Source organism: Mobula hypostoma, chromosome 6, assembly GCF_963921235.1.
Source record: "Mobula hypostoma chromosome 6, sMobHyp1.1, whole genome shotgun sequence".
NCBI lineage: Eukaryota > Metazoa > Chordata > Chondrichthyes > Myliobatiformes > Myliobatidae > Mobula > Mobula hypostoma.
The window spans coordinates 101,978,857-102,107,707 of NC_086102.1; the positions used below are offsets into that span (position 1 = coordinate 101,978,857).

At 46.3% G+C, this 128,851-nt stretch overlaps 1 protein-coding gene across 2 annotated transcripts; it reads left to right on the top strand.

The window, feature by feature from the left end:
• Positions 1–4,073: 4,073 nt before the first annotated feature.
• On the top strand, positions 4,074–99,258 carry eaf2 (ELL associated factor 2). Of its 2 annotated transcripts, none has more exons than XM_063049956.1 (6): positions 4,074–4,230; positions 27,375–27,469; positions 30,692–30,828; positions 62,898–63,055; positions 81,876–82,124; positions 98,003–99,258. In XM_063049956.1, the coding sequence occupies exons 1-6, from the start codon at positions 4,128–4,130 to the stop codon at positions 98,044–98,046; spliced, it is 786 nt and encodes a 261-aa protein (XP_062906026.1). In that variant the 5' UTR covers positions 4,074–4,127; the 3' UTR covers positions 98,047–99,258. The 2 variants fall into 2 exon arrangements, with proteins under 2 accessions (XP_062906026.1, XP_062906027.1); XM_063049957.1 differs by having other exon boundaries at positions 81,876–82,009.
• The last annotated feature ends 29,593 nt before the right edge of the window (positions 99,259–128,851 follow it).

Sequence of the window (128,851 nt, forward strand, 5' to 3'; positions counted from 1 at the left end):
TTAAATTTTGTAACGCATTTGTATCTTTCCAGTTCATTTTGTCCTCTCGACTTGCAAAATTTATATAATTTACAGAGACGGGTGTGTAAAAAGGGCCCGAAGGATCATTGGGTACCCGAGTCACCCCAACCACAAACTGTTCCAGCGGTTACCATCCGGAAACGATAAGCAGCATAAAAGCCAGGACCAACAGGCTCCGAGACAGCTTCTTCCACCAGGGCATCAGACTGATTAACTCATGTTGACACAATTGTATTTCTATGTTATAGTAACTGTCCTGTTGTATTTATGAATTACTATACATTGAACATTTAGACGGAGACGTAACGTACACATTTTTACTCATGTATATGAAGGGTTTAAGTAATAAAGTCAATTCAATTCAATAATTATTCATTTATAATTTAATTAATACTTTAAGCTCTTGTAAATCCGTTGATTTATATAACACTTTAAACTGTGAGATTGTGTGTTGGTGTATTTAAAAGTAAATAATCTTTAATGTGAGATGTGGAAGTAGGAGACACCCATATTTAGGATCAGAACAGACATGTCATTTGCCCTGAGAGCATCAGAGAAACAAGCAACATTCATTCCAGCCAATGCCTGGCATTGGTCGTTTTTAGCATCTGCAAGAGGAACTAAGCAGGATGAGCAACATTTGTGGATGTTTTGGGTTGAAATTCTGCAGCAGGACCATTGTCCACCCTCAACAATTCTCCCCTATTTCCAATGATAGTGACCCAATCCACCCTTGATATGAACATGAGAGAGTCTGCAGATGCTGGTACTCCAAAATAACACACACAAAATGCTGGAGGAACCCAGCGGGTCAGACAGCAGCTAAGGAAATGAATAAACAGTTGACATCTCAGGCCAGGACCCTTCTTCAGGACAGAAAAAGAAGGGGGAGACACCTGCCCTTAACATTAGTCCCAATGCAGACTCACCTTCACTACTGAGCAGGTGAGAAGGGCTCTGGGGAAACTCACACGACGATGCATTGGGACCGGGTGGTGTGAACTGCAAGGTCCTGAAGGAGTGTGCTGAGCAGCAGTGTGGAGTTCTCCATCATATTTTCAATGTGAGTCTCTGACCTCTGGTCAGATCAGCCCTTGATCCCCTGCAGTTTGCCTACCAGGAGCACATTGGAGTTGACGATGCTGTCATCTACCTGCTGAACAGAGCCTACTCCCACTTGGATAAGCAAGGCAGCACTAAGAGGGCTTTTTTTTTGATTTCTCAAGTGCCTTCAATACCATACAGCCCTCATTGCTGGAGGAAAAGCTCCATTCAATGGAGGTTGGCATTTCCGTTGTATCCTGGATAATGGGCTACCTGACTGGCAGACCACAGTTTGTGTGGCTTCAGAGCTGTGTGTCAGACATGGCTATAAGCAACACTGGGCCCCACAGGGGACTGTATTGGCTCCTGTCCTGTTTACCCTGTATACCTCGGACTTTAGATACAACACTGAGTCATGTCTGAAGACATGACTCAGCAATAACTGGGTATATGAAGGGAGAGTGAATACACAACCCCGGTGGAGGACTTTGTCAAATGGTGCAAGCTGAATCATCTGCAGCTCAACATCAGTAAGACAAAGGAGATGGTGATGGACTTTAGGAAGACTAAGCCTGCATTGCTCCCTGTTACTATAGATGGTGAGGATGTGGATGTGGTGAGGACCTACAAGTACCTGGAGATGCACCTGGATGACAGACTTGAGTAGAGCACCAACACAGAAGCTGAGGAGACTGAGGTCCTTTGCAAAATGCAGCCCTCTCCTTCACATGTTCTATCAGTCTGTGTCACCAGTACAATCTTCTTTGTGGTGGTGTGCTGGGCAATGGCATCAACATGGGTGATACCAACAGGTTTAGTATACTGATTAGAAAAGTTCGCTCTGTTATAGGGGTCAAACTGGACACACTGGAGGCTGTGGTAGAACAAAGCACCCTGCAGAAAACCCTGGCAATTCTGGACAATGTTTCTCACCCTCTCCATGCCACCTTGGCACTTTTAGTAATATACTAAGACAACTGCGCTGCTCCAAAGAGCACTATATGAGGTCATTCTTACCCTCCGCCTTCAGGCTCTATAATGAGGGAACCTATAGCCAGGGAAGTGAAGATCCCCTCCTGTTGGACTGTTCGTGGTAACTTATTTTTTATCTTTTCTACTTCTCTTCTAATATTTATACTTGGCACTTGTAATGCTACTGTGACACTGTAATTTCCTTTGGGACCAGTAAAGTAAATATCTATCTAACTGGAGTCTTGTCATCTTCAGAAGTTTTCGGATGACTCTGCCATAGTTGGATGCATCAGCAAGGGAGATGAGGCTGAGTACAGGGCTACAGTAGGAAACTTTTCACATGGTGTGAGCAGAGTTATCTGCAGCTTAATGTGAAAAAGACTAAGTAGCTGGTGGTAGACCTGAGGAGAGCTAAGGTACCGGTGACCCCTGTTTCCATCAGGGGGGTCAGTGTGGACATGGTGGAGGATTAGAAATACCTGGGGATATGAATTGACAATAAACTGGACAGGTCAAAGAACACTGAGGCTGTCTACAAGAAGGGTCAGTGTCATCTCTATTTCCTGAGGAGACTGAAGTCCTTTAACATCTGCCGGACAATGCTGAGGATGTTCTACGAGTCTGTGGTGGCCAGTGCTATCATATTTGCTGTTGTGTGCTGGGGCAGCAGGCTGAGGGTAGCAGACACCAACAGGATCAACAAACTCATTCGTAAGGCCAGTGATGTTGTGGGGATGAAACTGGACCCTCTCACGGTGGTGTCTGAAAAGAGGATGCTGTCCAAGTTGCATGCAATCTTGGTCAATGTCTCCCATCCACTACATAATGTACTGGGTGGGCACAGGAGTACATTCAGCCAGAGACTCATTCCACCGAGATGCAGCACAGAGCGTCATAGGAAGTCATTCTTGCCTGTGGCCATCAAACTTTACAACTCCTCCCTTGGAGGGTCAGACACCCTGAGCCAATAGGCTAGTCCTGGTCTTATTTCATAATTTACTGGCATAATTTACATGTTACTATTTAACTATTTATGGTTTTATTACTATTTATTATTTATGGTGCAACTGTAACAAAAACCAATTTCCCCCGGGATCAATAAAGTATGACTATGACTATAGGCACCTTGGTTGGCATGAATGGGTTGGTCCAAAAGGGATGTTTGTTTTCTCTGAGCATTACATTACCATAATTGAACCCCCCCCCACCACCAGCAATATTCTGTGCTATTAACCATAAATCCATCTGCTTCAGCCAGATAAATATTGTGACAACAGTACAGGTCTAAGATTGAGTGACTCACGCCTTAATATCCTGAAGGCAGACATTAAAATCTCTGAAGTACGTCAGGGACCTACTCATCACTTGCCTCGACCAGCAGTGTTTTAAAAACATCTGTGATGCTATCCAGCCTTGCTAGTAATCTCCACAATCAGTTGATGAAGTCAGTAAAAGAGCAAGGTGAATAGATAATTGAGAAATAGAGGAAAGCTTATGACAGTGGAGTAGGGATGGAGGAGCAGTCTTGATCTTATTGAGATGTGATCCATACTTAAAGTCTATTTTGGTCCCTATTTCTTTTATTCCAACTGTTACTATTACCATAAAAGTGCTGCTGAACGTCTTAGGCTCTTAAATGTTTCTTCAAAACAACAACATTTTCTCTTTCATATCAATGAAAGAATTAAAGTGAATTCCTATTGAAAAACTGTGAAATAACTTTTTATTCATATTAAGATCTTCATTGAATATTGCCACAATAATTTGGGGGAGAGTCCTAACCCGCCCATGCCCGACCCCCCCTCCCATGACGTCACCGCAGAGCTGCGTTAATGAGGCATAACCAAAATTAAAAATCGCCGACAATCGTACTTTGATGGACAGCCGAGAAAACCAATTAAACAGAAGTCAGATGGACCGCTTAACTTTATTCGCCAGCAGTAGCAAATTAAAAGTCAAAGAAAAGTGGGCGGGGTTCATTGTTATTGTCTCCACCCTCGTGAGCCGTAAAGTTTGGTTGAGCGGCGCCCCTGAAGTTGAGCGTTGGAGATAGGGTTGATGCTGACGCTGGGCGACGGGCTGCTTTGAGGATGAATGGAGGCGCTCTCCCTCAGTTCGACAACAAGGAGCACGTTTTAAAGTTGGGCGGCAGCTTTGACAAACAACCCAAGTGCGGCTTCCACACCATCCGGTGTAAGTGGTGGCGCTCGCACCCAAGGTTTAGGAAGTGTGAGGTGCCGGTGAATGGGGGGAGAAGGAGGCAAAGAGTGAGGATGGAATGGAATTACGAGGGAGAATGTAGGGGGACTGAGGAGCATGGAGCGGGGATTAAGAGGGAGAATGAGGTTAGTTGAGGGATTGACGAGGAGGATGGAAGTGGGTTTGGGATAAGGTTGGAGACCAATAGAGGATGAGGATGATAGGCGGTTTAGGATGGAGAGGGCAAAGAGGAGGGGGATGGAGGAGGCTGGAGGCGGGATGGAGGAGGACGCTAGAGTGGGGATGGAAAAGGACAACGGACGGCAGATTGAGGAGGAGGGGTGTACTGTGGAGAGGATTGGAGGATGGAGGGGGATTGACAGGAGGTTGAGGATGGAGAGGGCAAAGGACGAGGGGAATGTTGGAGATGTTGAGGAGGACGGATGGGGGACTGAGGAGGAGGACAGATGGGGGTCTGAGGAGGAGGACGGATGGGGGTCTGAGGAGGAGGATGGATGGATGGGGGACTGAGGAGGAGGACGACGGATGGGGGACTGAGGAGGATGGATGGGGGACAGAGAAGGAAGATGGATCGGGGTCTGAGGAGGAGGAGGGATCGGGGTCTGAGGAGGAGGAGGGATCGGGGTCTGAGGAGGAGGATGGATGGGGGCCAGAGGAGGAGGATGGATGGGGGACTGAGGAGGAGGGTGGATGGGGGTCTAAGGAGGATGGATGGATGTGGGACAGAGGTGGAGGACGGCTGGGATCTGAGGAGGAGGATGGATGGGGGACAGAGGTGGAGGACGGATGGGGTCGGAGGATGAGGGTATGAGGAGGCGGACGGATGGGGGTCTGAGGAGGAGGAGGGATGGATGGGGTCTGAGGAGGACAGATGTGGGACAGAGGTAGAGGACGGATGGGATCTGAGGAGGAGGACGGATGGGGGACAGAGGTGGAGGACGGATGGGGTCGGAGGATGAGGGTATGAGGAGGAGGGATGGATGGGGTCTGAGGAGGAGGAGGGATGGATGGGTGTCTGCGGATGATGGATGGGGGTCTGAGGAGGAGGTTGGATGGGGGTCTGAGGAGGAGGTTGGATGGGGTCTGAGGAGGAGGACGGATTGGGGTCTGAGGAGGAGGAGGGATGGGGTCTGAGGAGGAGGAGGGATGGGTGTCTGAGGAGGAGGAGGGATGGGGTCTGAGGAGGAGGAGGGATGGGTGTCTGAGGAGGAGGAGGGATGGGGTCTGAGGAGGAGGAGGGATGGGTGTCTGAGGAGGAGGAGGGATGGGGGTCTGAGGAGGAGGGATGGGTGTCTGAGGAGGAGGAGGGATGGGGTCTGAGGAGGAGGGATGGGTGTCTGAGGAGGAAGAGGGATGGGGTTTGAGGAGGTGGATGGATGGGTGTCTGAGGAGGAGGAGGGATGGGTGTCTGAGGAGGAGGACGGATGGATGGGTGTCTGCGGATGATGGATGGGGGTCTGAGGAGGAGGTTGGATGGGGGTCTGAGGAGGATGGAGGAGAATGGATGGGGGTCTGAGGATGAGGACAGATGGATGGATGGGGTCTGAGGAGGATGGATGGGGGTCTGAGGATGAGGACAGATGGATGGATGGGGTCTGAGGAGGATGGATGGGGGTCTGAGGAGGAGGAGGGATGGGGGTCTGAGGAGGAGGAGGGATGGGGGTCTGAGGAGGAGGAGGGATGGGGGTCTGAGGAGGAGGGATGGGGTTTGAGGAGGTGGATGGATGGGTGTCTGAGGAGGAGGAGGGATGGGTGTCTGAGGAGGAGGACGGATTGGGGTCTGAGGAGGAGGAGGGATGGGTGTCTGAGGAGGAGGAGGGATGGGTGTCTGAGGAGGAGGACGGATGGATGGGTGTCTGCGGATGATGGATGGGGGTCTGAGGAGGAGGTTGGATGGGGGTCTGAGGAGGATGGAGGAGAATGGATGGGGGTCTGAGGATGAGGACAGATGGACGGATGGGGGTCTGAGGAAGAGGATGGATGGGGTCTGAGGAGGAGGAGGGATGGGGGTCTGAGGAGGAGGATGGATGGGGGTCTGAGGAGGAGGACGGATTGGGGTCTGAGGAGGAGGACGGATGGGGGTCTGAGGATGAGGACAGATGGACGGATGGGGGTCTGAGGAAGAGGAGGGATGGGGGTCTGAGGAGGAGGACGGATGGGGGTCTGAGGAGGAGGATGGATGGGGGTCTGAGGAGGAGGAGGGATGGGGGTCTGAGGAGGAGGATGGATGGGGGTCTGAGGAGGAGGAGGGATGGGGGTCTGAGGAGGAGGGATGGGGTTTGAGGAGGTGGATGGATGGGTGTCTGAGGAGGAGGAGGGATGGGTGTCTGAGGAGGAGGATGGATGGGGGTCTGAGGAGGAACGGATGGATGGGGGTCTGAGGAGGATGGAGGAGAATGGATGGGGGTCTGAGGAGGAGGATGGATGGGGGTCTGAGGAGGATGGATGGGGGTCTGAGGAGGAGGAGGGATGGGGGTCTGAGGAGGAGGAGGGATGGGGGTCTGAGGAGGAGGAGGGATGGGGTTTGAGGAGGTGGATGGATGGGTGTCTGAGGAGGAGGAGGGATGGGTGTCTGAGGAGGAGGACGGATTGGGGTCTGAGGAGGAGGAGGGATGGGTGTCTGAGGAGGAGGAGGGATGGGTGTCTGAGGGGGAGGACGGATGGATGGGTGTCTGAGGAGGAGGACGGATGGGGGTCTGAGGAGGAGGTTGGATGGGGGTCTGAGGAGGATGGAGGAGAATGGATGGGGGTCTGAGGATGAGGACAGATGGACGGATGGGGGTCTGAGGAAGAGGATGGATGGGGTCTGAGGAGGAGGAGGGATGGGGGTCTGAGGAGGAGGATGGATGGGGGTCTGAGGAGGAGGACGGATTGGGGTCTGAGGAGGAGGACGGATGGGGGTCTGAGGAGGAGGTTGGATGGGGGTCTGAGGAGGATGATGGATGGGGGTCTGAGGATGAGGACAGATGGACGGATGGGGGTCTGAGGAAGAGGATGGATGGGGGTCTGAGGAGGAGGAGGGATGGGGGTCTGAGGAGGAGGATGGATGGGGGTCTGAGGAGGAGGACGGATGGGGGTCTGAGGAGGAGGATGGATGGGGGTCTGAGGAGGAGGAGGGATGGGGGTCTGAGGAGGAGCGATGGGGTTTGAGGAGGTGGAGGGATGGGTGTCTGAGGAGGAGGAGGGATGGGTGTCTGAGGAGGAGGACGGATGGATGGGTGTCTGCGGATGATGGATGGGGGTCTGAGGAGGAGGTTGGATGGGGGTCTGAGGAGGATGGAGGAGAATGGATGGGGGTCTGAGGATGAGGACAGATGGATGGATGGGGTCTGAGGAGGAGGATGGATGGGGGTCTGAGGAGGAGGAGGGATGGGGGTCTGAGGAGGAGGTGGGATGGGGGTCTGAGGAGGAGGAGGGATGGGGTCTGAGGAGGAGGAGGGATGGGTGTCTGAGGAGGAGGAGGGATGGGGTTTGAGGAGGTGGATGGATGGGTGTCTGAGGAGGAGGAGGGATGGGTGTCTGAGGAGGAGGAGGGATGGGTGTCTGAGGGGGAGGACGGATGGATGGGTGTCTGCGGATGATGGATGGGGGTCTGAGGAGGAGGTTGGATGGGGGTCTGAGGAGGATGGAGGAGAATGGATGGGGGTCTGAGGATGAGGACAGATGGACGGATGGGGGTCTGAGGAAGAGGATGGATGGGGTCTGAGGAGGAGGAGGGATGGGGTTCTGACGAGGATGGATGGGGGTCTGAGGAGGATGGATGGGGGTCTGAGGAGGAGGATGGATGGGGGTCCGAGGAGGACGGATTGGGGTCTGAGGAGGAGGACGGATTGGGGTCTGAGGAGGAGGACGGATGGGGGTCTGAGGAGGAGGATGGATGGGGGTCTGAGGAGGAGGATGAATGGATGGGGGTCTGAGGATGAGGACAGATGGACGGATGGGGGTCTGAGGAAGAGGATGGATGGGGTCTGAGGAGGAGGAGGGATGGGGGTCTGAGGAGGAGGATGGATGGGGGTCTGAGGAGGAGGACGGATGGGGGTCTGAGGAGGAGGATGGATGGGGGTCTGAGGAGGAGGATGGATGGGGGTCTGAGGAGGAGGACGGATTGGGGTCTGAGGAGGAGGACGGATTGGGGTCTGAGGAGGAGGATGGATGGGGGTCTGAGGAGGATGGAGGAGAATGGATGGGGGTCTGAGGATGAGGACAGATGGACGGATGGGGGTCTGAGGAGGAGGACGGATGGGGGTCTGAGGAGGAGGATGGATGGGGGTCTGAGGAGGAGGACGGATTGGGGTCTGAGGAGGAGGACGGATTGGGGTCTGAGGAGGAGGACGGATTGGGGTCTGAGGAGGAGGATGGATGGGGGCCAGAGGAGGAGGTGGATGGGGGACTGAGGAGGAGGAGGGTGGATGGGGGTCTGAGAGGAGGATGGATGGATGGGGGTCTGAGGAGGAGGATGGATGGGGTCTGAGGAGGAGGAGGGTGGATGGGGGACTGAGGAGGAGGGTGGATGGGGGACTGAGGAGGAGGACGGATGGGGGTCTGAGGAGGAGGATGGATTGGGGTCTGAGGAGGAGGTTGGATGGGGTCTGAGGAGGAGGACGGATTGGGGTCTGAGGAGGAGGACGGATGGGGGTCTGAGGAGGAGGATGGATGGGGGTCTGAGGAGGAGGAGGGTGGATGGGGGTCTGAGGAGGAGGGTGGATGGGGGTCTGAGGAGGAGGGTGGATGGGGGTCTGAGGAGGATCGATGGATGGGGGTCTGAGGAGGAGGACGGATGGGGGTCTGAGGAGGAGGACGGATGGGGGTCTGAGGGGAGGACGGATGGGGTCTGAGGAGGAGGACGGATGGGGGTCTGAGGACGGATGGGGTCGGAGGATGGGGGACTGAGGAGGAGGGGATGGATGGGGGTCTGAGGAGGAGGAGGAGGGGATGGATGGGGGTCTGAGGAGGAGGAGGTTGGATGGGGGTCTGAGGAGGAGGAGGTTGGATGGGGTCTGAGGAGGGATGGGGGTCTGAGGAGGATAGATGGGGGATGGAGGACGGGGGTCTGAGGAGGAAGAGGGATGGGTTTGAGGAGGAGAGGGATGGGGGTCTGGGGAGGACGGATGGATGGGTGTCTGGATGGATGGGGGTCTGAGGAGGAGGTTGGATGGGGTCTGAGGAGGAGAATGGATGGGGTTCTGAGGAGGATGGATGGGGGTCTGAGGAGGACAGATGGGGGACAGAAGTGGAGGACGGATGGGGTTCTGAGGTGGAGTACAGATGGGGTTCTGAGGTGGAGGAGGGATGGGGTTCTGAGGTGGAGGAGGGATGGGGTTCTGAGGTGGAGGAGGGATGGGGGTCTGAGGAGGAGGAGGGATGGGGGTCTGAGGAGGAGGACGGATGGGGGTCTGAGGAGGAGGATGGATGGGGGTCTGAGGAGGAGGAGGGATGGGGGTCTGAGGAGGAGGATGGATGGGGGTCTGAGGAGGAGGAGGGATGGGGGTCTGAGGAGGAGGGATGGGGTTTGAGGAGGTGGATGGATGGGGGTCTGAGGAGGAGGAGGGATGGGTGTCTGAGGAGGAGGAGGGATGGGTGTCTGAGGAGGAGGACGGATGGATGGGTGTCTGCGGATGATGGATGGGGGTCTGAGGAGGAGGTTGGATGGGGGTCTGAGGAGGATGGAGGAGAATGGATGGGGGTCTGAGGATGAGGACAGATGGACGGATGGGGGTCTGAGGATGAGGATGGATGGGTCTGAGGAGGAGGACAGATGGACGGATGGGGGTCTGAGGATGAGGATGGATGGGGTCTGAGGATGAGGACAGATGGACGGATGGGGGTCTGAGGAAGAGGATGGATGGGGTCTGAGGAGGAGGAGGGATGGGGTTCTGACGAGGATGGATGGGGGTCTGAGGAGGATGGATGGGGGTCTGAGGAGGAGGATGGATGGGGGTCTGAGGAGGAGGAGGGATGGGGGTCTGAGGAGGAGGGATGGGGTTTGAGGAGGTGGATGGATGGGGGTCTGAGGAGGAGGGATGGGTGTCTGAGGAGGAGGAGGGATGGGTGTCTGAGGAGGAGGACGGATGGATGGGTGTCTGCGGATGATGGATGGGGGTCTGAGGAGGAGGTTGGATGGGGTCTGAGGAGGAGGAGGGATGGGTGTCTGAGGAGGAGGAGGGATGGGTGTCTGAGGAGGAGGACGGATGGATGGGTGTCTGCGGATGATGGATGGGGGTCTGAGGAGGAGGTTGGATGGGGTCTGAGGAGGAGGAGGGATGGGTGTCTGAAGAGGAGGAGGGATGGGGTTTGAGGAGGTGGATGGATGGGTGTCTGAGGAGGAGGAGGGATGGGTGTCTGAGGAGGAAGAGGGATGGGGGTCTGAGGGGGAGGACGGATGGATGGGTGTCTGCGGATGATGGATGGGGGTCTGAGGAGGAGGTTGGATGGGGGTCTGAGGAGGATGGAGGAGAATGGATGGGGGTCTGAGGATGAGGACAGATGGACGGATGGGGGTCTGAGGAAGAGGATGGATGGGGTCTGAGGAGGAGGAGGGATGGGGTTCTGACGAGGATGGATGGGGGTCTGAGGAGGATGGATGGGGGTCTGAGGAGGAGGATGGATGGGGGTCTGAGGAGGACGGATTGGGGTCTGAGGAGGAGGACGGATTGGGGTCTGAGGAGGAGGACGGATTGGGGTCTGAGGAGGAGGATGGATGGGGGCCAGAGGAGGAGGATGGATGGGGGACTGAGGAGGAGGAGGGTGGATGGGGGACTGAGGAGGAGGGTGGATGGGGGTCTAAGGAGGATGGATGGATGTGGGACAGAGGTGGAGGACGGATGGGATCTGAGGAGGAGGACGGATGGGGTCGGAGGATGAGGGTATGAGGAGGCGGACGGATGGGGGTCTGAGGAGGAGGAGGGATGGATGGGGTTCTGAGGTGGAGGAGGGATGGGGTTCTGAGGTGGAGGAGGGATGGGGTTCTGAGGTGGAGGAGGGATGGGGTTCTGAGGAGGAGGAGGGATGGGGGTCTGAGGAGGAGGACGGATGGGGGTCTGAGGAGCAGGACGGATGGGGTTCTGAGGAGGAGGACAGATGGGGGTCTGAGGAGGAGGAGGGATGGGGTTTGAGGAGGAGGACGGATGGATGGATGGGGTCTGAGGAGGATGGATGGGGTTCTGAGGAGGAGGAGGGATGGGGGTCTGAGGAGGAGGAGGGATGGGGTTTGAGGAGGTGGATGGATGGGTGTCTGAGGAGGAGGAGGGATGGGTGTCTGAGGAGGAGGAGGGATGGGGGTCTGAGGAGGAGGAGGGATGGATGGGGGTCTGAGGAGGAGGTTGGATGGGGACTGAGGAGGAGGACGGATTGGGGTCTGAGGAGGAGGACGGATTGGGGTCTGAGGAGGAGGACGGATTGGGGTCTGAGGAGGAGGACGGATTGGGGTCTGAGGAGGAGGACGGATTGGGGTCTGAGGAGGAGGACGGATTGGGGTCTGAGGAGGAGGATGGATGGGGGCCAGAGGAGGAGGATGGATGGGGGACTGAGGAGGAGGGTGGATGGGGGACTGAGGAGGAGGGTGGATGGGGGTCTAAGGAGGATGGATGGATGTGGGACAGAGGTGGAGGACGGATGGGGTCGGAGGATGAGGGTATGAGGAGGAGGGATGGATGGGGTCTGAGGAGGAGGAGGGATGGATGGGTGTCTGCGGATGATGGATGGGGGTCTGAGGAGGAGGTTGGATGGGGTTCTGAGGAGGAGGTTGGATGGGGTCTGAGGAGGATGGATGGGGGTCTGAGGAGGAGGATGGATGGGTGTCTGAGGAGGAGGAGGGATGGGTGTCTGAGGAGGAGGAGGGATGGATGGGTGTCTGCGGATGATGGATGGGGGTCTGAGGAGGAGGTTGGATGGGGTTCTGAGGAGGAGGTTGGATGGGGTCTGAGGAGGATGGGGGTCTGAGGAGGATAGATGGGGGACAGGTGGAGGACGGATGGGCTCGGAGGATGAGGATGGATTGGGGTCTGAGGAGGGGGAGGGATGGGGTCTGAGGAGGAGGAGGGATGGATGGGGTCTGAGGAGGACAGATGGGGGACAGAAGTGGAGGACGGATGGGGTTCTGAGGTGGAGTACAGATGGGGTTCTGAGGTGGAGGAGGGATGGGGTTCTGAGGTGGAGGAGGGATGGGGTTCTGAGGTGGAGGAGGGATGGGGGTCTGAGGAGGAGGAGGGATGGGGGTCTGAGGAGGAGGACGGATGGGGTTCTGAGGTGGAGGAGGGATGGGGGTCTGAGGAGGAGGAGGGATGGGGGTCTGAGGAGGAGGATGGATGGGGGTCTGAGGAGGAGGAGGGATGGGTGTCTGAGGAGGAGGAGGGATGGGGGTCTGAGGAGGAGGATGGATGGGGTTTGAGGAGGTGGATGGATGGGTGTCTGAGGTGGAGGAGGGATGGGTGTCTGAGGAGGAGGAGGGATGGGTGTCTGAGGAGGAGGAGGGATGGGTGTCTGAGGAGGAGGAGGGATGGGTGGGTGTCTGCGGATGATGGATGGGGGTCTGAGGAGGAGGTTGGATGGGGGTCTGAGGAGGATGGAGGAGAATGGATGGGGGTCTGAGGATGAGGACAGATGGACGGATGGGGGTCTGAGGAAGAGGATGGATGGGGTCTGAGGAGGAGGAGGGATGGGGTTCTGACGAGGATGGATGGGGGTCTGAGGAGGATGGATGGGGGTCTGAGGAGGAGGATGGATGGGGGTCTGAGGAGGACGGATTGGGGTCTGAGGAGGAGGACGGATTGGGGTCTGAGGAGGAGGACGGATGGGGGTCTGAGGAGGATGGATGGGGGTCTGAGGAGGAGGATGGATGGGGGTCTGAGGAGGACGGATTGGGGTCTGAGGAGGAGGACGGATTGGGGTCTGAGGAGGAGGACGGATTGGGGTCTGAGGAGGAGGATGGATGGGGGCCAGAGGAGGAGGACGGATGGGGGACTGAGGAGGAGGAGGGTGGATGGGGGACTGAGGAGGAGGGTGGATGGGGGACTGAGGAGGATGGATGGGGGTCTGAGGAGGAGGATGGATTGGGGTCTGAGGAGGAGGACGGATTGGGGTCTGAGGAGGAGGACGGATTGGGGTCTGAGGAGGAGGACGGATGGGGGCCAGAGGAGGAGGATGGATGGGGGACTGAGGAGGAGGAGGGTGGATGGGGGACTGAGGAGGAGGGTGGATGGGGGACTGAGGAGGAGGGTGGATGGGGGTCTAAGGAGGATGGATGGATGTGGGACAGAGGTGGAGGACGGATGGGATCTGAGGAGGAGGACGGATGGGGGACAGAGGTGGAGGACGGATGGGGTCGGAGGATGAGGGTATGAGGAGGCGGACGGATGGGGGTCTGAGGAGGAGGAGGGATGGATGGGGTCTGAGGAGGACAGATGGGGGACAGAAGTGGAGGACGGATGGGGTTCTGAGGTGGAGTACAGATGGGGTTCTGAGGTGGAGGAGGGATGGGGTTCTGAGGTGGAGGAGGGATGGGGGTCTGAGGAGGAGGAGGGATGGGTGTCTGAGGAGGAGGAGGGATGGGGGTCTGAGGAGGAGGAGGGATGGGGGTCTGAGGAGGAGGAGGGATGGGGGTCTGAGGAGGAGGACGGATGGATGGGGGTCTGAGGAGGAGGAGGGATGGGGGTCTGAGGAGGAGGGATGGGGTTTGAGGAGGTGGATGGATGGGTGTCTGAGGAGGAGGAGGGATGGGTGTCTGAGGAGGAGGAGGGATGGGTGTCTGAGGAGGAGGACGGATGGATGGGTGTCTGCGGATGATGGATGGGGGTCTGAGGAGGAGGTTGGATGGGGGTCGGAGGAGGAGGACAGATGGATGGATGGGGTCTGAGGAGGATGGATGGGGGTCTGAGGAGGAGGAGGGATGGGGGTCTGAGGAGGAGGAGGGATGGGGGTCTGAGGAGGAGGATGGATGGGGGTCTGAGGAGGAGGAGGGATGGGGGTCTGAGGAGGAGGGATGGGGTTTGAGGAGGTGGATGGATGGGTGTCTGAGGAGGAGGAGGGATGGGTGTCTGAGGAGGAGGAGGGATGGGTGTCTGAGGGGGAGGACGGATGGATGGGTGTCTGAGGAGGAGGAGGGATGGGTGTCTGCGGATGATGGATGGGGGTCTGAGGAGGAGGTTGGATGGGGGTCTGAGGAGGATGGAGGAGAATGGATGGGGGTCTGAGGATGAGGACAGATGGACGGATGGGGGTCTGAGGAAGAGGATGGATGGGGTCTGAGGAGGAGGAGGGATGGGGGTCTGAGGAGGAGGATGGATGGGTGTCTGAGGAGGAGGACGGATGGGGGTCTGAGGAGGAGGACGGATGGATGGGGGTCTGAGGAGGATGATGGATGGGGGTCTGAGGAGGAGGACGGATGGGGGTCTGAGGAGGAGGACGGATGGATGGGGGTCTGAGGAGGAGGACGGATGGGGGTCTGAGGAGGAGGACGGATGGATGGGGGTCTGAGGAGGAGGACGGATGGGGGTCTGAGGAGGATGATGGATGGGGGTCTGAGGAGGAGGTTGGATGGGGGTCTGAGGAGGATGGAGGAGAATGGATGGGGGTCTGAGGATGAGGACAGATGGACGGATGGGGGTCTGAGGAAGAGGATGGATGGGGTCTGAGGAGGAGGAGGGATGGGGTTCTGACGAGGATGGATGGGGGTCTGAGGAGGATGGATGGGGGTCTGAGGAGGAGGATGGATTGGGGTCTGAGGAGGAGGACGGATTGGGGTCTGAGGAGGAGGACGGATTGGGGTCTGAGGAGGAGGACGGATTGGGGTCTGAGGAGGAGGATGGATGGGGGACTGAGGAGGAGGAGGGTGGATGGGGGACTGAGGAGGAGGAGGGTGGATGGGGGACTGAGGAGGAGGGTGGATGGGGGTCTAAGGAGGATGGATGGATGTGGGACAGAGGTGGAGGACGGATGGGGTCGGAGGATGAGGGTATGAGGAGGCGGACGGATGGGGGTCTGAGGAGGAGGAGGGATGGATGGGATCTGAGGAGGAGGGATGGGGTTCTGAGGTGGAGGAGGGATGGGGTTCTGAGGAGGAGGAGGGATGGGGGTCTGAGGAGGAGGACGGATGGGGGTCTGAGGAGCAGGACGGATGGGGTTCTGTGGAGCAGGACGGATGGGGTTCTGAGGAGGAGGACAGATGGGGGTCTGAGGAGGAGGAGGGATGGGGTTTGAGGAGGAGGACGGATGGATGGATGGGGTCTGAGGAGGAGGAGGGATGGGGTTCTGAGGAGGAGGAGGGATGGGGGTCTGAGGAGCAGGACGGATGGGGGTCTGAGGAGCAGGACGGATGGGGTTCTGAGGAGGAGGAGGGATGGGGTTTGAGGAGGAGGACGGATGGATGGATGGGGTCTGAGGAGGAGGAGGGATGGGGGTCTGAGGAGGAGGAGGGATGGGGGTCTGAGGAGGAGGGATGGGTGACTGAGGAGGAGGCCTGATGGATGGATGGGGGTCTGAGGAGGAGGAGGACGGATGGGGGTCTGAGGAGGAGGAGGAGGGATGGGGGTCTGAGGAGAAGGAAGGATGGGGGTCTGAGGAGGAGGCCTGATGGACGGATGGGGGTCAGAGGATGAGGACGGATGGGGGTCGGAGGATGAGGACGGATGGGGTCTGAGGGGGAGGATGGATGGGGGTCTGAGGAGGAGGAGGATTGGGGGTCTGAGGAGGAGGAGGGATGGGGTTCTGAGGAGGAGGACAGATGGATGAATGGGGTCTGAGGAGGAGGGATGGGTGTCTGAGGAGGAAGAGGGATGGGGTTTGAGGAGGTGGATGGATGGGTGTCTGAGGAGGAGGAGGGATGGGTGTCTGAGGAGGAGGAGGGATGGGTGTCTGAGGAGGAGGAGGGATGGGTGTCTGAGGAGGAGGAGGGATGGGTGTCTGAGGAGGAGGACGGATGGATGGGTGTCTGCGGATGATGGATGGGGGTCTGAGGAGGAGGTTGGATGGGGGTCTGAGGAGGATGGAGGAGAATGGATGGGGGTCTGAGGATGAGGACAGATGGACGGATGGGGGTCTGAGGATGAGGATGGATGGGGTCTGAGGAGGAGGACAGATGGACGGATGGGGGTCTGAGGAGGAGGAGGGATGGGGTTTGAGGAGGAAGAGGGATGGGGGTCTGAGGGGGAGGACGGATGGATGGGTGTCTGCGGATGATGGATGGGTGTCTGCGGATGATGGATGGGGGTCTGAGGAGGAGGTTGGATGGGGGTCTGAGGAGGATGGAGGAGAATGGATGGGGGTCTGAGGATGAGGACAGATGGACGGATGGGGGTCTGAGGAAGAGGATGGATGGGGTCTGAGGAGGAGGAGGGATGGGGTTCTGACGAGGATGGATGGGGGTCTGAGGAGGATGGATGGGGGTCTGAGGAGGAGGATGGATGGGGGTCTGAGGAGGATGGATGGGGGTCTGAGGAGGAGGACGGATTGGGGTCTGAGGAGGAGGACGGATGGGGGTCTGAGGAGGAGGACGGATGGGGGTCTGAGGAGGATGGATGGGGGTCTGAGGAGGACGGATTGGGGTCTGAGGAGGAGGACGGATTGGGGTCTGAGGAGGGGGAGGGATGGGTGTCTGAGCAGGAGGATGGATGGGGGTCTGAGGTGGAGGAGGGATGGGGGTCTGAGGTGGAGGAGGGATGGGGGTCTGAGGAGGAGGAGGGATGGGTGTCTGAGGAGGGGGAGGGATGGGTGTCTGAGGAGGAGGATGGATGGGGGTCGGAGGAGGAGGAGGGATGGGGGTCTGAGGAGGAGGATGGATGGGGGTCTGAGGAGGAGGATGGATGGGGGTCTGAGGAGGAGGAGGGATGGGGGTCTGAGGAGGAGGAGGGATGGGGGTCTGAGGAGGAGGATGGATGGGGGTCTGAGGAGGAGGAGGGATGGGGGTCTGAGGAGGAGGGATGGGGTTTGAGGAGGTGGATGGATGGGGGTCTGAGGAGGAGGGATGGGTGTCTGAGGAGGAGGAGGGATGGGTGTCTGAGGAGGAGGACGGATGGATGGGTGTCTGCGGATGATGGATGGGGGTCTGAGGAGGAGGTTGGATGGGGGTCTGAGGAGGAGGATGGATGGGGTTTGAGGAGGTGGATGGATGGGTGTCTGAGGTGGAGGAGGGATGGGTGTCTGAGGAGGAGGAGGGATGGGTGTCTGAGGAGGAAGAGGGATGGGGGTCTGAGGGGGAGGACGGATGGATGGGTGTCTGCGGATGATGGATGGGGGTCTGAGGAGGAGGTTGGATGGGGGTCTGAGGAGGATGGAGGAGAATGGATGGGGGTCTGAGGATGAGGACAGATGGACGGATGGGGGTCTGAGGAAGAGGATGGATGGGGTCTGAGGAGGAGGAGGGATGGGGTTCTGACGAGGATGGATGGGGGTCTGAGGAGGATGGATGGGGGTCTGAGGAGGAGGATGGATGGGGGTCTGAGGAGGATGGATGGGGGTCTGAGGAGGAGGATGGATGGGGGTCTGAGGAGGACGGATGGGGGTCTGAGGAGGACGGATTGGGGTCTGAGGAGGATGGATGGGGGTCTGAGGAGGAGGATGGATGGGGGTCTGAGGAGGACGGATTGGGGTCTGAGGAGGACGGATTGGGGTCTGAGGAGGAGGATGGATGGGGGACTGAGGAGGAGGAGGGTGGATGGGGGACTGAGGAGGAGGAGGGTGGATGGGGGACTGAGGAGGAGGGTGGATGGGGGTCTAAGGAGGATGGATGGATGTGGGACAGAGGTGGAGGACGGATGGGATCTGAGGAGGAGGACGGATGGGGTCGGAGGATGAGGGTATGAGGAGGCGGACGGATGGGGGTCTGAGGAGGAGGAGGGATGGATGGGGTTCTGAGGTGGAGGAGGGATGGGGTTCTGAGGTGGAGGAGGGATGGGGTTCTGAGGTGGAGGAGGGATGGGGTTCTGAGGAGGAGGAGGGATGGGGGTCTGAGGAGGAGGACGGATGGGGTTCTGAGGAGGAGGACAGATGGGGTTTGAGGAGGAGGACGGATGGATGGATGGGGTCTGAGGAGGAGGAGGGATGGGTGTCTGAGGAGGAGGAGGGATGGGGGTCTGAGGAGGAGGGATGGGTGACTGAGGAGGAGGCCTGATGGATGGATGGGGTCTGAGGAGGATGGATGGGGGTCGGAGGAGGAGGAGGAGGGATGGGGTCTGAGGGGGAGGATGGATGGGGGTCTGAGGAGGAGGACGGATGGGGTCTGAGGAGGAGGAGGATTGGGGGTCTGAGGAGGAGGAGGGATGGGTGTCTGAGGAGGAGGAGGGATGGGTGTCTGAGGGGGAGGATGGATGGGGGTCTGAGGAGGAGGACGGATGGGGTCTGAGGAGGAGGAGGATTGGGGGTCTGAGGAGGTGGATGGATGGGTGTCTGAGGAGGAGGAGGGATGGGTGTCTGAGGAGGAGGAGGGATGGGTGTCTGAGGGGGAGGACGGATGGATGGGTGTCTGCGGATGATGGATGGGGGTCTGAGGAGGAGGTTGGATGGGGGTCTGAGGAGGAGGTTGGATGGGGTCTGAGGAGGATGGATGGGGGTCTGAGGAGGATGGATGGGTGTCTGCGGATGATGGATGGGGGTCTGAGGAGGAGGTTGGATGGGGGTCTGAGGAGGAGGTTGGATGGGGTCTGAGGAGGAGAATGGATGGGGTTCTGAGGAGGATGGAGGAGAATGGATGGGGGTCTGAGGAGGATGGATGGGGGTCTGAGGAGGATAGATGGGGGACAGGTGGAGGACGGATGGGCTCGGAGGATGAGGATGGATTGGGGTCTGAGGAGGGGGAGGGATGGGGGTCTGAGGAGGAGGAGGAGGGATGGGGGTCTGAGGAGGAGGATGGATGGGGGCCAGAGGAGGAGGGTGGATGGATGTGGGACAGAGGTGGAGGACAGATGGGATCTGAGGAGGAGGATGTATGGATGGTGTCTGAGGTGGAGGACGGATGGGGGACAGAGGTGGAGGATGGATGGGGGTCTGAGGAGGAGGAGGGATGGGGTCTGAGAAGGAGGAGGGATGGATGGATGGAGTCTGAGGAGGATGGATGGGGGTCTGAGGAGGAGGATGGATGGGGGTCTGAGGAGGAGGATGGATGGAGGTCTGAGGATGAGGACAGATAGACGGATGGGGGTCTGAGGAGGAGGATGGATGGGGGTTTGAGGAGGATGGAGGAGGATGGATGGGGGTCTGTGGAGGAGGATGGAGGAGGACGTATGGGGCTCTGAGGAGGAGGACGTATGGGGCTCTGAGGAGGAGGACGTATGGAGGTCTGAGGAGGAGAACGGATGGACGGATGGGGGTCCGAGGAGGAGGAGGGATGGGGCTCTGTGGAGGATGGATGGATGGGGGTCTGTGGAGGATGGAGGGATGGGGGTCTGAGGATGAGGATGGATGGGGATTGAAGATGAGGATGGATGGGGGTCTGAGGAGGAGATGGAGTCTAGGAGGAGGATAGAGCAGGGGTTGTGGAGGAGGATGGGGGATTGATGAGGAAGGGATGGAGAGGGAATGGAGGATGGAGGGGGCAATTCAGGAAGAAGGGGTAGAGAATGGGAGATGGAGGAAGGGGAGATGGGAGAAGGGGAGATGGAGGAAGAGGATGGAGGGGAGATGGGTATTGAGGAGGAGGCCAGAGGGGAGGCGGAGGTAGAGGTGGCCAGAAAGGAGACAGAGGAGGGGGAGGAGGTCGGAGGGGAGATGGAGGAGGATGGAGGGGAGACGGAAGAGGAGGATGGAGGGGAGAAGGAGGATGGGGGAGGGATCGGAGGGGAGACCGAGGAGGAGGATGGAGGGGAGACAGAGGAGGAGGGGAATGGAGGGGAGACGGAGGAGGAGGATGGAGGGGAGATGGAGAAGGAGGAGGAGAACGGAGGAGGAGGAGGTCAGAGGGGGAGACGGAGGAGGGGGATGGGTGGAGACATGGAGGAAGGGGATGGGGAGACGTAGACAGAGGAGGACGGAGGGGAGACAGATGGAGGAGCAGAATGGAGAGACTGAGGTGGAGGTAAAGCAGGACAGTTGAGGATGTGGACAAAGGGGAGACAGTGGGATGGGGAACGGAGTGGAGACGGTTAAGGAGGGGAGACGGTGGAGGAGGGGGACAGAGGGGAGAAGGTGGAGGAGGACAGGGGAGATGGAAATGAAGGAGGAGGACGACAGAGGGGAGACGGAGACTGAGGAGGGGAATGGAGAGACTGAAGTGGAGGTAAAGCAAGACGGATGAGAGGGAGGACGGAGGGGAGACGGTGGAGGAGGGGGACGGAGGGGAGTTGGAAATGGAGGAGGAGAGGGATGGAGGGGAGATGGGGAGGAGGATGGAGGGGAGACGGTGGAGGAGGGGGATGGAGGGGAGATGGAAATGGAGGAGGAGGGGGATGGAGGGTAGATGGAAATGGAGGAGGTGAGGGATGGAGGGGAGATGGAAATGGAGGAAGTGAGGGATGGAGGGGAGATGGTGGAGGAGGAGGACGGAGGGGAGACAGTGGAGGAGGGGGACAGAGGAGAGATGGAAATGCAGGAGGAGAGGGATGGAGGGGAGATGGTGGAGGAGGAGGATGGAGGGGAGATGGTGGAGGAGGAGGATGGAGGGGAGACGGTGGAGGAGGGGGACGGAGAGGAGTCGGAGGAGGGAGACGGAGGAGGGGGACGGAGGGGAGATGGAGGAAGAGGACGGAGGGGAGACGGTGGAGGAGGGGGACGGAGGGGAGACGGTGGAGGAGGGGGACGGAGGCGAGACAGTGGAGGAGGATGGAGGGGAGATGGAGGGGAGACGGAAATGGAGGAGGACAGGGGGTCGGAGACGGTGGAGGATGGAGGGGCGATGCAGACGGTGGAGGAGGACGGAGGAGAGATGGAGACGGTGGAGGAGGACGGAGGGGCGATGGAGACGGTGGAGGAGGACGGAGGTGGTGGGAGGCAGTGGAGGAGGACGGAGGGCGTTGGAGACAGAGGAGGAAGACAGAAGGAGATGGAGACGGTGGAGGAGGACGGAGGGGCAATGCAGACAGTGGAGGAGGACGGAGGGTGGATGGAGATGGAGGAGGAGGACGGAGGGTGGATGGAGATGGAGGAGGAGGACGGAGGGTGGATAGAGACGGAGGAAGAGGACGGAGGGTGGATAAAGACGGAGGAGGAGGACGGAGGGGGTCGGAGACGGTGGAGGAGGACGGAGGGGAGATGGAGACGGTGGAGGAGGACGGAGGGTGGATGGAGATGGAGGAGGAGGACGGAGGGTGGATAGAGACGGAGGAAGAGGACGGAGGGTGGATAAAGACGGTGGAGGAGGACGGAGGAGAGATGGAGACGGAGGAGGAGGACAGAAGGAGATGGAGACGGTGGAGGAGGACGGAGGGTGGATGGAGATGGAGGAGGAGGACGGAGGGTGGATAGAGACGGAGGAAGAGGACAGAGGGTGGATAAAGACGGTGGAGGAGGACGGAAGGGGATGGAGACGGAGGAGGACGGAGGGGGTCGGAGACGGTGGAGGAGCACGGAGGGAGGTTGGAGACGGTGGAGGAGGACGGAGGGCGTTGGAGACGGAGGAGGAGGACAGAAGGAGATGGAGACGGTGGAGGAGGATGGAGATGGAGACGGAGGAGGGGGACGGAAGGGGGATGGAGACGGAGGAGGGGGACGGTGGGGTGATGGAGACGATGGAGGGGGGATGGAGACGGAGGAGGAGGACGGAGGGGAGATGGAAACGGTGGAGGAGGACGGAGGGGGTTGTAGACAGTGGAGGAGGACGGAAGGGGTCGGAGACGGTGGAGGAGGATGGACGGGGTCGGAGATGGTGGAGGAGGACGGAGGGGGATGGAGACGGTGGAGGAGGACGGAGCGGGATGGAAATGGTGGAGGAGGACGGAGGGGGTCGGAGACAGGAGGAGGACGGAGGGGGGATGAAGATGGTGGAGGAGGACGGAGGTGGTGGGAGGTAGTGGAGGAGGACAGTGGGGAAATGGAGACGGTGGAGGAGGATGGAGGGAGATGGAGACGGTGGAAGAGGACGGAGGGGGATGGAGACGGTGGAGGAGGACGGAGGGGAGATGGAGACGGTGGAGGATGACGGAGGGGGTTGGAGACGGTGGAGGAGGACGGAGGTGGTTGGAGACTGTGTAGGAGGACGGTGGGGAGATGGAGACGTTGGAGGCGGACGGAGGGGTTCGGAGACAGTGGAGGAGGACGGTGGGGAGATGGAGACGTTGGAGGCGGTCGGAGACAGTGGAGGAGGACAGAGGGGAGGTGGAGGAGGACGGAGGGGAGATGGAGACGGTGGAGGAGGACGGAGGGGAGATGGAGACGGTGGAGGAGGACGGAGGGGGTCGGAGACGGTGGAGGAGGACGGAGGGGAGATGGAGATGGTGGAGCAGGAGGGAGGGGAGATGGAGTCGGTGGAGGAGGGCGGAGGGTGATGGAGACGGAGGAGGAGGACAGTGGTGGTTGGAGACGGAGGGGGAGACGGTGGAGGAGGACGGGGGGGATGGAGACGGTGGAGTAGGACGGAGGGGGATGGAGACGGTGGAGGAGGATGGAGGGGGTCGGAGACGGAGGGGGGATGGAGACGGAGGAAGACGGAGGCGGTTGGAGACGGTGGAGGAGGACGGAGGGGAGATGGAGAAGGTGGAGGCAGACGCAGATGGTTGGAGACGAAGTAGGAGGACGGAGGGTGGGATGGAGACAGAGGAGGTGGACAAAGGGGGTTGGAGACGGTGGAGGAAGACAGAGGGGGTCGGAGACAGTGGAGGAGGACCTAGGGGAGATGGAGACGGTGGAGGAGGACGGAGGGGGATGGAGACGGTGGAGGAGGACGTAGGGGGTCGGAGACGGTGGAGGAGAGTTGATGGATGGAGTTGGAGGAAGTGGAAGGTGTGGATGGAGATGGAGTAGGGACAGAGATGGAGGACAAGGAGGGAAGGGAGATCAAGGAGAAAGAGCATGGTGTGGAGATGAGGGTGTAGGAGGAATGGAAGGTAGAGATGCAGATACAGAACGGGAGATGGATGCGGAAATAACAGGTGAGTTGGAGATGGGGTAGGAAGGAGGGCAATGAAGTTTGAGGAGGAGGAAGGGGATTTTAAGATGGAGGAGGAAGGAGGGGAGTTGGAGATCGAGGAAGGCGATGGTGGGGAGATGGAAGTGGAGGAGGAGGGAGATGGTGAGATGGAGATGTTTGAGGTGGAGGAAGGAGTAGAGATGGAGGAGGAGGTAGGAAGGGAGATGGAACTGGAGGAGGATGGTGTGGTGGAGGGGCAGAATGGGAAAATCTTTCAAGCTACAGTGAAATACTTTGTTTTGTAGGCCTGCTTTTTTATCAAATCTGTGTATTGAGATCATACAGGGGAGGTGGTAAGAGCATGGGTGTGAGTGGATGAGAGTGATGGGGTGAAGTGATAGGGAGGGTAGGTGTGAATGTGGTTTTGGGGAGGTATGGATAGGAGTTGACAGTTAGTTGGTAGAGAACATGGGTAAGGGGAAATTTGGAAGGGCAGGAGAAGAATGTGTGTTGGATTTTGCCTGCGTTTGGGTGATTTGGTAAGTAAAGAAATATATATTTGCTTGTTGCTTTTTATAGTCTCAGGCCCTTTCAGTTTTCCCAATGGTAATTGGTAACTTGGAATGTGTTCAGTTGAAATGCCAGTTTGCTCACTCCAAGTCCCTAAAGCTGGTTGTAGCTTTCGTTTTAGTATTGTAAATTGAAGAATGAATGTTGGCTACGGTAGTGGTTATAATTTTCATTCTGTATAAGCTTCATAAGATCCTTTGCATCCTCCTGAAAAGTAGATGTTTGGTAAGAAGTGGCTGCGAAGAGTGAGGGTCTTGATGTGGGTTTCATCCTGGAATGTTGACTGTTTATTCCCTTTCATGGCTTCATGGATGCTACCTGACTTGCTGAGTTCCACCAGCATTTTATGTGTGTTGCTCAAGAATGGTGGAGGATGGAGTGGTGAAGAGGTTGGAGGGGTAATGAGAAGTGGATAGAAGGGTGTTGAGGAGTGGTTGGGGGATGGAAGGGTGCTGAGGGTGTGAAGGATGGAGGGGTTTTGAGGAGGAGGGGGTGGAGGATGGAAGGGGGATTGAGCAGGAGTAATGGGAGGATGAAGGGGAGATTGAGGAGATTACTGGTGTCTATCGAATCTCTGGCATTGGATAACTTTTGTTACTGTCCAATCTTCGGTATTGATCACTACATTAGCCAATGTTGGGACCCTGAACTCCAGATGTGTCGACTGACTGGCTGTCATGTCTCCTGTTGGCATGTACTCCTGATTTCTGGCCTTTTAAGTGTGAGCGAATGTGGGGAAAGGAATTGATGGCAACGTGGGTAGAATTTGCAAAAAAGATAGGATTAGTGTAGCTTGGATTCAGTGGACTAAAGGGTCAACTTTTCTGTTTGTGACTAATTAACTGGAAATGCTTATCTCATTTAATGATTGTGCAGGAGGGGTCAGGGAAGATGGTGGAGAATGTGTTACAGTAGGCAAGCTGCTGATCGTGTGGTTGGTATCATTGTATAGGGTCAACTACACGGCTTTGATATTTAGTAATAAATAGAATCAGTTGGGTGAGGACCTTGGTTTCATTCTCAAAAGTGAGCTGGGTTTGTCCATCTGGAAGTTTCACACTATTCATCTTGGGGATTATTTGCATTTCACCAATTTTAGCTGAATGCCAGCAACTTTGCTTTCTATAATTTCAAATTAGCCTTCTCTTGATGATTTCGAAGGTGGGGAAATTAATATTGAGATGCCTGTTTTGGGTGTAAGCTTTACATTTGCTGGCTCCGGGCACTCTTGGCAATTCATTTCCTTTATTTGCTTATTTTGTTGCTAACAAGTCCAGCATTTCCTAGCAATTACTAATTTGCCAAGCTATAGCCTTGAACCGTTATGGAAGTTCGTCCCATTGTGCTGTTGGGTCAGACTTAACCTAGTAATAATGAAGGAGTAGTGATTATATTTCCAAGCCTGGATATGAGTCTTCAGTTGATAGGAGGTGCATATTGGTGGTTGATGAAATTGCTGTACGGTGCCAATGATCACCGATTGGGTTTCAATTCTGTCAGCTATCTGTAAGGGTTTTGTACGCTCTCCCCACAACTTCATGGGTTTACTCTGGGTGCTCTGGTTTCCTCCCATATTCCAGGTAAGGTTAGTGAGTTGTGGGCAGGCTATTTTGGCGCTGGAAACATGCTGACAGTTATGGGATGCCCCCAGCACAACTTTGGGCTGTGTTGTTTGTTGACGCAAGTGACTCATTTCACTTCATGTTTTGATGTACATCTGACAAATAAAGCTAATCTTTAAGAAGAAAAGTGCTGCATTTTTGAGATGACATAAACAATGGATTGTTTGCTTCAAAAGAGTATTCAGAAACAGAGGGACTTGAAATACAAGGCCAGGATTATATTAAGATGTGATGCTTTCTGTGGTGCATCGATAACAATCATCATGGTAGTGTAGCGGTTAGCGTGGTGCTATTACAGATCGGGGCATTGGAGTTTGGAGGTCAGCTCTGGCGTCCTCTCGAACCAAGCTTGTTATAAAGGTGGCACAGTAACATCAGAATTGGTTTATTATCACTGACATATATTGTGAAATTTATTTTATATAATATCTCAAATTTAATAAGTAGTGAAAAATAGAGAGGTTCGTTGGGTTCATTGTCCATTCAGAAATCTTTTGGTGTAAGGGTAGGAGCTGTTCCTGAAATGTTGAGTGTTTGATTTCAAACTCCTGTACCTCCTTTCTGATGGTAGTAACGTGAAGAGGGTAGGTCCTGGGAGGTGGGGGTCCTGAATGACGGATGCTGCCTTTCTGAGGCATCGCCCTTTGAAGATGTTCTTGATCGTAGGGAGACTTGTGTCAGTGATGGAGTTGGCGTAGTTTACAACTCTGTTGCTTTTTCCAATCCTATGCAGTGGCCCCTCCCATAACAGATGGCAATTCAACCAGTTAGAATGATCTCCGTGGTATATCTGTAGAAATTTGCTGGAGTCTTTGGTGACAGAATAGATCTCTACAAACTCCTAATAGCTGCTGATGTGGTTCTTACTAATTGCATCAATATATTGGGCCCAGGATAGATCTTCACAGATGTTGACACCCAGGAACTTGAAGTTGCTCATTCTTTACAATGTAGCATAGCACAACCCAGTGACTCAGGTTCAAGTCTGTCACTGTAAGGTGTTTGTATCTTCCTCCTCAGAGTCCTGACATCCAGCAGAGAAACAGACTGCATGACCCATTGATTCAGTGCCAACCAGCATTCACTCATACTAACCCTACTCTAATCCCAGTTTGTACCTCCCCCCCCACCACCCCATACTCCCTTTCACTTCTTCCAGATTCTGCCAATTTCCAGTCCACAGTTAACCGACAACTCACACATCGTTAGACCATGGGAGGAAACGCAGGGAGAACGTGCAGACTCCTCACAGAGAGCTTTGAGGTCAGATTGAACTCGGATTGCTGGGTCTGGGTCTGGGAATGGGAATCAGGCCACCAGGCCACCGATCAGGAAAAGCTCAGACTTAGCTGTGTACAAGAGTCTGAGATCCCACACCACCAGATTCAGGAACATTTTTTACCTTATAGCCATCAGGCACCTGAATCATTGAAGATAACTTCACTCACCTCAGTGCTTACAGTGGTGCTAGAAAGTTTGTGAATCTTGTAGAATTTTCTCTATTTCTGCATAAATATGACCCAAAATGTGATCAGATCTTCATGTAAGTCCTAAAACTACATGAGAACCCAATTAAATAAATAACACAAAAAGCATTACACTTGTTAATTTATTTACTGAGAAAAATGATCCAGTAGTACATGTACATGTGAGAAATAAATATAATTGAGGTGAGATAATGAGAGGCTGATGTGTTACAGGTCTTCTATCTGCATTTACTCTTTTTGTAAACCTTCATCCTAAGGACTGAAGAGTCCAGGCACCTTCACTGAGTTTGACCAACTTTGGTATTTAGGTGCTGTGTCACATTTGGGTTCCTCAAAGGTGCATGGTTTTGTTTCTCAACAGGCAGTCGTCCACCACAGAGCCACTTAATACGCAACACTGTAGTTTGACAGGATCTTTTGTCATTATGTAATGGCTCCAGTTCTTTGTTTCAGATGATTTCAAGCCAGCATCCATTGACACAACATGTGAAGGAGACCTTGAAGTGGGCAAAGGGGAACAAATCACGATCACCTTGCCAAACATAGAGGTAAGAACTTGAACAAATGTAGACAACTAGATGGCTAAGTTTCTTGAGATGGCTGCAAATATGAGCATGGAACTTGATACACTTCCATTTGGAATTCAGACAGTACGTAGGATGAGCAGTGTAGGTACATTACAAGATACAAAGGAAAGATTTCCTCTGACTGCATTTGGCAAACAACTTTGATTTCATTTTAAAGCATAGGACATTATAGCACAGTACAGGACCTTCGGCCCATGAAGTTGCACTGACCTGTTAACCCTCTCTTCCCCCACCTCCATTTTTCTATTATCCATGTGCTAATATAAACATTTCTTAAATGTCCCTAATGTATCTGCCTCTACCACCACCAGGGCATTCCATGCACCTACCACTCTCTGAGTATGTATGTATGTATGTACAAATAAATACATACATACCCCTGACATTCTCCCTATAATTATCCTCCTTATTTTCAAAACCCTTCTGAACCTCCTGGAAAAGGACTTGCATTTATTGAATATCTTGAACATCCCACCAGTGTGTCTCAAAATACTGTTGTGGTCACTTTTGCAGTGTAGAAAACATAGCAGTCAATTTGTGCGGTCAATTTCTTACGGGTGTCAATAATTTTAAAAATGTTTTAATAATGTTGAGAGAGACTAGGAATTGATTTCCCTGCCCTTCACAGTAACTGTTTTGACATTTAACAGTGAGAGCAGACAGAGCCTGATGTGAAAATAATAATATAAAAGAGGATGCCAAAAGTTTTCAGATATTTAAAAAGAAGAGTACAAGAGGCAAGAATGATATTGGACTGCTGGAAAATGACAGGGGGCAGAAGTGAGTGTAGCAGTGATTACTAAGGAGAACCTGCTTGAGAAGCTGAAAGGTTTACACCCCAGGTTTCTGAAAGAGGAAGCTGAAGAGATTGTGGAGGCATTAGTAATGACCTTTCAAGAATCACTAGATTCCGGAATGGTTCTGGAGGATGGGAAAATTGCAAATGTCACTCCACTCTTTAAGAAAGGAAGGAGGCAGAACAAAGGAAATTATAGGCCACTTAGCCTGACTTCAGTGGTTGGAAGATGTTGGAGTCCATTATTAAGGATGAGGTTTTGAGATGCTTGGCACATGCTAAAATAGGCAAGATTTCTTGCCTGACAAATTTGTTGGAATTGTTTGAGGAAATAAAAAGCAGGATAGACAAAGGAGAGTCAGTGGATGTTGTTTACTTAGATTTTCAGAAGGCCTTTGAGAAGTTGCTGCAAATGAAGCTACTCAAAGTAAGAACCCATGGTATTACAGGAAAAATATTAGCATTGATAGCAGATTGGCTGATTGGCAGGAGGCAAAGAGTGGGAATAAAGAGAATAAAGATTCTGATCTGATTTTCTGGTTGGCTGCCGGTGACTAGTGGTGCTTTGAAAGGTTTGGTGTTGGGACCACATCTTTTCACGTATTATGTCAATGATTTGGATGATGGAATTGGTGGCTTTGTGGCCAAATTTGTGGATGATACAGCAATTCTAGGTGGAGGGGCAGATGGTGTTGAGGAAGCAGGGAGTCTGCAGAAAGACTTAGATTGGGAGAATGGGCAAAGAAGTGAAAGATGGAATATAGTGTGGGAAAGTGTATTGTGCACTTTGATAGAAGGAATAAAGGCATAAATTATTTTCTAACTGGGGAGAAAATTCAAAAATCAGAGGTGCAAAATAACTTGGGAGATCTCTTGCAAGATTTCCTAAAGGTTAACTTGCAGATTGAGTTGGTGAGGAAGGCAAATGCAATGTGTGTGTATATATGTATAATATATACACACACACACACACTACAATAGAGTCGTTTAAGAGGCTCCTGGATAGGTACATGGAGCTTAGAAAAATAGAGGGCAACGGGTAACCTGAGGTAATTTCTAAAGTAAGTACATGTTTGGCACAGCATTGTGGGCCGAAGGACCTGTATTGTGCTGTAGGTTTTCTATGTTTCTATATATTTAAAGTGGAGGTTGATAGTTTCTTGATTAGTCCAGGCATCAAAGGTCTACAGGGTGAAGGTAGGAGAATGAGGTATGAGAGAGATAATAAATCAGCCATGATGGGATGGCAGAGCAGATGCGATGGGCTGAATAGCCCAGTTCTTTTCCTGTGACTTATGGTCTTATGGCAAAATAGCATCTCTAACAGTGTAACACTCCTACAGGGATGCACTGAAATGATCTTTATGAAAGAGTTTGCAGAGGTTTACTTGAATCTGGAATCTTGTGACCAATCTGAGAGTTCATATAGTGAGTTACAGCTAATTCGTGGCTTTCCAGGATGCTACAATAATTAGCCCATCATATCTGTCTATGGTCTTTCTGTTATCAGCTTAATCTTGCTGCTGTATTTTTTCCTGATAGCCTTGGAATTAATTTTTTCCTTTAAGGGTACAGTTTGCAGCAGAAAACAAGCTGTTGGAGGGACTCTGGTCAGGTAGCAACTGCAGAGCAGAAGAATGGTTGACGTTTTGAATTGAGTCCCTGCATCAGAGTCTTGACCTGAAGCACTAGCCTTCACAGATGCTACCTGACCCGCTGAGTTCCTCCAGCAGTTTGTTTATTTCACGGTCCAGGTTAAGGCATCAGCAGTCTCTTGTGTCTCCAAGTATATAGATCAAATCCTTTATAGTAAAGCCACCGCTGGAACTGCAGAGAGTCATGGACACAACTCAGTGTATTTGGAAACGAGCCTTCCCTCTATGGACTCTGTCTATACTTCACGCTGCCTTATAAAGCGGTCAGCATTATCAAAGTCCCCTCACTGAAAATTTTCTCCTCTCCCCTCTCCCATCAGGCAGAAGATACAAAAGTCTGAAAGCACTTACCAGCAGGCTCAAGGATAGCTTCTAACCCACTGTTATCAGACTCGTGAGCGGACCTCTTGTATGATAAGATGAGCTCTTGACCTCACAATCTACCTTATTATGATCTAGTATTTTGTTGTTTACCTGCACAGCACTTTTTGTGGTACCTTTTACACCTTATTGTACATTGTTACTGTTTTACCTTATTATACCTCAATGCACTGTGTAATGATTTGATCTTATGACCAGAGTGCAAGACCAGCTTTTGACATACCTCAGTACCTGTGACCATGAAACCAAAACCCTCTTAAGCAGTGCTGTCCAGGCCATAATGCATATCAACACTGGCCTTAATTTCCTTTGCTTTTCAAACCAGAATTTCTGATTTTTTTGTTTGGACAGGGATCAACACCACCCATGTCAGTATTTAAGGGCTCAAAGAGACCATACCACAAAGAGTGTATTCTCATTGTAAATCACGACACTGGGGAATATCGGCTTGAAAAGCTCAGCAGCAACATCACAGTGAAGAAAACCAGGTGGGTGATCCATGCCGACTGTGTTACTGTGATGAGGGCAATGCGCACTGCATTGTATTGCACACCGCTTTGGTACATCAGTGGACAGCACAGTGGCGTAGCGGTTCGCGCAATCACTTTACAGCAGTAACGATCTCTGACTGAGATTTGGTCCCTGCTGCCGGTAAGGAAGTTTGTATGTTGTCATCATTACCCTGTGGATTTCCTTCGGGTGCTCTGATTTTCTCCCATATTTCAGAATGGACAGGCTGAACAGCATAATTCTGCTCCTGTCGTATAGTCTTAGTGAATTGTAGGCGTGGTATGTTGGTGGTTGAAGCATGGCGAATCTTGCGGGCTACCTCCAGCTCATTGTAAACAACGACACATTTCACTATATGGTTCAATGTACATGTGACAAATAAATCTTCAAAATCTGAAGTGTGTACTACAAACCCCTATGGTACTACAGGCGCTGCTGAGCCTTCCCTGCTATCAAAGAGGTGTTGGTGGTCCAAGAGGGCTCTTCTGTGATGTTCACTCCCAAGAACTTAAAACTGGAGACCCTTTCCACTACTACACCACTTGTGAGTAGTGGAACTTGTTCATACCTTCTTGATTTCCAGAAACCAATAATTATTTCTTTGTTCTGATGTTGAGTGAAAGGTTATGGTTATTACAACATTCAGCCAGTTTCTGCACCTCCTCTCCGGATGCTGTTTTGTTGTTATGTGTAATTATCCAGTCATTGTGGATAATTCTGCAGATTTGAGGATGGAGTTGGATGAGTAAGAGTGAAAATGAGTAGGGTCAGGGAGATTGATGTGCTCCTGCCTAGTCTGACTGTCTGGGTGTGATCAGTAAGAAAGTCCAGAATCCAGTTGCAAATTGGTGTGTTGAGTCTCAGACTGTGTAGTTTAATGGTTAACTTGTTGTGGGGAGTATGGTGTTGAAGGCAGAACTGTAGTCAATTAAAAAGCATTCTGGTGTAGGAGTCCTTATGCTCCAGGTATCCAGTAGAATGTGGAGACCGAAGGAGATGGCATCTTCGGTCGATCTGTTGGCCTTGTAGAGTAGCAGGGATGGCGATGTTAATGAGGGACATAACCAGTCTCTCCTGGCACGACGGCCATGGGGGTGAATACAGCTGGTCTGTGGTCGCTGAGGCATGTTACCGATGACTGACTGTTTTGGGATTGGTACGATGGTTTTGAAACATGCAGGGACCACAGCGAGGGTGAGGGAGAGAGTATAGATCCTCTGCGTGCTGATCAGCTCTGTCCCTGGCACAGCACCCATGTGCACTGTTGGGCAATTTGGGCAATTGGTGACCTTTTTTAGTTGTCACAAAGTGATAGGTTTGGAAAAGGAGATGGTCCTGTGAGGTTAGGTGATTTGAGGCTGATCAAAGAGTTGGAGATACCTTGGTCGTTATGGATAAGCCAAGGAGACTGTTTCTGTGGTAAATAACTCTGAGAGGCTGGAACAGGAGATGCTGTTTACTTTTTACTAAGCTCCATGTACCTATCTAAAAGTCTCTTAAAAGACCCTATTGTATCCGCCTCCACCACTGTTGCCAGCAGCCCATTCCACGCACTCTGAGTAAAAATCTTACCCCTGACATCTCCTCTGTACCTACTCCCCAGCACCTTAAACTTGTGTCGTCTTGTGGCAACCATTTCAGCCCTGGGAAAAAGCCTCTGACTATCTACACGATCAACGCCTCTCATCATTTTATACACCTCTGTCAGGTCACCTCTCATCCTTTGTCTCTCCAAGGTGAAAAGGCCGGGTTCACTCAACCTGTTTTCATAAGGCATGCTCCTCAATCCAGGCAACATCCTTGTAAATCTCCTCTGCACCCTTTCTATGGCTTCCACATCCTTCCTGTAGTGAGGCGACCAGAACTGAGCACAGTACTCCAAGTGGGGTCTGACCAGGGTCCTATATAGCTGCAACATTGCCTCTCGACTCCTAAATTCAATTCCAATTCAATTGATGAAGACCAATACACCATATGCCTTCTTAACCAGAGAGTCAATCTGTGCAGCTGCTTTGAGTGTCCTATGGACTCGGACCCTAAGATAGAAACATAGAAACATAGAAAATAGGTGCAGGAGTAGGCCATTCGGCCCTTCGAGCCTGCACCGCCATTTATTATGATCATGGCTGATCATCCAACTCAGAACCCAGCCTTCCCTCCATACCCCCTGACCCCTGTAGCCACAAGGGCCATATCTAACTTCCTTTTAAACATAGCTAATGAACTGGCCTCAACAGTTTGCTGTGGCAGAGAATTCCACAGATTCACCACTCTCTGTGTGAAGAAGTTTTTCCTAACCTCGGTCCTAAAAGGCTTCCCCTCTATCCTCAAACTGTGACCCCTCGTTCTAGACCTCCCCAACATCGGGAACAATCTTCCTGCATCTAGCCTGTCCAATCCCTTTAGGATCTTATACGTTTCAATCAGATCCCCCCTCAATCTTCTAAATTCCAACGAGTACAAGCCCAGTTCATCCAGTCTTTCTTCATATGAAAGACCTGCCATCCCAGGAATCAATCTGGTGAACCTTCTTTGTACTCCCTCTATGGCAAAGATGTCTTTCCTCAGATTAGGGGACCAAAACTGCACACAATACTCCAGGTGTGGTCTCACCAAGGCCTTGTACAACTGCAGTAGTACCTCCCTGCTCCTGTACTCGAATCCTCTCGCTATAAATGCCAGCATACCGTTCGCCTTTTTCACCGCCTGCTGTACCTGCATGCCCACTTTCAATGACTGGTGTATAATGACACCCAGGTCTCGTTGCACCTCCCCTTTCCCTCTGATCCTCCAGACTGCCAAGTGTCTTACCATTAATATTATATTCGGCCATCATATTTGACCTACAAAAATGAACCACTTCACACTTATCTGGGTTGAACTCTATCTGCCACTTCTCAGCCAGGTTTTGCATCCTATCAGTGTCCCGCTGTAACCTCTGACAGCCCTCCACACTGTTGACAGCCCTCCACACTATTCACAACACCTCCAACCTTTCAAGTACTTCTTCAAGCACTGTAGCTTTCTGTGTCCATGTGTTCATTTTGTCTTGTATCCTTACTTCATCTCCTTGGTGCAGTTCAGGTAATGGACGAGAACATCTGTCAAAGTATATTTTCTGCTTTGCTTTGTGTTCATCTTTCCATCTTTTCACTTGTTCACCTCCCTCTGTTCTCAGAAGGCTCTCATCTATTGGCAGATTGGATCTCAAACAGCGTCCCATCAAGAGCTGAGCAGGTGAAAATCCACATTCAACTGGAGTACTGCGATAGGCTAACAAAGCTTTATAAAAATCACCTCCACTGTCTTTTGCTTTGTGCATCAGTTTCTTGATAATTCCCTACCGACTTCTCAACTAACCCATTGGACTGAGGGGAAAATGGACTAGATGTTGAATGGACAAAGCCCCATTCATGAGCAAAATGTCTCATGCATTCACCAGTGAATTGTGGACCATTGCCTGTGAAAACTTCATCAGGTACACCATGTCTGGAAAAAACTGATTTCATGCATGTAATTGCAATCTCTGCTGTTGTTGTGCTCAGACCACACACTTCAGGATACAATGAGTAGTAATCTGTTATGAATAGATAATCTTTGTTGTCAGTTACAAAAAGATCAATGCCTACCTTCTGATAAGGTCTCTGAGGACTAGGATGTGGATGCAGTGGCTCCTTAGGGTTGCTAGGTTGGTATTTAAGGCATATTTGACAAGAAGACACCAATTCTGCAATTTCTTGATTCATCCTGGGCCAAAACATCACTTCCTGCGCCCTTCTCTTACATTTTTTAATACCTAAGTGGCCTTCATGAATTTTCCCAAGCATTTCTTTTTGGAGACTTTTAGGAATCACAATTCTGCTACCTTTGTACAATATCCCATCACAACAGAAAGTTCTGATCTGTGGTTCCAATATCCTTGTACTTCTAAGGTACCATCATGCTTATTATCTGGCCCTCCGTCCATCACCACTTGTATTACCTGACTGAGAATTTTGTCCTTCTCTGTCTGAAGACGCAGCAATTCCAACTTTTCAGCAGAAACAGGTACAGTCTCTGTGATCATATCAACAAATGCCTGAACATCAACAGTGCCCCTACGGCTGTCTTTTGTTGTTGGATCCACAGCTGTGGAAAGTGTATCAGCCGTGTACATGAATTTTCCAGGTGTGTATGACACATTCAATACATATCTTTGCAATTTGATCATCATTCGCTGAATTCGCAAAGGACAGTCACTTAAAGGTTTGTGAAACAATGCAAACAGAGGCTTATGATCACTTTCAACATCAATAGATTGCCCTGACACAAACTGATGAAATCTCTCATAAGCAAACATAATGCTGAGCATTTCTTTTTTGGTTTGGGCATACCTTGTTTCTGGATCAGATAATGACCCAAATGCCTATGCCATGGTAGCCATTCCTTATCATGTTTCTGGAGTAATACTGCCCCTAAGCCTGCTTGAGATGCATCACATGAGATTTTGATGGGTCTCTCAGCATCATAAAATTTCAACACAGGTTCTTTAGTGAGTGCTTTCTTGAGATTTTGCCATGCCTCCTTCTGTTCATGATTCCAGCTCCATTCGATGTTCTTTTCTGTTCGCTGCCTCAATGGAGCAAGCTTTCCGAAAGATTGGGTATGGATTTTTCCATGTAGTTGACCATTCCCATGAACCTTTGAACATCCTTTTTACATTGTGGTCTTGGCATGTTCTCAATAGCAGAAACCTTCAATGGATCAGGACGCACACCCTGATTGCTGATGATATCACCCACAAAGGTAAGTTCAGACACTCCTAGCTGACATTTGTCTTTATTCAACTTCAGCTTTGCCTTGAGTGTTGCCTCAAAGACTTGTCCTCAATGTGCTCATATAGCATGTGAATGGTTTTATGGTACACTTCAGGAGCAAATGGAAGCCTAAGAAAACAGTATCTGGCAAAAGGAGTGTTAAAGGTACACAACTTTGAACTCGGTTCATCTAGTTTAAGTTGCCAGAATCAAGGGGATACATCTAATTTACTAAAGTACTTTGCATTAGCAAACTGTGACATAATTTCTTCACGAGTAGGCAATTTGAAATGCTCTCTTTTAATGGCTCGATTCAAGTCTCTTGGACCTAAGCAAATCCTTAGTTTTCTATTTTACTTATCAACGATGACAAGCGAATTGACCGATTCAGCCAGTTCATCAATTTTTTTTTGTGACTCTTAGCCATTCCATTCTGTCAAGCTCTATTTTCAGTTGATGACATAATGCGAAAGGCACTTTTCTACATGGATGTACTACGGGTGGCACTGTGTTGTCAGTTTTAATCGTGTGCTCTTCTGGAAGACAACCAAGCCCTTGAACAAGTCCTCATACTCTTTCATCGAGTCACTATATTCTGACGCTGTGTCACTGTCCAGGACTAATCTCTTTTCACCAAATTCAGTCTCTCACAGGCAGATAAACCCAGAATTGACTGTACATTCCTTGGCACCACCACAAATGAAAGCGTGTGCACAATATTCTTGTGTGATACTTTTGCCACACATGTTCCTTTAACTGGAATGTCTGCACCTGAATACCCAGTCACTTTTATATTTGTCTCATGTAACTTTGGTCTTAGCTTTAATGCTTTAAAGTCAGATTCTGCAAGAACATTTACTTGTGCTCCAGTATCAAGTTTAAACAGAATATTGTTTTGATTCACTTGCGATGGAATAGTCCAGTCATTCTTACTTTGTTTGTTTTCACAAAGCACATCTATATAAAACTCCTCAAGTTCATTTTCAAGCACTGCATTTACTTGTTTTATTTTCTTTCTACTTCTGCAACAGCGTGAAAAATGATTACTCTTACCGCAGTCATTGCACATTTTCCTATACGCTAGACACTGTTTTGGCTGATGCTGCCACCCACAGCAATCACATAGCTTTTTTTTTCTCTCATATGACGTCTTGCTCTCTGTCGTTTTTGTTGTCGTTCTATTATTTTTTCTAATATGTTTGTGCTTCCTCACAGCATCTACGTTGCAGTTCTGAATGAAAAGTTCTTTAGCCTGTGACGTCACAGTTTCTGAAGCTTTGCAGGGCATAAAGGTTTTTCCAAGTCTAAGTCTTGTTCTCTTAACAGTCTTTCTCTCAGACCTTTATCCAGAATGCCACAAACAATTCTGTCTTTAATGAGAGAGTCTGTCAGTTGTCCAAACTCGCATGTTTTACTCCGGTGTCTCAACTCAGTAACATATTGATCAGTAGTTTCACCAGCTCTCTGCGTACATGTAGAAAACCTATGCTACTTGTATATCACATTTCGCTTCGATACACAAAATGCTTATTTGTATATCGATTTTAACTTTAAATTATCTCCATTTTCAAAAATAAAATGATTATATACCTCAATTGCGTCATCACCTATTACATGGAATAGAAATGCAGCTTTCGTTTTTTCCGGTTTTCGATCCGCATTGATCGCCGATAAATACAATTCAAAATGTTGCTTAACTTTTCTCCAGTTCTCAGCTACGTTCCCAGACAATTGAAGTGTCGATGGAGGCTACAAAACTTCCATTTGTAAAACTGTTAGCAACACCAAAACAGTTCAAACTCTTTGTTTTTTCAGAAAATTATCTTTGATTTTCCCATGTTAGGAAACATATTATTCTTCCAGACCAACTTCTGACATCATGTGGTGTTTTTTATATTCATACGAACTGTGGGTTACTAATAAAGAACCATCTTCTGGAAGAAATAGAACTTTTATTTAACTTCAGCCACAACGATTTTACAATATCTTGTTTCTTGATCTTTCTATCATTCCTGCGCATGCTTAGAACTCTCTCCAATCACGTTCTTACATGTCATATCAGCACAGTTGTCATGGACCGCTCAGAAATCTGATCGTAGAAGGAAAGCTGTTTCTAAAGTGTTGAGTGTGGGTCTTCAGGCTCCTGTACCTCATCCCTGATGCTAGCGATGAGGAGAGGCCACATCCTAGGTGATGAGGGTCCTTAGTGAAGGACACCGCCATCTTGTGGCGCCACCTTCTGAAGATATCCTTCAGGGTTGTGCCCCATGTTGCAGCTCACTGAATCTGCAACGCTCTGCAGCCTCTTCTGATTCTGTGTATCGGCACCTCCATACCAGCCAGTCAAAGTGCTCTCCACCGTACATCTGTAGAAAATTGCTGGAGTCTTTGACATACCAAATCTCTGCCTTTAGATTCAGATTCATTGATTTATCATACCTACATTGAAACGTACTGTGAACATACAGAAAATGCATCGTTTAAACATTCAACACAACCTAAGGATATGCCGCAGGGCAGTCTGCAAGTGTCACTGGCACTAGCAAAGCATGCCGATAGTGTTCAGCAGGATAGCAGCAACTAAACAGCTGCAAAACAAGCCTCTCACCCAGCCACACAATCGGTCATTCCTCCAACATGGACGGAAGAAAACAGAAGGTCTGTGCAGGAAGGAAGATCAATTTTAGTGTAGATTGAAAGATTGGCACATTGTGGGCTGAAGGACCTGGACTCTGCTGGACTGTTCCGTGTGTATTGAACTTGCTTTCCAAGACTCCAGAAATGAGTGTCCTTGCCACCTTCACCAGTAAATGCAATGAATAGAAAGTTTTTATGAAATTTTCTTGATCTCCTCAACTATTTTTTAACATTTCAACCCACACTTTAAGGTGGGTGTTAAATTTAAACCTTAGTAACTTCCTAACAAATTTCTACCAATCTTGTTGAAATTTTCAATTGACCCTCAACCATTATCATTTTTTTGGAAATAAGTACTCAGGATTTCCACATACCTTATATGGAGAAGTAGGAGGTGATGTCTCACTCCCACATATCATGCATGATTTTATACTGAATGAAAATGCCTGCAAAAGGTAGTGGATAAAGCTCAGTACATCACAAGAAAAGTCCTTACCACCATTGAGCACATCTTCAAGGAGTGGTGTTGCAGGAAGATGTCATCAGGGACCTCTAGCATCCAGGTCATTCTTTCTTCTCGCTGCTGCCATCGGGAGAGAGGTACAGGAGCCTTAGCTTCAGGAACATGCCACGAGGTTCAGGAGCAGTTATTACCCCATCAGGCTTCTGAACCAGAAATGGATAACCACAACCTATGAGCTCCCTTCTAAGGGCTCTACAACTCGTGTTCTCAATTTTTATTAATTTTTTATTATTTTTTTTTTTCTTTTTGTATTTGCACTTTTTGTTTACTTCTGCCCATTGACTCTTACTCTGTCTTTGTGTGCAGTCTTTCATTGATTCTATTGTTTATTTGTATTTACTGTGAATGCCAGCAAAAATCTCAGGGTATGGTGACATGTATGTACTTTAATAATATATTTACTTTGAACAATGAATATGTTTCATGAAGCTGTGACCTCAAACACAAAGCAGGACAAAGGCAGCCAGTATATGAAATCCACTACTAGCACCATTATCAGGTCATATAACCATATAACAATTACAGCATGGTAACAGGCCATCTCGGCCCTTCTAGTCTGTGCTGCACTCTTACTTTCACCTAGTCCCACCGACCTGCACTCAGCCCATAACCCTCCATTCCTTTCCTGTCCATATATCTATCCAATTTAACTTTAAACGACAACATTGAACCTGCCTCAACCACTTCTGCTGGAAGCTTGTTCCACACAGTTACCACTCTCTGAGTAAAGAAGGTCTCCCTCATGTTACCCCTAAACTATTGTACTTTAACTCTCAATTCATGTCCTCTTGTTTGAGTTTCCCCCACTCTCAATGGAAAAAGCCTATCCACATCAACTCTATCTATCCCCCTCATAATTTTAAATACCTCTATCAAGTCCCCCCTCAACCTTCTACGCTCCAAAGAATAAAGACCTAACTTGTTCAACCTTTCTCTGTAACTTAGGAGATGAAACCCAGGCAACATTTTAGTAAATCTCCTCTGTACTCTCTCAATTTTATTGACATCTTTCCTATAATTCGGTGACCAGAACTGTACACAATACTCCAAATTTGACCTCACCAATGCCTTATACAATTTCAACATTACATCCCAACTCCTATACTCAATGCTCTGATTAATAAAGGCCAGCATACCAAAAGCTTTCTTCACCACCCTATCCACATGAGATTCCACCTTCAAGGAACTATGCACCATTATTCCTCGATCCCTCTGTTCTACAGCATTCTTCAATGCCCTACCATTTACCATGTATGTCCTATTTTGATTAGTCCTACCAAAATGTAGCACCTCATATTGTTCAGCATTAAACTCCATCTGCCATCTTCAGCCCACTCTTCTAACTGGCCTAAATCTCTCTGCAAGCTTTGAAAACCTACTTCATTATCCACAACGCCACCTATCTGAGTATCATCTGCATACTTAACCCATCCAATTTACCACCCCATCATCCAGATCATTAATATTTAGATTTAGATTATGAAGACATGCAGTCCTCTTTTATTGTCATTTCGTAATGCATGCATTAAGAAATGATACCATATTTCCTCCGGTGTGGTATCACAAAACACAGGACAGACCAAGACTGAAAAAACTAACAAAACCACATAATTATAACATATAGTTACAACAGTGCAACAATACCTTAACTTGATGAAGTTAAGGTATACCTTAACATGAGCACAGTAAAAAGTTCAAAGTCTCTCAAATGTCCCACGTCTCACGCAGACGGGAGAAGGAAGAAAAACTCTTCCTGCCATGCTGACCACAGTCCGACTCTGAGTCATCCGAGAACTTCGAGCCGCTGATCAGCTCTCCGACACCGAGTACTGAGCACCATCTCTGTCTGAAAGATTCGACCTCAATCTAAGGTCGCCAACAGCAGGCAAAGCCGAGGATTTTGATGCCTTCCCTCCGGAAGATTCCCAACCGCGCAGTAACAACAGCAGCGAACTGGCATTTCAGAAATTTCTCCAGATGTTCCTCTGTGCTTTCACATTCGTCTCCATCAAATCAGAATTGTCCACGGCCCCTATTTAATGGATAAGATATCATTTTTCACCGGAGGGCTGCGCACGTGCAGCGCGCTGCTTTCTCTCCTCCCACCTAACATATATGATAAACAACATTGGACCCAGTACAGATCCCTGAGGCACACCGCTACACACCGTCCTCCAATCTGACACACAGTTATCCACCACTACTCTCTGGTGTCTCTCACCCAGCCACTGCTGAATCCATTTTACTACTTCGATATTAATGCCTAACGATTGAACCGTCCTAACTAACTTTCCGTGTGGAACCTTGTCAAAGGCCTTACTGAAGTCCATATAGATAACATCCACTGCTTTACCCTCGTCAACTTTCCTAGTAACCTCATCAAAAAATTCAATAAGATTTGTCAAACATGACCTTCCACGCACAAATCCATGTTGACTGTTCCTAATCAGACCCTGCCTATCCAGATAATTATATATACCATCTCTAAGAATACTTTCCATCAATTTACCCACCACTGACGTCAAACTCACAGGCTGATAATTGCTAGGTTTACTCTTAGGACCCTTTTTAAACAATGGAGCCACGAGCAATACGCCAATCCTCCGGCACCATTCCCGTTTCTAATGACATTTGAAATATTTCTGTCAGAGCCCCTGCTATTTCCACACTAACTTCCCTCAAGGTCCTAGGGAATATCTTATCCGGACCCAGTGCCTTATCCACTTTTATATTCCTTAAAAGCACCAGTACTTCCTCTTCTTTAATCATCATAACTACCCTTCTTGTTTCCTTTACCTTACACGATTCGATATCCTTCTCCTTAGTGAATACCAAAGAAAAGAAATTATTCAAAATCTCCCCCATCTCTTTTGATTCCGCATATAGCCGTCCACTCTGATTCTTTAAGGGAACAATTTTATCCTTCACTATCCTTTTGCTATTTGGATTTATTTTCACCTTACTTACCAAAGCAGCCTCGTATCTTCTTTTAGCTTTTCTAATTTCTTTCTTAAGATTCTTTTTACACTCTTTACACTCTTTATACTCCTCGAACACCTCCTTAACTCCAAGCTGCCTATATTTGTTGTAGATCCCTCTCTCTTTCCGAACCAAGTTTCCAATATCCCTTGAAAACCATGGCTCTCTCAGACTTTTAACCTTTCCTTTCAACCTAACAGGAACATAAAGATCCTGTACCCTCAAAATTTCACCTTTAAATCACCTCCATTTCTCTTATTACATCCTTCCCATAAAACAAATTGTCCCAATCCACTCCTTCTAAGTCCTTTCCCATCTCCTCAAAGTTTCTCCAATCTTTCTCCAATAGCCTTTCTCCAATCAAAAATCTCAACCCTGGGTCCATTCCTATCCTTCTCCATAATTATATTGAAACTAATGCTATTGTGATCACTGGACCCGAAGTGCTCCCCAACACATACCTCCGTCACTTGCCCTATCTCATTCCCTAACAGGAGATCCAACACTGCCCCTTCTCTAGTTGGTACCTCCATGCATTGCTGCAAAAAACTATCTTGCACACATTTGACAAATTCCAAACCATCCAGCCCTTTTACAGAATGGGCTTCCCAGTCTATGTGTGGAAAATTAAAATCTCCCACAATCAGAACCTTGTGCTTACCACAAATACCTGCTATCTCCTTACAAATTTGCTCCTCCAGTTCTCGGTGCCCATTAGGTGGTCTATAATACACCCCTATAAGCATCACTACACCTTTCCCATTCCTCAATTCCACCCAAATAGCCTCCCTAGACGAGTCCACTAATCTATCCTGCCAGAGCACCGCTGTTATATTTTCTCTGACAAGCAATGCAACACCTCCCCCTCTTGCCCCTCCTATTCTATCATACCTGAAGCAACGAAATCCTGGAATATTTAGTTGCCACCCCACCTGCAACCATGTTTCACTAATAGCAACAACATCATATTTCCAAGTATCAAACCATGCTCTAAGCTCATCCACCTTTCTTACAATGCTCCTAGCATTAAAATGGATGCATTTAAGAAACTCTCTACCTCTTACTCTCTGTTTATCATTAATGGAACAAACAACTTTGTTATCTTTTTCTTCCTTCTCCCCTACATCTTCAGTCTGAGTGCTCCTGATCTCTGTCCCCTGCCTATCCTCCCTCACACACTGTCTACTAGCTTTCTCTATTTGTGAACTAACCTCCTCTCTCCTAGTCTCTTCAATTTGATTCCCACCCTCCAACCATTCTAGTTTAAAGTCACCTCAATAGCCTTCGCAAATCTCCCTGCCAGGATATTGGTCCCCCTAGGATTCAAGTGCAACCCATCCTTTTTGTACAGGTCACACCGGCGCCAAAAGAGGTCCCAATGATCCAAAAATTTGAATCCCTGCCCCTGCTTCAATCCTTCAGCCACGCATTTATCCTCCACCTCATTGCATTCCTACTCTCACTGTTGCGTGGCACAGACAGTAATCCTGAGATTACCACCTTTGTGGTCCTTTTTCTCAACTCCCTTCCTAACTCCCTATATTCTCCTTTCAGGACCTCTCCCCTTTTTCTACCTATGTCATTGGTACCTATATGTACCACGACCTCTGGCTCCTCTCCCTCCCACTTCAGGTCATCTTTGTTGTAAAGTATTCAGCTTGGAAATGCCCTTCCTAAAGTGCATGAAGAAATTAAAAAATTGCAAATGTGTATTAGAAAATACAAGCCCTTCACATCTTGTTTTTAAACCTTACTTTTATTGTTTTGCCAATAACAGGATAAAAACAAATAGACAGGCAGGGTCATCATAGGTGAAGTAAAATCCGTATCTTATAATAGAAAAAATGAATAGTGAAATGGGTTACATTGCTGTATCAAGGTTAACCAAACTCTTATGTCCATAACTGTCCTTCAAAGTCTGAGGGGAACTTAAGATCCATAACTCTAAAGTCCATTCTGCAGGTTCCCTCATAAGAAGAAATAAAACAAAATTCTTCAAACCAAATAAATGTACAGCGAAGAAGTCATTTCAAGCTCAAATAAAATGTCCAATTTTTCCGGTATCTTTCAAATTTTTTAGTGGCATGTCTCAAAGAGAAAGTCAATTGTTCCATAACATAAATTTCTTGAACTATTTCTATCCATTCCTGGACTGTAGGAGACTCTTTGCTTAGCCATTTCCTGGTAATCGCTTTCTTACTGGCTGCTAGTAGTATTTGTAACAAATATCTTTCATGTTTTTTGAGCCCATTTGGTACATTACCCAAATAAATAACATTAAAGTCAAAATTAATCTCTGGGCTGATTATTGACCTTATTTCTGTTACCACATCTAACCAATAAGACAAAATCTTTGGACACTCCCAGAAAATATGAAAATGATCAGCCAACGTATTATCCCACTTTCTCCAACATTGACCTTGTTCAGGTCTGTTGCTTTGTAACTTCATTATTTTTGGCATTATGAAAAATATTCAGGTATTCTTCCAGGTGAATTCCCTCCATGGACCTGAGCTTGAAGTAGTCGAACGTGTTCTGCATATGTTTAACCAATCATCTTCTGTCAATTTTACGTTGGCTTCTTTCTCCCATTTTGATTTAACGTACATTGTGGAGAGACCCCTGTTAGATTGCAAAATCAAGTAAAACCTGGTTATCAGTTTCTTTTTAATATTACCTTCATACACATCAATGAATATATTAATCAGACTTAACCTTTCTCTCCCATAGTTTTAATATTATTATTAAAATATTGTCTTAGTTGAAGATATCTGAAGAACCTTCACATCCCCTTTGAAATGACTCCCTTTCACCTTAAATCCATGCACTCTGGTTTTAGAAATGTCAACCCTTAGAAAAAGATGTTACCTGTCTACTCTATTTATGTCTCATAATCTTATAAACCTCTACCAATCTCCCCTCTGCCTCAATTGCTCCAGAGAAAACAACCCAAGTTTGTCCAACCTCTCGTTATAGCACAATTCCTCTAATCTAGGCAATGTCCTGGTAAACCTTTCATACACCCTCTCCAAAGCCTTGAAATCCTTCCTATAATGGGGCGACCAGAACTGCATGCAGTACTCCAGATATGACCAAACTAGAACTTTATAAAACCGCAGTATAACTTCCTGACTCTTGAACTCAATACCTCGACTAATAAAGACAAGCATTTCATATGTCTTCTTAACCACCCTATCAATGTGTAGTCGCTTTCAGGGAGCTCCTACATTTTAATGGTCTTATACTGTTATGGCCTAAGCCCCAATCTCCTGCCTTCCCATATCCCTTCACACCCTGACCAATCAAGAATCTATCAACCACTGCCTTAAGTATATCCAATGACTTCACCTGCACAGACACCCGTGACAACAGATTCCACAGATTCACCACTCTCTGGCTAAAGAAATTCCTCCTCATCATCATTCTAAAATGATGCCCCTCTATTCTGAGGCTGTGATCTTTGGTCCTGGACTCCCCCACCTTCGGAAACATCCTCTCCACATTCACTCTATCGAGTCTCTTCACTGTTCAATGGGTTTCAATGAAGTCACCCCTCATTCTTCTGAATTTCAATGACTACAAGCCTAGAGCCATCATATGCACTTACTATCTTTATATGATAATCCCTTAAATTCCGGAATCATTTTTGCGAGCCTCCTTTAAACTTTCTCCAATGTTAACACATCCTTTCTTAGAGGGGGAGGGGCCCAAAATGCTCACAGTACTTCAAATTAAGGCCTTGCCAGTGCTTTATAAAATCTCAACATTACATCCTTGCTTTTATATTCTAGTCCTCTTGAAATGAATGTTTATATCACATTTGCCTTCCTCACCACTGACTCAATCTGCAATTAACCTTTAGGGAATCCTGCATAAGGGCTCCTAAGTTCCTTTCCACCTCAAAATTTTTAATTTTCTCTCTATTTGGAAAATAATGTACCATTTTATTTCTTTGACCAAAGTGCATAACCAGACACTTCTCAACACTATTCCATCTGCCACTTCTTGGCCCATTCTTCTTACCTAAGACCTTCTGTAGCCTCTCTATTTCCTCAAAACTACTTGCCCTTCCACTTATCTTTGTATCGTCCGTAAGCTTTCCTACAAAACCATCAATTCCATCATCCAAGTAGTTGACATATAACTTTAAAAGAATCAGTCCCAACATAGACCTCTGTGGAACACCCCTAGTCACTGGCAGTTAACCAGAAAAGGTTCCTTTTATTCCCACTTTTTGCCTCATGCCAATCAGCTACTGCTTTATCCGTGCTAGAATCTTTCCTGTAATATCATGGGCTTTTAGCTTGTTCAGCAGCCTTATGCGTGACACCTTGTCAAGGGCCTTCAGAAAATCTAAGTACACAACATCCGCCAATTCTCCTTTGTCTATCCGCTTGTTATTTCTTAAAAGAATTCCAAGGTTTGTCAGGCAAGATTTTCCCTTGAAAAAAACATGCTGACTTTGGCCTGTTTTATCATGTGCCTCCAAGTACCCCGAAACCTCATCCTTAACGATTGACTCCAACGTCTTCCCAACCACTGGGTCAGACTAACTGGCCTTTAATTTCCTTTCTTCTGCCTCTCTTCCTTCTTGAAGAGTGGAGTGACATTTGCAATTTTCCAGACCTCTGGAATCATGCCAGGATCAATTGGTTCTTTAAAGATCATTACTAATGCCTCCACAATCTCTTCAGCCACCTCTTTCAGAAACCTGGGGATTTTACCATCTGGTCCAGGAGACTTGTCTACCTTCAGACCTTTCAGTTTCCCTAGAACCTTCTCCCTAGTAATGGCAACTTCTCACCCTTCTGCCCCCTGACACTCTTGAACTTCTGGCATAATGCTAACATCTTCCTCAGTGAAGAATGATACTTTGACTTCTCATTAGCCATGTTTGTGTCATCTTTCCTTTAGAATACTTCTTCCCCTTTAGGATGTATATATCTTGTGCCTTCTGAATTGCTTCCAGAAATTCCAGCCATTGCTGCTCTGCTGTCATCCCTGTTGGTGTTCTTTCCCAAATTTTGGCTTCTCTCCAATGAGCTACTGATACATCTGACTTTAGCTTCTCCTTCTCAAATTGCAGAGTGAATTCAATTATATTATGATCATTGTCCCTAAAGGTTCCTTTACCTTAAACTCTCTAATCAATTTTGGCTCTTTGCACAACACCCAATCCAGAATAGCTGATCTCCTAGTAGGCTCAACCACGAGCTTCTCTAAAAAGCCATCCCATAGGCATTCTAGAAACTCCCCTCCCCCCCACCCCTTGGGATCCGGCACCAACCTGATTTTCCCAATCTACCTGTGTAATGAAGTCCCCCATGACTATTGTAACATTGCCCTTTCGGCATACTACTTCTATCTCCAGTTGTAACTTGTAGACCACATCTATACTACTGTTTGGGGGTCTGTATATAACTCCCATCAGGGTCTTTTTACCCTTGCGGTTCCTTAGCTCTACTCACAACGATTCAACACCTTCTGTCCCTATGTCACCTCTTTCTAATGATTTGATTTCATTTTTAACCAACAAGAGCCACACCAACTCCTCTACCTACCTACTTGCCTGTCCTTTCGATACAATGTGTGTCCTTGGACATGAAGCTCCCAGCTACACTCATCTTTCAGCCATGATTCAGTGATGCCCCCAACGTCATACATGCCAATTTGTAACTGTGCTACTAGTTCATATACCTTGTTTCGTAGTCTGAATCTATTCAAGTGTAACACCTTCAGTCCTGTATTCACCCTTTTTGATTATGTTTACCTTTTACATTGCAACTCATCCTGTTGACTGCGATTTTTGCGCGATTATCGGCCTCTCCTTGTTAGGAGTCTCACTACACACTGCCTCTGTTTGTAAAGCAACAACCTCATCCTCAGCCCTATCACTCCGGTTCCCATCCCCCTGCCAAATTAGCTTATACCCTCCAAACAACTGGCAAACCTGCTTACAACGATGTTGGTCCCTCTCGGGTTCAGGTATAATCCGTTTCTTTTGTATAGGTCATACCTTCCCCAGAATAGATCCCAATGATCCACGAATCTGAACCCCTGCCCCCTACACCAGTTCATCAGCCACACATTCATCTGCCAGATCATCCTATTCTTACCTTCACTGGCTCAAGGCACGGGCAGCAATCCAGAGATTACTTATCCTGGAGGTTCTGTTATTCAGCTTTCTACCTAGCTCCCCCAAATCTCTCTTCAGGACCTCCTCTCTTCCTCTCCCTTTGTCATTGGTGCCAATACGTACCAAGACTTCTGGCTGCTCACTCTTCCATTTTAGAATGCCAATGACCCAATCCAAGATATCCCTGGCACCTGGGAGTCAACATACCCCCCGGGGTCTCTCTTGTACCTGCAGAATCTCATCTCTGTTTCTCTGACTATGGAATCTCCTGTCACCTCCCTGTTCTTCTGAGCCACAGTACTAGACTCAGTGCCAGAGACCTGGTCACTGCGGCTCTCCGCTACCCCCAGTAGGTTGTCTCCCTCAATACTACCTAAAGTTGTATACTTATTATTGTGGGGAATGGCCACAGGTGTACTCTGCACTGGCTGTGCATTTCCCTTTTCCTGACAGTCACCCAGTTACCTGTTTCCTGCAACCTAGGAGTGACTGCCTCCCTGTAGCACCTGTCTATCACCTCCTCAGTCTCCCACATGAGCCGAAGGTCATTGAGCTGCTGCTCAGTTCAGCTGGTGCAGATGTGTTTATCCAGGAGACTGGAGTTCTCCCACATCTCATACATGGTACAAAACCATAGAATACTACAGCACAGTGAACAGGCCATTCGGCCCTTCTAGTCTGTGCCAAAACATTATTCTGCTAGTCCTATTGACCTGCATCCAGTCCCTAACCCTCCAGACCTCTCCCATCCATGTACCTATCCAATTTATTCTTAAAACTTAAGAGTGAGCCCGCATTTACCACGTCAGATGGCAGCTCGTTCCACACTCCCACCACTCTCTGAGTGAAGATGTTCCCCCTAAACCTTTCCCCTTTCGCCCTAAAGCCATGTCCTCTTGTATTTATCTCTCCTAATCTAAGTGCAAAGAGCCTATTCACATTTACTCTGTCTATACCCCTCATAATTTTGTAAACCTCTATCAAATCTCCCCTCATTCTTCTACGCTCCAAGGAATAAAGTCCTAACCTGTTCAATCTTTCCCTGTAACTCAATTCCTGAAGGCCCAGCAACATCCTAGTAAATCTTCTCTGCACTCTTTGAATCTTACTGATATCCTTCCTATAGTTAGGTGACCAGAACTGTACACAATACTCCAAATTTGGCCTCACCAATGTCTTATACAACCTCCCCATAACATTCCTGCCCTTGGAGCCATTCTCTCTACACTACTATGTCCTAACGGATGAGGAATAAAGAATTAAGAACAAAAAGAGAAACTTAGCAGATACTTCACCTCACCCAAACCTGTCCTACCAAGGTGCCACACTTCACATTTAAAAAGTTAAAACTCCATCTGCCATTTCTCCACCTGTATTTGCAATTGATCTATATCCTGATATATTTTTTGCTTGTCTTCTACGTTATCCATATCATCTGTAAACCTGCTTACCCACCCATCTACATTTTCATCCAGGTCATTCTTATACATCACAAACTGCAGAGGTCCCAGTACAGATCCCTGCGGAACTAGCTAGAATAAGTCCCTTTGATAACCATCCTGATAATTTGCAAACCTTCAGAAGTTGATTCTCTATTCAAGCAGTAATTTCTAATGTCTGTAGGCAGATTTGTTTCTGGGGCATGCCTGGGGGAGGTGGTGTTGGAGCAAGAAAATTTGATCTTGATAAACACTTTTTATATATATTTTAACCATTCAGCATCATTTGGTCTGAATCTGGGATTTCCCTACAGAACCAATTTCTGGGAGTACCTACAGCACACAGACCGCAATGGTTGAAACAGTTGGCTCATTTTCTACTCCTTGGCAGTTAGAAACGGGCAGTAAATACTGGCCTTATTAATGATGCTTGCCCCTCCCTAGTAAATAAATAAGTAACAAGGACCCTGGGAACTTGGCTCTAATTTTAAGACCATAAATGTAAATTTACCCCTGCTTAATGAAAGTCTCAATCACAGTTTGAAATGTTCAACCGATTCTCAGGTATTGGCCCTTCCCAACAACATCGCTGTCCATTTTTCTTACATCCATGTGCCTATCTAAGTGTATTTTAAATGTACCTAATGTATCTGCCTCTACTACTGCTCCAGGCAGCAGGTTCCATAAGGTGTAGTAGCATAATTAGGCCATTTGGCCCATCGAATCTGCTCCACCATTCTATCACTGCTGATTTATTATCCCTCTCAACCCCATTTTCCAGCCTTCTCCCCATATCCGATAAGACATGGGAGCAGATTGCACCTACCACTCTCTGTGTATAAACAAAACATACCATTCCCCTATACTCCAATCACCTTAAAATTATGCCCCCTCATATTGGCCATGGGGAAATGTCTCCAGCTGTCCACTCATTCTATGCTTCTTATCTTGTACACCTCTGTCAAGTCACCTCTCATCCTCCTCCTTTCGAAGGAGAAAAGCCCTAGCTCGCTTAACCTATCCTCAGAAGACATGCTCTCTAATGTAGGCAGCATCCTGGTAAACAACACACATAAAAGTTGCTGGTGAACACAGCAGGCCAGGCAGCATCTCAAGGAAGAGGTACAATCGACGTGTCAGGCCGAGACCCTTTGTCAGGACTAACTGAAAGAAGAGCTAGTAAGAGATTTGAAGGGGGGAGGAGGAGATCCGAAATGATAGGAGAAGACAGGAGGGGGAGGGATGGAGCCAAGAGCTGGACAGGTGATTGGCAAAAGGGATATGAGAGGATCATGGGACAGGAGGCCTGGGGAGAGAGAAAAGGGGGAGGGGGGAAGCCCAGAGGATTGGCAAGGGGTATAGTGATGGGGACAGAGGGAGAAAAAGGAGAGAGAGAAAAAGAATGTGTGTATATAAATAAATAACGGATGGGGTACGAGGGGGAGGTGGGGCATTAGCAGAAGTTTGAGAAGTCAATGTTCATGCCATCAGGTTGGAGGCTACCCAGACGGATGTAAGGTGTTGTTCCTCCAACCTGAGTGTGGCTTCATCTTTACAGTAGAGGAGGCCATGGATAGACGTATCAGAATGGGACGTGGAATTAAAATGTGTGGCCATTGGGAGATCCTGCTATCTCTGGCGGACAGAGCGTAGGTGTTCAGCAAAATGATCTCCCAGTCTGCGTCGGGTCTCGCCAATGTATGGAAGGCCGCATCGGGAGCACTAGACACAGTATATCACCTCAGCCGACTCACAGGTAAAGTGTTGCCTCACCTGGAAGGACTGTCCAGGGCCCTGAATGGTGGTGAGGGAGGAAGTGTAAGGGCATGTGTAGCACTTGTTCCGCTTACAAGGATAAGTGCCAGGAGGAAGATCGGTGGGGAGGGATGGGGGGGGACAAATGGACAAGGGAGTCACGTAGGGAGTGATCCCTGCGGAAAGTGGGGGGGGGGAAGAGAAAGACATGCTTAGTGGTGGGATCCCATTGGAGGTGGCGGAAGTTACGGAGAATAATATGTTGGACCCAGAGGCTGGTGGGGTGGTAGGTGAGGACAAGGGGAACCCTATTCCTAGTGGGGTGGTGGGAAGATGGAGTGAGAACGGATGTGTGTGAAATGGGGGAGATGCGTTTGAGAGCAGAGTCGATGGTGGAGGAAGGGAAGCCCCATTCTTTAAAAAAGGAGGACATCTCCCTCGTCCTGGAATGAAAAGCCTTATCTTGAGAGCAGATGCGGCGGAGACGGAGGGAATTGCGAGAAGGGGATGGCATCTTTGCAAGAGACAGGGTGAGAAGAAGAATAGTCCAGATAGCTGTGAGAGTCAGTAGGCTTATAGTAGACATCAGTAGATAAACTGTCTCCAGAGATAGAGACAGAAAGATCTAGAAAGGGGATGGAGATGTTGAAAATGGAGCAAGTAAACTTGAGGGTGGGGTGAAAGTTGGAGGCAAAGTTAATGAAGTCAACGAGCTTAGCATGCGTGTAGGAAGCAGCGCCAATGCAATCGTCGATGTAGCGAAGGAAAAGTAGGGGACAGATACCAGAATAGGTTTGGAATGTAGATTGTTCCACAAAGCCAACGAAAAGGCAGGCATAGCTAGGACCCATACGGGTGCCCATGGCTACACCTTTAGTTTGGAGGAAGTGGGAGGAGCCAAAGGAGAAGTTATTAAGAGTAAGGACTAATTCCGCTAGACGGAGCAGAGTGGTGGTAGAGGGGAACTGGTGAGGTCTGGATGCCAAAAAGAAGCGTAGAGCTTTGAGACCTTCCTGATGGGGGATGGAAGTATATAGGGACTGGACATCCATGGTGAAAATAAAGCGGTGGGGGCCAGGGCTCCCTGGGCCTCCTGTCCTATGATCCTCTCATATCCCTTTTGCCAATCAACTGTCCAGCTCTTGGCTCCATCTCTCCCCCTTCTGTCTTCTCCTATCATTTTGGGTCTCCCCCTCCCTCTCCCACTTTCAGATCTCTTACTAGCTCTTCTTTCAGTTAGTCCTGCAAAGGGTCTCGGCCCGAAACGTTGACTGTACCTCTTTCTAGAGATGCTGCCTGGCCTGCTGCGTTCAACAGCAACTTTTATGTGTGTTGCTTGAAATTCCAGCACCTGCAGATTTCCTCGTGTGAGAGAAACAGAATGTGTGTACATAAATAACGGATGGGGTACAAGGGGGAGGTGGGGCATTAGCGGAAGTCTGAGAAGTCAATGTTCATGTCATCGGGTTGGAGGCTACCCAGACGGAATATAAGGTGTTGTTCTTCCAACCTGAGTGTGGCTTCATCTTTACAGTAGAGGAGGCTGTGGATAGACGTATCAGAATGGGAATGGGACGTGGAATTAAAATGTGTGGCCACTGGGAGATCCTGCTTTCTCTGGCGGACAGAGCATAGGTGTTCAGCAAAACGATCTCCCAGTCTGCGTCGGGTCTTGCCAATATATAGAAGGCCGCATTAGGAGCACCGGACGCAGTATATCACCCCAGCCGACTCACAGGTGAAGTGTCGCCTCACCTGGAAGGACTGTCTGGGGCCTGAATGGTGGTAAGGGAGGAAGTGTCAGGGCATGTGTAGCACTTGTTCTGCTTACAAGGATAAGTGCCGTGGGGAAGGATGGGGGGGACGAATGGGCAAGGGAGTCGCGTAGGGAGCAATCCCTGCAGAAAGCAGAGAGAGGGAGGGAGGGAAAGATGTGCTTAGTGGTGGCAACTTTTATGTGTGTTGCTTGAAATTCCAGCATCTGCAAATTTCCTTGTGTTTAAGCATCCTGGTAAATCTCCTCGGCACCTTCTCTATTGATGAAACTGTACTCCCAAAGACACTGTGTCTTTCAAGGACTCGATAGTACTGAAGTAAATGTAATTCTATAATGCAGACACAAGAGACTGCAAATAATGGAATCAGGAGTAGAAAAAAAAGGAACTACTGTGCCAGGCAGCATCTGTGGAGAGAAATGGGCCATTGACCTTTCTGGTTGAGACCCTTGATTTGGGAAGAGCTGGCAAGTAAGATCACAAATTTCCAGGTGCTGGAAATACAAAGCAACGTTCACAAAACACTGGAGGAACTCAGCAAGCCAGGCAGCTTCTATGGAAAAGAGTGACCAGTCAATATTACAGGATGAGACCCTTCTGGACTAGAAAGGAAGAGGAAAAGTCAGTGTATGAAGGTGGGGGGGGGGAGGAAGAAGTACAAGGTGGCAGGTGATGGGTAAAACTGGGGAGGGGGTGAAGTAAAGAGCTGGGAAGTTAATTGGTGACAGAGATAAAGGGCTGGAGATGGGGGAGATGGGGGCAGAAGTCCATGGAAGAAAGGGATGGAGGGGAGCACCAGAAGGAGGTGGTGAGAGAAGGAAACAAGAATGGGGAATTGTGAAGTAAATGTAATGGGGAAATAACCGGAAATTCAAGAAACTGATGTTCATGCCATCAGGTTGGAGGCTACCCTAATAGAATACAAGGAGTTGATCTGACAACCTGAGTGTGGCCTCATCATGACAGTAGAGGAAGCCATGTACTGACATGTCAGAATGGCAATGGGAAGTGGAACTGAAGTGGGTGGCTACAGAGAGGTTCAGCTTTTTCTGACTGACTGAGTGTAAGTGCTCAGCAAAATGGTCACTCAATCTACATCAGGTCTCACCGATATACAGAAGGCTGCACTGGGTGTGAGAGTAAGATCCAGGTGAGGAGGAATTATTTGGCACATGGAGTCTTTTGAGGTATGGAAGGGTCAAAATAGCACCAGAGGTTTAGAGGTGATAGGTTCAAAGTAAATTTATTATGAAAGTACACGTATGTCACTATATATAACCTGAGATTAATTTTCTTACAGACATTCACAGTACATACAAAGAAACACAATAGAATCCAAAATGGACAAATGGCCAATGTGCAAATACAAATGAAAACAAACAAATAAATAAATAAGCTATAAATATCGTGAATAAGAGATGAAGAGTCCTTGAAAGTGAGTTGGTAGTTTGTGGAAACAGTTCAGTGTAGGGGTGAGTGAAGTTGAGTGAATTTATTCCCTCTGCTTCAAAAGGCTAATGGTTGAGGGGTAATAACTGTTCCTGAGCCTGGTGGTATGAGTCCTCAGGCTCCTGTACCTCCTTCCTGATGGCGGCAGTGAGAAGAGAGCATGGCCTGGGTGATGGAATTTAAAGTTAATGATCCTCTCTTACCTCTGATCCTCTTGATGAGGTCTGGGTCATGGACTTCTCGTTTCCTCCACCTGTAGTCAATGATCAGCTCTTTGGTTTTGCTGCAAATGAGTGAGAGCTTGTTGAGGCACCTTTCAGCTAGCTTTTCAATCTCCCTCCTACATGCTTATTCGTCAGCTCCTTTAATTTGGCCAACGATAGTGGTGTCGTCAGCAAACTTAAACATGGCATTGGAGCAGGTAGAGGTAACAAAGTTCTACAGATAATGTAATAGGAGAGGAAGGTGGAGCATGGAATCAAATAAGGGAGGTGATGTGGGCAGATGGGAATAATGAGAAGAGGGGTACCCACTGGGAAAGGTAGTGGGCAGGTGGATAAAGTGGGTAAGGGGGTGGAAAAAAGCAACGATTGTTGTGTGCAGGAAGATCTGGGTAGATTAGAAGAAGAGAAATAGATAAGGACTAAGTTATCTGTAATTGGAGATTGCAGTGTCCGTACCTTCAGGTTATAGGCCACCCATGTGGAATATGAGCTGCCCTTTCTCTTGTTTGCACTTGGCCTCACCCTGACAGTGGAGGAGGCTGAGGACAGACAGATTGGTTTGGAAATGGGAAGGAGAATTAAAAAAGCTGCAAGTCAGGACCTGCAGATAGCTGGCAGACAGAATGCAGGTGTTGATGTCTGACCTGTGGAGTCGCTTGCAGCAATTTATCTTTTTTTAAAGCGTAGTACTGCAGGTGCTGCCTTCACGGAGTCTGTCTGTCTGAACATTACTGGTGCCTCTATTTTCTATTATTTGTTTAGAGATACAGTGCAGAACAGACCCTTCTGGCCCAACAAGCTACACTGCCCAGCAACCCACCTATTTAATCACAGGACTATTTACAATAACCATTTACCTTACTGTAACACACATAAAATGCTAGAGGAACTCAGCTGGTCAGGCGGCATCTATGGAATAAACAATTGACGTTTTGGGCTGAGACTCTTTATCAGGACTGAAAAGAAAGGGGAAGACACCAGAATTAAAGGTGTGGGGAGGGGAGGGAGGATAGTGAGTGGTGATAGGTGAAGCCAGGTGGATGGGAAAGATAAAGGATTGGAGAGGAAGGAATCTGTTAGGAGAGGAGAGTGGACCATGCAAGAAAGGGAAAGAAGATGGGACTCGGGGGAGGCGGGGTGGGGAGGTGATAGGCAGGTGAGAAGAGGTTAAAGGCCAAAGTGGGGAATAGAGGAGGGAAACATTTTTACCAGGAAGGAGAAATCGATATTCACGCCACCATGTTGGAGGCTACCCAGACGGAATATAAGGTGTTGCTCCTCCACCCTGAAGGTGGCCTCATCATGGCATAAGAGGAGGCCGTGGACCAACATTTCGGAATGTGAATGAGAATCAGAGTTAAAATGTTTGGCCACTGGCAAATTCAGCTTTTGATGGATGGAGTGGAGGTGCTCGATGAAGTGATCCCTCAATTTACGACAAGTCTCACCAGGGTAGAGGGGGCCACATCGGGAGCACCGGACACAATAGATGAGCCCAGCAGATTTACAGGTGAAGTGTGCCTCACCTGGAAGGACTGTTTGGGGCCCTGAATGGAGGTGAGGGAGGAGATGAATGGGCAGGTGTAACATTTAGGCCGCTTGCAGGGACAAGTACTGGGAGGGAGGTCAGCAGGTAGGGATGAATGGACAAGGGAATCACGGAGGAAGCAATCCATGCAGAAACCAGGGTGAGATGGGGGAGGTAAAGATATGTTCAGTGGTGGGATCCCTTTGGAGGTGGCGGAAGTTGCGGAGGATGATGTGCTCAATGTGGAGGCTCGTGGGGTGGTAGGTAAGGACAAAAAAGGCGGTGGGAAGATGGGGTGAGTTCCGATGTTCAGGAAATGGAGGAGATGTGGGTGAGGGCAGCATCGAAGTTGCAGGAAGGGAAACCTGTTCGAAGTTCAAAGTAAAATTTATTATTAGAGCATATACGACCCTGAGACTCTTTTTGTGCAGGCATACTTAACAAATCTGTAGACCAGTAACTATAAACTGTAACTATCAGGAACTATGAACTATAAACTGTAAACAAACTGTGCAAATGCAGAAATAAATAAATAGGAATCAATAATGAGCATGAATAACAATATAACAGAATCCTTAAATGAGTGTAGCTATCCTATCCTTCTCTGACGAAGGATGACATCTCTGATGTCCTGGAAAGGAAAGCCACATCCTGGGAACAGATGCGGTGGAGGCGAAGGTACTGAGCAAAGGGAACGGCATCTGTACAGGAGACAGGGTGGGAAGAGATACAGTCAAGATAACTGTGTGAAATGGTATGTTTATAAAAGATTCTTTTTGACAGTTTGTCTCCAGAAATAGAGACAGAGATTGAGAAAGGGGAGGGAGGTATCAGAAATGGGCCACGTGAATTAAGGGCAGAGTGGAAGTTAGAGGCAAAGTTGATGAAATTGATAAGCTCGGCATGCGTGTATGAAGCAGCACGGATGCAGTCGTCTATGTAGCGGAGGAAGCATTGTGGAGCATTATCAGGGAAGGCCTTGCTGTTTTACCATCAAACTTACAGACAAAAGGTGTTACTGTTATGGTGTGGTGCACTGACCTCTACCTTGCTGAGGCCAAGTGGTAACTCTCAGATTTCTCCTCATACCTACCCCTTGAAGAGGGCACCAATCCGGAACATCAGAAAACTGCCTGACACCATCACTGACCTCATCAGCTCCCACCCACTGCCAGCAAACTCATTGTTTCCCCACCCCACACTGCTGGCTTCCACCTCCTACCCAAGATCTATAAACCCAACTGACCGGGTAGGCCTATTGTCTCTGCCTGCTCCTGCCCTATTGATTCTGTGTCCTTACACCTTGACTCCTTTCTATCCCCTTGGTTCAGTCCTTTCCCATCTACACCTGCAACACTTCTCAAGCTCTCAATATTCTCAGTAACTTTCAATTCCCTGGCCCTGACTGCCTCATCTTCACCATGATGTCTAGTCCTTATACACTCTATCCCCCATCAAGAAGGCCTTAAAGCTCTCTGCTTCTTTCTCAATAAAAGAACCAACCACTCAGTTCCCTTCCACCCTCCTCCATCCGGCAAAACAAGTCCTCACCCTCAACAATTTTTTCTTCAGTTCCTCACTCTTTCTCCATACTCTGTGGGTAATCATGGGCAGTTACTGGGCTCCAGCTATGCTTGCCTCTTGGTTGGCTACGTAGGATAGTCCATGTCCAGGCTTTCCCTGGGAATGCTCCACAACTCCTCCTCTGCCACAATTATCTTGACGATACCTCTTCCCGCTCTGTCTCCTGTAAAAATGCTACTCCCTTTTCTCAATTTCTTTGCCTCTGCCAGATCTGTTCCTAGGATGCAACTTTCCTTTCCACGACATCAGAGATGTCCATTTCCTTCACAGAACGGGGCTTCCCTTTCCTCCACTATTGATGCTGCCCTCAACCACATCTCCTCCATTTCCTAAACACCCACTCACCCCATCTTCCTGCCACCTTAACCTTACTTGTCCTTACTTAGCATCCCGTGAGCCTCCACATCCAACACATCATCTTCCACAACTTTCGCCAGCTCCTAAAGGATCCTGCCGTTAAAAATATAGTTACCCTTTACCTTCCCCCACCCTGCACTTTTCACAGGGAACATTCCCTCCATGATTCCCTTGTCCATCTGTTCCACCCCATTGGACTTCCTCCTGACACTTATCCCTGCAAGCAGCTGAAGTGTTACACCTCCCTCATTTCCCTATAGGGCCCCAAACAGTCCTTCCAGGGTGATGCAACATTGCACCTTCCAATCTGCTGGGGTTGTCTCATGTGTCCGGTCCTCTACATTAGTGGGCCTGTCATAAATTGGGGGACCCCTCTGTCGAGCACATCCACTTCATCTGACAAAGGTGGAGCTTCCCAGTGACTGAACATCTTAGTTCTGATTCCCATTCCAGTTCCAACATTGTTGGTCCCTGAGTTCCTCTTGTGCCAAGATGAGGTCACCCTCAGGGTGAAGGGGCAATACCTGGGTCTATTCCATCTAACCCGTTGGCATGGATAATGATTTCCCCTTCCGGTTTAAAAAAAAATTCCCTCTCCTCCTCTCTTCTATTCCCCACTCTGGCCTCTTTCCTCTCCTCACCTGCCTCTCACCTCCCCCTTCCCTGTCTCCTATCATCCACTCTCTTCTATCAGATTCCTTCTTCGCCAGCCCTTTATCTTTCCAACCTACCTAGCTTCACCCTTCACCTTCTGGCTATCCTCCTTCCCATCTTCCCACCCCTCCTCCCCCGCTCCCCCTGGCATTTTATTCTGGCATCTTCCCCCTTCCTTTTCAGTCCTGAAGAAAATCTTGGCCCAAAGCGTCAACTGTTTATTAATTTCCATAGATGCTGTGTGACCTGCTAAGTTATAGACAATAGGTGCAAAAGTAGGCCATCCGGCCCTTCAAGCCAGCACTGTGATTCACTGTGATTATGGCTGATCATCCACAATCAGTATCCTGTTCCTGCCTTCTCCCAATATCCCTTGACTCCGCTATCATTAAGAGCTCTATCTAACTCTTTCTTGAAAGCATCCAGAGAATTGGCCTCCACTACTTTCTGAGGCAGAGCATTCCACAGATCCACAACTCTCTGGGTGAAAAAGATTTTTCTCAACTCCGTTCTAAATGGCCTACCCCTTATTCTCAAATTGTGCTCTCTGGTTTTGGACTCCCCCAACATCGGGAGCCTGTTTCCTGCCTCTAGCGTGTCCAATCCCTTAATAATCTTATATGTTTCAATCAGATCCCCTCTCATCATAGAAACATAGAAAATAGGTGCAGGAGTAGGCCATTCGGCCCTTCGAGCCTGCACCGCCATTTATTATGATCATGGCTGATCATCCAACTCAGAACCCAGCCTTCCCTCCATACCCCCTGACCCCTGTAGCCACAAGGGCCATATCTAACTTCCTTTTAAACATAGCCAATGAACTGGCCTCAACAGTTTGCTGTGGCAGAGAATTCCACAGATTCACCACTCTCTGTGTGAAGAAGTTTTTCCTAACCTCGGTCCTAAAAGGCTTCCCCTCTATCCTCAAACTGTGACCCCTCGTTCTAGACCTCCCCAACATCGGGAACAATCTTCCCGCATCTAGCCTGTCCAATCCCTTTAGGATCTTATACGTTTCAATCAGATCCCCCCTCAATCTTCTAAATTCCAACGAGTACAAGCCCAGTTCATCCAGTCTTTCTTCATATGAAAGACCTGCCATCCCAGGAATCAATCTGGTGAACCTTCTTTGTACTCCCTCTATGGCAAGGATGTCTTTCCTCAGATTAGGGGACCAAAACTGCACACAATACTCCAGGTGTGGTCTCACCAAGGCCTTCTAAATTCTAGTGTATACAAGCCCAGTCACTTCAATCTTTCAACATATGACAGTCCCACCATCCTGGGAATTAACTACGTGAACCTCCGCTGCACTCCCTCATTAGCAAGAGTGTCCTTCCTCAAATTTGGAGACCAAAACCGTACATAATACTCCAGGTGTGGTCTCACCAGGGCCCTGTACAACTGCAGAAGGACCTCTTTGCTCCTATACTCAACTCCCCTTGTTATGAAGGCCAACATGCCATTCGCTTTCTTCACTGCCTGCTGTACCTGTATGCTTACTTTCAGTGACTGATGAACAAGGACACCTAGATCTCGTTGTACTTCCCCTTTTCCTGACTTGACACCATTCAAATAATAATCTGCCTTCCTGTTCTTGCCACCAAAGTGGATAACCTCACATTTATCCACATTAAACTGCATCTGCCATGCATCTACCCACTCACCCAGCCTGTCCAAGTCATCCTGCATTATCTCAACATCCTCCTCACATTTCACACTGCCACCCAGCTTTCTGTCATCTGCAAATTTGCTGATGTTACTTTTAATCCCTTCATCTAAATCATTAATGTATATTTTAAATAGCTGTGGTCCCAGCACCGAGCCTTGCGGTACCCCACTAGCCATTCTGAAAGGGACCCGTTAATCCCTACTCTTTGTTTCCTGTCTGCCAACCAATTTACGATCCATATCAGTACCCTACCCCCAATACCATGTGCTCTAATTTTGCCCATTAATCTCCTATGTGGGACCTTATCAAAGACTTTCTGAAAGTCTAGGTACACTACATCCACTGGCTCTCCCTTCATAGTTACATCCTCCAGCATTTTGTGTTGTTGCTTTGGGTTGCAGACTTTCTTGTGTTTGTAATTAACCTACTGACCGCTACATTTTTGGAATATGCGAGGAAAACAGAGGACCTAGAGGAACCCACACATTCACAGGGAGGACACACAAACTCCACGCCAAGCTTCATGCTAGCTGCCGCATTAGCGTTGCACCCAACCCTTATTCTAGCCCTAGAGATAAAAGTCTGATGTTCAGTTTGGCATTTTAGGGGTGGTTTTTGTACCTTTCAGTAACTTGAGCCTTTAATCTACCTTGGGTTTTAACGAGTGGGCTTAGATTTGCAGTGTGTGGTAGAGCAATGGGAAGGGAGTTGAGCTGAGTTACTTGCACGCCGAACATAGTGGGAATCTGAAGTGTGCCATAAGTGCAGAGATAAAGTGCCTGAATATGCACTTGAAATGTTTAACTAATTAGGCTTCAGGGTGACAGCAGGGACATGGGATATAGCTGGGTATCCCCTCGAGTGCAAGAGATTATCCTGGGTCATAAGTGATTATAATTACCTCTTATTAATGGCACTCTATTTCGGTTGTCTGTTTCCATACATCTGCAAATTGCTAGTCATTTCTTACTCTGTTTTCCACTTTATATGTTCTTGTAATTAAGGTGAATAGATTAGATTAACTTGTCACACACATACATTGAAACATGCAATGTACTGCGTCATTTGCGTCAACGACTAACATAGTCTGAGGATTGCACTGGAGGCAGCCTGAAAGTGTTACCACCCTTTCAGCACCAACACAGCATGTCTACTTAGTAACCCTAACTCGTATGTCTTAGGAATGTGGAGCACCCGGAGGAAACCCACATGGTCACAGAGAGAACGTACAAACTCCTTGAAGGCAGTGGCGAGAATTGAAGCACAATCATGATACTGGTGTTGTAAAGCATTATGCTCCCTGCTACGTTACTGTGCCTCCCATCAGAATCAGGACGGCTTTATGTGGCCAAGGGTTAATTAACACTACCTGGAAGGTGGTATTTTTAACTGTGCAGCATTTCCTCTGCTGGAAGTAAGCTCACTGGGGTATAACAGCACAAGAAAATTGCAGCAGGAGAAGGTTACCTGGTCTCTCGAGCCTGCCCCCTGTTTAATATGATAATAGTTGATATACCCCAGGCTTTAACTCTTCCTGTGCCAGATTCCTGATCTTTTAAAAATTAATGTACTTTTAAGTGCTTCTATAATCTTATCTCCACAACTCTCTGGCATGGAGAATTCCAGAGATTTAATATCTTTTATGAGATTTTTACTACATGCCAGTTATTTGAAGCCAAGGTCTCTTATCTTAAAATCATCCCTCCTCATTGAAGACTCTCCCACTACTGAAAACGTCTTGATGTGTACCCTGTTATCCCTGCTTAAGATTACTGCTCATTTTTCTAAATTTCATGGAGTAAAGACACAACTTGTTTCGCCTCTTAGAACATAGAACAGTACAGCACAGTACAGGCCCTTCGGCCCATAATGCTGTGCCAACCTTTTAACCTACTCTATAAATAACCTAACCCCTCCATTCTGCATAGCTATATCTTCCATGTGCCTGTCTAATAGTTTCTTATATGCCTGTGATGTATCTGCCTTTAACACCACCACTCACCACTGTGTAAAAGAAACTTACTTCTGACATCTCCCTCCAATCACCTTAAAATTATGCCCTCTCGTATTACCCGGTGGCCAGGCTGGTTCAAGCTGATAGGAAGGCGACAGTAATCAAGTAACCATGTGTTACAACGGTGGTGTGCAGAAGAGCATCCCTGAATGCACAACATGTTGAACATTGAAGTGGGTGGACTACAGCAGCAGCAGATCACATGGAGTTCTAGTCCTATACTGTACCTAATAAACTGGCCACTGGGTGAACATGCCTGTGACCCCAGTGGGGACCATGTCCTAGAAAGTGCCAATGCCCTCGGGAAGGGGAAGGAAAGGCTGTGACTGTTAAAACAGGAGGGAAAGGACGTGCAATTTTCCCGGTTTTGCAATAATTTGATCCTTTTTATTTATTTACCGATACTATAAATTCTTTTATAATAAGAATAAAATATTGACTTGTAAGGAGGAGTAATATTGAGAAACCTAATGGGCCCAAGCGAGCTGCTTTGATGCTGTAACACTTTTGTGTGATTCTCTGTAGGGCGGAAGGAAGCAGCAAAATCCAATCTCGCCTTGATCAGCAGACCAATCGCCTGGGGCAGCAGGTACGCCTCAACGCCAAGGCCTCGTTTATACCAAAGAGTTCAACTCCAAAGGAAAAACTGTCGCCAGCTTCTCAAATGGATGACATTGAACGAGGTATGTGGGGGCTGATTCAACAACATTAGAGGGTGAAGCAAGATCTGCCTATGTAGTCTGCTCTACCATTCAATAAGGCAATTGATTTCTATTTCAACCCTTCATATCAGACTCCGGAGCCAGCATGAATAACTTCACTCACCTGATTCCACAACCTACAGACCTGTTTTCACGGACTCTATTATTCATGTTCTCAGTATTTATTTACTTATTTAAATTCAGGTTTATTGACACCTGTCTGTACATATATACAATAGGTTCAATAGGTGCATTTAATGTCAGAGAAACATAGACAATATACATCCTGGAATTCTTTTTCTTCACAAACCTCCATGAGAACAGAGGAGTGCCCCAAAGAATGATGAGTTAAATGTTACAACCCCAAATGCCCCCCAGCTTCCCCCCACACATAATCAGCAGCAAAGCAATGATCCCCCTCCCCCCACCAGCAAAAAAAAGCATTGGCACCCCCCACTGAGCACTCAAGCATGCAGCAAAGCATTAATAAAGACACAGACTTGGAGTACCCCAAAGCCTACTCGTTCACCTGGTAATTCGACATACCACGGGCTCTGTCTCTCCCTAATAAGGGAAAAAGAGCTGTCTCCGTTTCACAGCTAGAGGGCAGACATAAAGCAACTCGCTGATTTATAGTGTTAAAAGTCTGTTGCATCATTTCTTTCGAGCTCTGTGCCCAAAGAACACAGCCAGCAGCCAGCTTGCTGCTTTCAATCTTCCGTCTCCCACACACATCAGGCAGCAGCACCGGTCTTGAATTTGCCCACCTCCAGAGCCACAAAAATTCAGCACCCTGAAGGCGTGCTGGCCTTCCAGGCCGCATCCTTGGCATATCAAAAAGTGGCCGGTCATGAGGCTCTGAGAGCGGGTTCCATTCCCGCAAAGAACCAAAGTCAGAGTCCAGTCAGGGTCTTCAAAAGAACCCTGAAAGGGAAAGAAAGAGATATCAAAGATAGAAATGGAGCTGTTTCTGAAGGTACAGCCAAATGAAACAATGTTCCTCTAGACCATTGTGCACACAAAACATACCACATATACCACATAAGCCAAAATATTAACATGAGTTAATTAAATATAAACTCAAAATGCATGTAGTGCAATCACAGGTAAACAGTAAACTGTAAACAGCTTGCTGCCGTAACGGTGAGTCCTTGGTGGTGGCAGGGTATTCATTAGTTTCGCAGCTTGAGGGAAGAAACTGTTACTTCATCAGGCAGTCCTAGTCCTGATGCTTCTGTTCCTCCTTCCTGATAGTAGTGGGTCAAAGAGACTGTGGGATGGGTGGTCAGGATCCTCAACAAAGAGATTGTGGGATGGATGGTAACGATCCTCAGCAAAGAGATTGTGGGATGGATGATAACGGTCCTCAGCAAAGAGATTGTGGGATCGGTGGTTAGGATCTTCAGCAAAGAACATGTGGGATGGGTGGTCAGGATCCTGAGCAAAGAGATTGTGGGATCGGTGGTTAGGATCTTCAGCAAAGAGCTTGTGGGATCGGTGGTTAGGATCCTCAACAAAGAGATTGTGGGATGGGTGGTCGGGATCCTCAGCAAAGAGATTGTGGGATGGGTGGTCGGGATCCTCGGCAAAGAGATTGTGGGATGGGTGGTAGCGATCCTGAGCAAAGAGATTGTGGGATGGGTGGTTAGGATCCTTAGCAAAGAACTTGTGGGATGGGTGATTAGGATCCTCAGCAAATAGATTGTGGGATGGATGATTGGGATCCTCAGTAAAGAGATTGTGGGATGGGTGGTCAGGATCCTCAGCAAAGAGATTGTGGGATGGTTGGTTGGGATCTTCAGCAAAGAGCTTGTGGGATGGATGGTAGTGATCCTCAGCAAAGAGATTGTGGGATAGATGGTAACGGTCCTCAGCAAAGAGATTGTGGGATCGGTGTTTAGGATCTTCAGCAAAGAGCTTGTGGGATCGATGGTTAGGATCCTCAACAAAGAGATTGTGGGATGGGTGGTCGGGATCCTCAGCAAAGAGATTGTGGGATGGGTGGTCGGGATCCTCAGCAAAGAGATTGTGGGATGGGTGAAAGGAATCCTCAACAAAGAGATGGTGGGATGGGTGGTTAGGATCCTCAGCAAAGAGTTTGTGGTATGGATGGTCAGGATCCTCAGCAAAGAGATTGTGGGATGGGTGGTCGGGATCCTCGGCAAAAAGATTGTGGGATGGGTGGTAGTGATCCTGAGCAAAGAGATTGTGGGATGGGTGGTCAGATCCTCAGCAAAGAGCTTGTGGGATGGGTGGTTAGGATCCTCAGCAAAGAACTTGTGGGATGGGTGGTTAGGATCCTCAGCAAAGAGATTGTGGGATGGGTGATTGGGATCCTCAGCAAAGAGATTGTGGGATGGGTGATTGGGATCCTCAGCAAAGAGATTGTGGGATGGGTGGTCAGGATCCTCAGCAAAGAGATTGTGGGATGGGTGATTGGGATCCTCAGTAAAGAGATTGTGGGATGGGTGGTCAGGATCCTCAGCAAAGATATTGTGGGATGGGTGGTCGGGATCCTCAGCAAAGAGCTTGTGGGATGGGTGGTCGGGATCCTCAGCAAAGAGATTGTGGGATGAATGGTTAGGATCCTCAGCAAAGAGACTGTGGGATGGGTGGTCGGGATCCTCAACAAAGAGCTTGTGGGATGGGTGGTCGGGATCCTCAACAAAGAGCTTATGGGATGGATGGTAACGGTCCTCAGCAAAGAGATTGTGGGATCAGTGGTTAGGATCCTCAGCATAGAGATTGGGATCAGTGGTTAGGATCCTCAGCAAAGAGATTGTGGGATGGGTGATTGGGATCCTGAGCAAGAGATTGTGGGATGGGTGGTCGGGATCCTCAGCATAGAGATTGTGGGATCGGTGGTTAGGATCCTCAGCAAAGAGATTGTGGGATGGGTGGTAGCGATCCTCAGCAAAGAGATTGTGGGATGGGTGATTGGGATCCTGAGCAAGAGATTGTGGGATGGGTGGTCAGGATCCTCAGCAAAGAGATTGTGGGATGGGTGGTCAGGATCCTCAGCAAAGAGATTGTGGGATGGGTGACTGGGATCCTCAGAAAAGAGATTGTGGGATGGGTGGTAGCGATCCTGAGCAAAGAGATTGTGGGATGGGTGGTCAGATCCTCAGCAAAGAGCTTGTGGGATGGGTGGTTAGGATCCTCAGCAAATAGATTGTGGGATGGGTGATTGGGATCCTCAGTAAAGAGATTGTGGGATGGGTGGTCAGGATCCTCAACAAAGAGATTGTGGGATGGGTGGTCAGGATCCTCAGCTAAGAGATTGTGGGATGGCTGGTTGGGATCTTCAGCAAAGAGCTTGTGGGATGGGTGGTCGGGATCCTCAGCAAAGCGACTGTGGGATGGGTGATTGGGATCCTGAGCAAGAGATTGTGGGATGGGTGGTTAGGATCCTCAGCAAAGAGATTGTGGGATGGGTGACTGGGATCCTCAGAAAAGAGATTGTGGGATGGGTGGTCAGGATCCTCAGCAAAGAGATTGTGGGATGGGTGGTCAGGATCCTCAGCAAAGAGACTGTGGGATGGGTGGTTAGGATCCTCAGCAAAGAGATTGTGGGATGGGTGGTCGGGATCCTCAGCAAAGAGCTTGTGGGATGGGTGGTCAGGATCCTCAGCAAAGAGATTGTGGGATGGGTGGTCGGGATCCTCAGCAAAGAGATTGTGGGATGGGTGGTCGGGATCCTCAGCAAAGAGATTGTGGGATGGATGGTCGGGATCCTCAGCAAAGAGCTTGTGGGATGGGTGGTAACGGTCCTCAGCAAAGAGATTGTGGGATGGATGGTAACAGTCCTCAGCAAAGAGATTGTGGGATGGGTGGTCGGGATCCTCAGCAAAGCGACTGTGGGATGGGTGATTGGGATCCTCAGCTAAACTTTGCTTGCAGCACTCCCACTAAAAGTCAGAAATCAGGGGGGAGAGAGGCCCTAAAGATCCTCTTGGTTGTTTTCACTATTCTCTGTATAGGGTCCTGTGGGCCAATGACTTGTAGCTTCCGTACTACACAATGATGCAGACCAACAGGACACTCTCAAAGGTAGGATGGTGGGTGGGGGGGAGCCTTGTATGCCTCGGTCACCTCAGAAAGTGTAGATGCCTCTGTGCCTTCTTGACTAATGAGGAAGGGTTGTGGGTCCAGGTTAGACCGTCCATTATGTGCACACCAAGGAACTTTGTGCTCTTCACTCTTTCCATGACAGAGCCATTGATGTACAATGGAGAATGGTCAACCTGTGTGTTCCTGAAGTCCACAATCATCTCCTTTATCTTCTCCACATTGAGACTCAAGTTGTTGTTCTCACTCCATTTGACAAGGCTCTCTAGCTCCTCTCTATATGAGACTCATCGTTGTTGCTGATGAGGCCAACCACTGTAGTATTATCATAAACTTGATGATGTGGTTTGAGCTGAATCTGGCAGTGCGGCTGAGTCAGCAGCGTGAACAGCAGCAGACTGGCACACAGCCTGGGGGCACCAGTGTTCAGCATGATCGAGCTTGAGATATGGATGCCAACTTGGACTGACTGGGGTCTTTCCATCAAGATGTCCAGGATCCAGTTACAGAGAGTCCCAACAAGGACTGTTTACCCACCACCTTCTGAGGAATGATCATGTTAAATGCCAAGCTGAAGTCGATAAGCAACATCCTGGTGTATGAGACGTTGTTTTCTAGTTCGTACAGGATGGACTGGAGGGCTAAGCTCACATCATTAGTAGACCAATTTGAATGGCAGGTGAACTGGAAGTAGTACGGTACTTTGTGTGATCCATTACTGGCCACTCAAAGCACTTTATGACTGTTGAAGTCAGCGCTACTGGGCGGTAATTGTTTTGGCTAGCTATTGTTTCTTTTTTTGAGCACCGGAATGATGGTGGCTGTCTTGAAGCTTGTAGGGTCAGTGGACTGTTTCAGGGAGATATTAAAGATGTTTGTTAAGATCTCTGTCAGCTGGGCCACACTGTCCCTCAGCAGCAGACCAGGTACTGTTGTTGTCCAAACCCACAGCTTTGTGTGGGTTTACCCTGGCTAGGATCATTCTCACCTCACCTGTGGCTGGACGGGGTGCCTGTGTTAAATTCTGTACAGAAGACATTCCGCCTATCAATAAGGGAGGCATTGCTGTCGTTGTGTGCAGGATGGACTTGTAATCAGTTATGGTCTGTATTCCTTGCCACATGCATCGCATGTCCCTGATGTCACAAAGGTGTCTGGATTTTCTGTGAGTATTCATGCTTTGCCTTCTTGATGGCATGGGAGAGTGTAGCTCTTGCTGACCTGAGAGTCATCCTGTTCCTGATGTTAAGGCAGCATCTGAACCCTAAGCAGCGCACGAGCCTCTGCAGTCAGCCATGGTTTCTGGTTTGCCCTGGCAGTGTAGTGTTTAATCATGGTAACAGCCTCATGCATTTTCCTACGTAGCCAGTCACCAATCCTGCATATTCGTCAATGTTGATCGCCTCCCTGAACATGCTCCAGTCTGTGCTTTCGAAGCAGTCCTGCAGTGCTGATGCAGTATTACTATTACTTGTTTTTGTTTTGTATTTGCACAGTTTATCGTCTTCTGCAGATTGATTGTTTGTTGGTCTTTATGTGTAGTTTTTCATCGATTCTATTGTATTTCTTTATTTTTGTATAAATGCCTACACAAAGAAGAATCTCAGGGTAGTAAACGGTGACATATCCAAACTGCGATAATAAATTTGATTTCAACTTTGAAGTATCAACTGCAGCGTCTCACCCTACCCTATTATTCTTCAAGGCCTATAATGTTCACCTTTGATCTTGATCATGTCCGCTGAAGGCCTTTTCTGAGGGTAAAGAATTATGTATGTGCATGGGTGGGAGGGAAGAACAGGGCCTGATTTTGCTTGCTCGTTGTACTCTGTGCTGTTTTGCTGAGCATTGTGTGCATGCCACATTGGTGCCAGAATGTGGCGACACTTGCCGGCTGCCCCCAGCACACCCTCAGTTGTGTTGGTTGTTAATGCAACGGACATGTTTCACTGCAACACACACAAAATGGAGGAGGAGAAGATAGCGGTGCAACGCAGCTTGCACGGCCACTCCGGTGAATGATATCTGTAATCTGTCAAGTAGGGTGCTGTGCACAATCCTGATTTGATGGAGATAGACGTGAGAGAACGGAGGAACATCAGGAGAAACTTCTGAAATGCCTTTTTCGCTGCTGCTGTTACTGTGTGATCCAGAATCTCTGGAGGGGAAGGCCCTGAATCCTCGGCTTTGCTTGTTGCTCGGCGGCCGGGACAGGGTCGAAGCGCTCGGCAGAGATGGTGCTCGGTGCTCAGTGTCGAAAAGCTGGTCAGAGGCTCGAAGTTTTCGGACGGACTCAGAGTCAGCTGTGGTCAGTGCCTGGTGGTTTATGGCAGAGAGAGTTTCTCCCTTCTGTCGCCTGCTATCAGGGACTATTGGAAGTCGATCGGAACTCTGAGACTATTTTTTACCATTCCCATGGTCTGCTCTTTATCAAGTTATGGTATTGCTTTGCACTGCTGTAACTATATGTTATAATTATGTGGTCTTGTCAGTGTTAGTCTTTGGTTTGTCTTGTTTTTTTGTGATATCACGCTAGAGGAACATTGTATCCTTTCTTAATGCATGCATGCATTTCTAAATGACAATAAACGAGGACTGAGTGTCCTCATAATCTAAATCTAAAAAAAATATGCTGGAGAAACTCAGCAGGCTAGCCAGCATCTATGGAAAAAAAGGTAGAGTTGACGTAGGAAACCCTTTGGAAGGACTGCTTTTCCATAGATGCTGAGTTGCTTCAGCATTTTGTGTGTGTTGCTCAGATTTCCAGAATCTGCAGATTTTCTCTTGTTTGTAACATGTTTTACTGTACGTTTCAATGTACACATGACAAATAAAATGGATTCTTGAATGAGCGAGCATGTATGGATCCCTCAAGTAGAGGAAGTTACATTTTTACAACCTTTCGCATGAATAAACTAATCCTCACCTTGGTCCTGTGCTGCTATTGAATTACTCTACTGTAGCAGAATTCTAATTTGCATAGAGCTTATCACTGTATGCCTACTACAATGAGCTTGTCATGTATATTAATGATTTGGATGTGAATAGAGGTGTCATAATCAGCAAGTTTGTAGAGGACACAAAATTTGTGGTGTCGTTGACTGGTGACGAAGGTCAGCTAAGGTTATGAACACGAGGTTCTGCCGATATCGGAAATCCAGAGTAAGGCACACAAAATATTGGAGCAGCTCAGCAGGTCAGGCAGCATCTGTGAGAAAAATAAACAGTTGATGCTTTGGGCCAAAGCCCTTCATCGAGACCATTCATCAGAGGTCCTGATAAAGGGTCTTGGTTTGGAGTGTCAACTGTTTATTTTTCTCCACAGAAGTTGCCTGACCTGTTGAGTTCCTCCAGCAGTTTGTGCCATCTAAGTTTATAGCAGGCTCTAGATTACAGCAAGATCTAGGGAAAGTGGGCAAAGGACAGCGGGGGAACTTAATTCAGACAAGTGTCAGGCAATACATTTTGGGAAGTTCAACTAGGGCAGGACATACACAGTCTATGGCAGAGCCCTGTGGACTGCAGTAGAACAGGGAGACATGTCTCCACAAAAATGGTATTGCAGGAAGAGAACGTGGTGGAGAAGGTGTACATGCTTCAAAGTTTAAAGTAAGTTTATTATCAAAGTACATACAAGTTAACATGTACTACCCTGAGAGGCATTTGCAGTAGGTTGAGTCTGTACTGAGGAAGCTAAATACGATGTTAGCATTCATTTAAAGAGGACTAGAATATAAAAGCAAGGATTTAATGTTGAGACTTTATAAAGTACTGGAGACACCTCACTTGTGAGCAGTTTTGGGCCCTTTATCTTGCTGAAACTAGAGACAGTTCAAAGGAGGCTCACGAAAAAGATTCCAAGATTGAACGGCTTGCCATATGAAGGACCTTTGATGGCTCTGGGCCTTTATTCATTAGAATTCAGAAGAATGAGAGGTGACCTCATTGAAACCTATCGAATGGTGAAAGGCCTGGATAGAGTGGATTTGGAGAGGCTGTTTCCTAAGGTGGGAGAGTCTAAGACCAGAGGACACAGCTTCAGAATAGAGAGGCTTCCTTTTAGAACAGAGATGAGCAGGAATTTCTTTAGCCAGAGAGTGGTGAATCTGTGGAATTCTTTGCCACAGGCAGCTGTGAAGGCTAAGTCTTTTATGTATATTTAAGGCAGAAGTTGATGGAGTCTGAATTGGTCAGGGCATGAAGGGATAGGACAACGCAGGAGATTGGGGCTGAGAGGGAAAATGGATGAGAGGGAAAATCGATGGGCCAAATGGCCTAATTCTGCTCCTATATCTTATGGTCTTAAGGGCTAACAAAGAAATTCAATAGAATCTTGAAAACACTACACACAAAGCCAGACAAGCAATATGCAAAAGACAAACTGCAAATACAAAAACAAATAATAACAGATCAGAAGTACATGTTTAAAGAGAAATCGCAGAGTGCAGATTGCAGTGTTTATAGTTCAAAAATATATCTAGTAGCTCTTTGAGCTGCCTGCAAAATGTCACTATTTATTTCCAGCACCATCTGCTATCATTGGCAGGAGATTTCTGTGTTGTGAGTTTGATGACATGATCAGGAAAGTTGATGAGATGGTAGGTTTAGTATACACTCGGTGGCCATTTTATTAGGTACACCTGTACACCATGTCATTTACAGTTTCGATCACCGAATTATCAGAAAGATGTCAACAAAATAGAGAGAGTACAGAGAAGATTTACTAGAATGTTACCTGGATTTCAGCACCTAACTTACAGAGAAAAGTAGAACAAGTTGGGTCTTTATTCTTTGGAGCGTAGAAGGTTGAGGGGGGTCTTAATAGAGGTATTTAAAATTATGAGGGAGATAGAGAGAGTTGACGTGGATAGGCTTTTTCCATTGAGAGTAGGGGAGATTCAAACAAGAGGAAATGAGTTGAGAGTTAGGGGGCAAAAGTTTAGGGGTAACATGAGGGGGAACTTCTTTATTCAGAGAGTGGTAGCTCTGTGGAACGAGCTTCCAGCAGAAGTGGTACAGGCAGGTTCGATATTGTGATTTAAAGTAAAATTGGATAGGTATATGGACAGGAAAGGAATGGAGGGTTATGGGCTGAGTGCAGGTCGGTGGGACTAGGTGAGAGTAAGAGTTTGGCATGGACTAGAAGGGCCGAGATGGCCTGTTTCCGTGCTGTAATTGTTATATGGTTAATGCAAATATCTAATCAGCCAATCATTTGGCAGCAACTGAATACATAAAAGCATACAGACATGGTCAAGAAGTTCAGTTGTTGTTCAGACCAAACATCAGAATGGGGGTGAAATGTGATCCAAGTGACTTTGATCGTGGAATGATTGTTGGTTCAGACAGGGTGTTTTGAGTAACTCAGAAACCGCTGATCTCCTGGGATTTTCACACACTAAAGTTTACAGAGAATTGTGTGATAAACAAAATTCATCCGGTAAGCAGCAGTTTCCTGGGCAAAAATTCCTTGTTAATGAGAGAGGTCAGAGGAAATTGGTCAGGCTAGTTCAAGCTTGACAGGAAGGTGACAGTAATTCAAATAACCAGGCGTTACAACAGTAGTGTGCAGAAGTGCATCTCTGAACACACAACACATCGAATCTTGAAGTGGATGGGCTACAGGAGCAGCACACTTGGAATGTACACTTATTTACCACTTTATTGGGCACAGGAGGTACCTAATAATGTGGCCACTGGGTGTATATAAGGGTTCTGATAAGGTTCATGTATGGTAGGTTGCTCTTGAAGGTTAAATCGCAGGGAGAGTTAGCAAACTACATACAAAATTGGCTGTAGAGTAGCTCAGAGCTCGGTATTTTTCATTACTTCACCACTGGTAACATTGCTGTTTCGTTGTTTGGTGCTTGCTCAGTAGACAATGAACTAGACACTGTAGATGGAGCTAAGTAATCTCATAAATAGCAGGTCTAATCAAAGCCCTTTAGTCCTACCACAGTTATACAGCACGGATAAAGGCCCTTCTGTACACACGTCTAACATTACATCATGGCTCTTGAACTCAGTCCTTCTACTAATGAAGACCAACACACCCCACATCATCTTTACCATCCTATCAACTTTCATGGCAACTTTGAACGATCTTTGGGTAAGTGGGCTGAGGAATGGCAAATGGAGTTGATTTCAGATAAGTGGGAGGTTTTACCTTATGAGAAAACAAATGAGGGTAAGACTATCATAGTGAATGGCAGGGCCCCGTGGAGAACAGAAGATTTCCTGAACATGGAGTTGCAGGTAGCAAGATGGTGAAGGTGTTTGGCACTCAGGGTAAAGAAGTTGTGATGTTACGTTGTAGTTAGTGATGTCACTTCTGGAATACTGTGTTCAGCTGTGGTCACCCTGCTGCAGGAATGTTGCCATTAAGCTGGAAAAAGTGCAGAAAAGATTAATGACCATGTTGCTAGGACAGGTGGGACTGAGTAGGGAGAGAGGCTGAGCAGGCTGGGGCCTCTGTTCATTAGAGAATGAGGGGTAACCGAAGAGGTGTTTTAAAATTCCTGCATACATTAACTCTATCTATACACCTCATAATTTTTATACCTCTAACAAATCTCCCCTTATTCTCCTCCATTCCAGGGGATAAAGTCCTAACCTATTCAACCTTTCCCTATAACTCAGGTCCTTAAGTCCCGGCAACATCCTTTGATTTATGATCAAAAACTCTCTTAATGACTCTCTCTCTACCTGGTACGTCACTTGTGAGGAATTATGAATCTGTCTTTTGGTTCTACTTCTTCTGTAGGTCTACTATCTTTGTTCCTCCACAACAACAGTCTTCAACCACAGACCCAAATTTGCACCAATGTTTCTCGAACCCATCCAATCTTGTTCCTGTCCATCATGGGCACTAAATTTCCAGTGTCGGGGACACTTTCAAAAGGCAGTACCCCAAAAAGGGGCTTTCAATCATCATTAAGGGACTCCATCAGCCAGGATGTGCTTTGTTCTTATTACAATCAGAGATGAGGTTCAGACATTTTAGGAACAGCTTTTTCCCTCTGCCATCAGATTTCTGAATGAACAATGACCTAATGCAGGAACAATACTTCACTATTTTTGCTTTGTTTTTGCACTAATTAATTTTTATAGATGTATGCACACAGTGGCCACTTTGTTAGGAACAGGAGTAGAATCCTATGCAGTTTTCTGCTGCCGTAGCCCATCCACTCAAAGTTTGACATGTTGGGCCTGCAGAGATGCTCTTCTGCACAACACTATTGTAATGCGTGGTTATTCGAGTTACTGTCACTTTCCTGTCAGGTTGAAGCAGCCTTGCCGTTCTCCTCTGACTTCTCTCGCTAACAAGGTGCTTTCACCCTCGGAACTACTCAGTGGATTTTTTTTGTTTTTCACGCCGTTCTATGTAAACTTGAGCTGAAGTTCTTGACCTGGGATCCACGGACCCCTCAGTTAATGGTAGGGGTCCGTAGCATAAAAAAGTTCGGGAAACCCTGCTCGCGAGACAGTTATGTATGAAAATTCCATGAGATCAGCAATTTCTGAGATACACAGCACACGTCGTTTGGCACCAACAATCATTCCAAGGTCAAAATCACTTAGATCAATTTCTTACCCAATTCTGATGTTTTGTCTGAATAACAACTGAACCTTTTGGCCATGTCTATATGGTTTTATGCACTAAGTTGTTGCCACATGATTGGCTGATTAGCTATTTGCATATTGAGCAGGTGTACCTAATAAAGTTCAAAATAAATTTATTATCAAGGTACATATATGTCACCATATCCAAGCCTAATAATAATAGTAACAAATAAATAAGCAATAATTATCGAGAACATGGGAAACTTCTTGAAGGGGAGGGTGAGCAGCCAGAGGTCATGGTACATATTGGTACTAATGACATAGGCAGCAGAGAGGCAGAGGTCCTGCGCAGTAAGTTTAGGGAGTTAGGCAGGAGGCTGAAGAGCTGGACCTCCAAGGTGGTAATCTCCAGATTACTCCCAGTGTCACAAGCTACTGAAGGTCAGAACAAGAAGGATAGCACAGATGAATGAGCGAATGACGGGATGGTACAGGAGGCAGAGTTTCAAGATTTTGGATCATTGGAACCTTTTCTGGGTAGGGGTGATGTGTACAAGTGGAACAGGTTGCACCTAAACTGGAGGGAAACCAATATCGTGGGAGGGAGGTTTGCAAATGCTAGTGGGGAGGGTTAAAACTAGATTTACAGGGGGGTGGGAACTGAAGTGAAGAGACAGAGAATGGAGCAGTTGGAGCACCAATAGAGACAGCTTGTAGAGAGTTTATGAGGAAAGATTGCCTCAGTCAGATGGTTTGAGATGTGTCTATTTTAATGCAAGGAGTATCATAAACAAGGTGGATGAACTTGGATCATGGATCAATACATGGAACTATGACGTTGTGGCCATTACAGAGACCTGGACGTCTCAGGAGCAGGAATGGCTGCTGAGTGTGCCAGACTTTAGATGTTTCAAAAAGGACAGGGAGGGAGGCAAAAGAGGTGGGAGCGTGGCACTGTTGATCAGGGATATATCATATCATGGCTGCAGAAAAGGAGCAGGTCATGGAGGGATCATCTACGGAGTCATTGTGGGTGGAAGTCAGAAAGAAAAAGTGGGCAATAACTCTACTGGGTGTTTTTTATAGATCCCCCCCCCCCCACCAAAAGTAACAGAGACATCAAGGAGTAGATAAGGAGGCAGATATGGAACGGTGCAATAATAATAGGATTGTTGTGATAGGTAATTTTAACATTCCTAATATTGACTGGCATCGCTTTAGGGCAAGGGGTTTGGATGGGGTGGAGTTTGTTAGGTGCGTTCAAGAAGGTTTCTGATGCAATATGTAGATAAGCTAACTAGAGGAGAGGCTGTCTTTGATCTGGTATTGGAAAATGAGCCTGGTCAGACGTCAGATCTCTGGATGGGATAGCATTTTGGAAGTAGTGATTACAGCTCTATCTCCTATACAACCATAGTGCTGGAGAGGGAGAGGAGCAGACAATTTCGGAAAACATTTAATTGGAGAAACTTGGGAGGATAAATTGGAAGCAGATGTTCACAGGGAAATGCACGGTAGAGATGTGGCAAATGTTCAGGGAATATTTGCATGGCATTCTGCAGAGGTACGTCCACTGAGGCAGGGAAAGGATGGTAGGGTAAAAGAACCATGGTGTACGAAGGATGTAGAAAACCTTAGTTAGGAAAAGAAAAACATACAAAAGGTTCAAGAAACCAGGTACTGTTAGAGCTCTAGAAAATTACATTTGCCAGGAAGAAGCTTAAGAATGAAATTAGGAAAGCTAGAAGGGGCGATGAGAAGACCTTGGTGAGCAGGATTAGGGAAAATCCCAAAGCATTCTACAGGTATGTGAAGAGTATGTGAAAGGATGTGCTGTGTGAGACTAGGACCAATCAGGTGCGATAGTGGAAATGTGTGCATGGAGTTGGAGGAGATAGCAGAGGTACTTAATGAATACTTTGCTTCATTATTCACCAGGGAAAAGAACCTTGGCAATTGTGGGGATGACTTACAGCAGACTGAAATGCTTGAGCATGTAGACATTAAGAAAGAGTATGTGCTGGAGGTTTTGAAAAGCATTAAGTTAGATAAATTGGCGGGACTGAACAAGATATACACCAGGATACTGTGGGAAGTGAGGGAGGAGATTGCTGAGCCTCTGGCAATGATCTTGACATCATCAATAGGAATTGGAGAGGTTCTGGAGGATTGAAGGGTTGCGGTTGTTGTTCCCTTATTCAAGAAAGGGAGTAAGGGTAGCCCAGGAAATTATAGACTAGTGAGTCTTACTTCAGCAGTAGGTAAGTTGTTGGAGAACTGAGAGGCAGGATTTAGCAGCATTTGAAGACACGTAATCTGATTAGGGATAGTCAGCATGGCTTTTTCAAGGGAAGGTCGTGCCTTATGAGCCTGGTTGAATTTTTTGAGAATGTAACAAAACACATTGATGAAGGTAGTGTTTATGGATTTCAGTAAGGCTTTTGATAAGGTTCCCTATGCAAGGCTCATTAAGGAGGCATGGGATCCAAGGAGATATTGCTTTGTGAATCCAGAATTAGCTTGACCACAGAAAGGTGGTTGTGGATGGTTTGTATTTTGCATGGAGGTTGGTGACCAGTGGTGTTCCACAGGGATCTGTTCCGGGACCCATCCTCTTTGTGATTTTTATAAATGACCTGGATGAGGAAGTGGAAGAGTGGATTAGTAAATTTGCTGATGACACAAAAGTTGGGGTATTGCGGATAGTCTGGAGGGTTGTCGGAGGTTATAACAGGACATCGATTGGATGCAGAACTGGGCTGAGAAGTGGCAGATGGAGTTCAACCCAGAAAAGTGTGAAGTGGTTCATTTTGGTATGACAGAATATAATATAAATGGTCAGACTCTTGGCAGTGTGGAGGATCAGAGGGATCTTGGGGTCTGTGTCGATAGGACACTCAAAGCTGCTGCGCAGGTTGACAGCGTTGTTAAGAAGGCGTATGGTATGTTGGCATTCATCAACTGTGGGATTGAGTTCAAGAGCCGTGAGGTAATGTTACGGCTATATCAGACCTTAGTTAGACCCCACTTTGACTACTGTGTTCAGTTCTGGTCACCTCACTACAGGAAGGATGTGGATATTGTAGAGAGAGTGCAGAGGAGGTTTACAAGGATGTTGCTTGGATTGGAGAGCATGCTTTATGAGAATAGGTTGTGAACTTGGCCTCTTTTTGGAGCAACAGAGGATAAGAGGTGACCTGATAGAGGTGTGTAAGATGACGAGAGACATTGATCATGTGGATAGCCAGAGGCTTTTTCCCATGGCTGAACTGGCTAACACGAGAGGGCACAGTTTTAAGGTGCTTGGAAGAAGATACAACAAGAATGCCAGGGGTAAGTTTTTCCACACAGAGAGTGGTGGGTGCGTGGAATGCACTGCCAGTGATGGTGGTAGAGGCAGATACAATAGGGTCTTTTGAGAAACTCTTAGAGAGGTATGTGAGGCTTAGAAAAATAGAGGGCTATGCGGTAGGGAAATTCTAGGCAGTTTCTAGAGTAGGTTACATGGTTGGCATGACATTATGGGCTGAAGGGCCTGTAATGTGTTGTAGATTTCTATGTTCTGCATTCTATGCAAGTCCTTGAAAGTGAGTCCATAGGTTGTGGGAACATTTCAGTGAACGTGGAAGTGAAGTTAGGTTGAGTTATCCCCTTTGGTTCAAGAGCCTGATGGTTGAGGGGTAATGACTGTTCCTGAACCTGGTGGTGTGAGTCCTGAGGCTCCTGTACCTTCTTCCTGAGGGCAGCAGTGAGAAGAGAGCATATTCTGGGTGGAGGGGATCCCTGATGATGGATGCTGCTTTCCTGCGACAGTATTTCATGTAGATGCTCAGTGGTAGGGAGGGCTTTACCCATGATGGACCGGGCCTTATCCACAACATTTTGTAAGAATTTGCACTGGTGTATCCATACCAGGCTGTGATGCAGCCAGTCAATATACTGTCCACTACACATCTTTAGAAGTTTGTCAAAGTTTTAGATGTTATGCTGAATCTATGAAACTCCTAAGGAAGTAGAGCCACTGCCATGCTTCGTAATTGGACAGGTCCTCTGAAATAATAACACCAAGGAATTTAAAGTTGCTGACCCTCTCCACCTCTGATCCTCTGATGAGGACTGGCTCATAGACCAAGAGTTTCCTTCTCCTGAAGTCAATAATCAGTTCCTTGGTCTTGCTAATATTGAGTAAGTGGTTGTTGCTTTGACACCACAGCTAGATTTTCCATCTCCTTCCTCTATGTGATTCATCATCACCTTTGATTCGGTCTATGACAGCAAACTTAAATATGGCATTGGAGCTGTGCTTAGTCTCACAGTCGTGAATGTGAAGTGAGTGGAGCAGGGGGCTAAGTACACATCCCTGCAGTGCACCTGTGCTGAGGGAGATCATGGAGGAGACATCGTTGCCATTCTGAACTGACTGGGCTCTGCAAGTAAGGAAATTGAAGATCCAACTGCACAAGGAGGTATTGAGTCCAGGGTCTTGGAGCTTGTTGATTAGTTTTGAGGGAATGATGGTATTGAATGCTGAGCTGTAGTCGATAAAGAGTATCCTGATGTATGCATCTTTGCTGTCTAGATGTTCCATGGTTAAGTGAAGAGCCAATGAGATGGCAACTTCTGTGGGCCTGTTGCTCTAGTAGGCAAACTGGAGCAGATCCAAGTCACTTCTCAGCCAGGAGTTAATATGTTTCATCACCAACCTTTCAAAACACTTTATCACTGTGGGTACAGTAGGTCACCATGTTCTTGTTAGGCACTGGTATAATTGAAGCCTACTTGAATCATGCTTCAGACTGCGGAAGCAAGAGGTTAAAGATGTCAGTGAGCACTCCAGCCAGTTGATCAGCACAGGTGTTTAGTACCCCGTCTGGGCCAGATGCTTTTCATGGGTTCACTCTCCTGAAGACTGCTTGCATGTTGGCTTTGGATACTGAAATTACAGGATCATCAAGGGTGGAGCGAGCTTGTGATGGCTTCTCCATGTTTTGCAAGCATAGGAGTTATTGAGTTCATCTGGAAGTGAATCCCTGCTGTTGCCTATGTTGCTTGATTTAACTTTATAAGAGATGATAGTACTCAAGCCTTGCCACAACTGTCGAACGTCCTTCATTGATTCAAGTTTAGTCCAGAATTGCCACTTCACCTGTGACGTGACTTTCTGGAGATCGAAGTGGACCTCTTGTAACTTCCTTTGTCACTAGAATTGAATGCCTCTGATCTGGCCCACAGCAGATTGTGAATCTCATGATTTTTACAGGGTTTCTGATTCGGGAAGAACCTGAATGATCTTGTGGGGACACACTCATCTGCAACTGTTCTACTAAAGTCTGTGATAACCATGTTGTATTCATTCGGAGCCGCAGATGAGTCCTTGAACACGGCCCAGTCCATTGACTTGAAGCAATCCCATAGTTGCTCCTCTACATCCTGCGACCACCTCTTTGTTGTCCTATTCTCTGGAGTCTTGCCCTTCAGCCTCAGTCCTTCTCCTTCCTGTAGAAGGACAGCCAGTGATCTGATTTACTGAACTGCGGTCTGTGCATGGAATGGTGGCATTCCTTGGTATAATAGTGGTCTAGTGTGATGGGACCACTGATTCTACAGGTTATATACTGATGGTAATTGGGCAGGATTTTCTTCAAACAAGCCTGGTTGAAGTCCTCGACTATGCTTTGAGATGTGTCAGGATGGACTGTTCTTTGTTTGGAGACTGCACCATGCAGTATCTCAAGCGCTTGATTATGTTTAGTTATTTTAATTTGTATTTTATGTATTGCACTGTACTTCTGTTGCAAAACAACAAAGTCCATGACATATGTCAGTGATAATAAACGTGAGTCTGATTCTGATTTGTGTCCTTACCGTAATATTGCTGTGTCACTGATGTATGTTATTACAATCAGTGTAATTAATTGTTCGTGCCTCTAGTCTTCAGCCTCTGATATAGATGACTCCATCATCTCCGTCCAATATCCACACCATTCTCCATGTCAATGGGATCCCATCTTACTGCTTCTATTCTGTCATTATCCAGTAAAGTTACTGAGTATATTCAAGATAAAGCTTGATAGAATATGGGGCTCGGCCATAATATACAATAGTGGATCACACATCAGGAATTTTCTCTCACACATTGTGCTCTTACATCCCTATTCTGCATCTCATTGGATCGAAGATTGACTGACTGGCAGGAAGCTCAGAGTGGAAGCAAAACGGGCCTTTCCTGGTTGGCTGCTGGTGACTAGTGGCGTACCGCAGGAGTTGGTGTTGAGTCCGCTACTTTTTACATTGTGCGTATGTTGATGGAATTGATGGCTTTGTGGCCAAGTTTGTGAAAATACAAAGATAGGTAGAGGGGCAGGTGATGTTGAGGAAGCTGGGAGTCTACAGAAAGACTGGATAGATAGGAGAATGGGCAAAGAAGCAGCAAAGGGAAAACAGTGTAGTGAAGATTGGTTGAAGGAATAAAGGCATAGACTATTTTCCAAATTGAGTGAATTCTGAAATTGGAAGTACAAAGGGACTTGGGTGTTCTAGTGCAGGATTCCCTGAAGGTTGAGTCGTTGGTAAGGAAGGTAATTGCAATATGAGCACTCATTTTGAGAGGACTAAAAGATAAAGGCAAAGGTTTGGATGCTTTATAAGGCATTAGACAGACCATATTTGAAGTATTGTGAGCAATTTTGTGCCCCTAAGAAAGAATATACTGGCATTGGAGAAGGTCCAGAAGAGGTTCACAAGAATGATCCCAGAAATGAAAGGGTTAATGTTTGAGGAGTATTTGCTAGGTCTGTGATTATACTCTCTGGAGTTTAGAATGGGGTGGGGGGAGGTGATCTTGTTGAAACCTACTGAATATTGAAAGGTCTTGGTAGGGTAATGTGGAGAGTATGTGTCCAATCATGGGAGAATCTTCAGCCAGAGAGTGATGAATCTGTGTAATTCACTGCCACAGGTGGCTGTGAAGGCCAAGTTATTGGGTATATTTAAAGTGGAGGTTGATAAGTTCCTCATTAGTAAGGGCGTAAAAAGTTACAGAGGAAGGCAGGGGAATGGGGTTGAGAGGGAAAATAAATCAGCCATAATCAAATGGTGGAGCAAATGCAATGGGCTGAAGAGTGGTCTAATTCTGTTCCTATGTCTTATGGCCTTATATTTTCACTTGCAGAACTGATGGCAGAGGTGGGTACGATGGACCAGATGAGTACATCAGACAGTTCATCAGACTCCAAGAGCTCTTCGTCCTCGTCCACCTCCTCGAGCAGTGAAAGCTCCAGTGATTCTGAAGATGAGACACAGAAGGTGGCTCAGCCTCTACCTCCCACCATGCCTTTCTCTCACGTTTCCATGCCGTTAATGTCAACGTCACTACCTCAGGATAACGTGAAAAAAATGGAAGAAACTCTGAATACATTGCGTCAGTAACTTGCTATTATTCCTTTTAATTAACAGAATAATGTCTTCAAAAGAGGTCAGGGATGTGACCCTTATCAGAAAGTGGTGGATGCATGGAACGCCCTACGAGGGGTGGTGATAGAGGCAGATACATTAGAGACATTTGAGAGACTCTTAGATGAATGAATGAATGAGAAAAGGAAGGCTATGTGGGAGAGAAGTTTTAGATTGATCTTTGAGTAGGTTAAAAGGTTAGCACAACATTGTGGGTTGAAGGGCCTGTACTGTTCTGTGTTCTAAGAGAAACTGCAAGTAAACTTCCAAGGTTCCCTCTCCATTCTCACACTATTATTTATCAATGGTGTTTGGAGCCGGAGGCAAAGACTGTTAAGAATCAGGCACATAGCATGCCATAACTTTGCCATTGTTGGCAAATGAGTAACCTTGTTGCCTCTGCTGCAGAGTTTGTCAGAGTCTGAATTTTAGGTTCTGTCATGCATGCCATTGACAATCGTGTAGGTGAATAACCGGTGGTGTAACTAGATGTCAATGGAGTTTAAAGTTATAGGAGCATGCATCAGCCATTCATACCCCCGCCCGAGCATCACTCACACCATCTATCAGACCCATGTGATCTGAGACCCAGCTTATGTACAGTACTTATATGTTGTCCCCAAAATTTCTTGCTATCTTTTGATTAATAATACACTCAGTGGCCACTTTTTTAGGTACCTCCTGTACTTATTAAAGTGGCAACAAAGTGTATGTACATGATTTTCTACTGCTGTAGCCCATCTTCTTCAAGGTTTGACATGTGCATTCATTAATGCTCTTCTGCACACTACTGTTGAAACACATGGTTCGTTGAGTTACTGTCACCTTCCTGTCAGTTTGAACCAGTTGGTCATTTTCCTCTGACCTCTCTCATTCACAGAACATTGTTGCCCACAGAACTACAGCTCACTGAATGTTTTTTTTTGTTTTTGCACCATTCTCTGTTAACTCTCAGAGACTGTTGTGCATGAAAATCCGAAGAGATCAGCAGGTTCTGAGATACTCAAACCACTCTGTCTGGCACCAGTGATCATTCCAAGGTCAAAAGTCATTTAGATCACATTTCTTCCACATTCTAAGTATTTGGTATGAACAACAACTGAATCTCTTGACCTTTTCTGCATGCTTTTATGCATTGAGTTACTGCCACATGATTGGCTGATTAGATATTTGCATTAATATACAGGTGTACCCAATAAAGTGGGCACTTTAATGTTGGATCTAAATTTAATAATTGACAGGATTACATGCAATGTACCTGCATAGTTTTCTAGTTTAATCCCTTAATAGCCTTTTTCTAATGTAGAGGTTATGATCCCAGACTTAGCCAGTAGGAATGGGCTTTTACCCACTTGTCAGTTCACATCTGTATCATAACTTCAATCAAATTGCCCCTTAACATTTTGAATACTGAAGAATACAAACCTTGTTTCCTGAGCAATACACACAAAGTGCTGGTGGAACTCAGCAGGTCAGGCAGCATCTAAGGAGAAGAATAAACAGTTGCCATTTCAGACTAAGACCTCATATCAGGACTGAAAAGGAAGGAGAAAGAAGCTCATCTAAGAATGTGGGGGTAATACAAGCTGGCAGGTGATAGGTGAAACTGGGAGAGGGGTAAAGTAGGTGGGTGAAGGAGGATGATGAAGTGATAAGCTGGGACGGGATTGGTGGAAGAGGTAAAGGAAGAAGGAATCTGACAGGAAGGAACAGTGGACCATGGGAAAAGGGAAAGGAGGGGGAGGAGCTCCAAAGGTAGGTGAGGAGAAAAGAAGATGTGAGGGGACAGTAAATGGGAATGGAAGAAGGGAGAAATGAATATCTAGAGGTTAAGAGAAATTGATGTCCATGCCATCAGATTGTAGGCTGCCCAGACAGAATAACACACAAAGTGCTGGAGAAACTCTGCAAGTCAGGCAGCATCAATGGATAACCTTGGTTTCTTTAATCTCTCACTACAATTTAATGCTTGTAATCTAGATATTGTTCTGGTCAGCTAAAGAGGAAGACCTCAAACAGTTCTGCAGATGGTCTTTACATGCTGATACTTGGTTGATCGTCAGAGCTGGTAAACCTGATACAGTTGTTGGTAAATTGGTTTATTATAGTTACATGTATTGAGGTGAAGTGAAAAGCTTCTCTTGCAAACCGTTCATGAGATTATACAGTGTTTCGAGGTAGCACAAGGTAAAACAGTAACAGAGTGCAGAATAAGGTGTAGCAGCTACAGAGAAAGTGCATTGGCGATAAACAATAAAGTGCAGGATCATAATGAGCTTGAGTTAGAGGTCAGGTGTCCATCTTATTGTACGAGGGAACCATTCAATAGTCTTATAAAGCAGGATAGAAGCTGTCCTTGAATCTGGTGGAATGTACTTTTGGGGTTTTGCATCCTCTGCCCAATGGGAGAAGTGAGAAGAGAGTGTGTCCACGGTGGGTGGAGGTCTTTGATTATGCTGGCTGCTTTCCCAAGGCAGGGAGAAGTGTAGACAAAGGTCCACAGAGAGGAGGATGATTTTGTAATGTGCTGAGCTGTGTCCACAACTCTGTGCAATTTCTTGTGGTCACAGGCAGACCAGGTGCCATATGCATCTGGATAGAATGTTTCTTTGATGCATTGATAAAAATTGGTGATAGTCAAAGGGGCACACTGAATTTCCCTAGCCTCCTGAGAAAGTGGAAGCATTGGGAAGCTTATTAGCTGTAACACCAACATGGTTGGGGTTGGACCAGGGCAGGCTTTTGGTGATGTTCACATGGAGACCTTAACCCTCTCAACCTCAGCAACCTCGCTGTCATTTGAAGAGTAGATCTCATGATGCACTGAACACATCATCAGTGATGTAGCTTGGGGTCACTGGGTGTTTCACCCAGGTGACCCAGCTGTGGTTGATCAAGCCACAACTTGTGTTCAGGTAGCATGTGCTGCACATTTCCATGGGCTTCCTACCTTCATCCTGAGCCATCTAAAGGCTTTCTCTGCTGCCTCAACGTGTACAGATGGCTCTCTGTCTCCTTGTACTAGTGATGCCCAAAATGCTGAGGGCTCTGTGAGGAGACTGCCAGGCAAAGCTCTGGCAGCCCACTTCAACAGGCTTGCACTTTGCCTTCCATCCCTGCCTCCGACAGTTGCGGACCAGTTCCTCATATCTGGCAAGCTTCATCCCATAGGCCTCCTCCAGACGCCCCTCCCAAGGCACTGTCAGCTACAGCAGGACGATCTGTTTTGCTGCCTCTGAGACCAGGAGGATGGCCTTGACGATGTGCTGTGGAAACGTTAGTTGTTTCTCCAGGTCAGTCATGAGTCGCCAGATGTGACGTGAAGTGATGCCAGAATCCCTGTGGGTGGCTTTACTCTTGCTTCTGATTGCTCTCCGATCTCACCTGCTAATGCAGATTCTTAAGAAGATTGCTTCTGCAAGGGTCTTCAGTACCTGGTCGTGTCTCCAGTGCTATCGGTCATCTCCAATATAAATAGAAGTATGTCCACCACCACCTTTCCTGAACTCAACAACCAACCCTTTTGTTTTGCTGACTTTGAGGAAAAAGTTGTTGTCATGACACCATGTCACTGGGCTGTCTGTCTCCTCCGGTTTCCAAGATTGATAAGGCAAAACTCAATGACAATATTTGCCCAGCAATAACACCAAGATGTATGATTTGTAACCACGAAGTAATAAAGCTTCCTGTGCTTGTTAATATTTATGAAGCAATAATGCAAAATGATCAGGAGTAAATGGTTGTAACACACACAAAATATTGGAGGAACTCAGCAGGCCAGGCAGCATCTATGGAAAAGAGTACAGTTGACATTTTGGACTGAAACCCTTAATCAGACTGCACTCTTTTCCAAAGATGCTGCCTGACCAGCTGAGCTCCTCCAGCATTTTGAATGTGTTACTCTGGATTTCCAACATCTGCAGAATCTTTTGCATGTAAGGAGTTGTACATCCTTTTTTTTAAATTTTATTTTTATTTGGATAAGGAGTTCACAATTATCATGTACTTTTTTCACACATATAACCTTTTCCATTTTTTATATGTATAAAACTACAATTATTTATACATTCTTAAGTACACATTGAGATGATATAAAAGCAAAATAAACATTTAAATAGATAATTATGTACTGTGGTAAATCTAACCTATTAGGCTAAGTAATGAAATTAGTTGTTAAGAAAAATGGTAATAATAGTTTCCATACAACCCTTCTGGACCATTTCCACTGGTCCAAAATGTTGCATACAAGCCTATATACCAACCATTGTAGGTGTTTATATCCCAATTTGTTCGTGCTTGTTCCTGCCCGCAGACATAATTATCCAATCCCTATGTACTTATTTACTTAATTTTTTCATTTTTTTTATCCCTTTCCCAAATCTTTCCCTTTACTTGTGTTAATTCTCTATTTTCCAAAAAAAAAACAACAAACATTTAGACTAGGGGTGCTTACGTTAGCAATATTACTGTGTTGATGAGAAGAGCAATATAAATCATTAGGAGAGTCATCTAAAGTCTGCTCGCATTGGGGTTATATATTCAATCCATTTATTCCAGATTTGATAAAATGTTTCTTTTTGAGTTCTCAGGGAGTAGGTCAACTTTTCCATTTTAAATATTTCCAAGATAATTTCGTACCAATCTTCTAATGTAGGTGGTATTGGATTTAGCCATTTTCTAGTGATTGATTTCTTACTTGCCGCTAAGAGGGCCTGCAGCAACTTTATATCTTCCTTCTGTTCAAGGAACAATACATGCCCCAAATAGAGCGTCTCAAAGTTCAGAAGTATCTGGGACCTAAGTACCTTAACTAATATTCTATGAATGCCTTCCCAAAATAGACTTAATTTAGGGCAATCCCAGAAAATATGAAAATGATTTGCCTCCTTGGAGCCGCACCTTCTCCAACACATCACATTTGTATCTTTATATTTTTCCTGATATGGGGTCTTGAAGTATCGTATAATGTTTTTCCAACAATGTTCTCCCCAAGTCAAAGAATTAGTCGAGGACCATTGAAAGCTGCAGATTTTCCCCCAAGCCTCCTCTGAAAGTACCAACCCCGCTTCTTTCTCCCACTTCTCTTTAATATACAATGTATTTACATTTTTAGCATGGGAGAGTGCATTATATAGGCGAGAAACTGATTTACTAGGTATTGAACTGCAAGCCGAATTCAGAATCTTGAAAAATTCTAATTCTACTGTTGATAGGTCTGTATATCTACAACTCTGGTTAACATAGTTTCGTATTTGAAGGTACCTAAAAAAGTCATTATGTTCTAGGCCATGTTTGTCCTGCAGGATTTGGAAACTTTGTAATACTCCTTTATCTATAAATGAGAGGTAGGTTGTAAGACCTTTCTTTATCCATAGCTCAAATCTTTTATCTCCTCTGTTGGGAAGGAATTCGGTATCATATGCACACCATCTAAAGAGTTTCAGCATGTTATTAATTCCACATGAATTAACCACCTTCTGCCATACTTTTAATGTAAGATTTATCCAAGCATTATTAAATTTTTCCAACTGGGCCATCAATCCTTTGTCAGCTATTGAGGCCTGAAGAGGAAAACTGTCAACTAATCCAAATTCTATTTCCTTCCATCTAGCCTTATATTCCCTATTACACCAATATAACAGAGGGGTTATCTGTGAGGCATAAAAATAATTTCTCAGGCAAGGAAGAACCATACCTCCTCTTTCCTTCCCTAACTGTAAGGTGTTATATCGAATTCTAGGTTTCCTTCCTTGCCAAATGAAGCGGGAAATCCATTTGTCCCATTCCCTGAATTGATTATCATCCACCTCCACTGGTAAAGTACGGAAAAGATATAATAACCGAGGAAGAATATTCATTTTTATAGTATTTATCCTTGAATTTAAACTTAATAAGGGGATAAGATTCCATCTATGCATATCTGCTTTTATCTCTGAGATTAATGGCCCATAATTTACCTGTGACAGTGTTGAAAGATCCTTCGGCAGGGTTATTCCTAAATATTTTAATGATTTAGCTTCCCACTTAAGATCGTATGTATCCTGCAATTTTTTGGATGGTGTATAATTTAGGGACATAACCTGCGTTTTCTTTACATTTATTTTATAACCTGATATTTTCCCAAAGTCATCCAACAGTGTAAACAATCCTATAAATGATTTTTCTGGTTCACTCAGATAGACCAAAACATCATCTGCAAATAACGCCACTTTCTGTTCAATCCCTGCCACCTTGATACCTTTTACGATTTCGCTCTGTCTTATTAGTTGGGCAAGTGGTTCAATATATAGTGCAAAAAGGAGAGGAGAAATTGGGCATCCCTGTCTAGTGCCTCTCTCTAAAATGAAGGAGTCAGAGAGGTCCCCATTTATCTTAATTTGGGCTGTTGGGCTGTCATACAGAGTCTGAATTACTTTAATAAACCTTTCTTGAAAGCCGAATCTTCCTAACACTCTGTATAGGAATGCCCAACTAACCGAATCAAAAGCTTTCTCAGCATCCAATCCTACTACCATTGTCTCTGTCTCGTTCTTATTAACCTGGTCTAATATGTGCAGAGTTCTCCTTATGTTGTCCTGTGTTTGTCTTTGTTGAATAAATCCAGTCTGGTCTAAATGGATTAGGCCAGGTAAAAGCTTTTCCAATCTGCGCGCTAATATAGATGTAAATAGTTTGTAATCTAAATTAAGAGCACTAATTGGCCGATAATTGCCACATTCTAGTTTATCTTTACCCTCTTTAGGAATAACTGAAATAATCGCTTCTCTCCAGGAAGGTGGAGTTTCTCCTCTCTGCAAGATCCAATTAAAGGTGTTAAGTAGTAATGGGGCTAACTGTGTCTTCAGGGACTTGTACCATTCTGAGGTAAACCCATCAGAACCCGGGGACTTTCCAGCCTTTAACCTAGAGATGGCCACGTTCAGTTCTTTGACAGTTACTGGTTCTAATAAACTTTCATTTTGTAAATCTGTAAGTTTAGGTAGATCTAAAAAATTCAATACACTGTCTATATAGGGCTCACTGGGGGCCCGGGGTTGGGAGTACAGCTCTCGATAATACGTTTCAAAACTCTCTTGAATTTTCCCTATTGTACTCTCCACAAGCTTTGTCTTTGGATTCTTTATTTTATGAATTGTATTGTCCGCTTGTTGTTTTCGTAATTTATATGCTAATAATCTAGCTGATTTACCTCCTACTTCATAATTCTTTTGTCTCAGGTAAAGAAAATTTCTTTGAGTTTCCAACGTATAAATATCATCAATTTCACTTTGCAATTTCCTAATTTCCTGTTTTCGATTTGAATTACTTTTGTTGCTATCTCCAACTTGAAGTTGTTTTAATTTTCCTTGAAGGTCTGCTAATTTTTGTGCATTGATTTTTTTCATGTGAGTAGTAATGGAAATAATTTTCCCTCTCAGTACAGCTTTCAATGTATCCCATAAAATCACTGGTGATGTTTCTCCCGTGTCGTTAAGGTCTAGATATTCTTTGATTTCTCCCCTTAATCTCTCCATTACTTTTGGGTTATTAAGTATATGTGAGTTTAGCCTCCATAGTGTTTTCCTCATTTTCCTTTCCAGGATTAGAGACATAGAGACTGGGCTATGATCCGACAGATCAATTGTTGCAATATTACAGTTTTTTATCCTGAGTCTATCTGTATTAAAGATAAAGAAATAGTCTATCCTTGAATAGGCTGAATGAGGGAAAGAGTAATATGTATAATCTTTACTAGTGGGGTGTAATTCCCTCCAGACATCTATAATTCCCAACTCCTCCATCAATGAATTCACTTTCCGAGTCAGAGGTTTATTCTGAGTAACTATTCTTGAAGAATCTAATATAGGATTTAATCTAATATTAAAATCCTCTCCACAAATTACTACCCCTCGAGAACTGACCATTAGGTCAAAAATATGTCTATAAAATGACCATTCACTACCTGGAGGAGCATAAACATTCAGCAATGTTATTTCTGTACCTTCTATTCTTCCTGTGATTTTTACAAACCGTCCTTCGTTGTCTCTAGTCTCTGAAATATGTTCATAATTAAGAGTACTTGATATTAAAGTAGCTACCCCTCTTTTGTGACTCAATTTATATGATGAATAAAATACATGCTTAAAGCCCATTCTTTTTAATTTTCCATGTTCAGATTGGCTCATATGTGTTTCCTGGAGGAAAGCTATTTGTGCCCTCTCTTTTTTCAATTTAGACATAATCTTATTTCTTTTAATTGGATTCAAAACCCCATTAACATTATAGGAAATTATTTTTACCAATTCAGTTTGCATTTTTCTCTAGTAGAAAAAAAAGCACTCTCCTTTTCTAACCAAACAGTAAGCAATCCCTTCTCAACAGTAAACCAAGACATATAACCACATCCTAGACATTTCTGAACGTATAACATTTGAAAATTTTCCCTGACTTCCCACAGTGAGGCCTGAGCACCGACCCGCCTCAGTTCAGAGGGATAACCTCTATCTTCACCCTGTGTTAGAGGGCCCTCAGCAGTTTGAATAATCATAGAGAATTTTCTCCTATTTATGTCTCGACCATATTGCTATCATTCAAGTTATTCCGCCTAGATTATTTTCAGTTACCAGTTTTCATTTTACTTTTAAGTCCGATTTACTCTTTTCAGTCATTTCTCTTAATTAATCTGTATTCTCTGTACATTCGCGTCTGAATATTTGCAGCTTTTCCTTGTAGTTTGACACTCTGGTTCGAGTGGAGCGTCCTCGCCCCACTAACTGCCACGACTTCTGCCGAATCCTCTCCAGTAGCGACTCCGGTTGGGTGATAACTTTAATAGGTAGTCCCCGGTCCGCCAGGTCCGACGTTGCCTCCTCCACCGTAGCGTAAGTTTTTGTCCCTTCGTCGTAAAAGACTCTCAGCTGAGCTGGATACAGGGTCTGGAATCTGATGTTGTTTTCCTTCAGGACTCTCCGTGTTTCCGTATATTCCTTCCGTCTGGCAAGAATCCCCGGTGCGTAGTCATGGTCTAAACTGATTTTACAGTTGTTCCACATGAAACCTTTCTTTTGCCATGCTCTTTTAAGCACCTCTTCCTTCGTTCTGTAACTGAGAAATCTGACCAGAATCGATCTGGGCTGGGTGCCTGCCGGAGGCTGTGGTGCCAACGCGCGGTGAGCCCTTTCTATCTGTAGGTCTTTTGCGGCCAGTATATCAAGGTTCTCTCTAAGCAGCTTCTCCACGAAGGGAATCATCAATCCGGGTTTACCTTCAGTTCCTTCGGGAACTCCGTAGATCCTCACATTTTCCCTTCTCGAGCGGCCTTCTTGATCTATTAGTTTCCACTGGAGTTGGTCTTGTAGCTTCAGCATTTCTGCTATCACCTCCTCTGCATTTTGTAGCTTCTCTTCAATTCCAACAATCCTCGCTTCGGCTTCATCTATCCGCGAGTTAGTTTTTACTATTTCTCCTTTAATATCTTCCAGCTGTTTGCTGTTATCTTGTCGGAACTCGCGAATCTCTCCGAGAATCAAAGACAAAGTCACCGATTCCCCCTCATTATCTCCGTCCTGGCTTGCCGTGGGGGAGCTAGGCCCGTCGCCTTGCTGCGTCTCTTTATGTTTATCAGCCTTCGGAGCGGACTTTTTATTCTTGTTCTTAGACATCATCCTTGCCCCTTTTATTAATATAGTTATGCAATATTAAGTATTTGTCTAAATTCGATTTTGGGGCAGTTTACCTTCTTTTTTGTCGAGAGACCTTTTCCTTACGCCGCCATTCCCTTGATGACCCGGAAGTCCCCAAGGAGTTGTACATTCTGTTGTGACTGCATGGGTTTCCTCCCATACTCCAAAGATGTATAACATAAGGGCCAGTAGTTGTGGGTGTGCTGTCTTGGCACCGAAAGCATGGCAAAAGTTGAGGGCTGCCCCCAGCACATCCTCAGACTGTGTTGCTGGTTAATACAAACTACACATTTCACTCACTGTATGTTTTGATGTACATGACAAATAAAGCCAGTCTTTAAATGGGAGCAATGCATGATGAAAGGTTGACAGGACAGGAAGGAGGTAGTGAGGTGGTGTTTGCTGGATGAAGGGGTATAGATACAACTGGCAGTCTGTGCAGGAAGGAAATGGATTAAACTCTGAAAGATATGGTTAATTCTTTGAGGATTGAGTCTATTGAGGTGGCAGTTTTATTCAATGTAATACTTGTAAATTGTGGTCTACAATTGTGTAGACCACTTTCCCTACCTTGGGAGCATTCTTTCCTCAAAAGTAGACATTGACTCAGAGATTAACCATTGCCTGAGTAGTGCTAGTGGAGCCTGTGGAAGAATAAGGAATCGAGCCTTTGAAGACTGCAGCCTACAGGTCCAAACAAAGCTTTTGGTCTATAGAGCAGTCATTCTTCCTACATTTACCATATGGAGCTGAATCATGGACCAGCTATAGTAGGCACCTGAAAGCCCTGGAAAAGTACCAAAGAACCTTACAAAAGATTTTGAGAATTTTGAGGATCAGCTGGAAGGACAGACTCCATAACACCAGTGTAATGGAGAAGACCAACATAAACAGCATCTCCACCACGATAAGGCAATACCAACCCTGATGGATAGGTCACGTCATTCAAATGCCTAACTCATCTCCCCAAACAGATCCTTTACTTCCAGTTGAAAGAAGGTCAGCAAGCCCCAGGTGGGCAAAGGAAACTTCAAAAATAACATCAAAATCACCCTGAAATAATTTAACGTTACATCTGAAAAGATATTGCACTCAGTAGATGCACCTGAAGGAAATCAGTTCAAGAGGGAGCTGCGCGACATGACAGCAACTCCTGCTGTGCTGCAGAGAACAAGTGGCAGCTGTGAAAGGAGAGAATGAGGCCCAACCACTGACTACAGCCACCACTTACTCAGGTCCATACTGCACCAGAATACAGAGCCTACCAAAAATATTCACTCCCCCCACACCCCCGGAAGTTTCATGTTTTATTGTTTTACAACATTGAATTACAGTAGATTTAATTAGACTTTTTGACTCTGGTCTACAGAAAAAGACCCTTTCATGTCAAAGTGAAAACAGCTCTCTGTAAAGTGATCTAAATTAATTACAAATATAAAACACAAAATAATTGATTGCATAAGTATTCACCCTCTTTAGTATGACACACCAGATCATCACTGGTGCAGCCAGTTAGTTTCAGAAGTCACATAATTAGTTAAATGGAGATCACCTGTGTGCAGTCAAGGTGTTTCAATTGATTGTGGTAAAAATACACCTATGTATGGAAGGTTGGGGAAACACAGGAGATTAGTGTGCAAACTTAAAGCACACGGTATTGGGGGTAAGGTATTGGTGTGGGTGGAGAATTGGTTAGCAAACAGGAAGCAAAGAGTGGGAATAAACGAGACCTTTTCAGAATGGCAGGCGGTGACTAGTGGGGTACCGCAAGGCTCAGTGCTGGGACCCCAGTTGTTTACAATATATATTAATGACTTGGATGAGGGAATTAAATGCAGCATCTCCAAGTTTGCGGATGACACGAAGCTGGGTGGCAGTGTTAGCAGTGAGGAGGATGCTAAGAGGATGCAGGGTGACTTGGATAGGTTGGGTGAGTGGGCAAATTCATGGCAGATGCAATTTAATGTGGATAAATGTGAAGTTATCCACCTTGGTGGCAAAAATAGGAAAACAGATTATTATCTGAATGGTGGCCGATTAGGAAAAGGGGAGGTGCAATGAGACCTGGGTGTCATTATACACCAGTCATTGAAAGTGGGCATGCAGGTACAGCAGGCGGTGAAAAAGGCGAATGGTATGCTGGCATTTATAGCGAGAGGATTCGAGTACAGGAGCAGGGAGGTACTACTGCAGTTGTACAAGGCCTTGGTGAGACCACACCTGGAGTATTGTGTGCAGTTTTGGTCCCCTGATCTGAGGAAAGACATCTTTGCCATAGAGGGAGTACAAAGAAGGTTCACCAGATTGATTCCTGGGATGGCAGGACTTTCATATGAAGAAAGACTGGATGAACTGGGCTTGTACTCGTTGGAATTTAGAAGATTGAGGGGGGATCTGATTGAAACGTATAAGATCCTAAAGGGATTGGACAGGCTAGATGCAGGAAGATTGTTCCCGATGTTGGGGAAGTCCAGAACGAGGGGCCACAGTTTGAGGATAGAGGGGAAGCCTTTTAGGACCGAGATTAGGAAAAACTTCTTCACACAGAGAGTGGTGAATCTGTGGAATTCTCTGCCACAGGAAACAGTTGAGGCCAGTTCATTGGCTATATTTAAGAGGGAGTTAGATATGGCCCTTGTGGCTACGGGGGTCAGGGGGTATGGAGGGAAGGCTGGGGCGGGGTTCTGAGTTGGATGATCAGCCATGATCATAATAAATGGCGGTGCAGGCTTGAAGGGCTGAATGGCCTACTCCTGCACCTATTTTCTATGTTTCTATGTTCAACTGCTGGTGAGTCAGTATCCTGGCAAAAATTACACCAAAAGAACACTCTAAGCAACTCTGTGAAAAGGTTATTGAAAAGCACAAGTCGGGAGATGGATATAAGCTGATTTCCAAGACACTGAATATTCCTTAGAGTACAGTTAAGTCAATTATCAAGAAATGGAAAGAATATGGCACAGCTATAAATATGCCCAGAGTAGGCAGTCCTCAAAAACTGAGTGACGGTGCAAGAAGGAGATGAGTGAAGGAGGCCACCAAGAAACCTATGACAACTCTGGAGGAGTTACAAGCTTCAGAGTCTGAGATGGGAGAGACTGCGCATACACCAACAGTTGCCCAGGTGCTTCACCAGTTGCAGCTTTATGGGAGAGTGGCAAAGAGAAAGCCACTGTTGAAAAAAAAACACATGAATTCAGCTTGACTATGCCACAAGACTGAAATCAGCTGGAAGATTCAATGTCTAATGAAACCAGAATTGAGCATTTTGGCCATCAGACTAAATGCTATGTTTGGCATAAGTCAAACACCACACATCATCAAAAACACACCACCTCTATTGTGAAGCATGGTGGTGGCTGCATCATGCTGTGGGAATGCTTCACTGAAAGGCTTGTGAAGATAGAGGGTAAAATGAATGCAGCAAATACAAGGATATCCTGGAGGAAAACCTGATGCAGTCTGTAAGAGAACTGCAACTTAGGAGAAGATTTGTTTCCCAGCAAGACAATGACCACAGCCAAAGCTACACAGGAATGGCTTTAAAATGACAAAGTCAGAGTCCAAACCTCAACCCAATTGAGAATTTGTGGCTGGACTTGAAAAGGGCTGTTCACTCATGATCCCCATGCAATCTGACCTCAGTTTTGTAAAGAAGAATGGGGAAAAATTGCAGTGTCCAGAGTGCAAAGTTGGTAGAGACCTATCCACGCAGACTCAAGGCTGTAATTGCTGCCAAAGGTCAGTCAGTCAGTCAGTGGGTGCCATCCGGATCCGGGGTTGGCGGCTAGGCACCTCCATTTTCTTCGATCTTGTGCTCTTTTTGTGGCCTCAGCATAACTCAACCCAGTCCATTGCCTCACATTATTGTACCAAGTGGTTCGCTGCCTTCCTCTTTCCCTCTTTCCTTCTATCATCCCTTCCAATAGCAATTTCTGCAGTCCACCACCTCTGAACAAGTGCCCGGCATATTCCAGCTTCCTTTTCTGCACATTCTTCAGCAACTCCTTTTCTCTCCTTGCTCTCTTCAACTCTTCCATATTACTGACCTTCATCACCCATCTAATTTTCTGCATTCTCCTTAAACACCACATTTCAAATGCCTCCAGTCGTCATTGTGCTTCCTTGCATAAGGTCCACGATTCGACTCCATACAACAGACTGCTCCAAACGCAGCATTTCCAAATTCTACAATGCAGCCCAAAGTCCAACCTCTTGCCACACACCGAGTGGTCGACAACTAAACTGGACTCAGTCTAGTGAGGAGGGTGTGAGGACACCCAGCTGGACTGAAAAACAAGACCTGACAAAGAGCAGATGAGCTCCTTGTGAGCCAATGGCCATCTTCCGTGGAAGAGATTAAAGCCTCACCACATATCTCCCTCTTACGAATCGTATGGTATGCACTTAGTTAGAAGAGACATGCATTGTGCAGATGAACCTGCCAAAGGTACATCTACTAAATACTGACTTGAAGGGAGTGAGTAATTATGCAATCAATTATTTTGTGTTTAATAATTATAAAAAAGTTTAGACCAATTTGTACAAATTTCTTTTCACTTTGACACAGAAGAGTCTTTTCTGTTGGATCAGTGACAAAAAAGCCAGATTAAATCTACTGTGATTCAATGTTGTGAAACAAAAAAACCTGAAAACTTTCAAGGTGGGAGGTAAATAGTTTTTATAGGCACTGTATATCGATCTCTGATTGGCCTCCACAGCCTCCTGAGAACCCACCATAGACTACTCATTATGAGAACATCTTGCTTGACTCCAGTGATCGCACTACTACTTGTCAGTTGACATACAGAGTGATCGTGGGTCCTAGTCCATAGCTCACTAAAAGTGGCTGTGCAAGTAGATGGGGAGAGGGTTGTTAAATAAGGCATATGGCATTTTTGCCTTCATTGGTTGAGGCATTAAGTTTCAGAGTCAGGAAGTCATGTTGCAGCTATATAACACTTTGGTTAGGCTGTACTTGGATTATTGTGTGCATTTCTGATTGTTCCAAAACAGGAAGTATATGGATGCTTTAGAGAGTGCAGAAGAGTTTCAGCAGGATGTTGCCTGGATTAGAAGGCAGGTGCATTAAGGAGAGGTTCAAGAAACTTGGGTTGTTTTCTCTGGAGTGTAAGAGGCTAAAGGAAGATCTGATATGTTTATAAAATTTGAGGCTTAGAAGGGGTAGACAGTTGGTATATTTCTCCCCCCAGAGTTGAAATGCCAAATTTTAAGGACATGCTTTTAGGTGGCGGTGGGGGGGGGAATGTTTATAGGAGATGTGCAGGGCAAGGTTTTTACACAGAGAACGGTAGGTGTCTGGAATGGGCTGCGAGGGTTAGTGGTGGAAGTAGATAGGATAGTGGTTTGTAGGAGGCTGTTGGATAAACACTTGAATATACAGGGATATGGATCCTGTAGAGGCAGAAAAAAATTAGCTTAATTGAACACTGATATGGCAACTGCTCTGCCTGAAACCGCAGTGAGTTGTGGACACAGCTCAGCACATCACGGACACCAGCCTGTCTATAATTCTCGCTACCTCAATAAAGCAGATTGCAGAATCAAAAACCCGTCCACCACCCCAGACAGTCTCACTTCCGTCCCCTTTCATCAGCGAAGATGCAAAAGCCTGAAAGCACATACCATCAAACTCAAGGACAGCTTCTACCCTCTAAAAAGTCTTTAAATGGTTCCCCGGTGTGATAAGATGAACCCTTGACCTCATAATTCAGCTCATTATGATTTCTCACTTTATCTGTACTGCACTTTCTCTGTAGCAGTTACACCTTTTCTGTACTTTGTTATTGTTTAACCTTGCGCTAGCTCAATGCAGTGTGTAATGACTTGATCTGTATGAACAGTATACACATCAAGATTTTCAGTGTATCTCAGCACGCGTTACAATTCTACACCAATATACCAGTGTGATCAGCACAGGTATTGCAGCTGATGAGGCTGTTTCTCTGCCGCATTATGTTCTGGATATGAAAACAGGTCTGATTGAAATTATTGTGTAGATTCAGATTTATTTATCATAAGTACATCAAAACATACAGTGAAATACTTACATGAAACATAATATAGGCTTGTAGTTTTTATCCTAGACCACTTGATGGGGGCAAGCTTGTGTCTAAATTAGGCTGAATGAAATTGATGTTTCTTTTTAATCTTAAATCTTCAGGATGTGATCTGCAACTAAGTGAATCTGGAAGTGACAGCGATTGAATGGAAAGGGTATTGTTGTGCCAATACAAAGCAGAGGCAAAGCTTTGCAATATCACAAACATTTAGCAGCTGTTTACCTCTGAAAAGGAAATCGGGAACTTGCCTTTTTAAGAAGAAAATGGGCTGTGTGCGTGTATGTGCGTTTACAAGTGCATGCACGATCAGATAAACATATTTTTAAAAATCTGCTGAAAGGGAGTACCTTCTGTTAGAACTCTAAGAGTGCAAGATGTCCAATAAGTTGGAAGTATGCCTAACGATGTCAGTCCTATTCTTCTATCCACTGCCTTAATGGTCTTTGAAGAAATAATTGTCTCAACTCAATTATGCAGACATGTTCTTGCTGAAATCAGGGCATGGAAGTTTTGAATGTTTATTTTATGGGTTCAAAGTTGGAAAGGAGGAATTTTATTTTTAAATGGAAATATCTTTTTAAATCCAAGTACAAATCAATCTGTTTTCACTCTTAATGTTATTCACAGGGAATTAACTAAGCAAAACATTTTGGTTCTTCATCCTTATGAGGTCACTCACAAAGTTATTAGCATGTTTACACCTATATGAAAGGTATATTTTGTGAAATATTTAAATAAAGTGCCATAACTTGCGGTCCAGAATGCCACAAAATTGACGGTCAATTAATTTGGACAGTGGATATGCCTTTGGGATCAAAAATGAGCTGACAATATATGAAGCTTTCCTGCCAATTGCTTAGAGTAGTGAGACTTGAGTGAAGGTGATGTCTCCAATTTCTGATAGTGTTGTGGATGAGAAGGATCCCTAGCAGAAGTATAACATTGAAGAGTGGCCCCTCAACAGTGTCTAGCCTCCACTTGAATAGGGTACACTGCCTAGGCTCCTGTTGACTTGTTCTGGGTGGCAGATTATGCCAACTTTATTTTTGCAGTGGCTGCACTTGGTCCTGTTATGTGATTTACATGATTAAAAAAATAGGATATGAAAGTTATTTCATCCTCAACATGCCAACCTTGCTTCCAGCTCACCTCATTGTGAGTAATGCAAATATAATACATATTGTTCTTCTTTCAAGTTAGATCTTGTTAAATAGGCTAAATATTTTATCCACATTGTCTTCCTGGTCCCTCCTTTTGCAAGTGTAAAGGGAACAAACAGATTCTGCTGTAACTTGTTGTTGGATTATTGCCTCAAGACTAGACTTGCTTTCCTCCATTTAAAGAATATCATTGTGATAGAAATAAAATTCCTTTGCATTTGACTCAGACTTTTTTTTATTTAAACAAGATAATCTGCAGATGCTGGAATCTTGAGCAATACACACAAATGCAGGAGGAGTTTAGCAGGTCATGGAGCATCTATGGAGCGGAATAAACAGTTGATGTTACAAGCTGAGACCCTTCAACAGGACTACATTCATCATTAATGACCCCGCCATAGGCCTCTCATTACCCCTCTTCTCATTACTTCTCATCAGAGAGACTGAAGATACACATTCAACGTATACTGTTATATAGGACCCTGGTCAAACCCCAGTTGGAGCACTGTGCTCAGTTCTGGTCACCTCACTACAGGAAGTATGTGGAAACCATAGAAAGGGTGTGTTTCATTTTTCATTTTTAAATCTTTTTTATTAATTATTATTGAAAATCAACAACAGAGAAAAATACATCAAGATAATCAAGACAACATATCCATATGTAGAATAAGAGTTAAACTATCAACCAAACTAAACAGTATATCAATATTAATAATAAAAAACAAAATGTTAAAGCTATTATTTTGGAAAAAAGAAAGAAGGGAAAAAGAACCCCTACTAACTAAAACAAAAAAACCCTAATAACAAAAAAAAACAGGGAAAAAAAACCCCATTTGGAGCACAAACCTGGAGCTATACGCTATACAAGCTTCCATTTTTAAAAAAAGGATGCAGAGGAGATTGCAAGGATGTTGCCTGGATTGGGGAGCATGCCTTATGCGAACAGGTTGAGTGAACTCCGCCTTTTCTCCTTGGAGCGACAGAGGATGAGAGGTCACCTGATAGAGATGTGTAAGATGATGAGAGGCGTTGATTGTGTGGCTAGCCAGAGGCTTTTTCCCAGGCTGAAATGGCTAACATGAGAGGGCACAGTAGGTTAGAGGAGATGTCGGGGTAAGTTTTTTTAAACGCAGAGTGCTGAGTGCGTGGAATGGGCTGGCAGCGACAGTGGTGGAGACGGATACAATAGCGTCTTTTAAGAGAGTTCTGGACAGGTTCATGAAACTTGGAAAAATAGAGGGCTATGGGTAACCCTAGATAATTTCTAAATAAGTACATGTTTGGCACATGATTGTGGGCCAAAAGGCCTGTATTGTGCTGTAGATTTTCTATGTTTCTATGTAACATTTTAAGGACAATTTCTTCCCCTTTGCCATCAGATTTCTGAACAGATAATGAACCCATTAACACTACCTCACTATTTTGCTCTTTTTGCACTACTTATTTATTATGTATATGTCTTATCGTAATTTTTAATGTTTATTATGTATTGCTGCCACAAAACTGCAAATGTATACCAGTGATAATAAACCTGATTCTGCAAAGCAAGGGGGCTAATGCCAGCTATCAGTTTCTCAATGTCAGGTCAAATTTGACTTTATTGTTACATGCACAGGTACATGTATACACAGATGCAATGAGAAAGAGCACAGGCACATAGAGTCATGTAAGCAGCATTCACAAGAAAAACAAGGGACCATATCCACAATTTTTACAAGGAAGAGCACAATTTGAACAAAGTTAAAATCCATTCATAGATTTCATAGAATAGTACAGCACAGTACAGGCCCTTTGGGCCATATTGTTGTACTGACCCTCAAACCCTGCCTCCCATATAACCCCCCACCTTAAATTCTTCCAAATACCTGTCTAGTAGTCTCTTAAATTTCTCTAGTGTATCTGCCTCCACCACTGACTCAGGCAGTGCAGTCCACGCACCAACCACTCTCTGAGTAAAAAACCTTCCTCTAATATCCCCCTTGAACTTCCCACCCCTTACCTTAAAGCCATTTCCCCTTGTATTGAGCAGTGGTGTCCTGGGGAATAGGTGCTGGCTATCCACTCTATCTATTCCTCTTAATATCTTGTATACCTCTATCATGTCTCTTCTCATCCTCCTTCTCTCCAAAGAGTAAAGCCCTCACTCCCTTAGTCTCTGATCATAATGCATACTCTCTAAACCAGGCAGCATCCCGGTAAATCTCCTCTGTATCCTTTCCAATGCTTCCACATCCTTCATATAGTGAGGCGACCAGAACTGGACACAGTACTCCAAGTACGGCCTAACCAGAGTTTTATAGTGCTGCATCATTACCTCACGGCTCTATCCCTTGACTTATGAAAGCTAACACCCCATAAGCTTTGTTAGCTACCCTATCTACCTGTGAGGCAACTTCCAGGGATCTGTGGACATGTACCCCCAGATCCCTCTGCTCCTCCACACTACCAAGTATCCTGCCATACTTAGTGCATACATTGGTCATAGTGTTGCTATGGGACAGTGATTAAAGTTTTGCTGGTTGGTACAAAAACAGAATGGTTGAAGGGAAGTAGAGTAACTGTTCTTGAACCTGGTGGTGTGGTACTTTAGGCTAAGACATAACACATAGGAGTAGAATTAGGCCATTTCGGCCTATCAAGTCTGGTCCGCCATTCCATCATGGCTGATCTTGGGTCCCTCTCAACTCCATACACCTGCCTTTTCACCATAGGCTTTGATGCCCTGACTGATCAGGAAACTATCAACTTCTACCTTAAATATACCCACGGACTTGGCCTCCGCCACAGTCTGTGGCAGAACATTCCACTCTCTGGCTAAAAAAAAATTCCTCCTTACATCTGTTCTAAAGGTTACTCCTCAATTTTGAGGCTGTGCCCTCGTCTAGATACCCCCACTATAGGGTGAATATGGAGAGGATGTTTCCTATCTAGTCCTTTAAACATTTGGTAGGTTTCAATGAGATCCCCATGCATTCTTTGAAATTCCAGCAAGTACAGGCCCAAAGCTGCCATACGCTCCTCGTATGTTAACCCTTTCATTTCTGGAATCATCATGAATCTCCTCTGCACTCTCTCCGATGACAACACATCCTGTCTGAGATGTGGGGCCCACAACTGTTGCCAGTATTCCAAGTGCGGCCTGACTATTGGCTTATTAAAGCCTCAGCATTATCTCCTTGCTTTTATAATCAATTCCCCTTGAAATAAATGCAACATTGCATTTGCCTTTTTTTTAATCACAGACTCAACCTGTAAATTAATCTTCTCAGAGTCCTGCATGAGGATTCCTAAGTCCTTCTTTAACTCTGATGTTTGAACTTTCTCCCCATTTAGATAATGGTCTGGACGCACTATCGTTCCTTTTACCTAAATCTATTATGATACATTTTTCAACACTATTCCATCTGCCACTTTTTTGCCCATTCTTCTGGTTTATCAAAGTGCTTCTGCAATCGCATTTCTTCCTCAGCACTACCTACCCCCCCCCCACCTATCTTAATATCATCCGCAAACTTTGTCACAAAGCCATCAATTCCATTATCCAAATCATTGTCAAACTGACCCCTGAGGGACACCCCTAGTCGCTGGCACCCACCCAAAAAGGGCTCCCTTTATTCCCACTCACTGCCTCCTGCCTGTCAGCTATTCATCTATCCATGTTAGTATCTTTCCTGTAGTGCCATAGGGTTTTATATTGTTAAGCAGTCTCATGTGTGGCATCTTAACAAATGCCTGATGCTCACAACTAATGTCTTCCACAGTGAAGACAGATGCAAAGAACCCATTACGTTCATCTGCTATATCTTTGCCTCCTTTACTACATCACTAGCATCATTGAATCAGTGGTCCAATATTAACTATCACCTCCCGTTTACTTTTTATATAACTGCAAAATCTTTTGGTATCCTGCTTTATATTTTTGACTAGTTTGCCCTCATATTTCATCTTTTCCCTTATAGCTTTTTAGTTATCTTCAGTTGGATTTTAAAAGCTGCCTAATCATCTAACTCTTGCTACCTCATATACCCTTTCCATGGCTTTTAGTCCTTAACTCTTGTCAGCCCTGCTGTTTGAGAACATCTTCCTCTGTGGGACATATCTATCCTGTGCCTTGTGAACTATTTCCAGAAACATCAGCCATCTCTGCTCTGCTGTCATCCCCACCGGTATCCCTCTCCAATCCACCAGACAAGCTCCTCTCTCTTGCTTCTGTAATTCCCTTTATTCCACTGCGATACTGATACATGTGACTTATGCTTTTCCCTCTTAAAATGCAATATAAAATCAATCCTATTATGATCACTACCTCCTAGCAGTTCCTTTATGTTAAGCTCTGAAATAAGATCTGGGTTATTATACAACACCTAATATAAGATGGCCTTTCCCTAAGTAGGCTCAAACCCAAACTGCTCTAAAAAGCTACCTCATACGCATTCAACAAATTCCCTCTCTTGCGATCAGACATCAACCTGATTTTCCCAACCCCTTGCATACTGAAGTCCCCCATTACAATTGTGTCTTTACCCTTATTATATGCCTTTTCCAGCTCCCATGCCCATATCTCAACCCCACATTTCGGCTACTATCTGGAGGTCTATATACTGTATAATTCCCATCATGGTTTTTTTTTACCCTTGCAGTTCCTTAACTCCACCCACAAAGATTCAGCATTCTCTGACCATATGTCACCCCCTTCTAATGATGTAATTCCATAACTTACCAACAGAGCCACACCACTGCCAATGCCTTCTTGACTGTCCTTTCAATACAAAGTATATCCTTTGATGTTAAGCTCCCAACTATGGCCTTCTTTCAGCCATGACTCAGTGATGGCACAGCGTCATACCGACCAATCTCTAATTGCGTCACGAATTCTGAATGCTACGTTCATTTAAATACAGCACCTTCAGTCCTGCATTCTTCATTCTTATGAATTCTTTCTCTGTGGTACAAATTAACTCTTTGCTCTGTCTGCATTTGTACCCAATCATTGGTTTGTCCTTCCTTAGATTCATGTTCAAAAAGGGATGTAGGCAAGGGGCAGGTAACTATAGGCCAGTTAACTTAACATCTGTAGTTGGGAAAATGCTTGAATCTATTGTAACATGCTGTAAGGTTTCACTACTAATGTAATGGCTTCTCTGTAATGTTCCACTGCTAAGGTAATGGTGTCTCTGTAGCAGCAGTGTTTGGGTTATGACTAGAGATAATGGGGAGTGTTAGCCAATGAGCGGGATGTTGTTCTTTCTTGTGTGTCTGGGAGCAGTGATTTTGCAGTCTTTTGCCGGGGGGAGATGGGGAGAGAAGAAGCGAATGGAGAGAGTTGGTAGACAGCCAGATGGATTGGACTTGGAGTGAGGGTCTGAAGGTCAGCGATGACCGGAAGGGGTCGAAGGTGGACGAACGGCCTTATCCGTGAGCTCCAATGTTTGCGCATTAGACTGGTTCATGAGAATGGGCCCTTTTCTTGTTTCTTTACTATCCATATAGTCAAATTAAGAGTTATAAAGCTCAATCCTTTAATCGCATATTGTGGACTGTTTGTTATTTCATGGTACTGATTTGTAACAGGGGTCACATCACACAGCATCCACCCAAATGAGATTTCCCAAGTTTGGCTGGGCTGATGGGGGTGGGTGCTTTCATCCCCTGGATTAAGCTGCCATCCGAACCAAGAGTTACACTATCATTAAAGAAGAAATAGAGAGCCATCTGGAAAGAAATAGATCCATCAGGCAGGCACAGCATGAATTCAGCAAAGACAGGTCCTGTCTGACAAACTTGTTGAAGTTCTTTGAGGATATAGTAAGCGCAATGGATAGAGGGGAATAGTGCAAAGCAATACCATAATTTGATAAAGAGCAGACCATGAGCACGGTAAAAAAAAGTCTCAAAGTCCCGATAGACTCATCAACTCACGCAGGCGGCAGAAGGGAGAAACTCTCCCTGCCATGAACGTCCAAGCACCGCCAACTTGCCGATGCAGCACCATTGGAAACACTCGACCACAGCCGACTCTGAGTCTGTCCAAAAACTTCGAGCCTCTGACCATCCCCTCTGACACAGCCTCTCCGAGCACCATCCTCTGCTGAGCGCTTCGACCCTGCCCCAGCCACCGAGCAACAAGCAAAGCCAAGGACTCGGGGCCTTCTCCTCCGGAGATTCTGGACCACACAGTAGGAGCAGCAGTGAAGCAGGTACTTTAGAAGTTTCACCAGATGTTCCTCTGTGCTCTCATGTCCGTCTCCATCAAATCAGGATTGTGCACGGCACCCTGCTTGACAAATAACAGACACCACCACCGGAGTGGCCACAGCGAGCTGCGTCGCGCCGCAGGTGATAAGGTGTGACATAAAAGATTTATCCATAAGATAAGGAAGCATAGAGTTGGGTAGAGGATTGGGTAACCAATAGAAAGCAGAAAGTTGGGATACATGGGTGTTTCTCGGTGGGCAATCAGTGGTGAGCGGCGTGCCACAGGGGTCAGTACTAGGCCCGCAACTCAGATTAATGATCTGGAAGAGGGGACCAAGTGTAGTGAATCTAAGTTTGCTGATGACACTATATTGAGTGGAAAAGCAAATTGTGTAGAGGATACGGAGAGTCTGCAGAGAAATATAGATAGGTTAAGTGAGTGGGAAAGGATATAGTAGATGGAGTACAATGTTGGTAAATGCGAAATCATCCACTTTGGAAGGTAAAACGGAAGATCAGATAATTATTTAAATGGTAAAAGATTGCAGCATGCTGCTATGCAGAAAGACTTGGGAGTGCTTGTGCATGAATCACAAAAGGGTGGTTTGCAGGTGTGGCAGGCTGTCAAGAAGGCAAATGGAATGTTGGCCTTCGTTGCCAGAGAGATTGAATTTAAGAGCAGGGAGTTTACGTTACAACTGTGTGGGGTACTGGTGAGGCCGCATCTGGAGTATTGAATGCAGTTCTGGTCTCCTTATTTGAGGAAGGATATACTGGCTTTGGAGGTGGTGCAGAGGATGTTCACTAGGTGGATTCCAGAGATGAGGGGGTTAGACTATGAGGAGAGATTGAGTTGCCTGGGACTGTACTCATTGGAATTCAGAAGGATGAGAAGAGATCTTATAGAAACGTTATAAAATTATGAAAAGGATCGATAAGCTAGTGGCAGGAAATTGTTTTCACTGGTAGGTGAGACTAGAAGTAGGGGACGTAGCCTCAAAATCTGGAGGAGTAAATTTAGAATGGAGATGAGGAGGAACCGCTTTTCATAAAGAGGGACCAGTGTGGGTGGAAGCAAGCTGCAGATGTAATCCTTGACCAGCCTCTCCAAAGCATTTGCTTATTATTGAGGTAAGTGGAACAGGTTGCCAGTCGTTCAGACATGTTAGAAACATAGAAAACCTACAGCACAATACAGGCCCTTCGGACCACAAAGCTATGCCGAACATGTCCCTACCTTAGAACTGCCTAGGCTTTACCCATAGCCCTCTTTTACTAAGCTCCATGTAGCCATCCAGGAGTTTCTTAAAAGACCCTATTGTTTCCGCCGCCAGCAGCCCGTTCCACGCACTCACCACTCTTGCGTAAAAACGTACCCCTGACATCTCCTTTGTACCTACTTCCAAGCACCTTAAAACGATGCCCTCTCGTGCTAGCCATTTCAGCCCTGGCAAAAAGCCTCTGACTGTCCACACGATCAATGCCTCTCATTATCTTGTACACCTCTATCAAGTCAACTCTAATCCTCCGTTGCTCCAAGGTGAAAAGGCCGAGTTCACTCAACCTATTCTCATAAGGCATGCTCCCCAATCCAGGCAACATCCTTGTAAATCTCCTCTGCACCCTTTCTATGGTTTCCACATCCTTCCTATAGTGAGGCAACCAGAACTGAGCACAGTACTCCAAGTGGGGTCTGACCAGGGTCCTATATAGCTGCAACATTATCTCTCAGCTCTTAAACTCAGTGCCACGATTGATGAAGACCAATGCACCGTATGCCTTCTTAACCACAGAGTCAACCTGCGTAGCAGCTTTGAGTGTCCTATGGATCCCTCTGATCCTCCACACTGCCAAGAGTCTTACCATTAATACTATATTCTGCTATCATATTTGACCTACCAAAATGAACCACTTTACACTTACCTGGGTTGAATTCCATCTGCCAATATTAGGACACAGAATTAGGACACAGTACTCCAAGTACGGCCTAACCAGAGTTTTATAGAGCTGCATCATTACCTCACGGCTCTATTCCTTGACTTATGAAAGCTAACACCCCATAAGCTTTGTTAGCTACTCTATCTACCTGTGAAGCAACTTCCAGGGATCTGTGGACATGTACCCCCAGATCCCTCTGCTCCTCCACACTACCAAGTATCCTGCCATACTTAGTGCATACATTGGTCATAGTGTTGCTATGGGACAGTGATTAAAGTTTTGCTGGTTGGTACAAAAACAGAATGGTTGAAGGGAAGTAGAGTAACTGTTCTTGAACCTGGTGGTGTGGTACTTTAGGCTAAGACATAACACATAGGAGTAGAATTAGGCCATTTCGGCCTATCAAGTCTGGTCCGCCATTCCATCATGGCTGATCTTGGGTCCCTCTCAACTCCATACACCTGCCTTTTCACCATAGGCTTTGATGCCCTGACTGATCAGGAAACTATCAACTTCTACCTTAAATATACCCACGGACTTGGCCTCCGCCACAGTCTGTGGCAGAACATTCCACTCTCTGGCTAAAAAAAAATTCCTCCTTACATCTGTTCTAAAGGTTACTCCTCAATTTTGAGGCTGTGCCCTCGTCTAGATACCCCCACTATAGGGTGAATATGGAGAGGATGTTTCCTATCTAGTCCTTTAAACATTTGGTAGGTTTCAATGAGATCCCCATGCATTCTTTGAAATTCCAGCAAGTACAGGCCCAAAGCTGCCATACGCTCCTCGTATGTTAACCCTTTCATTTCTGGAATCATCATGAATCTCCTCTGCACTCTCTCCGATGACAACACATCCTGTCTGAGATGTGGGGCCCACAACTGTTGCCAGTATTCCAAGTGCGGCCTGACTATTGGCTTATTAAAGCCTCAGCATTATCTCCTTGCTTTTATAATCAATTCCCCTTGAAATAAATGCAACATTGCATTTGCCTTTTTTTTAATCACAGACTCAACCTGTAAATTAATCTTCTCAGAGTCCTGCATGAGGATTCCTAAGTCCTTCTTTAACTCTGATGTTTGAACTTTCTCCCCATTTAGATAATGGTCTGGACGCACTATCGTTCCTTTTACCTAAATCTATTATGATACATTTTTCAACACTATTCCATCTGCCACTTTTTTGCCCATTCTTCTGGTTTATCAAAGTGCTTCTGCAATCGCATTTCTTCCTCAGCACTACCTACCCCCCCCCACCTATCTTAATATCATCCGCAAACTTTGTCACAAAGCCATCAATTCCATTATCCAAATCATTGTCAAACTGACCCCTGAGGGACACCCCTAGTCGCTGGCACCCACCCAAAAAGGGCTCCCTTTATTCCCACTCACTGCCTCCTGCCTGTCAGCTATTCATCTATCCATGTTAGTATCTTTCCTGTAGTGCCATAGGGTTTTATATTGTTAAGCAGTCTCATGTGTGGCATCTTAACAAATGCCTGATGCTCACAACTAATGTCTTCCACAGTGAAGACAGATGCAAAGAACCCATTACGTTCATCTGCTATATCTTTGCCTCCTTTACTACATCACTAGCATCATTGAATCAGTGGTCCAATATTAACTCTCACCTCCCGTTTACTTTTTATATAACTGCAAAATCTTTTGGTATCCTGCTTTATATTTTTGACTAGTTTGCCCTCATATTTCATCTTTTCCCTTATAGCTTTTTAGTTATCTTCAGTTGGATTTTAAAAGCTGCCTAATCATCTAACTCTTGCTACCTCATATACCCTTTCCATGGCTTTTAGTCCTTAACTCTTGTCGGCCCTGCTGTTTGAGAACATCTTCCTCTGTGGGACATATCTATCCTGTGCCTTGTGAACTATTTCCAGAAACATCAGCCATCTCTGCTCTGCTGTCATCCCCACCGGTATCCCTCTCCAATCCACCAGACAAGCTCCTCTCTCTTGCTTCTGTAATTCCCTTTATTCCACTGCGATACTGATACATGTGACTTATGCTTTTCCCTCTTAAAATGCAATATAAAATCAATCCTATTATGATCACTACCTCCTAGCAGTTCCTTTATGTTAAGCTCTGAAATAAGATCTGGGTTATTATACAACACCTAATATAAGATGGCCTTTCCCTAAGTAGGCTCAAACCCAAACTGCTCTAAAAAGCTACCTCATACGCATTCAACAAATTCCCTCTCTTGCGATCAGACATCAACCTGATTTTCCCAACCCCTTGCATACTGAAGTCCCCCATTACAATTGTGTCTTTACCCTTATTATATGCCTTTTCCAGCTCCCATGCCCATATCTCAACCCCACATTTCGGCTACTATCTGGAGGTCTATATACTGTATAATTCCCATCATGGTTTTTTTTTACCCTTGCAGTTCCTTAACTCCACCCACAAAGATTCAGCATTCTCTGACCATATGTCACCCCCTTCTAATGATGTAATTCCATAACTTACCAACAGAGCCACACCACTGCCAATGCCTTCTTGACTGTCCTTTCAATACAAAGTATATCCTTTGATGTTAAGCTCCCAACTATGGCCTTCTTTCAGCCATGACTCAGTGATGGCACAGCGTCATACCGACCAATCTCTAATTGCGTCACGAATTCTGAATGCTACGTTCATTTAAATACAGCACCTTCAGTCCTGCATTCTTCATTCTTATGAATTCTTTCTCTGTGGTACAAATTAACTCTTTGCTCTGTCTGCATTTGTACCCAATCATTGGTTTGTCCTTCCTTAGATTCATGTTCAAAAAGGGATGTAGGCAAGGGGCAGGTAACTATAGGCCAGTTAACTTAACATCTGTAGTTGGGAAAATGCTTGAATCTATTGTAACATGCTGTAAGGTTTCACTACTAATGTAATGGCTTCTCTGTAATGTTCCACTGCTAAGGTAATGGTGTCTCTGTAGCAGCAGTGTTTGGGTTATGACTAGAGATAATGGGGAGTGTTAGCCAATGAGCGGGATGTTGTTCTTTCTTGTGTGTCTGGGAGCAGTGATTTTGCAGTCTTTTGCCGGGGGGAGATGGGGAGAGAAGAAGCGAATGGAGAGAGTTGGTAGACAGCCAGATGGATTGGACTTGGAGTGAGGGTCTGAAGGTCAGCGATGACCGGAAGGGGTCGAAGGTGGACGAACGGCCTTATCCGTGAGCTCCAATGTTTGCGCATTAGACTGGTTCATGAGAATGGGCCCTTTTCTTGTTTCTTTACTATCCATATAGTCAAATTAAGAGTTATAAAGCTCAATCCTTTAATCGCATATTGTGGACTGTTTGTTATTTCATGGTACTGATTTGTAACAGGGGTCACATCACACAGCATCCACCCAAATGAGATTTCCCAAGTTTGGCTGGGCTGATGGGGGTGGGTGCTTTCATCCCCTGGATTAAGCTGCCATCCGAACCAAGAGTTACACTATCATTAAAGAAGAAATAGAGAGCCATCTGGAAAGAAATAGATCCATCAGGCAGGCACAGCATGAATTCAGCAAAGACAGGTCCTGTCTGACAAACTTGTTGAAGTTCTTTGAGGATATAGTAAGCGCAATGGATAGAGGGGAATAGTGCAAAGCAATACCATAATTTGATAAAGAGCAGACCATGAGCACGGTAAAAAAAAGTCTCAAAGTCCCGATAGACTCATCAACTCACGCAGGCGGCAGAAGGGAGAAACTCTCCCTGCCATGAACGTCCAAGCACCGCCAACTTGCCGATGCAGCACCATTGGAAACACTCGACCACAGCCGACTCTGAGTCTGTCCAAAAACTTCGAGCCTCTGACCATCCCCTCTGACACAGCCTCTCCGAGCACCATCCTCTGCTGAGCGCTTCGACCCTGCCCCAGCCACCGAGCAACAAGCAAAGCCAAGGACTCGGGGCCTTCTCCTCCGGAGATTCTGGACCACACAGTAGGAGCAGCAGTGAAGCAGGTACTTTAGAAGTTTCACCAGATGTTCCTCTGTGCTCTCATGTCCGTCTCCATCAAATCAGGATTGTGCACGGCACCCTGCTTGACAAATAACAGACACCACCACCGGAGTGGCCACAGCGAGCTGCGTCGCGCCGCAGGTGATAAGGTGTGACATAAAAGATTTATCCATAAGATAAGGAAGCATAGAGTTGGGTAGAGGATTGGGTAACCAATAGAAAGCAGAAAGTTGGGATACATGGGTGTTTCTCGGTGGGCAATCAGTGGTGAGCGGCGTGCCACAGGGGTCAGTACTAGGCCCGCAACTCAGATTAATGATCTGGAAGAGGGGACCAAGTGTAGTGAATCTAAGTTTGCTGATGACACTATATTGAGTGGAAAAGCAAATTGTGTAGAGGATACGGAGAGTCTGCAGAGAAATATAGATAGGTTAAGTGAGTGGGAAAGGATATAGTAGATGGAGTACAATGTTGGTAAATGCGAAATCATCCACTTTGGAAGGTAAAACGGAAGATCAGATAATTATTTAAATGGTAAAAGATTGCAGCATGCTGCTATGCAGAAAGACTTGGGAGTGCTTGTGCATGAATCACAAAAGGGTGGTTTGCAGGTGTGGCAGGCTGTCAAGAAGGCAAATGGAATGTTGGCCTTCGTTGCCAGAGAGATTGAATTTAAGAGCAGGGAGTTTACGTTACAACTGTGTGGGGTACTGGTGAGGCCGCATCTGGAGTATTGAATGCAGTTCTGGTCTCCTTATTTGAGGAAGGATATACTGGCTTTGGAGGTGGTGCAGAGGATGTTCACTAGGTGGATTCCAGAGATGAGGGGGTTAGACTATGAGGAGAGATTGAGTTGCCTGGGACTGTACTCATTGGAATTCAGAAGGATGAGAAGAGATCTTATAGAAACGTTATAAAATTATGAAAAGGATCGATAAGCTAGTGGCAGGAAATTGTTTTCACTGGTAGGTGAGACTAGAAGTAGGGGACGTAGCCTCAAAATCTGGAGGAGTAAATTTAGAATGGAGATGAGGAGGAACCGCTTTTCATAAAGAGGGACCAGTGTGGGTGGAAGCAAGCTGCAGATGTAATCCTTGACCAGCCTCTCCAAAGCATTTGCTTATTATTGAGGTAAGTGGAACAGGTTGCCAGTCGTTCAGACATGTTAGAAACATAGAAAACCTACAGCACAATACAGGCCCTTCGGACCACAAAGCTATGCCGAACATGTCCCTACCTTAGAACTGCCTAGGCTTTACCCATAGCCCTCTTTTACTAAGCTCCATGTAGCCATCCAGGAGTTTCTTAAAAGACCCTATTGTTTCCGCCGCCAGCAGCCCGTTCCACGCACTCACCACTCTTGCGTAAAAACGTACCCCTGACATCTCCTTTGTACCTACTTCCAAGCACCTTAAAACGATGCCCTCTCGTGCTAGCCATTTCAGCCCTGGCAAAAAGCCTCTGACTGTCCACACGATCAATGCCTCTCATTATCTTGTACACCTCTATCAAGTCAACTCTAATCCTCCGTTGCTCCAAGGTGAAAAGGCCGAGTTCACTCAACCTATTCTCATAAGGCATGCTCCCCAATCCAGGCAACATCCTTGTAAATCTCCTCTGCACCCTTTCTATGGTTTCCACATCCTTCCTATAGTGAGGCAACCAGAACTGAGCACAGTACTCCAAGTGGGGTCTGACCAGGGTCCTATATAGCTGCAACATTATCTCTCAGCTCTTAAACTCAGTGCCACGATTGATGAAGACCAATGCACCGTATGCCTTCTTAACCACAGAGTCAACCTGCGTAGCAGCTTTGAGTGTCCTATGGATCCCTCTGATCCTCCACACTGCCAAGAGTCTTACCATTAATACTATATTCTGCTATCATATTTGACCTACCAAAATGAACCACTTTACACTTACCTGGGTTGAATTCCATCTGCCAATATTAGGACACAGAATTAGGACACAGTACTCCAAGTACGGCCTAACCAGAGTTTTATAGAGCTGCATCATTACCTCACGGCTCTATTCCTTGACTTATGAAAGCTAACACCCCATAAGCTTTGTTAGCTACTCTATCTACCTGTGAAGCAACTTCCAGGGATCTGTGGACATGTACCCCCAGATCCCTCTGCTCCTCCACACTACCAAGTATCCTGCCATACTTAGTGCATACATTGGTCATAGTGTTGCTATGGGACAGTGATTAAAGTTTTGCTGGTTGGTACAAAAACAGAATGGTTGAAGGGAAGTAGAGTAACTGTTCTTGAACCTGGTGGTGTGGTACTTTAGGCTAAGACATAACACATAGGAGTAGAATTAGGCCATTTCGGCCTATCAAGTCTGGTCCGCCATTCCATCATGGCTGATCTTGGGTCCCTCTCAACTCCATACACCTGCCTTTTCACCATAGGCTTTGATGCCCTGACTGATCAGGAAACTATCAACTTCTACCTTAAATATACCCACGGACTTGGCCTCCGCCACAGTCTGTGGCAGAACATTCCACTCTCTGGCTAAAAAAAAATTCCTCCTTACATCTGTTCTAAAGGTTACTCCTCAATTTTGAGGCTGTGCCCTCGTCTAGATACCCCCACTATAGAGTGAATATGGAGAGGATGTTTCCTATCTAGTCCTTTAAACATTTGGTAGGTTTCAATGAGATCCCCATGCATTCTTTGCCACATTTCTTCAGTACGTTTCCCTGTGATGGGATGGAGTTTCCAATCTATGCTTCCAAGTTTCTGCCTGATAGCCTTATAGTTCCCCTTACTCCAATTAAACACTTTCCTAACTTGTCTGTTCCTATCCCTCTCCAATGCTATTGTAAAGGAGATAGAATTGTGATCACTATCTCCAAAATGTTCTCTCACTGAGACACCTGACACCTGACCAGGTTCTTTTCCCAATACCAGATCAAGTACAGCCTCTCCTCTTGTCGGCTTATCAACAAATTATGTCAAGAAACCTTCCTGAACACACCTAACAAACTTCACCCTATCTAAACCCCTCAATCTAGCAAAATGCCAATCAATATTTGGGAAATTAAAATCTTCCACCACAACAATCCTGTTATTATTACACCCTTGTAGAATCTGTCTCCATATCTTCTCCTGCCTGTTACTGTTGGGTGGTCTATAAAAAACACCCAGTAGAGTTTTGACCCCTTCCTATTTCTAACTTCCACCCACAGAGACTCCGTAGACAATCCCTGCATGACTTCTTCCTTTTCTGCAGCCGTGACACTATCTCTGATCAACAGTGCCACGCCCCCACCTCTTTTGTCTCCCTCCCTGTCCTGTCTGAAACATCTGAAGCCTGGCACTTGAAGTAGCCGGTATACCATCCTTTCCATGGATCAGTATTCATGGATGGTATTCACCAATGAGAGGGAACTTGATGACGGTGAGGACAATATGAGTGAGGTTGATGTTCTGGAGCATGTTGATATTAAGGGAGAGGAGGTGTTGGAGTTGTTAAAATACATTAGGACGGATAAGTCCCCGGGGCCTGACGGAATATTCCCCAGGCTGCTCCATGAGGCGAGGGAAGAGATTGCTGACCCTCTGACTAGGATCTTCATGTCCTCGTTGTCCATGGGAATGGTACCGGAGGATTAGAGGGAGGCAAATGTTGTCCCCTTGTTCAAAAAAGGTAGTAGGGATAGTCTGGGTAATTATAGACCAGTGAGCCTTACAACTTTGGTGGGAAAGCTGTTGGAAAAGTTTCTTAGAGATAGGATCTATGGGCATTTAGAGAATCATGGTCTGATCAGGGACAGTCAGCATGGCTTTGTGAAGGGCAGATCGTATCTAACAAGCCTGATAGAGTTCTTTGAGGAGGTGACCAGGCATATAGATGAGGGTAGTGCAGTGGATGTGATCTACATGGATTTTAGTAAGGCATTTGACAAGGTTCCACACGGTAGACTTATTCAGAAAGTCAGAAGGCATGGGATCCAGGGAAGTTTGGCCAGGTGGATTCAGAATTGGCTTGCCTGCAGCAGGCAGAGGGTCATGGTGGAGGGAGTACATTCAGATTGGAGGATTATGAATAGTGGTGTCCCACAAGGATCTGTTCTGGGACCTCTACTTTTCATGATTTTTATTAACGACCTGGATGTGGGGGTAGAAGGGTGGGTTGGCAAGTTTGCAGATGACACAAAGGTTGGTGGTGTTGTGGATAGTGTAGAGGATTGTCGAAGATTGCAGAGAGACATTGATAGGATGCAGAAGTGGGCTGAGAAGTGGCAGATGGAGTTCAACCTGGAGAAGTGTGAGGTGGTACATTTTGGAAGGACAAACTCCAATGCAGAGTACAAAGTAAATGGCAGGATACTTGGTAGTGTGGAAGAGCAGAGGGATCTCGGGGTAAATGTCCACAGATCCCTGAAAGTTGCCTCACAGGTAGATGGGGTAGTTAAGAAAGCTTATGGGGTGTTAGCTTTCATAAGTCGAGGGATAGAGTTTGAGTCGCGATGTAATGATGCAGCTCTATAAAACACTGGTTAGGCCACACTTGGAGTACTGTGTCCAGTTCTGGTCGCCTCACTATAGGAAGGATGTGGAAGCATTGGAAAGGGTACAGAGGAGATTTACCAGAATGCTGCCTGGTTTAGAGTATGGATTATGATCAGAGATTAAGGGAGCTAGGGCTTTACTCTTTGGAGAGAAGGAGGATAAGAGGAGACATGATAGAGGTATACAAGATATTAAGAGGAATAGATAGAGTGGACAGCCAGCGCCTCTTCCCCAGGGCACCACTGCTCAATACCAGAGGACATGGCTTTAAGGTAAGGGGTGGGAAGTTCAAGGGGGATATTAGAAGAAGGTTTTTTACTCAGAGAATGCGCAGCCTGAGTCAGTGGTGGAGGCAGATACACTAGTGAAATTTGAAACCCAGTGACCAATCTTAACTCCAAGTTGAGATACATACATCCCAAATCCTGCCCTACTGCTCTCTGGGTCCACTGAGCCATCGGTAAAAATCTTCAGATAAGATCCCCATTTATTATTTAAATATTGATTTGTGATCAACGCTGATGAAATTGCACTGCTTCCTTTAAGCTGAAAAAGGAGGAATAGGTCTACTTCTGGTTCTGGAAAGAGCCAAAAAGGGACGGGTGGCAAGCAAATTTGGTCAGCTATGTCTTCCTCAGTCAGTTTCAATTTCACAGCCCAGTTATTAACCAAATCTAAAAATGGGTATCTTTTAATTTTACTTTGGCGCTCCGACTTCCCCTGCAAAAGACACTTTGATGGACAGCTGTGATTGAATCCATTTAGTTTTACCCAATACTACAGGCCCAACTGAATTCACCTTAAATGTAGAGGCACTTCTCCCATCTCCACACGTAATGCTGGGACTGATGTTGTTCTAAAAGCTCCACAATAGAGTCTAAGTGCTTTGAACTGCACAGTGTCCAGTTTTCTAAGCACTGCCGTAGCAGCGGGACCATAAGCAATACAACCATAATCTATAACTGATCTAATCATAGCTAGATATATTAAGTACATTGAGTGGCTGGAGCTGCGACTGGATTCATACTGGAATATCCGTGATGCTGAAAAAGTCGTGAATAGCACGTTCAGTGAATTGGCCACACCGCAGGTTAAAGGCTACACAGGCAGAAAGGGAATGGGTGGTCACTGGACAGCGTAGCAGTAGGCAGGTAGTGCAGGAGTCCCTGAGGTCATCTCCCTCCTGAACAGATATACTGTTTTGGATACTGTTAGGGGAGATGTCTCATCAGGGGAAGGCAGCAGCAGCCGAGTTCATGGCACCATGGGTGGCTCTGCGGCACAGGAGGGAAGGAAAAGAAGTGGGAGGGCTATAGTGATAGGGAATTCGATTGTAAGGGGAATAGATAGGTGTTTCTGCGGCCACAAATGAGACTCCAGGAGTGTATGATGCCTCCCTGGTGCAAGGGTCAAGGATGTCTCTGAGCGGTTGCAGGACATTCTGGAGTGGGAGGGTGAACAGCCAGTGGTCGTGGTGCACATAGATACCAATGATATAGGTAAAAAACGGGATGAAGTCCTACAAAGTGAATTTAGGGAGTTAGGAGATAAACTAAAAAGCAGGACCACAAAGGTAATAATCTCTGGATTACTACCAGTGCCACGTGCTAGTCAGAGTAGAAATAGGAGGATATATCAGATGAATACGTGACTTGAAAAATGGTGCAAGGGGGAGGGATTCAAATTTCTGGGGCATTGGAACCAGTTCTGGAGGAGGTGGGACCGGTACAAACAGGACGGTCTGCACCGGGGCTGGACTGGAACCAATGTCCTAGGGGGAGCGTTTGCTACTGTTGTTCAGGAGGATTTAAAATAATGTGGTAGGAGGATGGGAACAACTGCAGAGAGACAGAGGGGTGTAAAATGAGGGTAGAAGCAAAAAGCAGTAAGATGAAAAGTAAAAATGGCAGGCAGGCAAATCCAGGGCAAAAATCAAAAAGGGCCAAAAGTGTTGTAAAAGCGAGCTTGAAGGCTTTGTGTGTCAATGCAAGGAGCATTCATAACAAGGTGGATGAATTAAAAGTGCAGATAGTTATTAACGAATATGATATAGTTGGGATCACAGAGACATGGCTCAAGGGTGACCAAGGATGGGAGCTCAACATTCAGGGATATTCAATATTCAGGAGGGATAGACATGAAAGGAAAGGAGGTGGGGTGGCATTGCTGGTTAGAGAGGAGTTTAACGCAATAGAAAGGAAGGACATAAGCCGGGAGGATGTGGAATCGATATGGGTAGAGCTGCATAACACTAAGGGGCAGAAAAGGGGCTGGTGGGAGTTGTGTACAGGCCACCTAACAGTTGTAGTGAGGTTGGGGAGGCATTAAACAGGAAATTAGAAATGCGTGCAATAAAGGAACAGCAGTTATACTGGGTGACTTCAATCTACATATAGATTGGGTGAACCAAATTGGTAAGGGTGCTGAGGAAGAGGATTTCTTGGAATGTATGCGGGATGGTTTTTTGAACCAACATGTCGAGGAACCAACTAGAGAGCAGGCCATTCTAGACTGGGTATTGAGCAATGAGGAAGGGTTAATTAGCAATCTTGTCGTGAGAGGCCCCTTGGGTAAGAGTGACCATAATATGGTGGAATTCTTCATTAAGACGGAGAGTGATATAGTTAATTCAGAAACAAAGGTTCTGAATTTAAAGAAGGGTAACTTTTAAGGTATGAGATGTGAATTAGCTAAGGTAGACTGGCAAATGATACTTAAAGGGTTGACAGTGGATATGCAATAGCAAGCATTTAAAGATCGCATGGATGAACTACAACAATTGTTCATCCCAGATTGGCAAAAGAATAAACCAGGGAAGGTAGTGCACCCGTGGCTGACAAGGGATATTAGGGATAGTATCAATTCCAAAGAAGAAACATACAAATTAGCCAGAAAAAGCGGCTCACCTGAGGACTGGGAGAAATTCAGAGTTCAGCAGAGGAGGACAAAGGGCTTAATTAGGAAAGGGAAAAAAGATTATGAGAGAAAACTGGCAGGGAACATAAAAACTGACTGTAAAAGCTTTTATAGAAAAGATTGGTTAAGACAAATGTAGGTCCCTTACAGTCAGAAACAGGTGAATTGATCATGGGGAACAAGGACATGGCAGACCAATTGAATAACTACTTTGGTTCTGTCTTCACTAAGGAGGACATAAATAATCTTCTGGAAATAGTAGGGGACAGAGGGTCCAGTGAGATGGAGTAAGTGAGGGAAATACATGTTAGTAAGGAAGTGGTGTTAGGTAAATTGAAGGGATTAAAGGCAGATAAATCCCTAGGGCCAGATGGTCTACATCCCAGAGTGCTTAAGGAAGTAGCCCAAGAAATAGTGGATGCATTAGTGATAATTTTTCAAAACTCTTTAGATTCTGGACTAGTTCCTGAGGATTGGAGGGTGGATAATGTAACCCCTCTTTTTAAAAAAGGAGGAAGAGAGAAACCGGGGAATTATAGACCGGTTAGCCTAACATTGGTCGTGGGAAAAATGCTGGAGTCAGTTATCAAAGATGTGATAACAGCACATTTGGAAAGCAGCAAAATCATCGGACAAAGTCAGCATGGATTTGTGAAAGCAAAATCATGTCTGACGAATCTCATAGAATTTTTTGAGGATGTAACTAATAGAGTGGATAGCGGAGAACCAGTGGATGTGGTATATTTGGATTTTCAAAAGGCTTTTGACAAGGTCCCACACAGGAGATTAGTGTGCAAACTTAAAGCACATGGTATTGGGGGCATGATATTGATGCGGATAGAGAATTGGTTGGCAGACAGGAAGCAAAGAGTGGCAATAAACGGGACCTCTTCAGAATGGCAGGCAGTGACTAGTGGGGTACCACAAGGCTCAATGCTGGGACTCCAGTTGTTTACAATATATATTAATGACTTAGACGAGGGAATTAAATGCAGCATCTCCAAGTTTGCGGATGACACGAAGCTGGGCGGCAGTGTTAGCTGTGAGGAGGATGCTAAGAGGATGCAGGGTGACTTGGATAGGTTAGGTGAGTGGGCAAATTCATGGCAGATGCAACTTAATGTGGATAAATGTGAAGTTATCCACTGTGGTGGCAAAAACAGGAAAACAGATTATTATCTGAATGGTGGCCGATTAGGAAAAGGGGAGGTGCAACGAGACCTGGGTGTCATTATACACCAGTCATTGAAAGTGGGCATGCAGGTACAGCAGGCGGTGAAAAAGGTGAATGGTATGCTGGCATTTATAGCGAGAGGATTCGAGTACAGGAGCAGGGAGGTACTACTGCAGTTGTACAAGGCCTTGGTGAGACCACACCTGGAGTATTGTGTGCAGGTTTGGTCCCCTAATCTGAGGAAAGACATTCTTGCCATAGAGGGAGTACAAAGAAGGTTCACCAGATTAATTCCTGGGATGGCAGGACTTTCATATGATGAAAGATTGGATTGACTAGGCTTATACTCACTGGAATTTAGAAGATTGAGGGGGGAATCTTATTGAAACATATAAAATTCTAAAGGGATTGGACAGGCTAGATGCAGGAAGATTGTTCCCGATGTTGGGGAAGTCCAGAACGAGGGGCCACAGTTTAAGGATAAAGGGAAAGACTTTTAGGACCGAGATGAGGAAAAACTTCTTCACACAGAGAGTGGTGAATCTGTGGAATTCTCTGCCACAGGAAACAGTTGAGGCCAGTTCATTGGCTATATTTAAGAGGGACTTAGATATGGCCCTTGTGGCTAAAGGGATCAGGGGGTATGGAGAGAAGGCAGGTACGGGGTTCTGAGTTGGATGATCAGCCATGATCATACTGAATGGCGGTGCAGGCTTGAAGGGCTGAATAGCCTACTCCTGCACCTATTTTCTATGTTTTCTATGTTTTCTACATAGTTTCCCGCCCTGCTCCCCAGTCGCATTCAGCAAAACTTCTCATAACATTTAAAACTTTCTCACACTTTCGAATTGTTTTATCTAAGTTGAACATTGAGTATAGGAGTTTGGATGTAATGTTGAAATTGTATAAGGCATTCGTAAGGCCAAATTTGGAGTATTGTGTACAGTTCTGGTCACCGAATTATAGGAAAGACATCAATAAAATTGAGAGAGTACAGAGGAGGTTCACTAAAATGTTGCCTGGGTTTCATCTCCTAACTTACAGAGAAAGGTTGAACAAGTTGGTCTTTATTCTTTGAAGCGTAGAAGGTTGAGGAGGGACTTGATAGAGGTGTTTAAAATTATGAGGGGGATTGATAGAGTTGACGTGGATAGGCTTTTTCCATTGAGAATGGGGGAGATTCAAACAAGAGGACATGAGTTGAGAGTTAAAGGGCAAACGTTTAGGGGTAACATGAAGGGGAACTTCTTTACTCAGAGAGTGGTAGCTGTGTGGAACGAGCTTCCAGCAGAAGTGGTTGAGGCAGGTTCGATGTTGTCGTTTAAAGTTAAACTGGATAGAGATATGGACAGGAAAGCAATGGGCTGAGTGCAGGTCGGTGGGATTAGGTGAGAGTAAGAGTTCGGCACAGACTAGAAGGGCTGAGATGGCCTGTTTCCGTGCTGTAATTGTTATATGGTTATATGGTTATCTATATGAACCCTCCAAGTAAGTCTTTCATCAAACCAGACACCTAAAATCTTGAATACCTTGACTTTTTCTAGTGGAGAATCATATAGACACCATTCACAATCAGGAATCTTTCTTCTAAAGCCAAAAATCATATATTTGGACTTAGAAGCAGAAATCCTGAGACCCCATTTATTAGCCCAATTTTCAACTGATCTTAAAGCCTTTTGTACCTGCCTTAATATATACTTGATGTTTCTTCCTCTTTTCCAGATTGCACCATTGTCTGCCAAATAATGATTTGCCAAATCCTGTCCCTACCTGATCAAAGGTATCATTTATCATGACATTAAAAAGAACTAGACTAATGACACTTCCTCGAGGGGTACCATTACCTATTTTAACTGACTTGGAGCTTGTTCCGCCTATTCTTACTTGAATTGTCCTTTCCTTAAGGAAATCTTTGATCCAATTAAACATTCTACCTCTAATTCCTGCATCACAGAGTTTAATTAATAAGCCATCCCTCCATAGTGAGTCATATGCTCTTTCAATATTTAGAAATACACTTACCATTACTTCTCTATTTTGAAACGCTTTTTTTAATATCATGATCTAAAAGGGCAACAGATTCCATGGTTGATCTTCCAGTTCTAAAACCATTTTGATAGGCAGCAAAATGTCCCTTATTTTCCAAAAAATAAACAAGTCTGTTGGTGACCATTCGTTCCATAGTTTTACAAAGCACTGACATTAAATCTATAGGCCAATACGAACTAGGACTAGACATGTCCTTACCTGACTTTAAAACTGGAACTACCACCACATGCTTCCACTCTGCTGGTAATTTTCCTTTTTTCCACACTGAATTAAACAATGCTAGAATTTCTATTAATATAAAGTCATCTAAATGCTTAAGCAATTACTAACACAGTCCATCCCTACCAGGAGAAGTGTTTGAACCTGATTGGACAGCTTCCTGCAATTCCTGAAGGGAGAAAAACAAATATATGGAGCTATTATCATCCAAACTCCTGTCCAATTTCCAACTTTCCTTTAACATAATTTCCTTTCTCAAATCACCTAACTCTCCAGAACTGTGTAACGCTTGGAACATCTCTACAAGCCTTTTCCTTATTGGTTACAGCCTCAATATCTCCTTCCAGCAAAGCTGGGATAGATGGTTTCCTATATACCCCTGACATTCTGTGAATGATCGTCCGTAGCTGCTTTATAGGTGTCTCAGGGCCCAGGGTTCCACAAAATCTTCTCCAACTCTCCCTCTTTGCATTTTTAATTACTCTCCTTGCTACTGTTCTTTCCTTTTTATACTCCATAACATTATCTAACACTGGGTACTTTCTTAATTTCCTGTAAGCTCTATTTCTGTTTCTTACTGCTATATCACAATTTTTATTCCACCACAGAACTAATGCGCGAGGCTTAAGTACATTCCGTAGCAGAATAGTCAAATGAGCAACTTTATGAATTATAGAACAGAGGGATTCATTCCAATCATCTGTGGAGCCCTCGCTATTAATCTCTTCTATTATATCCACAGCATTCTCCTGGAACTCATCCCAACGGGCCAAAGAAAAATTATACCTAGCAGACCTCTCCTCAATTTCTACTATCAAATTTCTACCAAATCTACATAATATAGGATAGTGATCACTTCCTAGTGTGTACCTGTCCATAATATAGGATAATGATCACTTCCTAGTGTGTACCTGTCCATAACATCCCATTCCCCAACCCTAACTAAGTTTGAGGAAGTGATAGATAAGTCTAAGTGATTACAAGTATTCTTTACAATATTAAATCTTGTTGGCCTTCCATCATTTAGCAGTACCATGCTGTATTTATCTAGAAACTCCTCTATTATCGTTCCATTACTATCTTTACTTTCACTACCCCATATAGGATTATGGGCATTGAAATCTCCAACCCAGATTACTGGGGATCTTACCTTATTCATAATTTCATCCAAATCTGATAATATCATATTACCTGGATTATAAAAGTTAATCAAAGTTATTTGACCACTAGAGCTCCAAACCTCCACAGCCACAATTTCAAGATTAGATTTAAGATCAAGTCTTCTGAACTGGAGTCCCGTCTTTAATTAAAGTTGCACACCCTCCACCAGATTTACCTGTTCTGTCAGCTTTCAGATTATCATATCCAGGGATCACAAAATCCAAATGAGGCTTTAACCATGTCTCCTGTATACAGATCAAATCAGGCTTGTCTTTAAAAGTTCCAACAAATCTTTTTAATTCTTGACCATTTGCAGACAAACTTCTTGCATTCCATTGTAATATTAAAAACATCCAAATACTAATTATTGGCCTCTTCATCCACATAAAGTTCCTCCTGTTACGAGAATACACATAAAATTAAGATGTTTGCTGGCCTGGGCTAGCATCAGTGGCATCAGCAGTTGGTCTGCCACCTGCCCTCAGGGGAAGGAGAGATAAGGAACAATGGAGCAGCGTCTGGAGATGTGTAATGAAGGGATGTGGGAGGAAGAGCTGTCTGGAGCGGCTCCCCCCCTTTGAACCCTGAACTGTTTGAAGTGATGGACAGGCGATACCCCAGCAGGGGGATAAAAAGGGACAGGTTCGCTAAGACAGACACACGCCACCCGAGGTAACGAGACCCTGGAAGCGGTGCGCTTCTCACGAGTGGGTGAGAAGTCCCAGACAACGACAAGGGTGGAAAGGTACGATCAGCGGGAACCCGGTGTGTGTCCGCCCTTGCCTGGGTGCCGGGTTCACTGCAGAGGATCGACCGCATCTGGAGGAGGGGTCACAGTCGGTGACCTCAGGTGACATCACCAAGGACCCGCCCAAAAGCTGTTTGTGAGCCATCCCGCTGGTCTGTGAGTGAAGCCGTTCTGAATGATCAGTTGTTCCTATTCTATCTCTCTCTTCCCCCACGTTGTCCACCGCCATGGCAACGATTACTGCGAACTGAACTACTAAACTGGACTGAACTTTGAGTCATTTTGAAATTGGTCATTTACCCCTAGACAACGATAGAGCTTGATTGATGCTGTTATCTTAATTCTGTGCACATGTGTGTTTATCATCACTGAACTGTTGCATTTATTATCCTTTCGATTACTGTGTTGCTTGTTTCTTTAATAAAACTTTCTTAGTTCTAGTACTCCAGACTCCAACTGAGTGATCCATTTCTGCTGGTTTGGCAACCCAGTTACGGGGTACGTAACACTCCGTACTCTCTGATCCCGACATCTGAGAAGTATTCAGTGATTGTTTGTCTGTCATATACTCATGTAATTTTTCCGGCGAAATCTGTTTTATATCAAGGAATCTCTCTGCAGCTCCAACGACTACTTTTATCATATCCGACCTCTTGGCTGTAGTTTTAGCTCCGACCAGTACATCAACAACAAACGCCAAAAAAGTCTCTTTAGTCATTAACAACATGCCTGAAGGAACCATAGTTGGAGAACTCAGAATGAACTGACTCCCCATCATTCCAATCTTTTCTTTACTTATCCTTTGCTCTCTATCAACTTTCTTTACTGCTTCAGCATGTGATATTTTTTGTTGGATACTAACATCCTGAATCTGCTTTGCCTTACTAAAATACTCACATCCTCTGAACGTCGCTATATGGTCCCCTCCACAGTTACTGCATTTAGGCACCGCTGCCTTACATGCTTTAATATCATGATCCTCTCCACATTTCATACATCTTCTTTTACCTCGACATAAACCAGCAACATGTCCAAATCTCTGGCAATTACAACAGCGTAAGGGAGTCCTAATGTATTCTCTAACTTGATAAGACATGCACCCAAGATAGACTCTAGTTGGAAGAACATCACCTGCAAAAACCAGAAGAACAGGGGAATCCCTATTACCACCTTCTCTCGATTTTAATCATTTGACTTTAATCACTCGACCATCTTTAATATTGTCCAAAATTTCCTTTTCAGTCATGCCAGACCAGATACCATACACTACCCCCTTAACTCCCTTCCTTTCTTTTGGAGTAATACACTCCACTTTCACGACCAATTTTCCCACCATTTTAGCACTGTTATATTGGTCAATATCTTTGCAACAAATTTTCAGCAATCCTGTAGACAAAATCTTGGCCTGGAATCCTTTACCTATTTGGTTCTCTAATACTGCTGCCACTGTCAAAGGATTAAGGGCTCTAAATACTCCTTCTCCTTCCTTCTGACCTTTAATTTTATACAGAACTATAAATCCCTCCAATCCACCCATTTTCCTCAATTTGTTGTCCCTCATTATGTCAGTTCTTTCACTTGATGCACCCCTTTTTTGGCTACCCTTACTTCTGGAGTACTCCACAGTCTCCCGCCCTCCCCCTTCAATCTCAATACCCCCCCCCCCTCACTTTTGCAGCCATAGGTGTCATGGTCCGGTCCGTGAAGTCCGTATTCCAGTTCACGGTCCAGTCCATCGACCCTTGCTCCAGGTTTTCCTGTCTACCCTATTTCTGTTCTTGTTGAGCTCTATTTGAGCCAGCTGATGCTCGTTGGGGCTGGCTGCATAAATACCTTCAGAGACCAGGCTGCTGGATTGTTCTTGTCCTTACTCCTTGTATCCTTTCCCCTGCCTTCTATTTCCTCGCCTGAAGCGCTGCCTTGTCTTGCTGGTAACTCTCGCCTCACCTGAAGTTCTCGTCTCGTCTCGTCTTGTCTTGTCTCGTCTCGCCTTGCATTGCCTGAAGCCTTGCCTTGTCTTGCTGGTAACTCTCGCCTCGTCTCGCCTGCAGTCTTGTCCTGGAGCTACCCTGTACTTAGCTCCCTTCCTGTCCCTTGTCTCCGCCCAGGTAAGCCAGGCCGTCTTGCGGTTGGTTCTGTCCTTTCCTGTCCCATGCCTCTGTCGGGTGGTGATCCGTGCCCTCCCCAGGAGGAGCCTGCCTAGCCTCAAGCCTGAAGACTCCAGCCTCCTGCCTAGCCTCAAGCCTGAAGACTCCAGCCTCCTGCCTAGCCTCAGGCCTGAAGATTCCAGCCTCCTGCCTAGCCTCAGGCCTGAAGACTCCAGCCTCCTGCCAAGCCTCGCCTCTAGCCTCAAGCCTGATGACTCCAGCCTCGTCCTGCCTGCCTGCCAAGACTCGTCCTTGCCTAGTTCTGGGGTCTGAGCCAGAGGCAAGATGCAGGTGCTGGGTCCTTGTCCAGTCTCTGGCTCGGAGTCCAAGCCCGGGCTCCTAGCTCTCTTGTCCAGTCCTGTTCTGGGTCCCGGTTTTCGTGTCCATGTCCTTGCCCTCAGCCTGTATCCTAGTCCTGTCCCTAGTACTTCAGTGTCTGTGTCCTTGGGTCCAGCCACCGCCATATGACAATAGGCTACAAACTAAACCTTTCCAAACTACCAGGCTCCTCCACGCCAAAGTCCCCACCCACTCAATCAACAGCCCCAACTGCCAGTCTGGCCCAACCCTAACTCAGCCAGCAATTCAACTCTCCCCAGCCAGCCGGGCAGTCCACAGCCAACCATCACCTTTTCAACTCTGCTCGCTTTTAAACTCTTCCCACTGTTCTCACTGGCCGACCTCCACATGCTTGCGCAGTCGTACCCCATTAAACTGCTGAAGAAATAACTTCCGCTAATGCCCCACCTTCCCCTTGTACCCCATCCGTTATTTATTTATTTATATACACACATTCTTTTTCTCTGTCTGCTTTTTCTCCCTCTGTCCCTCTCACTATACCCCTTGCCCATCCTCTGGCTTTCCCCCTCCCCCTTTTCTTTCACCCTAGGCCTCCTGTCCCATGATCCTCTCATATCCCCTTTGCCAATCACCTGTCCAGCTCTTGGCTCCATCCCTCCCCCTCCTGTCTTCTCCTATCATTTCAGATCTCCCCCTCCCCCTCCCACTTTCAAATCTCTTACTAGCTCTTCTTTCAGTTAGTCCTGATGAAGGGTCTCGGCCCAAAACGTCAACTGTACCTCTTCCTATGGATGCTGCCTGGCCTGCTCCGTTCACCAGCAACTTTTATGAGTGTTGTTGGAAGAAATAACCATCACCTTTTCAACTCTGCTCGCTTTTAAACTCTTCCCACTGTTCTCACTGTTACCTTAGTCTTTTTTAGGTGGAGGGACAATGGTGGATGTTTTGAAGCAGGAGGGCACTCTACACTGGGAGAGGGAGAGGTTAAAATATTCACAATATGCAAAGAGGTAGATGGCCTTGTCTTCCCAACCACAGCTATACCAGGGCAGTGTGCGTTGAGAATGATACATCATCAGTAGAGGAGGAATCTGATGGTGAGACCAAATTCATTAGTTGTCATGCGCTTAATTTGTTGGGCACGTGGCCAAGTGGTTAAGGTGTTTGTCTAGTGACCTCAAGGTCGCTAGTTTGAGCCTCAGCTGTGGCAGCGTGTTTGTGCCCTTGAGCAAGGCACTTAATCACACATTGCTCTAGTCTGTGCAAGGAGTGACGCCCCACAGACTTCCAATCTGCACCTTGTAAGGCATGAAAATGCCCGACACAGGCCTCTCATGGTCTGAGTGGACGTTTCCTCCCTCCCTAATTTGTTCAGTAGTATATCACGAACTAAAGGTCCTGTTCCTGTGCTGAGCTATTCGATGTTGTAAGTCTGCTTTCACTAGTTGAGGCATTAAGTTCAAGAATTCTGAAAAAATGTTACAGCTTTATAAAACACTGGTTAGACTACATCTGGAGTATTTCTCCCCCTTCCTTTCCAGTCCTGATGTGGGTCTTGGCCTGTAACGTCAACTATTTATTCTTCTCCATAGCTGCCTGTCTTCTGAGTTCCTCGAGCATTTTGTCTCTGTTGCTTGGAGTATTGTGCTCTGTTCCAATCACCTCATGATTAGGAATCGTATATAGGCCTCCAAATAGTAGCCAAGATGTGGGGTTGCAATTGCAAAGGGAGCTGGAAAAGGCATGTAATAAAGGTAATGTCACAAATGTAATAGGGGACTTCAATATGCAAGGAGATTGGAAAAATCATGTTGGTGTTGGATCGCAAGAGAGGGAATTTGTTGAATGTCAACGAGATGGCTTTTTAGAGCAGCCTGTGCTTGAGCCTACTTAGGGAAAGGCTATCTTAGGTTGGGTATTGTGTAATAACCCTGATCTTATTACAGAGCTTCTGTGGGCACGTGGCCAAGTGGTTAAGGCATTGGACTAGCAACCTGAAGGTCGTGAGTTCGAGCCCCAGCTGAGGCAACGTGTTGTGTCCTTGAGCAAGGCACTTAATCACACATTGCTCTGTGATGACTCTGGTGCCAAGCTGTATAGGTCCTAATGCCCTTCCCTTGGACAACATTGGTGTCATGGAGAGGGGAGACTTGCAGCATGGGCAACTGCTGGTCTTCCATACAACCTTGCCCAGAGTGAAGACTTTCCAGGCGCAGATCCATGGTCTCACAAGACTAGTGGATGCCTTTATTTATTTAATTGCAATGTAGGGTACAATTCTAGCCACTACACTAATATTACTCAGTAAAGGAGATTTACAAGGATCTTACCTGGAATTGAGCATTTCAGTTCTGAGGAGACTGGAGGTCCTTGGAGCCGGGCGATGTTAGGGTAGAAAGTAAAAAGTTTTTGTTTTGCCTTAGTAGAAGTGCCTATTAACAGGGGGCAGGGGTTTAAAG

What these genes read in the sequence shown, in the direction of transcription:
- eaf2 (XM_063049956.1), top strand. Translation starts at nt 4,128, where the DNA reads ATGAATGGAGGCGCTCTCCCTCAGTTCGACAACAAGGAGCACGTTTTA. An exon ending in TCACCTTGCCAAACATAGAG is followed by an intron (nt 27,470 to 30,691) that starts GTAAGAACTTGA and finishes TTGTTTGGACAG; the next exon opens with GGATCAACACCACCCATGTC. An exon ending in AATGGATGACATTGAACGAG is followed by an intron (nt 63,056 to 81,875) that starts GTATGTGGGGGC and finishes TTTCACTTGCAG; the next exon opens with AACTGATGGCAGAGGTGGGT.